Source organism: Phaethon aethereus (assembly GCF_964289735.1).
Source record: "Phaethon aethereus genome assembly, chromosome: 1".
Lineage (NCBI taxonomy): Eukaryota > Metazoa > Chordata > Aves > Phaethontiformes > Phaethontidae > Phaethon > Phaethon aethereus.
In genome coordinates, this window is record NC_138575.1 from 184,695,778 (window position 1) to 184,839,956 (window position 144,179).

The 144,179-nt window shown below is 37.9% G+C and overlaps 1 protein-coding gene across 1 annotated transcript; it reads right to left on the reverse strand.

The window, feature by feature from the left end:
• Positions 1 to 4,659: 4,659 nt before the first annotated feature.
• PCDH17 (protocadherin 17) lies at positions 4,660 to 102,426 on the reverse strand. Its single transcript, XM_082006917.1, has 4 exons — positions 99,234 to 102,426; positions 74,144 to 74,202; positions 73,822 to 73,994; positions 4,660 to 6,567 (listed from the first exon to the last, which is right to left on the reverse strand). Exons 1-4 carry the CDS (start codon positions 101,859 to 101,861, stop codon positions 5,885 to 5,887), a joined length of 3,543 nt encoding a protein of 1,180 aa, XP_081863043.1. The 5' UTR covers positions 101,862 to 102,426; the 3' UTR covers positions 4,660 to 5,884.
• Positions 102,427 to 144,179: the final 41,753 nt, after the last annotated feature.

Below are 144,179 nucleotides of genomic sequence, written 5' to 3' on the forward strand. Positions count from 1 at the left end.
TACTGGAGAAATCTCATTTTTAGGGAAACATTACTAACTGAAGAAATAAGCTTTCTGCTGCTTTCATGTCTTAGACTCAATAAAGAATAAGGATAGGGTATTTATCCCATGAGTGAACACCCTCAAGCAGTTATACGTGGTTGGCTTAAAGGAGATCTAAGAATCTCTGTTTGACAGACTAGCCACTTTCCAAATGAGAAATCAATGACTCTGTATTGTGGGTAAAGAAAAGCCAGGATGGTTTATGACTTGTTCTACATATACTGCGGATCCAGCCAAGCTCTGAATTACACACAGTTGAAGACAGCAAGACAGCAACATCCCATGTCCAATGAGGCCTTCAGCAGCATAAGGTACATTCTGGCAGGACTCTGCACAGACAGTGGCTTGCTAGATTTTGGAATTCAGCCTGTAGAAAGACAAATATATGTAGCAGGGAAAAGGGAAGAAAACAATGGGGGTTTTCTGTGCCTAGGGTAGCCAGCTAATTAGATGCAGGCTGGTTTTGTTTCTGGCAAAGAGAACATGCAATAGGTAAAAGGTAATTCTGCCTGCAGGACCGGCACATATCTTCGTATTACCTGTAGTATTCTGAACAAACTAAAATTCTATTTAGCTGTCAAAAGTGATGCTTATTTACTTAATTATTGGTAAAAAAAAACCCAATGGACTAGTTTTGGCTGTGATAGAGTTAATTTCTTCCTCATAGCTGGTATAGTGCTGTATGTTGTGTTTGGGATGAAAATAATGTTGATAACGTGCTGATGTTTTGGGTTGCTGCTGAGCAGTCAAGGACTGTTCAGCTTCTCGTGCTGGCCTGCCAGTGAGAAGGCTGGGGGTGCACGGGAAGCTGGGAGGGGGCACAGCCAGGACAGTTGACCCAGGCTGGCCAAAGGGATATTCCATACCATATGACATCATGCTCACTATATAAACTGGGGGAGTTGGCCATGGTGGCACCGTGGCTCAGGAGCTAATGGGACATCAGTCAGCGGGTGGTGAGCAGTTGTGCTGTGCATCACTTGTTTTGTATATTCTTTTATCATTATTAGTATCTTTTTTTTTTCTGTCCTATTAAACTGTCTTTATCTCAACCCACAAGTTCTACCTTTTTTTTCTGATTCTTTCCTCCATCCCACTGCAGGCAGAGGGATGAATGAATAGTTATACATATGGTTGTTTTAACTCTCTGTTGGGTTAAACCACAACACCCGAACAAACAATTAAAACCCTAAACCAACCCCCCTTAAAAAACCAAAAAAAGCCAGTGTGGAGGATTTACACTATTTGGCATGTCATTGCTACAATCACACAGCAGCAGACAGAAAGGGCCACATACTCTGAAGGATTGATTATGATGCTCAAACAGAACAAAAAATAAACAAAAAAAGAAGTTAACAAAAGTGTTAAATTAGAACGACAAACTCAAACAACCAGACATAGAACTTAGTCATATTTTTCCCAGCATTTTGTAACATTGTTTACACCAACATGAATAAAATTATTTACGTCTATTACTCAGGCTTTTAGGAAAGACACATTTAAAAAAACCCAAAACGACCCAACTCTATACATTCTTCATATTTTTCCTCCATTTGTATACCCAAGCAGTTTTGATCTTTCATGGTGGGCTGACAATCTTTGAGAACTTATACACTTATTTATAATGCTTTTGGTGAACTCACACCAGTGTACTAAACCAAATTATCCTTTATTCAGTTCCATGTTTCTATGAGCAAATAGCAGCCTGTAGGGATTCAGCACATCATCTGCTTAAAAGATAAACCTACCCAGCTTGATGAAAACTCTTCACCACCTTCCTGTTGAGAGAAAACAGTTACACATTTCTAATAAATGAAGCAGGAACTGTCATTTTTTTGGCAAACTGATAACTAGCTGTAACAGCCGCATTGCCACAAGTTGCTTTTCCAAAGTAATTACCATCAGGCTCCCTGTGGTATGCAGTGTTTAACACATTTCTTCTGTGTTAATGAATGCAAAAGCAGGCAACACCACTATTAGTAATTGCTTTTTATTCGTAGTCCTCATTTTCCAGATAGGTCACATTAAACACAGCCATTAAACAATAGCGGTTGAGATAATCCATACAATGTATGCTGCTTTTGTTTGTTTTTTGTGTCATTCACCATTCATTGGTGCAACTTTGAGCCATATGGGGAGACAGGGGCTGATAAATGTGAATGCCAACCTGTATCACAATTGGGCCAGAGAAGTCAAAACCTTAATCAGGTTTCAATTACACTTCAAATCAACAAATCTTGATAGCCAAAACTCCCATTTGAATGAATGCAATAACAATCACTGCCTGATGTCAAAAGAAAGTAATTAAACAATGAGTCGGTGTATATTATGCTAGGCTTCAGACTCCTTCTTGACCTCAGCAATTTCCCTTCCATTGGACAGCAAGCAGCTTGAAAGTTTGCTTGAATGATATATCTTGCTCCACTCTGAGCAATGTTGGACTTCTAGAGGTGACTTGGACTGGGAAACCTATATTCTCAAGTGGCAAAGCACTGTTCAGGAGAATCTCTTTCCTGATAAATATGCCAAGAAAATAACAGAAAAAAAAGTTCTGATTCTGAGTTCTGATTTGATTGGCCAATTGTTTGAGAAACTCCCAATTGCTGGCTTTCATTAATAAAAAAAAAAGATATAGAAAACTTTATTTGCTATTCACAGTGTACAGTACAATTTTGTTAGTTACTTAACTTGTCTCCCTTGACTCCGGCATTCTCTTTATAACCATGTAGCAGATATTTTCATTCAGTCTTATAAAACATGTATGGAAGGAATAAGAGAAATAACTCACAAACTTTATCTTCTGTTGCTGCTTCTTTCTCCACTGGTGATAGTAGAGATATCACAGAGAAAAAATATTTTTTTTAATTCTTTTTGTGTAGTACATCCTACACACACAATCATGTTCATTTTGACTGAACCAGCAAAACACACATTATGTAAGATCTGCTGGTTTATTGGCTCATTATGTATCCGTTCAAAATTGTGAAACAGATTTTTTAACCTGGGATATCATTATTGGAAGCAGTATTCCAGAGATCTACAACACAAGGCAGTTGTAAGCCAAATTAAATAAAAGAAAGATTTCCTAAACTCTTCTATAAAGCTGTGAGTCATGAATTCTGAATTACCTCAGAGTGGTAAATAAATAATCACTACTAAAGACAGATAATGTGTTAAACAGCTAAAGCTAGTAAATCACTAGTGACAGAGAGCCTTAAGGTAAATTCCTCTTACATTGGCACAGCCCTTTCTCAGAATGTTGTGGTTTTATGTCTTCAGAAACATACAATGAATTGTACAATTGGTTACTCAGTGTTAAAATCATTTATAAAATACACAAATCTCCATCACTTGACTGCATTTACATACTGACTTAGATTTTGCTGAATAATGGATCTCACTGGCAGAGCTAAAGACTTGGTGCACAGACACTGAAGTGATGGGCACCACGGAAATACGTATAAGAGACTGATCAAACAATAAGAAATCCTCTCCACTATGGAACTTCAAGCTATCAAGCTATCAAGCAAAACCAATCTCGGGTCTCCTGGCCAAAAAAAAAAAAAATTATATAACACAGACAACACCACATTTTAGATACATAAATTGTCCAAAACATGGAGAGTAGCTTTATAAAACATGTACAAGTTCCTTTTTTTTTACATGTAATTGTAGACTTTTTTAACAGGAGCAGCTAAAAGTAAACTCTCCGAATGGTTGCCTCCCAAAGACAATTCATTGTAGGACTGACTAGCTAAAATCTCCATTTAACAGCAATCCCAACATCAAAACAGGCTGTTGGGTCAACTTTCTTTTTTGAATTGATGAAAACTGGCTTTGTGAGATTTGAGATTGCCAACCTCTTTCCTATATGTTTGTATAATATAAATTAAAATTAATAAACCCAATACAACATTTTTAAACAATGTGGCATAGTGGTATTTCCAACAGAATATCTGAAGGGACAAATCATAAGCTAAATATTTTGTTCTTCTGCTTCTTCATGTTCTGTGCCAGTTCATTTTGAATGTGAATTGTTTTTTAACTTTCATCTGAAGGCAATTTTGAATTTTTCAAACGCAATAAAAACACCCTTAGAAAAAATATTAAAAGTAGAAACTCTATCCCAAGTTATTCTGCAAATACTTTCAAGAACAAATGAAAAGCAAATAAAAACACCCCCCAAAATAAGCAATGTATATCTAGAACTGCAGTAACCAACTGCACATTCTAAATAATCAGATAAAATACTGCCCATACCACATTGGCACTGACATGTTTTTCAGCTCTATGAACTTAATAGCAAAACTTTGAATATGGTGGCATCTCTTAAGAAATCAGTCAAATATCCTACATTCAAGACCCTGTTTAAACAGGCTGGCTGCATGTGTTTGGAAAACAAAAAAACAAGGAGGTTCCAGATGTTGGTTCGAGTGTAATTTTTGTTATTAAACATGGGTTTGCAATAGAAGCTTCTACATGGACTTGCACATAACCATAACTGATGGATGTGTTTGTAGGCCATTCAGTTAGCTCCATCAGCTCACTCAAACACATTTTGAACAGATTATGTACTGCAGTACTTTGTAGACCATACATTAAACAAGAGACTTTGCTCTGAGGCGCTGCTTCCCACAATCCATGGGGAAAAGGAAGCAGGAAAAAACAAAACTCATAGAGTTCGACAGCTACCGAGGCAACACTTGCCATTTACAATATAAGCCCAAATATTTTTGCAACACAACTATATATTAATTTAATAAAATACACAATATAGCTCTTATACACTCAACAATTTGGCTCATATGCACTGAATCTGCAATAAATCAATAAAAATATGTCATTTGATGTAAACACACTGAATCTTCTTACATTTGCACATTTAAATGATCATGTGATTTTTGTGGATGTCTAAGACATTTTCACTTTCCTGAGCTATTTTAGTGTCCATAAATTAATAAAAAAGTGTTAATAATATTAACTTCTTTTGTGTATTACCCTTAAAGGTAACTATTTTTTTTTCAATCTTTATTTTACTTTGTTTATTTTAAAACTTACCGCTAGCTATTTATAGCTTTGTTGGACACTAAAATGCTAAATAGATATTAAAATCTTTTTTTTTTTTTTTATTAAGTGAATTAGCTTATGTGTGTGCAGGACAAGATGGACTATATCATTTTACATTTAACCTTAATATGATACGAAGTGTTTTACTAATGATCAGGATATGTTTTGTTGAATAATGATCTGGAATGGGTTTTTTTGTTTGTTTTCTTGTTCTTTTTTTTTTTCATATTTGTGGCAGGTAACTTTGTACATAAATGTTTACCACAAATGAATGTTAATGTTTGGTGTCGCTTGGACTACTACAAGAACTCTTTTTAGGACTTTCAGTAGAAGCCTGTGGTGACTGCTGGAAATCCACCACAGATCAGAATTATTCAACCCTGTTTTTGTTGGGGTTTATACGTAAACAGTAAAGTCAGCATCAGCTATTGAGGACAGTCTTAAAGTATCAGACGTATTTCCATTCCACCTTTCACACACCTTCCTATCAGATTGTCAAAATGGCACCGTCTTTCCTTCTTTTGTATTGTTCTTAGTGTACTTGACTCTGTCCTAATGAAAGTTTGGTCAAAATGAAACCAGTGTTATTTGTCAAAAAGAAAGAGCAGTGAAAAGAACATACTTGTGGGCACTTCAGATGTTCACTAAAAGCCTTAAAGCAGCATTGGTCTTCCTTCATTCCTGCAAATCTGTTACAACCAGGGGATTTCTTTATTTATTTACTTTTAATCAGCAGAAGAGGAACATAACTGCCAGCCTGTCCTTATTTTCCCCCTCACTTTCTGATGGCCACAGGGTCACTTCCCCGACAGTCCTGCAAGAGCTTGTCTATTTCTCTCACAACTTCCTCGGCATCCACCGACTCCCTGCCTAGATCCCGGGCTGAACGGTCTAACTGCTCCAGAACAGAGTCCATCTCACTCGAGTCTCGGCTCACTCGGGAATGCACATCTGCAAAGGCCCTAGCCATCTGATCTGATGCAATGAAGGGAGTGTCTTTTGACTGTTTACTAGGCGATAGATACTGACTGTCAGTTGACAAGTACTGGCTGCTTGGTTCAGCCAAGGCTCCTGATTTCACTTCACAACCATCCAGTGGTCCTTTTGTTGAGGTGCAAGGCTCAATGCATGTCTTGGTTGGGCTGCTCGATGCTGAGGGAACCTCCTGAAGCAGAGGACTCAGGGCACGTTTGGCTTTTAAGTAAGGTTTAACATTGGCAATGAGAATAGTGTGCTCTCTCTTGTCTTTCCCAAATGTACAAAAAGTCTTTTTCCCAGTGGGATTCACAGTTTCATATGTCTCAGTCTCAACATTAGCTTCAACTGTGGGTACAAAGAGATTTGTGCGATAATCTGCATTCTCAGCCTGACTGGCTGCAGGGAACTGTGGCATCCAACACCTGTCAGAATGACCAAGCACTCTGCATTCATCTGTGCAGTTAACACATTCTTCTTGCTCTGTAAAACAAAGGAGAAAGAGAAAAAACTCTAATTATAAGTGGATTTCTTTAAACTAATGGATAGGTTATGATCAACATGTGATGGGCTTACTTGACATCTGTTCTCTTAATCATGGAGAAGAAGAAGAAGCTGTAATTAAAATATTTCAGAAGGATTGCATAAACCTGTTAGTTGTGACAACAGATTTATTTAACTCTGTTCTTTACATATTAAAGCATTCACACAGCCCAATGGAAGTATAAAGGGGTCATTAGAGAATCATTCTCAGTGGAATTGAGCTTCATCTGTAAACTAATCTGCTGTAGAAATCTGTTAGGCTTTGTTCTGTAAAACTCATCCTAGAAAAGAGTGAACAGTACTTAAAGAACTAAAAAGGCATTATCAGGATTAATTTTTCAAATCAAATAACTGAGCAATGACTGCCTTTCTGGAAATACAAACACTTCATAAAAATCAGCAAGATGGCTTTTCATTTTTGTCACCTCCATTTCATTTATAATTGTTATGTTGTGTGACAGTCACAAAATAAAAAGGTTTTCTTAAAAAGCCTACTTTTCCTGCTGAGAACAGAGAACTAAAATTTTCCATCTGTATGCATTAAATATAAGCTTGTCAAAAAGTGCATATTGCAATTTTATTAGACATGACTATGGATCATGTAATCAGTTTTCCCCTTTTTTGTTTTGGTGCAAGTAAGTGAAAATGGATTTGCTCAATACATACTATTTGGAAGAATGACAAACCATGACACACTATTTGAACTGATAATGTTTTCAGATAGTATTTCTATATTGTTATTCCTTTCAAGGAATATAATTAAATATGATTTTTTTATTCACTATGTTTTTAGAACATAAATTATGATACCTCCTGTTCTACGATTCAAAGACATAAAGAAAACTTTCTCCTTTAAAAACCTTAGCCTGTCTGTCATTTTACACTAATAGAATATGTTTGGGACACCATTTACCATTTTATAATTGTACACAACTCTAACCCAATGTCAGGGAGAAGGAAAATTCCAGAAATACACTTTAAATCTGTTTTTTTAGGAAAACACAACTCTGATCCAAGCTGCTTTCTTCTTCTTCTGAGTACTCTCTAGTCAATACTGATAGAATAAATCATTTTATCTTCTCTAGGTTTCAATCAGCTGTACATTGGTCTTTAGCTATGAAGTGGGTTTTTTTCCACAAAATGGGCAGTTTATTTCAAATATTCATTTTATTTGAGGAATTTAGTATTTACAAAATGCCTGGAATTCCACTTGGACAAAAAATATGAGTATACCTTTAAATGTAAGGATGAAACACAAACATACATACAGACATGCAGGTCTTCAGAAAAGCAGAACAAACTTGTTGACTCAAAGATAGAGGAAATTTAAATGATTGCCATCTTTCTAAATCAGAAAATAAATTTCTAGTAATCTTGTAATATCACCACCAGATTCATGGACAGTTGCACTGCAGAAAACTGACACAGAAGAAACACTAAAGGTGATCTGTGAGAGTCCAATAGTGTAAACAGCTTTGGCTGTTCACATTTCTAAAAAGACATGAATAGATGTGACTTAAATTGAAATAAAATTGTGTTATGTCACAATGATCACTTAAATCTGGAGGAGAAAATTTACTCAGAACCGATACTTGCTAATCATACAGTTCTGTGAAAACGTGTCAATCTGTATATGTGCTCTCTTCCTTGAAGAATTTAAAATTTAAGACTGGTGTAAGCCCTAAAAAAAATCAAAAGCAAGAAAGAATGAGGTATAGGGAGACAAGAACACAAAATGATTTTTGAGAAAAGAATGTAACAGAAAGGCTCTAAATATAATCTTTATAGAGGTGAGTTAGCCTCACCTTTGTGCCTGGTAAGATTATGGAACCGATCTTCCTGGAAGATATATGAAAACATATGGAAGACAGGGAGTGATTAGAGACAGTCAACATGGATTCACCAAGGGCAGATTGTGTCTGATTAATCTAGTGACTTTCTACGATGGCGTGACTGCATCAGTGGACAAGGGAAGAGCTATGGATGTCATCTACACAGACGTTTGTAAAGCCTTTGATACAGCCCCCACAATGTTCTTCATATCTTCAATATGCTAAATTTGAGAGATATGGGTTTTATAGATGGACTGTTAGATGGATAAGGAATAGGATGGATGGACACATGTGAAACTTACAGGCAATGGCTCAATGTCCAAGTGGAAACACTTAACAAGCAGTGTCTCTCAAGGGTCCACACTGGACCAACATTATTTAATATCTGCACCAGTGACATAGACAGTTGGATTGAGTGCACCCGCAGCAAGTTTGCAGATCACACCAAGCCACGTGGTGCAGTTGATTCACTGGAGGAAATTAATGCCATCCAGAGGGGCCTTGACAGGCTTGAAGAATGGGCCCATGTGAACCTCATGAAGTTCCACAAGGCCAAGTGCAAAGTCCTGCACCTGGGTCAGGGAAATCACCAGTATCAATACAGACTGGGGGATGAAGGGATTGAGAGCAGCCCTGCCAAGAAGGACTTCTGGGTACTGGTGGATGAAAAGCTGGACATGAGCCGTCAATGTGCCCTCACAGCCCAGAAAGCCAGTTGTATCCTGGGCTGCATAAACTGAAAGAGGGTAGAATTAAACTGTACATGAGGAAGAAACTCTTAAATAGGAGAGTGGTAACACACTGGAACAGGTTTCCCAGAGAAGTTGCAGATGCTCCATCATTGGAAGATCTCAAAGTCAATTTCGATGGGGCTTTGAGCAACCTGACCTAGTGAAAGATATTCCTGCCCGTGGCAGGGGGGCTGGACTAGATGATCTTTCAAGGTTCCTTCCAATCCAAACCATTCTATGATTCCATGACCTCCAAGGAAAAATAAGCTGCATGCTGGTTATAGTGTACAATAACAATTAGAGACAACCCCAACCCTGGGACTGTAACACAGTGACAGAACTGAGAGGAGTTTAAGGAAGAGATTTAAGTTTGTGGTGTTTGATCTTACTTCACTTGAATGAAATGGCATTAGTATGTATAACTATAGAGACAACACGTGGTGACAATTGTCTCTCAATGAGCCATACAATTAAAAGACATTGCTATACACCTCCTTCCACCCATTAATTCACTTCCACTAAAGTTCTCTGTATCTAGTTTTCCAGTTTCTACAGCATCAAACAGCTGCTGCATAAAACAACCAAGTGAAACTGCTACTCTCTCTCTCTCAAAACAAGGAAAAGATAAAACTCCACAAAACAAACCAAATCAATATATTTTAAAAGGTACATGGGGCAAGAGCATTGGAGAGGAAGGTTCCAAGTTTCAGCATGGGATGGACAATAGTTAATACTAGCCAGGTTTGATTACATTTTGTCACAGGAATCCAGCACAAATAAACAAAAAAATGCCCAAAGCCCAATCCTTTCAATGTTAATTCTAGAACTTTATATTTTGAAAATGCTTGCTATTAATTAATTTTGTTCTTCTTCTCTTCCCTCTAATCCTATGGAGTAGGTTTGTGGCAAGCTCAGCCTCTAGCTTTAAAAATAGACCTGTATAGTAAGGAGAAATAATAGGAGTTTTGTTTAGGATTTTCTCTAACCTTATCTAAAATTATTTTTCTGTCATACGGAATTCATGACAATGTTGAGTAAAAGTTTTCTGGCACTTTTAAAGGTTTCCCTAAGCAATTAGTCAGCTTTCCAACTCATGGTTTTATTTTGTAAACTTAACTATCCTTCTTACAAATTTTTGTAAATGATTTTGGTACCTTTTTAACCAAAGATAAAAATGAAAACATGCTGCATGTTAGCTACCATAAAATACTCAGAACTGCACAATCAATGGACCAACACTTCTCTTTGCTTTCTCTCCATCAAAGCAGGACTCCTCTTTGCTCCTTTCTTTCTCACACACACCAAAAAAAAAAAACACTTCCTGTAAAACTTCCTAATCATATTTAATGTGTCCCAGCTCACAGTGTACTGGGAGACCATCAATGAACACAACTGGGAAGATTTCAGTATATTATAGCCCATTTCATTAAAACACAAAAAGACCATCTGTAAAAGGGAAACTCTTCCTGACTTTCAGGTAGTAGTTCTGTGTCATATTACTCTAAAACACATTAAATAAATGTTCATATATTTATAGACCATTCTCTGCTATCTGCATTGAAAACATATATATGCATATCAAATATACAACTGGGAAATTCTATTTTGACACTGTGTCTTCTTCTAAAACTTGATTGAACTGTATTTGTTTAAAAAAAACTTATTAAAGTTATTCCCTGAACTGAGATTGAAATGAACAAACTTTAAATGAAAGGTAAAGAATAGAGGTTCTCAGACACCGGAAATAAGCTAACTACACAACGTATTCAGTACTGTGCCAAAAAATACACTTAGAGATTTTCAAGACAGATTAGCTTAATTTTGTTACAACAAAATTTGCATACAAATACACTGGCTATGAGGATAATTCTTACACAGTATTTACATTATTCATTACTGCCAGTAAAAATAAAAAGTTTGCTATCAATCTCTAAGTAAAAGAGATATATCTAGTATAACATATACCATAGAATCATAGAATAGTTTGATTTGGAAGGGACCTTTAAAGGACACTTAGTCCAATCCCTCTGCAAGGAGCAGGGGCATCTTCAACTAGATCAGGTTGCTCAGAGCCCTGTCCAACCTGACCTGGAATGTTTCCCAGGGATGGGGCATCTACCACCTCTCTGGGCAACCTGTACCAGTGTTTCACCACCCTCACTGTGAAAAATTACTTCCTTCTATCTAGTCTAAATCTACAGGTTTTTAGTTTAAAGCCATTACCCCTTGTCCTTTCACAACAGGCCCTGCTAAAATGTCTATTCCCATCTATCTTCTAAACCCCTTTAAGTACTGAAAAGCTGCAATAAGGTCTCCCTAGAGTCTTCTCTTCTCCAGGTTCAACAACCCCAAGTCTCTCAGCCTGTCCTCATAGGAGAGGTATTCCATCACTCGGACCATTTGTGTGTCCCTCCTATGGGCCTGCTCCAATATGTCTTTCCTGTGCTGATGGCTCCAGGGTTGGACACAGGACTCCAGGTGGGGTCTCACCAGAGTGGAGTAGAGGGGCAGAATCACCTCCCTCTACCTGCTGGCCACGCTTCTTTGGATGCAGCCCAGGAGATGGTTGGCCTTCTGGGCTATGAGCGCACATTGCCTGCTCATGTCCAGCTTTTCATCCACCAGTACCCCAAGTCCTTCTCAGCAGGGCTGCTCTCAATCCCCTCATCCCCCAGCCTGGATTGTTACTGGAGGTTGCCTCAACCCAGGTACAGGACCCTGTGCTTGGCCTTGTTGAGCGTCCTGAGGTTCACACAGGCCCATTCCGCAAGCTTGTCCCTCTGGATGGCATCCTGCCCATTCCACAGGCATGTCAACCAAACCACTCAGCTTGGTGTTGTCAACAAACTTGCTGAGAGTGCACTTGATCCCACTGTCTATGTCATTGATGCAGATATGGAAGAGTTCTTGTCCCAGTATGGACCCCTGAGGGACACCACTCATCACCGATCTCCATCTGGATATTGACGACTACCTTCTGGATGTGACCATCCAACCAATTCCTCATCCACCGAATAGTCCATCCATCAAATCCATATTTCTCCAATTTAGAGATGTTGTGGGGGAATATGTCACCGTGTCAAAGGCCTTACAGAAGTCCATATATATAAATACATATATATGTTATATATATTGCATGCCATATCTTCCCCTTCTCATTTCCTGCATTTGCTAAAGCAGTTTTTATACTTGTATTGATACTCACAGTATCGACTAACTTTCCATTTCTGGTCCCCGGGCATCCTAGCAGTGACTGAATTAAATATGAAGCCAAAAAAGAAGAAACAAATGCCGAATGACCTTGAAGTGAAAACCACCTGTATTGCATGAGCTTTGGTGCTCTAGTCTTGAAAATCTGTGTCTTTTCACTTCACTCTTTTATGTCACATCATAGGAAACGGAATTTGAGTATTGATTATCATACATTATAAGCGGCTCGTCTCATTATTATCCTGTAATTTTGACTGCTACCGCTACCAGACAGTGAAGAAAATCAAACAGGCACTTTTGTACTAGGAGCAGAAACCATAAACATGAAGTGAACTATCACCACCAAGGGCAAAATTAATATATAGGAGAAAATAGAATAAATTTAACGTTAAATATATATATGTAAAATAGGTCATACACTGTGCAGTACAGCAAGATGTGCTGGTAGAATGATATGCACCGTCGGTCTTTATCTCTATACTTGTCTCCCTCCTGTTGAAAATAAACCCTTAACAGTGCAAGTGTGTACAATAAACAGAAGCAGCCTAGAGGTTTTCCTAACTCTCTGGAGCTTTAAGGGTAAACAGTGTGCTTTGTGCACTTAGGGGAGAACATACTCTAAAATAGAACTGCTAAATTATCAACCTTAGAAAGAAAAGGAAACAAGTTTTCTGGAAACAACAGTCACCTAGATAGGAAATGTATACTGGATAGAAATTTAAGATGGTGTAGGATGAAAGTTATGTTGGCAACATATGAAAGCAATACAAGGTATGTATTTTGGTGCAACATAAGACATATCTTACATATTTTATTCTATACTACCAGAGGAGCTATGTTTAACATATGCTGTCTGTAGCAAGCTTGAAGAAAAAGATACTTTTATTGTGCTATTTTTAATTTCCTACTCTTTCCTCATAAATATTGTGAACAGGATTAAATATGGGTACTGATTTCACCCTGAATTTATTGCACTGTAAGGTTAATTAATTAATGCTTTAGATAGCTGGCTCCTTTTAATGGCTAAAACTGAGATATCTTAGTTTGACTTAGTAATTATATGAAATTTGCATAATGATAACAAAGAAAAACTCAAGAAATATTTTTAAACAGTGACTCAATGTAGCCAAACCAAGTTAACAGATACACTATTTTTTCTAATTTAATTGAACCCTAATTATTTAAATTACATATACACACACAAAACAGAAAAGCAAATGAAACGTAAAAAATCCATGTACATAAATCATCAGCATAAAAACATTTTCAAAAAATATTTCATGTACTATTTTTATAAGATGAAGAACACTATACTCTGTATCAAAGTACTCCATATAATGTAATAGTTAATGTCCAGGTTTGTGTATGGGGAAATCAGACTTTAAGTATATGCATATGCACATATACATACATGTTTTTATATATATGTATGTAAATATATACATATACATGTATATTTAAAATCTGTTTTCCCCTATACACAAGTCTGGACATATACCTAGACCTAGACAATCATATTCCTCCCAAAACATGTAAATGATGTTATCAAATTGTATTTGAAGTTAGACAAGGCAGACAGAGTTTGGATCATTGTTCAAATTGTATTTGAAGTTAGACAAGGCAGACAGAGTTTGGATCATTGTAACTTATAAGATGTGACCTGGTAAATGGCCATTCAAGTGCATTCTTTTCTAAAGAACTTTTTACTCACAAAATATAAAAAAGTGTAGCTTTATATCACTATAAGTTCATCGATGAAGGCTAAATAAGAATATGGCTAGGTAAGTACATGAATAACACTGAATATTTTAAAATGTCAGTAGCTTTTGTTATTTTTATTGTCCTAGGAAATTCTAGCCTATGTTTCAGATATCTGACTGACTCTTTTTTTTTTTCTCTTTCCACAGGTGACACCTAGTATATACTGTCACATAAACACCCAACTGACTTTTATTTTCTTCTTTTATATAAATATGGAAGCTAAAAAATAATCATTAATTGTCAGGGATGGCTCACTGGCTGACTCAGTTGACTGGAATGGCTATCAACTAACAGCTCCAAATGAAAAATACACCGGAGGACCCATTCCAAAATTTATGTCATCGTCTTTTTGAAACATGCAATTTCACACTGCTGATATGATCTACCTTCACTCTCGAAATGCTCTATTCTTCATGGCATTACAGGGTGAACAGTAATGCACATGTTTTCTGACCCTTGTTTCACATTACAAAGAAACAGATCTGCTTTTGCATGCATGGAGTCCACACTGACTTCTCTAGGAGATGATAGATTCATTTCACCCTCGATGTTGTGAATTTGTGTTCATTATTGAAAATATTTGTATTTGAATTGACTTAATAATGAAACAAGGTGTAAATCCTCTGTAGCTTATATTTCTCTAGTCTAACCACAAACATATTGTGTAAAAAAAATCAGTACTTTTTTCAGACTAATAAAATAAAGTGTGTTTTATATATTTTAATACCTTGAATAGAGATGAAAGTTCTGTATTTTCTGTACATATGTGTAAACAGATGGACAATAAATGGTGTCTAATGTCTAATAAAGAATATAAATAACTCTACCTTTCAGAACTTCAGTAATTCCTGTAACATGACCAGAAAACCTCCCAGAATTGATATGGTGTCTTACGTTTTTAGAGACAGGCAATTATCTTTACTAAAGAACTAAAAAGACTGTAAGAAGGTATTTAGTACAAGAGAAAAATAATGGGCTGCTTTGACATGTCCTAAACACTAGGGCTATATGACACTTCTGATGAGAACAATCAGCTAAAGTACTCCTCCTGTGGTCGGATTCCTGTTTAATTACAATTGATTTTGACATAAATGAGCAGAGGTAAACAAATACTTCTATACACATGCTTGTTGTTATTAAACGGAGATGTCTCCAATCTGAGTATTTATATTGGTTTGTCTGTTTAAAGGTCCCTTTCAGTTAGGCAAAGCAATTATGTAGCTCAGATTAGCAAAATGACTGGCAGTAAAATGAGAATGGACTGCCATTTTTTTAAACCTCTTGGATCTCGTGGTCTTTTCCTGATATTATAACTACAAGCTTCTGAGGTCTATAATCCTTACACAGTTTCCCCGCTGTTGGTTGTTGGGATTTTGTTTGGGAGTTTTTTATTTGTTTGCTTGCTTTCTGGACACAGCATAAGGAGAATATATTTTTTATATTCACTTAGAATAAAACAATTCAAAAACAATAGAATTATGGTGGGCCTATGGATTTAATTCTAGTTCACATTTGTCCAAAACCATAACTATTGGAGGAATATTTCAGCATTACATGGAGCACTACAGAACATGTAACATTTTTCTTACGGAAGTATGCTTTAAATTCATTCTTACTATTTAATGGCAATCACATATTTTTATTTAAAGACAACGTAAGAGCAAGAGAACATTTCTGTTACCTGAAAATTTTCCATCCTCACAGCGGGCTGGTCCACAGATCCCAACAATGGGTCTTTGGCCTCTGCCTTGCTGTTCTGGAGGCAAATCAGACCTGTGAGTCACAGACAGGGATAGGCTCTGCTTCCAAAATTCACAACAATGTCAAAACTTCCACAGCAGAAAACCAGTTTCTATCTATGGCCCAGGCACAGTTCATGGCCCTTGAAATTTTTCACTATGCTTCTCAATGGTAAAAACACAGAAATTTATAGCTGACAGTGAACTGAAAATGTCTGACTAGTAAAAAGGGTGTATCATTTCTTCCTATCAGAGCAGAAAGAGGAAAGGCTGAGAATAGACACACAGTTTTGGTTTCCAATGTTTGCCTGTAAGTCAGACTGGCACCTACCCTAAATTGCAGTAAAAAGACCATATGACAGTCATGAAAAGATATTTTGGCCTCTTCCCCATCCTACCATAAAAATATTTTCCTAGCCCAGGGCTGCAGGGAGGAAAGATACAAGGGGTAGCTATGGCAGCCCTGCGCTTAGCTGAAAAGCTGCAGGGAAACTTTAGTAATCTGACAAATTCATAGCTTTAAACAGTAAATCTTTGTTGTAGAGCCCAAAAAGCTGTTTCCTGTGGAAAAGAAGAGAAACAAAACTGCAGTAATTAACAGAAGAGAACAGGTTTGTGGATCTGTTGGAAAGAACGTTTTTAATATAACACATTATCCTGCTCTTGATCAAGGCAGTTCCACGGATTTTACAGTGGGATTGTTTCAGTAATGGCACCTAAAATTGCAATGGCTCCTAAAAATGAAACCTAAATGAATTTGTGTAATCATCTGCAGAATTTGTATGATATTCACATTCTGTTTTACTAACTTTATTGTGAGTTAGTCATAATTATAATATCAATAATTTCCATATCTAATTTGTAATGTTTAGTAAATACTAACAATGTATATTGTATTGTAGCAATATTTAGGAATCCAGTCGTTAACCAGGCCCATTGTGAGGCATCCTATACAAATATTAATAGATTGTACTGTTAGAGACAAGAGTTAACAAGTGATTATAACTAACAAAACAAATGAATGGGAAAGAAAGACAACATTAATGAAAATATAATCATGTTGTTGACATTTCCTGAAAATACCAATATAAAAGCTCCATAATTTAAAGAAGTTATCCCCATCTGTCACACTGTCAAGCCACAAACAATTAGCTGTATATTACACCACTGAGTCTTCCTCACCAGTTACCAATTATCTCAGTATACAAATCTTTAATTAGAAGGCACCAAGCTTTTTTGCTTTGTAAGCGTGTCTCAAATTTGGATATGACAACTTGTTTACAGACATTGACTGATGAGGGTGCCACGGAGGAGAGGGGCATGACAGACTTCTGAAGGAATCTCTTTCTATGTCCTTTTGATGGCTCTGTTTACATCCTGACTATAGGTAGACTCTCTTGAATGGAAGTCTGTCAGATTCAGTGTAGGAGCATGATTTTGTCCAAAGCAGAATCAATGCACTAAAGCTTTTAAAATGCTATCTGTTTTCCTTTTACAAAGTCTCACAAAAAATGACTGAAGTCTATATGGATGCTGAACCATTCAAAATCTGGCCACTTTGGTGAAAGACAGTAGTTTTCTCCACACTCCTGCCAGCATGCTTGGATTTACATTCAAATTCTCCTTTACCAGACATAATGAGACCATGTCTGTTTTATACCAATAGATGGAAAAGCACGCTGGGTATCATTCTCTGCTTCGAAATGTTGGTGTCATATACAGGTCATACACTTTGGACTTCATGGGAGGTACAATGCATCTCACAGAACAGGAGAAAGAACACTTTTCATGACACTGCTCTCAGTAAAACCCTGAAGTTGTCTAGGCATCTTAAGGAACTCTCACTTGGACATACAGATACAGAAATATCTTCTTAGGAAAAAAGAAATTATTTAAGAGCTTCGTATAGAGTCTCTCCCATGCTATGATAAGTAACATATTCATTATTGTTTGATTAGATGGTGCCCTAGACTATTGTTTAGCAGATTGCTGCTGTTGTGTTTCATTACCACCTTCAAAAGAGATTTGCAGAATGGGATTACCCTTATGCCAATTTTTGAAACTCCTGTATTCTCTTAGGAATTTGAGTTTCATAACGCTATCCTACTTAACTTTCTGCCTGGATAGTGCTCCAGTTAGATCAATCAGAAAGAATAATTTAGGATGCCTTTTTCAAATCTGACTCTCTAAATATAACTAGTTTGGCAAAAAGAATTGTAGATGTAAACAGATTCAATATCATATCTTCAGGTTCTCCATGAACTGTGGATTTCTGAAAGACACCTACTGAAGATGACTTCAGAATATTCACATCTTCCTTTCCCCAGATCCTTAATCAAGAACCTTAAGTTCCAAATCACTTTCTTATATTTCAAGGATCAAGGAGATTATAGATATAAATACTAATACAGAAAATCTCTCCTGCTAGTTACTTTTATTTGCAGCATATAAGCTGCTCAACTGGAAGTCACCTTTTTACTTGTCATCTTTGCATTTGTTATAGCTTCAACTTTTGTATTGGTGTCAAAGTACTGTGATGTGACAAAACTTATCTTTAAGAAAATTTGGTAATTTAGGAACTATTTCCAAACATGTTGTTATGTGTTTGTTGTTTTCAGTAATATCTTCACTTTTTAAGCCTTCTAACTGTTAGAAGCTATTTTTCTGGTCTCTAGTAACCCCTTATCTGACCTATGTTCTTATAAAAAGTCTGGTTTAGTCCTGGAGATAAACTCAAAGGCTAGTCACAAGCATCACCAGCAAGTAAAATGCAGTCAGAGTAATTTCTCTTAACTGTGCCTTCAGCTTACTTATCTGAACGCCCTACAAAGGAAATCTAACAGTGAGGCATTAGATAAGTTAAACACTGTTCTGGCAAAGCAAGTAGAGGATGCAGCTGCTACCTTTAAAGCTGCTGAAGGATTCAGAATATGTCAGTCAGTGCCAATCTACTGACTTCTTTTAAGAAAATATTCTGTAGAGGTGATGAAGATACTACATCCCTAGAAATGGGATAGACATGCTATAAAATGCAGTAAAACCTATTCTAGACATGGATCAAGATCAACTTTCTCAGGGTATTTAAAAAGACCTTTTCATTTACTGGAATTTATCACTATAATATTTACTTGATTTAGCGTTTCAGGTATGATTTCCACCATGACTCGATTTTAACAGGTCTCTATCCTCTAAGACTTTTTGTTCTATTGGAAAGAAAAGGTGAGACCTGTACAGTTATTATTTGTTTGAATTCTTAGTATCACAGATAATAGGAAGCAGAAAAAACTGAGCCCAAATACCTACTTCATAGTTTTTCAAAAACAGCCTCTGGGTTTCCTAATTAAAACATAGCTTTCCTTTGTTTTTCTTCAAGAAAAGGAGTTGCTTTAATTCCCAAGGAGGCAAAAATTGTGTGTGAAACACCATATCTGAAAGCAAGGCTCAGTCTGACCTTGAAAAATTCTGTGAGGAATTAAGGCAAGACAAAATTGTCTTATGGGAAAAAAAAATCAATTTTTTTTTTTTACGACCACCTGTTACAGCATGTGCATGGTATGTATCCCACTTCTCAGGTATCTCAGAAACAGTTTAGTAGATCTCTAAACTTATTTGTAAGCTCTCAAGTGACTCTGCAGTTCCAGCTGAAGATGGATACAAGGCAGCTAATTTGCTACCACCAAGGGAAAATGTTATAACATAAAAACATTCCCTCCCTTAGCTTCAAAACTGTTGAGTGCCTAGGGAGCCCGACTATTTGTAGAGTTGATACTATGCATATGCTTCCTCTGTAACTGTAACATGCATACATCTGGCGTCTGTCTCTGTGTTAAACAGACTTAATTTCCCCTAATATTACTATGTAAAAAACCTCTAATCTAGATGGTTAATGCAAAAGAAATAAATGAAAAGATATATGTGATTTTTCTGGAATTATTTTTGCATTATTGGCAAGGTATGCAAAGAGCTCTGCACTATGGCTACCAGCAAAATATTTTAGCGCTGCCTTCTGAATAACTTTAAATAGAGATTATATTCTTTCCTTAGCATGACATTCAGCACTTTGTACAGTCTCTTAATCAAATGGTGTTGTTTTAGCTGGAACTCCTTTTTGCATTTCTCAAAATTCTCTTTTTTCCCCCTTTCTTGATTGCTGACCCTCCCTCTTTTAGCCACATCAGACATCAGAGCATTTAATCATTTGCCATACATAGCTGGACCAATTTTGATGGTATGTAATTTCTTTTTTTCAGGTGATATTACGGAGACTTTACATGTTAGTACATTATTCATCTCACTGTTACCAGCAAAGTCAATACTCAGGTAAAGCATGTGATTTCAATATTTTTTTAAAAGATTAATGAGCATGGCAAATCTTGTTCTTTGGTTAGGCAGACCATGTGGAACAATAATACTCTAAAAGATGGAGGTAGCTGCATAGAATTAATACTAAATTGAAGGCCTTTTGAAATTATTTTAACCTTTGTGTCAATGTTCATCTCAAAACCCCCCAGCGAAGCAAAATAAATGTTTCTAATTTGGAAAACACACAGAAATGAGCTCTTCCTGTAAAGTAAGATAAAAAAAACCACTGGTGATTTGACATCTGACATCATTCATGATAGCAAAAATGAAATACACTCAAGGTGCTTCTTTTAGTAACATTTATTTCTTTGAGCAAGGCTATAAGGCATAGTCTTTCCTAAGGCAAATCTACCTGCCTGGTCTATTTAGGATCCAGGGAAAAGGTACTCTTACAGTTGAGGTCTTCTGAGAGCCTGATTTCCTCCTACCATGTGCACTAAATCCTATTGAGCAGGAGACGGCCATAGTTTTTCCACCCCTCCTGTTTAAGCTTTATTATCATGCAACAGGGAAGAAAACCAGAAAGAACCTTCATCTAATCTGGTATTTAAGGGAGAGTTCTTGTCAACCAAGGGACTGAACACCCTCTCCCCCAACCCCGCTCCACAAGTAGACTCAGATGTTGAACATTACTTTTGTCAAATGCCTAACAGCAGCTATAAGAGAGAGAATAATTTCTGTTAAGGAACAGAGAGCGCCACATAATCTAATTTCTGACAATTAAAATTAGGCTAGAATTCTTATGCTGTCTCTACAGGCAATGGAGAAGGATGGATACAAAGAACCATTCAGAATGTTGGTGATAGGGTCCAGATCTAAACTACTTCCCAGACAGGCCTACCTTGTCTTCACTGAATGTACATGGATTTGACGTCCTGAAGTCATCTACGTCTGTGTCAGAGATACCTACACATTAGTCTGGCTTTTCCTGTTAACTGTCTTAAGCTTTTAGCACTCAGAAAATTGTCTGAGTGTAAGGGCCCAATAATCCCTAATTTAATGTAGATGGGATTTAGGTATGTAACTCAGCATCATGAGTCCCCTTTTCCAAGACATGCTCCTAATGCACATTGTCCTCCCATTGGTAGGAAAATTTTCCACTTGCAGACTAATAACTTCGTGGTTACATGCACATACAACTTCTGGGATTTCCACGGAATATTCATGCAGTGTCTAGTCAGATCAAAATTCTTGGTATTTTTCCACTGAGTTATTTTTTGCAAAAGTAAAGCTACTTTCCTTCTCCCCTAATACTGTGCTACCATGCTTATACCAAACTACTACTTTTTTTAAACAGTGAAAATTTGTGTTAAGTGCTACATTTTGAATGCCTGAAGGAACACATTGGGATCTGCTACTCTTCATTGAGGCAAACTGAAGCTGATACACTCCCTTCTTGCAGCTGCAGTTCTGGCTCCAACTAAGTTCTTGTCAGAACTGTAGCATGGAGTGGCTTTGCTGATGGATAGGTACTGTGACGTTTACACAAGCAAGATACTTGACATTGTGTGAAGTGGCCATTTTATTTTATTTTATTTTATTTTATTTTATTTTATTTTATTTATTTTATTTTATTTTATTTTATTTTATTTTATTTTATTTTATTTTATTTTATTTTATTTCCAGAAATTTAGCAAGAGAAATTGATCAGCTGATCAACTATACTTTGTCTACAGATCAAGATGGCACCTTACATATGACCAGAACATCATCCTAGCTCCTGCTGGAATTTAGAGTCAGAGGCAGATGAAAGCCAACATCCTTCTTGCCAGCTCTTCTGTCCGGCCATACCTTGCTTTTGCAGCCCAGGCTCTGTTGGCTTACAAATGTAGCTGAACCCTAAATACAGCAGAGTACTGGATACCTCACAGAGATGCTAAATTCCAATTTTCCCTTTCATCTACAGTTCAAACGTACAGATCTTCTGCAAATATTACCAAAGCATACATTTAGCTTTTGTGTAACTAAGAAAATAAAAGGAAGGGAGTTTCATGAATCATAGCCCATATTTATGTACCAGATTTTTCATGCTTACCTGCGTGTTCTGAGAATTGCTAGCCTTGGATTTTGGAGCTGGACTTTAAATTATCTGAGATGCCCAGAAGTAAATCATAGTATGTCACTTCTTTCCAAGGACAAAATAAAATTTATTGATATAGAACAACATACCTGGCATTCCTACCAGTCACTGATTCCATTCTCAGAAACAATTCTGATCTCAAAATTCTTATTTTAAAGGTTGAGTAAGACTGAGATCTTCCATTCATTACGTCTGTGGCTTTCAACATCAACTCAAATATTCCTTCTTTAAATGAATTCTCAGTTTATATTTGGCATGTGTTTTTTGATTCAACAATGTTAAAGTGGTGTTTCTCAGAGAATCAGACTGGGATGATAAACAACTGTCAACAACTTTGTTCATAAAACATCAGTCACAGTCCTCTGAAAATTTGACACACTTATTTAACAGTTAATTTTTCTTTAAACATAATCAAGTGGAAAAACAATGACGATGATCCTGTAAGAGTCCATCTGCATTATCAAATGTTCCTGTGATATATTACCACAGCTACATTTAGCCAATACAGCCTACTGGTCTACATGATATACAAATAAGTTCAATTGCAGCTTGATGTTACAAACTGCCTTCAATATTTTCATGCACATTTCATTGCACTTGCATAACCTCCAGGGGTATTTGAGAGCCATACTGGACAGAATAGTAAGGCTAAAGTTCACAAGAAATATTATAATACAACATAGATATCTTTATATAGATATAGATATATCTATATATAGGGATATATCTATATCTATATAAAGATATAGGGATAGATATCTTCAGGTTTAGAGCATTTTTTTTGTTAGAAAAAAGCTAAGGACTATTAAAAAGAAAATAATCACAATAAAAATTATTAAAAAATATAAAACTAAGACAGTAACATAAAAGGCAATTCTTTAATAGATTAACTACTTGGAATAAAAAGAAGTTGTTATGTAAGTCTGATTTGCAAGTAAAAAAAAAAAGAGAAGAAATCATATATTAAATCTAAATGTTTATGTAAAATGTCTTCCTTAAAGTTTCCTAGGATTAATTCATTAGAAATGAATATGTTTGCAATCTTTCTTTGAAAAAATCATACCTAAAGTAATATATTTACTTTGTTTACTGTGAGGATCTGTTTTATAAAACAATCAGTAAAAGTTATTCTTGAATATAATCGTCTATTTAATTTCAAACAGGAAATCAAAGTAGAGTAAAAATAGAGAATAAAGCACTTCACACAGAGAGGGATATGTATATTTCTGTCACTTTTTATTTTCTACCTTTGGAGAGGAGAACACAGCATTTTCTATAAGCTTTCAGTGTCACAGTTAGCCTGCTCTAACTATGATGACAACATGCATCTTTGATGACATGGATGAATACATCTAAAATTCAAGTCTTCCTTCTAGCAAAACTGTGATCCTGTACAGAAGGTCAAATCTGCCTATTAAGGGCAACTGTTTGTAAGTAGTAAGTAACATTTTCTTGTTAGGATTTTTCTCTCTGCTTTGCTCTCTGATTTCTGCAGGGACATGCATCTATTTACCACACTAAATCCTGTTGTTCATCTTTTGCGTCTAACATATTCTTTGTTCATTTCCTAGAGGTAGACAAACAGAACCGGCATTATTGTTATCATTCTCCAAAGACACAGTTAATGCAGATCTAGCTAATCCCCTCCTACTTATTATTCAGCAATCAGTGTCTGCCAATAGGATTTGGCAATCCCAAAAGACAATGTTTAAAGGGAAGGGTTAAATTCAGCTTGTTTAATGACATTCATTGTTCCTGGGATCATACATCATATTCATGGAATCCATGCCATGGAGGGACCTAAGGCTGACAATTAAAATAAATTAAACTAGACGGACAGCCATCCGAGTGAATGAGATCACTGTCATGATCTGAAGTAACTTTATTAATAACGAGAAGCTATGTTGGTACAGGCAGTTCTTTTGATCTGCTCCAAAGGCCCACATATTCCTTGCAGAAAGTTGCATTTGGGAGGTATCACCTCTAGAGCTAAGCTCCCTGAGAAGCGATCATATTAAGAGAAACCTGAGTACTTGATTTAACATTAAAGTGAATTTATCAGCTACTCCCAACTTTTTGAGAGACTAATTGAATTATCAAAGGCTGCAGTGGGGAATATAAAGGCTTCTGAGAACAGATCTATAATACAGATAAAATCCTTAGCTCGTGCCATGTGATTATCTTAAAATGTAGTAATAGCCTGGGTGCTAAAACCCACCCAAATTTAAAATTTCTTTTGCCTGTCTAAAGCCTCTCTCTACCCACCAAAATTATAGGAAATGTCAAGTGGTTGAGAAGGAAAAAGATAATTATTTTAAAACATCTCATTTACTCTGTGTCTCCTTTCAGTGTCTTGAGATGTGCTTGGTGCTCACTAGGGTAAGTTCTATCAAATTTGTTGTTTAACTGTTTACAATATATATTTTAATCTTTCACTTTTTATAGGTTTTCAGAAGAAATATAAGATTTCCCTTATTTTCAGCGGGAACACACATGATTAAAATCAAGCATGAATGCATCACCTTCCTGAACTAGGGCATATAAGAGTGACAGAAAAGCTGCTATTAATGCAGACATTATTTTCATCTGTGAAGACTCAAACTTGTCCAAAATTTTGCAAGATAATTATGTGACAATTTATTTTTGTTTTTTAATGGTGTCTCTTTGATGTACATATAGGTTTGGAATTGTAGAACAAACCCTGGCAAAAGAGACTAGTGGACTGGGGATGGGTGAATCTGCCACAATTACAGGACAAGACATTTTATTGTATCCCACTGACACTTTTTCAGAGATCTCCTTCATATACATATATAAATGTTCACAAGGATATTGTTGAATCCGTATTATAGAGACAAAGCTGTGTCTACGATACATGCATTTTCATCCATTTGCCAGACAAATGTATGAAAAGTACTTAATTACCTTTTTAACAATTATAAAAGTAATTATAAAAGAACAAAAAAGCCATGTTAAAATTGAAAATATGAGGGTAAAGCTCGCAATATATGCATGACAGAACAAAAGATACAAGACTAGCTTTGACCCTGTAAACCTCCTCTGCTGCAATCAAGTGCAGTGACAACAAGCTGGAGGTGTTCACTGCAAGAAGAGGTGAAAAGAGGTGATTGTAAGAAGTCTGAAGACAATTCTATATTCATAATGCATTCATCCCAGAGTGCAAGTACATCTGTTTAAATGCTTTCTCTTAACAAGCAGCTTTAGAGATACTTGAGTAAAAGCAGGTAAAGAGTCACAAATAGAGGATAAATTAACAAGAAGCTATAAGACATTAGAAAGGACATATATTGTAAACTTATTCTATTCTGTATCATGTACCTGTACCATGAATAAAACTGGTGATAATTGTGAGTAATTCATAATTACATCAAGAACCATCTGCTTATATCTCATGCACAGAGCAAAATCTGTAGCATTCTCAAAACATACTGGTGGTGTTTGCATTTTCCCTTTCTTTTATGGGGACCTCCGAGAGGCAGAATCCATCGCTCAGTGAAGTGTATCTGGGAGCAGATCAGGAGAAGCTGACGAGCTATTAATGGCCTCTAATTTATTCTTCAAAATTGAAATTGTCTGCTTAAAGACATAAGAAGGAAAAGAAAAAGAAAAATCCTCCCTGCATTAAATGCATGTATAGTCTTTCAGTATTTGCAAATCAAATGTTTTGCCAACCTCTCAAGACCCTCAGAAGTCAGATTACTTTTCCCTGATTTTTGGAGTGTCATTTCACTGACAATTTCATCTTGTGATTTTCCATCTGCCACCAAAGGAAATTTAAACTTTTTGAGAACTCTGAATACTTCTGCACATTCACTGGCCTTCCATCATCTTTATTCCACTAATATTCCTGGTCATGACAGTTTTGTCCTCCTTGAGCTTCTCCACAGGACTGTTAGTCTCCCTGTGTTTAATTCTGTTCATTAGACCTGTTTCTGTTGAACTGTCTACAAAGATAACATGCTAACAGTAATACATCATTCCATAAGCAATGGAACTAATTAAACTTATTATATACTTTTGTACTATTATTGACTAAAGTTTCTTGGAAGACATAATCTGCTTGAAGCTTTCTCAGCAACTGAGGCATTGTTAATGACTTTCTTCAGCCAAGAGTCTTCAGGGTCTAATAATCTATGACATCAGTTTTTCACTTATATTGGGCACTTATACAGTCTATTATAGTTGTCTATATCGACAAAATTTGTGGAAACTTATTTTTGAGGCCTGTGTGCTTAGATAGATACTCGTTCAGAAGTTACGGGTAATCAAGGAAACAGGCACACACAGATTGTAATTTCATTGAGTCATTTCTTAAAAAAATGAAAATTTATCTAAAAATCAAATTCTTTTTTTCTGTAACTGTTGTTGAAAGACTGATTTTCCTACATGAGATTTTTTTTTTTTCTTGAATATCTGGAAGGCACCTAGGAGATCATGAATGCTACCATAAACTACTCATTGGCTAAGTTTTTCAACTATCACTTTCTGGACAGACCTATGTAAAATATGTTTAAATGGTTTCTCATTAAGAAGTAGATTAGCCTGATTAAAAAGATTCATTAATGTGTCCAGGCTGATTCTGACACTGAACTAACTCAGACACTTCCACTCAGCATGCAGCACTGCTTTGTGCTGTTCACAGAGACAGGTACATACATTTACACCTAACTAAGGAATGTAAGTGGGACACAGCTCCAGGTTCTGACACTTGTGTGCCTCCGGGGAAGGTGTCCGTATGCCAGATAGGTGTCTAACTTCCCATTGTAGTACATGGAGACCTACTTAAGAGAGTCAACAGCATGAGCACACTGATGTAGACATTTACAGTTGATCTGAAGCCCATTGCCTATTAAGTGTATGAATGTGGACCAAAATTGCACTTCAAATGTCTAAATATAGATGTAAGTTACCATCTTTAGGCAGAAATACTTGAAAATACTTGGTTCCCTACCATAAATAAAGTATTCTATAACAAAACACTTTGCATAGAACTTTGGCAGTGATTATGAGCAGAGCTGCAGAACTGACATCTAATTGGATTCTTTTTTGTTTCTGTGTTAGGAAAGTCCTATTTTGATTAATCAGTCTTGCTACAAAAATATGCTATTTCTTTCACAGTGGTTTTCAAAAAAGCTGTTTTGAAATTTATTTGAAGACACGCTCCAACTTGTTGTGCCCAGCTGTGTTACATCACACAACACCACACTCACACACGATCAATGAAAACTATATCATCCTACACCAGTCAAGAAAGAACTAATTTAAGTTAACTTGCTTATATTTCTACCCCTCCCATAAGGAAAAAGATCTCCAAGTGTTGCTTTAAAAAATTGAGCAGATTAGCTTCGGTACTCTCACACTTGGAGAAAAAGACAAGAAAGGGGAAGTTTCAAGATATTACAGGACAAATTTAGCTATGAGAGGCCAACATATTTCAATCAGGTCAAAATATAAAGATTGGGGGGTGGAGCCAAAAGCTGAGGAAATAATTCTGCTGAGAACTGTTCATCTAAATCAGAATTACAAGTTTAGATTTACCATTCTCCAGCATGCACTGTATTATAAAACTTCAGCCCACAATAAATGTAACTTATTTGGATACAGTTTTAACATCCAAGATCAGTTCACAAAAGGAAGGGAAATTTATAAATATAAACATTCAAGTCAACAAACTTTAAAACTAGCAAGCTTAAGCATGCCATTTTCTACATGGGTAGAAAAGAAATCTTGTAAAATGAAACATTTATCAATAGGTCATTCTGAAGTATTCAAAGCACAAACAAACATTTACAAGTATGCGCATAATACATGTTGGCAAACATGCAGTAAGAGGGAATGTCTGGTATATACCTGTTTTGCTTAAAGGCAAAATCCTATTAAAAACAAAATAAAATAAAAATAATCAGTGATTATAAAAAACGCCTGGTCTGCCTTCTAAAACAGTTTCCTCACTAAGTCACAAATCCCTTCAAGCTTAACTTTTAGCTTATTTCAATAGTTGTGGTTAAGCTCAACTGTATTAGGTGTGGCTTTGTTTGTCTGCTTTATTTTTCCTTTAAACTGGTATTAAACCAAACAGGAAAAAAACCCCAAACATTATGTAACACAAAAGAAGATTTTTCTCCAGTAAGCTCTAAACCAGAATACATTTCAAAACAACATTTTTGCATGAAGATTGTTTTACCTGTATTGGTTCTGTCATCAATATATAGAGAAATTACATAACTGTAACCACTTCCATAATCTAAATTTAATTTGGCTTTGTGGGAACAATAAATGTGATGAATTTTAAAAGAAGTCCAAAACTGGACTCAAGCTAAGGCCTAACTTAAGTTGTTCCACACCTCCAGGGTTTTACCTCCAGGACGAGAGCTGTAATGAAAACAGAGGGGCTTTTTATCCTATGCACATCTAGAGGATCTCCTTTTAGAAATATATATGTATATCTGTAGTGATGAACAGGAGAAATACCTTCTGAAAGATATAGTTGCTTTCATTAAATATATACTATTACCAAATATGTGAAAAGCAATATGTGATTTAATAATTCTTTTTATTGTCTTTTTTTATTCCTTCAGTCTTTTGTTTCTCATCTTGTTTTTCTGTTTGTCTGTTCATGTTTCTCTTCCTCTGCTCCTCCTTCAAAACATGTAATCCAATATTCTTTTGATAGTTGACATAGGGTTTTCTGAAGTGTCCACAATTTTTCTTTTTTCATTGAAGAAAAATACCCAGAACTAAAAATAAGCCACAGAATTAATCTCCAAAGCTGAGCAAATCCTGAATGGTTTTCAGCTTTGGTAATTTTAATTTGCATATTGCAATCAGCTCTGTGCTTTTTCCTCATGAAGTACAGAATTAGTAAACTCAGAATTGTATGCTGACTACATTTACATGACACCAAATGAGACATGGAGCCAGTCACAGGCACTCACATGGCCAAAAAGCAGAAATAATATTTCAAGCTTTATACTTTTGGTCAGGTATAGAATTTCTTCACAATATGGACAGGCAGATTATAAATGAAAAACTTTTTCATTCTCAGCTGAAATCTGTGTCTTGCAGTAAAGCAGGTAATAATAAGATGAAGTATTTGTCTTATTATTGCTTTAGCAAATATATGCTTTAACAAAAACTGCCTTTTCAATAAATTTACATTACGTAGTAATGAGCTATATTGTGCGGTGTTTAATCTGCTCTAAAAAAAGTGTGAAGAGATTCTTCTGCCCAGCTCTCAGGTATTAAGTCCGTACATCTTTTATGTTGACAGTTCAGCTTCAGGCTATAAAATAGAAAAACCTGTTCTACATCTACTATTTAAAACAAGAGCAGAAAAACTAAACCCCAGTCAGTCTGCTGCCTTCATTTTATGGCTTATCTGTGGCAAAAAATGAATCATAAGAAAGATTTGTTCTGATTCCGCAGAGAGATCAATCAACCCACTGGTACCCGTGAACCATGCTTTCCTGCAGCGATCAGTGGTAATGTTGCAGTATTAAACATACTATAACATTGAGCTACTGCTATTCACCTGCAATTACTGTAAGGACTTGTAACAAGAATGTATCTAGAAAATGTGCATGCACACATCACACACCCGAAGTAATACAAGTTCACATGGTCATTTTTTTCACATCTATACCTCTTCCAAATGGCATACTTTCTTTTAGAAGCTCAATCAGGACCAAAGCAAATAGAATAAGACAGTGATATAATTTTTAATATTTTTTCAGGGCAGATTTCTGTCCAAAGCCTTCGAATACAAAATTCATACAAATACATGGTTTCTTCATCAAATTACTTATAAGCTCTTCAAGAAATAACACAGTCTATTGAGTTCTGAGTTGTGACTTTTTAAGCTGCGACTTTAAAAAAAAAATGCTACAAAGCTTTATAATCTCACATGTAAATTTTGGATCACAAGAGAAGACAGCTAGCAGATGAAGTATTTGCTCACCTGAAAGAAGCAGTTCAACAGACTGAAGTCTACTTGTGATGTTATGTAGGGTGAGGATAGCAAAGGAAAGCAAAGTCGGGAATGCTTGAAAAATAAAATATTTTTAGTTAACAAGAAGAAAATTAAAACTTTGGGAGAAGGATTCATTTCACATCTGAATCCCTCTCCCAAAACGGTTTCTAATTTTATCTTAACCCACTGAAAAAGGGTTAAAAAACCCACTTAACACACTGAAAAAGTGTGGTAGCAGTTGCATTAAAGCACATGATTCTTTTAGTTGAGGGCCACTGCAGTGTATTCAGGAATAACTCCCACAGAGGTAAATAATCTACTCAGGGTAAAAGGGAGTGTACAGAGTAGCGATGATGCAAACGATTTACTGTAGTAACTCTGCATGTAATTTCAGCCTCCTTTTTAGATAGCTCTATCCTGACAGCAATTTCATAATGCATTCAAACCCAGAAAATATCAACTAAGTGGAGAAAAAAAATGAGACATTCTTAAAAAATGATTGTTCAGTTGCTTGAAAGCATGGCACATGTGTGAGAAAAGGAGACAGAAAAACACGCAAGTATAGTTTAGTGGCATTTATTCCATAAAGATTGTGAAAAATGTATCTTGTATGGATTATTTGGATATTTATAAAGCATGAAAAAAACAACTAATTACATAAGCTATCAACAACTTCCCATGGAAAGAACTTACGGGGTTTCTGACCTGATATCATATTCATTTAATCTAATTTATGAAACTGCTTGAGGAAACATTCAGCTGCTTTCTGAAAGACTGACTTGGGGATTATTTGAGCTGTATAATGTTCAACCGATCAGACTTAAAAAGAAACATTTTGTTTTACATTAATCTTGCAGAAATGGGCAATGAATTTAAGAAATAGATTGCTGGATAAAAGTCTTGCCAAAAAATGTCTAGCTGAGAGTGACCACAACTACTTTTTTTTTAACAGTCTAATTTTCTTAAGAAATCTTTACTCAACATCTGTTCCACCCCTCCTCATCTGTAATATAATTATGCAGAAATCCAGCATAGAACAGGTTGAGCAGTTAATAACAGGCAGCTTAAATTTTTTTTCACATTGATGCCCTGCAGATGTTTCTTTCTTTTTCTTTTTTCCCTTTGGTTTCTCATTTAATTTGTATACATTTCTTTCCTGATCTTGAAGTCTGATCTCACAACATATGGAAGCACCTGAAAATAAGTCTGGAAATTGACCACGTTCATAAGGCCCTTATTGTGATAGGTAGCGCATTTAAAGTGAAAGTGAAATTTAAATGAGAGTGAAATAAAGTGAGAGTGAAATTCACAGTTTGCCCAGTTAAAGCCACACTCTTACCACAGTCACCTCAGAAAAGCTTCCAGATGTTTTAAAGATATTCTGTATAAAGGTAGACAGTCTTTCAGTATACAACAGTATATGCTTTCTTTTCTCCAAAATAGGTTCCCTTTGCTTTTCTATATTTAACATAAAGTCACTACACATCTCAAAAGTAATCGTGGCTCCGTGATATATACTCATTTTGCAATACTTCGTTTCAGTAATTAGCACTTGACATTTAACCTAAAAGAGATTGAAAAATGTTATACTGACAGATGTTCAAAAGGTCCCCTAAAATACAAGAGTTCCTCCATGCAGAAACAGGTACAAGATGATGTTTTCCCCTGAATTTCCAGAGTTCACTGATTAACATAAAAGAAAGGAACCTATTTCATCTGGAAAAACTGTTTAAAGAAGTCGGGGTTAACTGAGAAAAAAGTACTAAAAGTCTAATAAATCTTCACTTTAGTTCACACCACAAAAAAAAATAGAAAAGATAAAAATTACAAAAGACAATACTATGCAGAAATAGAATGGATTTCATTTTATGTGATACATGTAAACAAAGAAAGCATAGTAAATGTAACTGAATGTAAAACCTATTTTAATTAGAGGATTCTATCTTCAGGTCCGCCTAAATACCTTAACTGAAATTATTCCATGAATGTTGAATTGGTTTACAAAAGATGAATCCAAACAAGCCTGATAAGGGTGAACATTGTTCCCATGGGTTTAGTAATGCATAAGTCCTCACGCTTGCATTCTAAAGACTGAATAACCTAGGGGTTTTTTCATATTGTCACTGGTTTATTTTTATATTCTTGGTATTTGAGGCAAGTGCTGTATATTTTTTATATTTTCTGGCAGACTTGTGTGAAAAATGTTTATTTTAATGTTTTTCCAGTCTGTTTGCTGCATGATTTCTTTACGTTTATGTGGAGTTTCACTCACATATTTATTATGTGTCAGTTGAGCGAGATACTACCCTTTATTAATGAGACAACACGCAACCTCATGGCTCCTGTTGGAGGAAAAATATTATATGCTTTCATTTGTCTGACAAGAGATGATGAATGGTTAAAAATTAGCACAGAAGATGCATGTAAATTCCTAGTTTATCTATGAAACATTTGTTCTTTAAGAGGGTCACAAAACTGCAGCTTCTAACCTGCAGGTCTTGAAGTAAGAGAAATTATGCCATTGAAGTAGTAAAGTAGGTTTGACACAGAAGAATAAAAGAATGTTTCTTAACTAAATATGAATTTAAAAAAAACTTTGAAAGATTAATGTAATTTCTTTGGGCAAAATTTCATATAGGATAGTTACAGATTATGAGATTATTTCACTCTCCTTTGTTCTCCTGAAAGATGTCTGGCCTCCTTCCCAAGCAGAAGGTTAAAATTCTTTTCAAATGAAAAAGAACCCAAAACAAAACCAACCAAACCCAAACTCCAATTTCAAACCCCCTTTTGTGGTAAGGTAAGAAAAAACATTTGATTTTTTTAAATGGTATCTAATGCTAGGAGCTGCTTTAATAATGAAAGATTACATGGATAGCTTTTGTAATGTGCCCAGTCGAGTTAGCCATAAATATGTGCATATGTAACAGAAAAATTCTTTTGTAATGCAAAATTCTATGTTGCAAAAAAATAACGTTTCCATTAAGGAGTTCTTCAGCATATGCTTGAAAGGACTATCTTTATAGTTTCACTTTTAAATGATCGAAGTTGCAGAAAACAGTTTTTGTTCTGCACTGTCCTCACCTGCTCCCAGCAAAAGAATCAAAGCAGAAGAGGCAGTTTGGAAGCAGGCAAAAAAATGCTAAAGAATGTGAGAAGAAACTGAAAGACACCCTGCATCTGGTATATCCTGAAATTACCTTGGAAGTCTGATAGAACTGCCTACCATGTAGTGTGTTGCTACTTACTGTGCACTCATGTGTGCCTAGAAAATTGGGATTCTTGGAATTGATCAAGACAGACTGCAATTTGGAGTGAAGTTCATTAGATTATCAGGAGGTAATCGGGGTAAAAAAAAAAGAAGAGAAAAAAGAAAAAGAAAAAAGAAAAAATACAACAGCATCTTTAATACAAACACAAAAAAACTCTTTCATATGAGCTTGATATAACTGTGCTATGGTTTACTGTAATTTTTCTGCACACCATCATAGTTCGTATGAGCAAAAAAGAATACAATACTCTATTGTCACATTGCAAATTAGATCCTTTTCAGTTAGCTTCACGTAACCTCTTCCAAGCATCATAGAACTTCTTTAGTTTCAGCATTTACTGATAGGAATTCTACTAAAAAGATTACTATAGTAAGTTACTACAGTGAGTTAATTTGCAGGTTTATGATATTGGGCCCACTGCTCACTATGCTGATCTGAAAAAGATGCACAATTATATGTTCTTGAAACAATTAGTATCATCAGAATCTTGACTTCAAGACATCATGAGGACATGACGTCACGACATCAGGAGGAGCAATACACAATACTGCTGCTGACAGTGGATGCTCACTTGTTAAACTTTACATGCTCTTTGCATGTATGCTAGAGTAATCCTGGGGAGCTAATTTTACGCAAAACCAATTCTTCTTAGATTTAAAGTACAAGGGTAGAGAACAGTTACTTCTTGTTAGAAGAAAAGATCCTTTCTATACATGAAATTCAAGATTTTTTCCTACTATTCACCAACAAGAGATGTTGTAATTGCTGTTAAGTAATGTTTCATGTGCAGTAGTAAAGATATGATTATTATATAATACAAAACATGACTTCAATTTCTACCAAGGTGGGATAAATGTCAGAAGAAAGTAATGTCCTAATATCTTTGCAGAGGGAAATTTTTCTGGCTTTAAAATATGTTATTTACAAAATTAACAAGCTTCAATTAGACACACCAATATTTTTTGGTTTCTTTTTTTCCATCTGCCAGTCTGTTCTATACTAAGCTTGCAGTTCAGAGTCTCTAAAAGAAAGATTTCCATCTTGTTTTCTTGGATACCCACATGATGTGCACTGGCAAACTTATATTTCACATGGTGAAATTCCTCCTGAACTATCTTAAACTCTTTTTTTCACCATTATTTTATGATATTTCATTTTAATTATTTTCTATTTTCAATATTTGTGCTGTTCTACACATTGTGATAATTGTCTTCCTCCTCATGAGATCTGATTTGTATTCTTATCTCTAGATTTCATCACTTTAGAGTTTTCTGACATTGTTTTTGAAGTTCTCAGGAAATAAGGTGATCCGGTATCTGCTGTTTGAACCTGTAGTCTTGTAAACATATAATTATGTGCAGCTCTGCATCTATGATGTTAATGTTATAAAATATATATTTATACACAGAACAAAGTCTTCAGGTATGATAACTTATTTAAAAATAATAGTGCCTATTTACAGATCTTTTATTAAAGAATTAATAAAGGAGTTCATTGATATCTTATTTATAATGAAATGGAAAAATCCTAGGTTTGGGATATTTTGACATAAATATGGCCAGAGCCCAGTATTACCCTTGCCTTCTTGCATGAGCCATTTCATTACAGATTGTCTTGTCCTGACCTTTGGACTTCTGTGTAAAGATAGAGGATACTAACCTACAAATGCCTCAGATTGATGATACCAAGAACTTTTGTTAAAAACCTAGTTCATATTCAGAAGGTTTCCTAAACTTTTGGATATACTTCAGCAATAAATGCAAGCTATGTGTCTAACAGAATTCCCAAAAGTCAATGTAACTATTCACCAAAAAAGAGGATCATACCCTAAGAAAAAGGTGACCAAAAAATCTGAATTATGCCCTTTGAAGCTTAGGAAAACAAATAATGACAATTGGAAGGTGGCTGGTACTAATCCTAACTAAAACAGGCAGTCAAATAAGTAATCTTTACTTTCTTTGCAAAAACGTTATTCTAATAAACGCTAAGAGATTACCAACTGTACCAAACTGACATTCGCTATCCAATCATCTAAACTGGCCATCATCTGAGCAAGATCAGGAAGATGTTAATTAAGAAAAAGATCTAAGCAAATTTAATATTCTTGAAAATTCAGTCTGGACTTAGGCCACAGCATAGAATTGACAGTACATGGTTCATCTAAACAGAAAGATAAGGCAATTCATTACTCTACAGTCCTGTATCTCTGCATTATTTAATACTGTCAACCATGAGATCTGTCTATTTTGTTTGATTTAGGGAGACTGTGTGTGCTGCTTTTGGCTGAGATAATTTTCTTCATAGTAGCTAGTATGGGGCTGTGTTTTGTATTTATGCTGAAAACAGTGTTGATAATACAGAGGTGGTTTTGTTATTGTTAAGCAGTGCTTACACAGAGTCAAGACCTTTTCTACTTCTCACACGGCTCCACCAGTGAGTAGACTGGGGGTGCACAGGAAGCTGGGAGGTGACACAGCTGGGACAGCTGACCCCAACTGAACAAAGGGATATTCCATACCATATGACATCATGCTCACCGTATAAAACTGGGGGAAGAAGAAGGAATGGGGGGATGTTCAGAGTTAAGGCGTTTGACTTCCTAAATAACTGTTACGCGCAATGGAGCCCTGTTTTCCAGGAGAAGGCTGAACACTTGCCTGTTGATGGGAAGTAGTTAATGAATTCCTTGTTTTGCTCTATGTGCACAGCTTTTTCTTTACCTATTAAACTGTCTTTACCTCCACCCATGAATTTTATCACCTTTACCTTTCTGATTCCCTCCCCCATCTCACCGTGGGGGGAGTGAATGAGCAGTTGCGTGGTGCTTACATGCCAGCTGAGGTTAAACCATGACAATGTATTATAACTTTTTGTGAGAAATGAGCAATAACAGAAACTATCCTCCACAACTAAGACCCACACTAGTACTGAACAGCGTACAGATCAGTTTACTTTCAGGTCCTGTCTATATATCATGATTAGATGATACATTATAAGGGCAAGAATTTTTCACACTGAGGGTGGTGAAACACTGGAAGAGGTTGTCTAGAGAGGTGGAAGGTGCCCCATCCCTGGAAACATTCAAGGTCAGGTCGGACAGGGCTCTGAGCAAGCTGATCTAGCTGAAGATGTCCCTGTGTCTTGCAAAGGGCTTGGACTAGATGACCTTTAAAGGTCCCTTCCAACCCAAACTATTCTATGATTCTATGATATTAGGTGATATAATTCACATGATACAGACTAAGAAGCCAACATCTTTCATGTAGCAGACAGCTTTACCTCTATCTCAGGAAAATCATGCTACCCTCACCAGGGAGATACTTGGACAAGGTCAGCTCATGAAGGAATATTTACTAGTTTAGCAGAGTAAATGGTCCTAAAAGACTCATAGAAATATTGTGAATCTCTCACAACTACACTGTAGTCTCCTGGGGCTGAAATTATACTACTATAAAGAATAAAGTAATCTGTGTTCTGGGAAGGTTATATTGCTTAGACACGTAAAATAAGAAGTTAGCCTTTTTATGTTCCCTACTTACTCAATGGAAAAAGACAGTGTCTTCCAGAGACAAATTCAGTTTAAATTCTGAATATAGAGACTAAAATACTTTTGGAGTAAGATCTCTGTCTCTTTTCTATCTACCAGTAATGAGGAAGAAGAGTTGTTAACCTCATGAAGATCAGCAAGGCCAAGTTCACGCTCTGGCACCTGAGTTGAGAAATCCCCAATATCAGTAGCGACTGGGAGATGAATGTACTGAAAGCAATCCTGCCAAGAAGGACAGGGGGATACTGGTGGATGAAAAATTGGTCATGAGCTGGTAATGTCCACTTGCGGCCCAGAAAGCCAATCATGTCCTGGGTTGCATCAAAAAAAGCACGGCCAGCAGGTAGAGGGAGGTGAGTCTCTCCATCTAATCTGCTCTTGTGAGACCCTACCTGGAGTACTGCGTTCAGATCTGGGGTTCCCAGCACAAGACAGATATGGACCTGTTGGAGCAGGTCCAGAGGAGGGCCACGGAGGGGCTGGCACACCTCTGCTACAAAGAAAGCCTGAGGGAGTTGGGGTTGTTCAATCTGGAGAAGATAAATCTCTGGGGAGACCTTACTGCAGTCTATTTATCTATATATATATAGGGCTTATAAGAAAGATGAAGACAGACTTTTTACCAGGACCTGTAGTGACAGAACAATGGGCAACAGTTTTAAACTGAAAGAAGGTAAGTTTTGATTAGATATAAGGGATTTTTTTTTTATCATGAAGGTGGTGAATCCCTGCCTGTGGTAGAGGAGTTGGACTAGAGACTAGATGATCTTCAAAGTCCCTTTCAACCCAAACTACTCTATGATTATCATTGTAGAAATCATGTATCTTAACTTTTGTGTTCTTTGTTAGTATGAAATTGTCACAAAAGGCAACCTATGAATAAAGTTTTCCCTTTTTGCTGGTTGCTTACAAAACTGTCTCAGCCAAGCAGAAAGTGATCTGCCCTTGCTCAGGTCTTCACGTCTCAGATAAAATGTCGTATATCCCGATACAACATTTCATAGTTCCACCAGAATTACAAATTTTAACTAGAATTGGAGTCCTTTGGGACATAGGCTACCAAAAATGCATTAGTTTAAAGTTAAGGCACTCAGCTGTTTTCTCCTTCTAGAGAGAAAATGAGAGATCTTAAGTCAAGAGCTTAATACACCACTGGGAGATACTCAGATACTGCTGTGATGAGTATCAACAGAATGAACAGGAATATCTAATAAATAAAAACAACACTGTGGGAAAGGGTTGACTTTCAGAGAACTACCTGCTCTTTTCATGATAACATGGCAGCATATGTGCAAAGCATGCATATACATTTATAATCCTTTTTTTTTTCTGCTATAGAGTGATGATAGTGATCTCCTCTTTTGCACTACGCCCATTTGCAAGCCTGATTTCTTCAGAGAGAGATACATGTCTTTCCCTTCCAAATTGAAAATATGGCTGAAAGGCCTCGATGCTTTTAAGTTACTACATTTTGCCAGAACAAACAAGAATACTGATGATAAACATGAAATAACTAACATGAACAAAACAAGCAACAAATCATCTTTCTGGATGGTAGCACACTGGAATGAGTGCAGCATAAAGATCAATATATAAAAGATAAATAGTGAGGTGAATCACAGTGTCATTACTATTACACTTTTTTTCCTGTTGGATTCTTGTTTTGAAGAGCAAATTTAAAAAATGTTTGGAAAAAACAAACAAACAAAACATTAAAAGACTTTTAGGTCAGGGAGGATTTGGGGCCATTAACACTGACAGAGCTCTCTTTGCCCTAAGCAATCTTTCTCCTTTCATAATATGAACCACCAAAGTTCATTTGGGGGCTGAGATGAAAATACAACTGTATTTCACTCATGGACTGGTATTCATGTTCTGTTAAATGTACCCACTTAGTCACTGACATAGACTCGCTTTCTCCATGCTTCTTAAGCGAAAGTGTAATTATTCAAATGGGAAAACTATATATAGGTTTTTTCTTGCCCATGAATTCCTGTAATTTAGGCTGTGTCCAGTATGATCATGTAATTACCTTCAAATATATTGCCCTAATCTGTAAAGAACTGCCAATAAGTTGCAAACTTAGACTTCTGAAAAAATAAAATTACATAGCTGTAAATAAGGACAAAACAGTATACAAAATTCTTACTAGAAATAAAAAATAAGATCAGAAGAAATGTTTCTGATCAGAGGGAGTCAAACTAGTAGAATGAAGCTAGCCAGAAAAAAGGAATAAGAAAGGGAACACTGGGTAGGGAAAAGTGGTGGAATGATTAAAAAGACACGCTTTACGTAAAATAGGAAAAAAAGGTCATCAAAATGTAAAAAGCCAATTATAATATCAGAGATAGAAGCAAGTACCATAATTAAGAGGTAATAAGATGAAAAATCAAATAACAAGGTGAAAAACAGTATGTGATTTGCAGGAATGATCTAAAATGCTAAATAAGAAAGAAAAGGTGATACTGCAAGAACAAATATGCAAGAACATTAAAACATATGAAATCGAAGGAATGTTAAAAATAAAATGCTGGAGGAGAAATGTAATGTAATGACTGGATCAAAGGAGTGTAGTAGAAGTCACACAAGTGTTACTAAGAATGATTAAGAGTAATAATAATGATGAAAATGATTGAACTGATTTGTTTTAAAAAGCCAGGAACTAAGAACTCTTATGATGGAAATGAAATAAAATTCACAAAAAGAACAATTTGACCCACTTGAAAATACCACTAAAATCTGTGCAATCTGACTAAATGTATACTTCCTAATGCATATTTTAGTGCCCATCAACAGTACATAAAGTATTACACAGAAATGCATGCATAATAATAATACAAGCCTAAACCATTCAGCTGTATCACAAATAATAATTATCTGGGACACTAAAAGATCATGGCAAAAGCTAATCTAATAAGTCTTCCATTATCCTTTAATACTTTAAAACTGTGCTGTGAGCTAAACAGTTGTCAAAATTGAGTTCTGTTTACACCGAGCTGAGTATCAGTGAAATAAACAGAGATCACTGCTGAGCTCTAATTACAAAAACAAATTGTTCTCTCTGTAATCGAGCTGAAAAGGTTAGTCTTCTCCTCCTGCCCCCCCATCAGACTTGATGCTTATTGGAGGCACAAAGACAGATGAAAGATCATGTGTCATTTGTTGAGCAGATAGGAATTGTAAGAGAGGGGACATAATAGAAAGACCCCACCAGATAATGCTGATTAGCTGCTGCCTTGCAGGGATGAGGTCACAGAGAGCACAGTGACTACTTTATACCAGATATTGTATTTCATTTTAACTCAGCTAATGGCATACTTCCTTCTCTCCAAAGTGTGGTCTGCCAGATAAGTGCTACCCATGGCTGTCCACCTTCCTGAAGGGAGGTACAGACTGCAGAGGTTATGCAGAGAGGCACAGGGGTTCTGTTCTCTGCTCAGGATCATGGGGACTGCCATTCTCCACACCCCGTATGTAAAATCTGCAGTTGTATGTACTCCACCTTATGCAAATATGATCTAGCATAAATATTTGTGGAAAGTTGACTGCATACGGATTCACGGACTATACTATTAATAAGTCTGCATCAGAAGACTGAGTTAAGATTTCATATTGTGAAGTATTGCCCGTATGAATTTCTAACATGAACCGAAGTAAAATAGCTCAGTACTTATCACGTCTTCTAAGTTTTTATTCATTCCTACTGGAGAAAGATTGTGTATTATTCATTTTGAAGCAATGAAGTCTTACACTGATAGGCACTTTGATGTCCAGCTCCTCACTTCCCAGCCCTCTTGCCAGTATTTTTCTTCTATCACAATCACAGATTAGCTAGTGTCTGGCACCAGTATAGACGTTCATGTCTGAATATACAATGTTGACTGCATACTAACAGCTGCGGTTAGCTGTACCATCACTTCTCTACAGATATGTAATTCATTTCTTGAAAGAAATACTATTATAATGCAACTAAATATAACACAGCTCCTCAGCAGGTATCACTGTGTTGAGAATAGCCCATCACAATCAGACTGTAAAAATTTGTTCTACACAAGCCAGTCTCTGCGTGTTCACTGTCAGAGACAATACATTTTGCATCATCACTTACGTTGTTTTCCTTATCTGGCATGATAGTTACAATCTCTATTTCTCAGCTCTGTGCCCCAGGGACTAAAACTATCTAAGTACAAGGAAAGCAAATACACTAATAAAATGCACTACCAACCCATCTCATGAACAGAACCAGAGTCACCTTTGATTTCTAGTGTGCTCACAGCCCTATCCGAGACAGCTGCTAAATTACTACTTTAAAACACTGAGAGCCAGCATGAGAAAAGCTCTTATTTTATGAATAACTGGTACCTAACACACATCCTAGCTTGGATAAGAATACTGATTCATTATAACTAGTACACAGTTTTTCCTACAGAACTCAAATCAAAGGAAAGATTACTGAGAGCCTTTATTACGATGGCAAAGCATACTGTTCCTTAGAATGATGAATTACAAAAACAAAACAGAAAAAAGGTAATTAAATCTACTTAATTCCAACTTCCTACAAAACTACACCAGCTCTCAAAATTTAAGGCTCATTTAAAGCAAATGGAGTGGGTCATTAAGAGCTTATTGAAGATGTCAATCAGCTGGAGAAGTGGGAAGAATTTAAACACATGCAAGTACTGGCAGTCTTCATGCCTGATTTTTTTCTTCTTTTTGTACTAAAGGAAAATTTTGGTCTTGCACCCCTGTTGGCACTAGAAATTCCTCACAGTGTCAATTTCTATTTATAATTCTTTCATAAAATATCTCTTCTAATACTAGAGATGTTAATAAATCTTTTGCGCTGGAAGTGGAAGTGAGCGAGCGGCTGCGTGGTGCTTAGATGCCGGCTGGGACTAAACCACGACAACCACCTGCCTTCTTTACTTAGACTAATTAAGTATAAGTAATTTTAAAGTTTGCTATTAGCACCTTGGGTTTTTTAACACATTGGACTAGGCACATTGTATCTGCACTTACGTTTGCAAAATCTGACTGCTATAGATGTTGGAATCTTTAAAATTCTTTTTAATGTTTGTCTGTAGTACAAGTCTGAACTTTCTGTTGGGAAACTAATTATTTCACAGTAACCATTCACAGTTTGCAAGAAAAAGACATTATTCTTTGACATCTTTCTTATAATTGTCCAGTTGAAGATGAGAGAGCATAAAGTCATTGCTCTAAACAGAAGTAAAAAATGAACAGAAATCTGCACCATTTGCTCAGTCTACAATGGTGAAATGGCTTGGGTAGTTATTAGCAAAATGGGACTTGTAATCTGATTAGGCCTGTAATGCAAACATAAAACAATAAATAACGAATAAACTTTTAAGATCTTATCTCTAAAGAAGATTTATAATTAAGAGGTCTCCTTTAAAATGTGATGTAATATGAATGCATTCACTTTAAGAGTTTGATGTCTCATACTTTACACAATGATAGTTTCCATTCTGGTTTGGTAATTTGAAAATCTACTGATTAAACTTTAAGGCTACATTTTTGCATACCCAAAATGAGCATTCATTGATGATTCATGCAAGTAGCTTACATTAAAAATATAAAATAAAATAGGACAAATTACAGGAACAGATACTGTAAATAGTTTCAGCCTATCTTGCAACATCTTGCTTATATGTAGCAGGAACTCTTATTCAAAGGATGTGACTTTTTTAGAAGGTGAATGGAGACCTTTTCTTTTGTTTTTTTTCCTGTTGCAGCATCTGTGAAAATGCACATAAAAAAATTTCTGCCAGGATGTGCCTAATTCCAGAAAACTCTATAAACTACAGAAGTCTGAAGTAACTGTCCACTTCTTCATTTGGTCAAAAATAATATTTTTACCCAGATGTGTAAAAAAACCATGGCAGCTGCCATCTTTCTGTTTTGTTTTAAGCAGCTTTGCAGTGTGGATTCCTGACCTTTCGGGTTACTGAACATCATTAGGGAAGACCCATTTTTGACAAAAGCAAGCTTCTCCATTCTTTAGGCTGTGCTTCCACAATGTGCAAAGCTAAGTTAGTTTAGTACTGCCTGGCATCCACTCTGAATGAGTTTCTACCCTGTTTTAATGTTGTGGTGAGTAGGTTCAAGTGGCTAAACGAACAGAAAAAAATACCTACCCAAATAGTTTTCTGTCAGTTCACCTTCCTGAACTGGCTTGCTGCAAGAATATGTGAGCCCTCTCTCTTTTAAAATCTCCAGCTGGAGAAAAGGGAACATATGAGGTTGATGGAACCAGGGCTGTTCATCTGATTTAGGCCAGTTAAAATTGTGAAAGTAACTTTCTAATATTGGAGAGATTGTGATGGACCATGTGCTCATCAGGAGCTAAGACTTGTCATGGACAGTTGCTCACTTTTTTATCTCTCCCTTTAATGTTAAAGGTTTCCTTCTTGTATTAAACAGGTTAATGCCTTCCTGGGAATCGTCCGTCCTAGACAATAGCTTCTTCCATTACCAAAGCAAGCTGGTCACAGAAAAGGTTTCTAGGATGTGAACTCTTCATATCAAGGACATGAGTCTCCCCATGTAACCTGGGACCACAAGATACATGCTTGCCACATGCTTTACAAAGACAGTAGAAGTATAGCTGCTCTGAACCACAAACTGATGGACCTTAGCCTTATCTCTGCTTCTGAAATAAAGTCATCACAAAGGTGTCACAGAATCTGAAGGTTAAAAAATATCTGATTCAAGGTCATCTGGCTGAAGAAGGATATGATGATGGCAGAAAAAAAGACTATCCTGAATATCTAAACATTAGGAATGTTTTCTATTTCCTTAAACTATATACTATATGCTTACCCAGGTAGTACAAAGTCTCAAGATCTCATTAGACATACAGAGAAAGGGAAAAGAATGCCTTGTTTTTACCTCAATAAATATTGACATTTTTAAAATAGGTTGGATTTGATAGCAACCATCAGTGTGGTAATCTCTTCCTGCTGATACTGTTGCAGTTAGCATTATGTAGAAATCAGAGTCAAGGACACAAGCATAATATGCACAGAAGAAGAAAATTAGTTGTTTGAAAGGACAAGCTACTACAACCTATCATATGAACAATTCATATTTTCCACTGGTTCTCAATTTACTTTCAATGCCAGTTCAAAAACCTGGCCATAATCTTTAAGGCTTTGCTGAGCAGGATGCATCTGAGAATAATTCTCTGTTCACTGCACAATAAGACAGCTGTGTCCCTCTAGGCCACTCTCATGAGTGTGAAGCTCTCAAGACTAGAAATAAAATATTCTCAGTTGATGGCTGTCATTTGATGGAAAAGACACATCACAAGAAATAAACAGGGGCTCCAGTCAGATTTTCCTACACTGAGGAAGTAATCAAAGCCAAGAATAATAACGAAAGTAAACAGAAACAGAAGCTAAACAACAGTAAATAGAAACTGCCACATCTGTAAGCTAAGGGTTGGAAAGCCAAGCCTGTCCTGTTACTAACACCTCCATGGCTACATCAAAACTCTGGCGTGGATCTATCAGGACGTACCTATTGCTTCCAGCTCCCCATCCACATACCTAATTCCCATTCTTTTCATGAAAACCAGGGTATAATGAGATAAAAATGAATTCAACACAGGCGTGGGGTCCCATCCTGGATATTGTCCCAGTAAGCGGTTGAGCACAAGCAGGTCTCACAGTTTGGTCATGTCGATATCTAAATGATTGAGGTTGTTGGTTCTTACAAGCTGTGATAAGAGGCACCTGGAAATGTGAATAAGGGGTAAGTAAGATCTGAATACTATGGACTTTTAGTATGCTGTACTTAACAAAATGAATGTGCTGTGTCTTTATTTGTCTTTTCATTAGAAATATGACTCTAACTTTTTACATCCTTACACATTTTACAAGGAAACGGGAGCCATTTTGTTTTCCTTCATATAACACTGCTTTCCAATTGCATTTATTATTTCCTCAAACTCACTCTCCTTGCACACTATTCCTATGAAATAGCTGGAAGAGCTACTTTGGGATCAAAACCATTTCTGCTGGATAGAACAAATGGCAGGATATGCTTGAGGAGTTACACAGCTGGCAGTCACCACGAGAATAAAGCATATAATGCTAATTCTCAGCATGCGTCAGGGTGGAATTCAAGCTCAGCTGAACAGAGTTGCAGGTAACCTTGTCTACCTTTGAGCTGTTCAACCTGACAGTGCAGTGTACCATAGCTTTACATTCAGACCTGTTTTGTTTCTTTGAGTAAGGAAATCCTGAATAAGGAATTGATGGCATTGTTTGTTTGAATCAGCAAGCAAGCTATTAACGGGACATGGCTGGGTCAAATATTCCACAAATTTCAGGTTTTACTGTAACCTCTTTTTAAAACAGAAATGGAAATAAGTTTGTTTTTCCTAAGGTTCCAGATGAAGGAATTTAAAATAAATATATATTTTAATTGAATGAGAATCTAAGAACAAAATGTAAACCTCTCAGAGAAACTGAAAGACTCCTATCCTTGTCTACGAAGATGTGAGAAACACTCTGTGGAGCTCAAAATGTTGATTCCTTCTCTATGGATTCTTTGTATGGGTCTGGGTTAGTAAATGTAAACATGCTACAGCGGGAAAACTGTCTATACCATGTAACTACTCTACCTATAATATCCATACAGCTGGAATGATACTGGGCACACCTTTGGCCTGGGCCAGCTATCATTCTGCCAGGCTGTTTCTGACATGATTCAGAGTCAGTATAATCAGGAATCATGGCTGTGTGATCCTTCTGCTTAGCATAATGCTCTTCTTGGATTTTACCTTGGACTTTCACAAAAATTCTGTGTGAAAAAGAGCCTTGGTAGTCACAAAAGCAAGTGAATTTTCTGTGCTGCAGGGTAAAAGAGACTATAGGTATGTCTGTGGCCATACTATGGAGCTTGGTTTTGGTGTCAGAGAACCCTTGCAGTTAGAGTCCCTATGGTTTATTTGCACAATGTAAGGCTATGAGAGTATTACCTGACAGGGTCTGAGCAACATTGAATAATGATGGATTACAAATATGCTTCATGTATCCTGGCTCTCCCTTTACCAGACCCAGCCGTGAAGCTGCAGCAAACCCCATGAAGCCATGGCAGCCTAGGAGCCACAACAATCCCAAAGAGATCCCACCACAGTCCATAAAGCAGGAGTGGACATAGGGTGGACAAGCAGCCTAAGGTATTGCTTTGATGAAAAACCTCCACAGCACAATGATGAACACCAGAGCACATAGAGATCACATGTACTTCTGTCTGAGGCTACTCTGAAACACTCTGGAAAATTAATCCTTATCAATTAAACAGACAAATTCAAAGAAGATTTGTTCAATTGCATTAAACCACTTTGTGGATATTATTATTATTATACTCCTTTTCTATACCTTATTTTTATTCTGATTCCTAGTCAGAACTAAAATGCTCCTGATTCACTTTACTCTCATTCACTTTGGAATTTATTTAAGCTCAATCAAAGTAAGTGTCTTTTAAGCCCAAATAAAGATATCTATACAGAGATTTAAAGTTATTTTACTAATCCACCTGTAATGTTAATTTGGAGAAATTTTCACAGCTGCTTCAGTGTAGAAAAAGACAAAAATATTAGGACTTGTTCTAGAATGAGAAAAATAGTAATAATAATGGTTTTTTGCATTCCTGAGTGGAATTCTGCAACAATAACTTGTGAAAGATCTCTGCAAGTATTTTTCCAAGTGTGAGGAAAGTCAAAATTACAACAGGGTAAGGAATGAGCCTAAAACAAGTGTTTGGTAAATTGTGTAACAAAGGAACAATAAAAATATCATTAAATATTTTCTTTGATATGCATTATTACTAATATACCAAGCAAAAATTGATTTTGCTACTATCTGTACTTAAAAATGTTATTCCTATTTGCCAAAACTCCCAGGAAGTGTGAGAATAAAAATCAGAAGAAGCTGAAAATAGGAAATTGGTGGCAGTCATTGGAGACTACATATATAATGTGGGGTTTTTTTCCAGAAAAAGGAAGTAAAACACTGCATTTTTACTTGAGAGTTAGTAACAGGTATAACTATCAAGTCTCTCTTTCATAAAAATTAATTATGAAGAGGAAGACTTGAGTGAATTGAATCACAAATGAAAGAAACATTTCAAGATGAAAATGAGAAAGCTACAGATTTCTCTATAATATATTTGATTTGTTAATTTTTTTTTCCCTGTATTTCTATTGTGGCCCAAGAAAGAATTGAAAATAACATCACCTTTCTGCAATATTTCCAGATTTTTGCAGAGATTTGGTTTCTACTTTCTGATTTTAGATACTAAAGCTCATTTACTTTTTTGGGTTGGAAATTGACTTAGATAGGAGGAGGGTATATTTTAATTATTAACCAAGGAAATGTTTGCAATGAATGGAACACATCCTAGAAAGGTAGGCATATGCAAGCCAGCACAGAAAAAAGGCTGGTGACATCTGAATCAGTTATAAGAGAGTGTTTTTAAATTGAAGACAAGTGACAGGCATAGAAAAGCACATAATCTCAGATAACCTGTCAGCTAGAGTGAGGTCACAAACTGTACCCTCAAAAAGGAAAAAAAAAAAAAAAAGCTAGAGTAAAATTTAACCATATTGGGAGAGGGAATAGCAAAGAAAAACTTCAGCAAATAAAATCCCAATTGAACTGGGCACATAAAAACTGGTAAACAGACCAAAACCAAATATTTACTTGATTCTATACATTTTTTAAGCCTCAAAAATTAGAACTGCAGCAGCTGGTTCTAAGTGAAGAATGTGATTTCTACCACAGAGGTGATAGAAAGAAAATACCCAGCATAATCCAGTGTAATTATAATGCCAAAATACAAATTATATAGGAATGATGAAGTACATTGCATTTAAAACAACTAGTCGAAGAGTTCACAAGAGGATAAACATCGCTTACTTGATTTACTTTTTAGCATTCAACAGGGCAGGTTGAAAATGTAATTATCTATGTGCTACACTGTAATGATGCCAATAAAGCACTCAAATTCAGTGTCTCTCTAGAAAAGAAAAAGGGGGGAAAAAAAATTACTACAGTACCATTTAACTTAAGAAATGGGAACTACCTGAACATGACAAAGCTTTTATAAAGGAAATTGAAAAGGACAACTAAAAAACTAAATGCTTGCAGATAGCATGACAGACTGCTTAAAGATACTATATTAGGAGTTCAGAGTAACTGTATACCACTTATCAAAAACACTTTTAAAGGACAGAAAAACAGCCGGCCTGGTGAAACAGCAGAGTAAGGAGGCCATTAAAAGTAAAAAGATACTCTTAAAAAAGTGGGAAATGTGTACAAATTAGAAAACCAAAAATTCACAAAGTCAAAAAAAAAGGTTATAATATTGTAGGGAAGGATGGAAAAGGTTTTGAAGATAATTTGTTCATGACATAGCAAGTAATGAGAAGAATATTTACAAAATAAAACAGAAAAATTTAAGCAAGAATCAGTGGACCAGTAGGGCAGACAGAAAATCAGCACATAATACAATACTGAAAGAAGATAAGATCACAAGTACCCACCTCTCAAAAAAAAAAAAAAAAAAAAAAAAAGAAAAAAGCTAGAAAAGGAAAAAAGATTTGAAAAGAAGGAGCCTAGGGAGTTTGCCAGAATGCAGTTATTCTGGACATAGCATTGAGTCATAAAAACTGCCTGCAACTGAAAGATCAATAAACTAAATTTTAACAAAAATAAGTAAAATGACTCCTAACAAATCAGCAGACCTTATGGAATGCAAGTAAGAAATTGGATCATTGTAACGTTATCACTTAGATTAGCCTTGGTACCAAACAAATGTCATTAGTAAAACCTGAGAGTGATTGTGAAGGGCTGCAGATAGATGTCATGATATTGAATGACTACAATAAAATGGCACATGAGATTCAGTGTCAACAAATGCAGATAATGTACATGATGAAAAACAGCAATGACTCTCAGTACACAAACTATGGACACTAAACCAGATTATTGTATTTTTCAGAACAGTTAAATGAAGGTGTCAGCTCATAGCTCATCAAGAGATCAGTTTGAATAAGAAGAAATCTTGGAAAAGGAATAGACATTAAAACACAAAACATTACTCTGTTTAAATCCATAGCTGCTGTGTCTAGACTTCTGTATGCAGTTCTGCTCATGTCATGTTCAAAAGAATATAATAGAACTGAAAAGATAAAAAAGGGAAGCAAAGATGATCAAAGTTCTGAAAAGGCTTTTGTAAGAGAAGAGATTAAATAGACTAAGATTTTTTAGCTTGGAGAAAACACAACAAAGGGAAAATACGAAAAGATTTTTGAACCGTTATTGTCACTGAGAAGACTAATAGGAAACAAATATTTATGGTTGCTCCTAAATCAAGAACTAGGCACTGCCAATGAAATTATCAGGTGGCAGATTTCAATCAACAGTGCTATGTTTGTACACGCACCTGAGTAAGTTGTGGAGATCATTGTGCAGGACTTTACGGATGCCAAGGGTCTGTCACACAATTAGACAAATTCATGGAACAAAAATCCACCCAGGTTTGATGGAAAAATGTCTTTTGTATTTTCTCGCATTCTTTTCTTTAGACGTTTAATTTCACAGCGGTGTAATTGTCCTAATGACTTTGTGCAGTCGCTGGAGAGTGACAGGAAATTCCACAAGGTGACTCAGATGTTACATCTAGGTGGATGATTGAATTACCTTCAGCTGGTATAAGTGAAGGGCATACATAAAGTACAGTTTCCCTAGACTGCATGATGTGTTGTAGTTTGTTACCTTACAGTAACTTCCACGTCTCAACAACAGTGTTGCTTCTATATTTTCTTAAATTCATACAGATTAATGTCTTACATACTAAAGAAAATGTTTAAAACAGTGTGTTAGTTGCTGAATTGGTGCTTGCACTACACCTTCCCAGCAATTTTTATTACTCTTACTTTCATATCCATTACTCTGAATGTCAGGAAGCTATTTTTAAGTACTAGTTTAGTTCAGTTCAATAAAACATATTAAAATATCTGCACCAGAAAAATTAAAAGAATTCCTTATTAAGAATTTCATTTCATAAAATCAAATGCATATGTAGATAACTGCATGACTGCTCCAGACAAAATACACTTTACAGGAGTAACATTTTACAGTCTATGCTAGAATACTGACATAGAAAAAGACAGATAGGACAAGGATTATGAAAAGTCACAATAAGTATAGTTAAAATTTTCAAATGTGTAATATAAAATTTTGCTAGCCTTCCAAGATTTTTATATGATCACTATTATTACTAAATTATTGTTTTATGATGAACTTCCTTCCTTTTCAAATCTGATCTGTTCTATTGATTTCAGCAATAGAATAACCATAATATTTAATTCTTATTAGAATGAAATTTTCTGATGATTTTCTATGAAAGGAAATAAAAAACTTCGTTAACTTGCAGAAAGCTGAGGCATCTAAGCGTAAACCAGAAACAATGTTAGGAGACTAAATTGGTCATTATTGACTCTGTTGATGTATAATTGTACAAGACACCGTACAGAGATATGTAAAGCTGTGTCAAGCTTTAGAGAACGTTTAATACGACTTACAGTAATGCACACTTTTGCCTTCCTGTTCTGTAAACTAGGAATAAACTTGGAGTATTCTGTGAACCATAAATTTAACAGCAAAGCGTAAATTAGTATAACAGGATCTTAATTTGAATTACATTTCCCATCATTTCTGAAATGGAAATTTATAGCCATTAAAAACCGTCTACTTAAGGATTTCACAAAAATCTCAGGCTTTTCAATTATAAGATGGGTGGGTTTTTTTCGTTTTTGTTATAAATGTGTTCTCCATCTTCTCTTCCTCTGTAAAAGTAATTTTGTTGTTGTTGTTGTTGTTGTTGTTTTTAAAGAAAGATTGTGTTGTGGATAAGAAAAAAGGAAACTAAACCATCAGAAGAAAATAGTCAAATTTCCCAAAGTAAACTGACTACCTTGAGGGGAAAAAAAATTTTCAAAAATCCAGATGAGATGTTTATCCTACTACTTGTTTATCAGTTAACAAAGTTGAAAGAGAAAACACAAAAGCAAAAGACAGTCAAAGGTATTTGACTGATATACAACACATAAGATATACTCTCTGAGATAATTCTGAGGGGCACTTACAAAGTGAAATAGTTGTTATTAAGGTTATTCTGAACATGTGAATGTATATAACAGATTCTTGACAATCCAATTCGATTTGCCAAAAATGCAGTTCAATCTTTACCTGTGTGAGCCTTGTGAGAAAGTAGTCTATATTCACTATTAGTAACACTGGTGCTGAATAACAACTTGTGAGACCAGATCTATATTGTGAAGTAATGTTGGCAAAGACAGGTCATGTAGAAGTGTGAAAAAAAATGACAACCCCAGCTCGCACAGCTATTTGACAGAAAACTCTGACATTCATGTAGCTATATGGATACATACATTTAGTTTAGATTATCTCTTTCAGGGTCACAATGCAGAAAGGTTAGGAGACCTCTTTCTGCCAGCGTGTGCAACGTCTACAGGAGCTGGCTCTGGTGATGGAGTTGAGATGACAGTGGCAGGCGTACTTCTGCAGATAAACCTTAATTTACCACCAATAATAGCACATACTACAGTGGGTGTGATACAACAGGATAGACCCCAAGTATCCCAAGTATCTTAAATAAATATTTACTTAGATTTAATAGGATTGTTACTGTATGTTTATGAAATGCCAGTTGATTCTTAAATGTATTTGCAAGGGATTAACAGCTATTCCAGAATCCGTTGCTATTTAATGAATATACAAGAACAGCCTTAGATTTAATAAGAAGTTAGTTTTAATAAAATCATTAATTACTTCAACTCCCCAAATGATAAAAATTTACTGAAGATTAACACTATGTAAGGTACAGATATCTTATATGGAAGTTAATCCTTAAATTAATATGTTTTTTATTCATCCCTTGGTATTTAATTAACTTAAATTATAATAGTTCCAACGGTCAGGTAAATATGTTAATTTATTTTGATTTTAAATAGAGGTCCATCACTTTCCTTTTCTGTGAGTCATTTCAGTAAAGCATTTCACCACATAGAGCTTTTTAGAAGCCAATGTACAAGTTGATCTCAGATTCTAATTTTAAACCTCTAACGCACTATTCTTTATTGGTTCTGGCACCAGCAATTTGGCCATAAGTAATCAAAAGAAAAGCAAATAGATGAATATTTAAGCAAAGCATTGAAAACTATAAACCTTACACAGGCACCCAATTTTTTGAGTGAAGAAACAGTTCCCAACTGCAAATACATGGAAGAGGGAACAACAGCTGTGCAAACAGAAATCATATTTCTCATATGGAAGAGAGATTTACCACCTCCGCATCATGACTCTGATGAAATGGGAAAGATTTGATGAATAAACTAATGGTGATGACTCCAGAATAAACTTGTGCTGGAACTATTAACAATACTAACATGAATAAGAGACACAGAAGCCAAAAAGTTGGGATAAAGAATGGCCAGTGTGCAAAAAGCTAGTTCCTGCAAAAACGCTGAACTGCAATTCATCCTTCATAACTTCAGATATCTACAATTATAAAACTACATCTGGGTTAGTCATCTTTTACTGACAGTAGAGAGGAATGAGCATTTGAGGGTATGATTCATCTGAAATAAGTCAAATGACTCATGCTCCAGAAGTATCTATTGCTCTCCTTGTTAATTCTAAAGCGCTTGTCAACTAACTAACTATAAAGAATCAGGGTAACTACCTCAGAGGTAGGTAAGATGGTAGGCAAAATGGTAGGGACAAGCTTCCTGAGAACTTGTGGACTGTTCCTTCCTTCAACAGGGTTGAAAATGTAGAGGTCTGGGACTTTAAGCTTTCTTTTTTCTTTTCTTAGTTAACAAGCCCTTGGGTTTGTTAAGGTAACCCTTGGGTTATCAATGTTGTAACCCCATCGTAGAACCCCACCAAATTTGTCAGGCATGATTTGCCCTTAGTGAAGCCATGTTGACTGTCACCAATCATCTCTTTATTTTCCATCTGCCTTAGCATAGTCTTCAGGAGTATCTACTCCATGATCTTGCCAGGGACAGAGGTGAGACTGTCTGTGACTGTCCTGTAGTTCCATGGGTCTTCCTCTTAAGCATTTTTAAAAATGGGAGTTATGTTTCCCCTTTTCCAGTCAGTGGGAACTTCACCAGACCGCCACAACTTCTCAAATATGACAGATAGTGGCTTAGCAACTTCATCTCCCAGTTTCCTCAGGACCTGTCAATGCATCTCATCAGGTTCCATGGACCTTAGATACTCTCAAACCTGATCTTCATGAGCTGCCAAATGTATTCTGGGCTACATCCAAAGAAACGTGATCCAGCAGGTCATGGGAGGTGATTCTGCGCTCTACTCCACTCTGATGACATCCCATCTGGAGTACTGTGTCCAGTTCTGGAGGAACCAGCACAGGAAAGACGGGGACCTGTCAGAGCAGGTCCAGGGGAGGGCCATAAAAATGATCTGAGGGATGGAGCACACCTCCTATGAAGAAAGGCTGAGAGAGTTGAGGTTGTTCACCCTGGAGAAGAGGAGGCTCCAGGGAGACATTCTTGCAGCTTTCCAGTACTTAAAGGCGGCTTATAAGAAAGATGGGGACAAACTTTTTAGCAGGGACTGTAGCGATAATACAAGGGGGTATGATTTTAAACTAAAAGAAGGTATATTTTGACTTGATAGAAAGAAGAAATTTTTGACAATGAGGGTGGTGAAACCCTGGCCCAGGTTGCCCAGAGAGGTGGTATATGTCCCATCCCTGGAAATATTCCAGGTCAGGTGGGACAGGGCTCTGAGCAAGTTGATCTAGATGAAGATGGTTCTTGCAGGGATGTTGGACCAGATGACCTTAAAAAGTCCCTTCCAACCAGAGTTTCTATGATTCTCCTACAATGGGCGGATTGTTCTCCCAGTCCCTCCCTTTGCCTTCTGCCACTTGGGTGGTGTGGCTTGAGCACTGGCCGGTGAAGACCGAGGCAGAAAAGCTGTTGAGTAACTCAGCCTCCTCCATACCCCAGGTAACCAAGTCTCCTGTTTCCTTCTGGAGAGGGCCCAGGACATTTTCCCTAGTCTTCCTTTTATCGAGGACGTATCTATAGAAGCTTTTCTTGTTGCCCTTGACATCCCTGGCCAAATATAATTCTACAAGGGCTCTAGCTTTCCTAACCTGGCCCCTGGCTTCTCAGCCAATTTCTCTGTATTCCTCTCAGTCTGCCTGTCCTTGCTTCCACCCTCTGTAGGCTTCCTTTTTGTGTTTAAGTTTGCCCAGGAGTTCCATGTTCATCCATGCAGGTCTCCTGGCATTTTTGCCTGACTTCTTTGTTGGGATGCGTCGCTGCTGAGCTTGGAGGAGGTGATCCTTGAATATTAACCAGCTTTCTTGTGCCCCTCTTCCCTCCAGGACTTTATCCCATGGTACTCTACCAAGCAGATCCCTGACGAGGCCAAAGTTTGCTCTCCTGAAGCCCAGGGTAGTGAGCTTGCTGTGCACCTTCCTCACTGCCCTAAGGATCCTGAATGCCACCATTTCATGATCACTGCAGCCAAGGATGCCCTTGAGCTTCACATTCCCCAACAACCCCTCCTTGTTGGTGAGAACCAGGTCCAGCATAGCACCTCTCTTTGTTGGCTCCACTATCACTTGGAGAAGGAAATTATCAACGTATTCCAGGAACCTCCTGGATTGCTTATGCCTCCTGTGCTGTCCCTCTAACAGATATCGGAGTGGTTGAAGTCCCCCATGAGGACCAGAGCTTGTGAATGTGAGGCTGCTCCTACCTATCTATAGAGGGCCTCATCCACTCTGTCTTCCTGGTCGGGTAGCTTGTAGCAGACCTCCACTATAACGTCATTTGTCCCTGTCCTCCCTTTTATCCAGACCCATAAGCTCTCGGTCAGCTCCTCAACCATCCACTCCAGCTGGTCATTGACATAGAGGGTGACAACCTCTCCTCGTCTTCCCTGCCTGATCTTCCTGAAGAGCCTGTATCTTTCCATTCCAGTGCTCCAGCCATAGGAGGCATCCCACCATGTCTCCATGATGCCAGTAAGATCATAGCCCTGCAGGTGTGCACACGTCTCCAACTCTTGATTATTCCCCATGCTACATGCATTTACATAGAAGCATTAAAATTGGGCCCCCAGTGAAGCTGACTTACTGGTCGGAGTGGCAGGAATTCCTTTCTGGTACTCTTCAGGTTCTCCCCTGATGACCTGTGATCCTTCTTCAGGCTCTGGGCATCTATTGCTGGCACTGGCATCAAACTGGTAGGAGTGGGATGGATTGAGGTTGCCCTCCCCTTCAAGTTTGGTTTAAAACCCTCTCCACCAAGCTTGGCAACCGTATGACTGAAGATGCTCTTCCCCTTCTCTGACAAATGGAAATGGAAATAACCATACAGTGATAACTGAGGTAGATTTTACTACATGCTTCAAAGTTTTTGATACTTCTGTTCAAAATTTCCATATTTATTATTGGTTTTTTATTGTTTGAAAATTGTGATAGATGTTAAATATAAGTGTCCTGAGGTAATATAACAGTGCTTGCTTTGGGGACAGTTGCAAGCTGTAATATATTTTACCGTACATCACTATGTGAACTTTCCAGTGTAATTTCATCCAAATACATGTTTTGAGAATGTCCTTATTTGTTTATTATAAGCTTGAATGCCAAAGGAAAAATGTTTATGCTCTTATATGGTATTTCCAGTGATTTAAGGATATGCAGTACCAATTTTACATGATCTTTTTTGTTTTAACTCTTCTGGTCCAATTCAGTAGTGTGCTCTGGCTACTCTGCAGTACTCTTGAGAAGTAAAAAGGAGCTACAGAATACTGGCAAGTTAAGCTTGGTTTAAAGCTTTCCTCACAGCAGTAGCTGTAACGTTCAATGTAATTTTCTTTCTCCATCCCTCTCTACTCAGTGAAATTCCCCCTAAAAATCCCTGCCTTTCCTATGCACCCAGGTATTCCTACCTGGGTACCAGCCAGGTATTGTTGGGTCATTTTTTGAATCTGAGATAAGAGAGGAAAGAAAGTAGTACCTGACAAAATTCAGGGTCACATTCAACTTTCTGTGTTTTATAACACAGACACAAATCTTACAAATATTTTAGTCAAACTGGTTTAATTTTCCTTTTTTGAAATTATTTGCCTATGGGTAAATACTAAGTCTATAAAAGAAATCAGGCTGCGAATTTGACAGAAATAGATTTCATAGACTATGTTGCAGTTTTTTCATAGAGAAAAATATTGGTCTTTTTAAAGAGTAGCCACCCAAAAATGACACATTGTTAAGGCCACATAATATGATTCCCCACATTACATGTGCAAAATTTCTACTGTAAGTGAAACATTCCTATAAAAGAGATGTGAAGTTGATACTTTCTGAATTTATTATAAAGGTGCAGCATGAATTTTATATACCTCAGAAAAAAAATATTTATTTTTTAAATTAGAACAAATTTTAGATAAACATATAGACCTACATTGTCTTTATGTTTAAAACAACAAAATACCATAGGGATAAGGGACAGAACCCTCGCTTCAAATCAAACTGGTAACACAAAAAAGAAATACCACATGCTAAAACTAATCACGCACATGAAGTGTAGGACCATGCAGATTACAGATGTGCCGCAAAATTCTCTTCACAGTATCAGAACAGACACAATTCCACTTGTGTTCCTGTTCTTAGTCTGTATGTTTGACTCAGATTGGAAGGTTGTTTGGACTGTGTAACTGCCTAAAGAGCATGTCCAATGTGCAGCACTTTTTATGTAAGAACTACATTAATTTGTTCAAGTATGAAGAATTTAATTCAAAACTCTGAGAAACAGTTGATAGACTATCCTCTAAAAATCCAAGGTGCAAATCTCTATCATATTTAAGCAGGCACTGCAATTACATTGTTATATATATAATGCTATATATGTATACATACATATTGATGGACATTGTATGTAAGTACTATACATTATTAATATATATTAAAAAAATTAAATACAGTTTTTGAACTGTATACTATAATATAGATTGACAGCTTTTGCCTCACTATTACTATATACTTTCCCAAAACAAGCTTTATGATGAAAATAGTGTTTTATGAAAACAAATTTGTGAATTGTTCTCATATTTGCAGTTTTAAAACAAGCATACAATGTTTTAAAACCTTAAATTTTCCATACTGTTAAGATACAGATTTATATAGATCACAAAATCAAATTTCCAGGGACAACAGTTAATAATGTCTTATTTCTGTATTTGTGCATGTGTGTGTGTGCATATATAAACACACACATACTATATATACACTATCAATATTAAAAGAAATATTAAGCGATTAAGGATTTTGCACATGTAATCATATGGGTATCCCCACTTATTTATAAGAAAGAGTTTATTTATAAAGAGCTGGAAGAATATGGTCCTAAGTTTAAAACATACATTTACTTGTCTTAAATAAAGGGTTTTTTGATGTGCCACAGTATGACTTGGTTATGCTGGGCATATGGTCCTCTCCATTTCAGGCTGCAGAAGGGAGCAGATGGAATTAAATATAGCTTGGCATACAACACAGGGGCAGCCATGGAGCAGTATTTTTTATTACCATACAGGCACTACCAGCTCCATATACATTAGAGACGAAACACAAAAAAGGGCATGTCACCTTCAGGAAAGGGTAGTAGTCAGGGAACATCTGTTATACATGCAGTGTTCCCTGTAGAAAGAACTGAAACATCATGAAATATGCATCAGAAGCTCCCTATACGCTGAGGTACATTAAGTCCCCTTCAAACCATATGAAGCCCACTTGGGGAAGGGAGGTTACGTGAGTGCGGCAGCTGGGATAGGAGAAAGCAGCAGCAGGGAATGGAAACCAGCTGTTCTGCCATTCTGGAAATCAGGATGGGCAGTAGGTGCACAGAGGCTGGTACACGACATGCGTATATCACTGGTACACAGAGAGTAGGCAAAGTTTCACTGAGCAGTGATTAGTGAATCATGCTGCAGCTCTGCCTGTGAGCAAAGTCCACGTTAAATGATAAGTACTATTATACTGAAGCAGGGATTCTTGTTGTGAAGCACAACATAAGCCACCGAGGCGAAGGGCTACGGAGCGAAGGATCGCGCCGGGGGAGCCTTCCCGACGCGGCCAAACCGCGAAGGCGGCAGCACAGGGAGCGAGAGAGTGCCCCAGCTTCCCCCCCCGACCCCCGGCCGGCGGAGCGGGCTCCTAACGAGCGGCAGCTCTGACTCAGCGTGGGCGGGGCCCAGGGCGGCGGCGGCCAAAACCCCTCGCCTACAAGAGCAGCGCCCGGGAGCGCGAGCGACCCGCAGCGCGGCGAACAGGGCGTGGCACGTCAGGAGGGCGTAGCGCGTCAGTTTGCGCGGCAGTTCGCGCGTGCGGGCGGGGTACAGTACAAGTGGCCATCGTCCTCCCAGAGGAGGCTCAGCCATGGTCGCCACTCGGCTGAAAACCGGGGCCAGAAAGAATGTGGCGACACAGACGGAGCTCCCGCTCAGGCACGTGGCTGTCCAACTATCCGGCTGCAGAGAGTGCCTGAGCCTGTCGGTTGTACCAGAGACCGACGGGGACACCACCTGCGTGCGGTGCGACCAGGTGAGCGACCTGCTCAGCTTGGTAGCAGAGCTGAAAGAGGAAGTGGAGAGGCTGAGGAGCATTAGGGAGTGTGAGAGGGAGATAGATTGGTGGAGCCACACCCTGGCGGCCCTGAGGCAGGGGCAGCTGGTGGAGGCTCCACAAGCAGCAGGAGATCCCCTGTCCTCTTGCTGCCGGGCAGAAGGAGAGGACCTAAGAGATGAGGGGAAATGGAAGCAGGTCCCTCCTCGGAGAGGTCGGCGAATTCCCTCCTGGCCTCCCTCACCGTCCCAGCTGCCCTTACACAACAGGTATGGGGATCTGGAACATGAGGGACAGGAACATGAGGACCCCGACAAAGGTCCGTCCGAGGGGGTGCCTAGGGTGAGTCAATGAGCCCCACGCATCAAGACGTCCTTAGTTAAGAAAAAGAGGAGGGTGATTGTTGTAGGTGACTCCCTCCTAAGGGGTACAGAGGGCCCAATATGTCGACCAGACCCAACTCACAGGGAAGTCTGCTGCCTCCCTGGGGCCTGGGTGAGAGACGTCACCAGGAAACTCCCTGGTCTGGTTCGGCCCACTGATTACTACCCGCTGTTGGTCATGCAGGTTGGCAACGATGAGGTTGCGCTAAGAAGCCCGAAGGCAGTCAAAAAGGACTTGAGAGCACTGGGGCAACTGGTCAATGGAGCGGGAGCGCAGGTAGTGTTTTCGTCAATCCCTTCAGTGATGGGGAAGAACGCTGAAAGGAACAGGAAAGCACACCTGATCAACACGTGGCTCAGGGGCTGGTGCCGTTGTCAGAATTTTGGGTTTTTTGACCACGGGGCGGTTTACACGGCACCGGGCCTACTCGCAGCTGATGGAGCGCAACTGACGCCGAGGGGCAAAAGGATTCTTGCTCATGAGCTGGCAGGCCTCATTGAGAGGGCTTTAAACTAGATTTGGAGGGGGGAGGGGCTAAAACCGGGCTCACTAGAGTTGAACCTAGGGATAGGTTCAACGTGCCAGAGTTGAAATCGATAGCCCAGCTCAGGTGCATCTACACCAATGCATGCAGCATGGGCACCAAACAGGAGGAGCTGGAAGCCATTGTGCAGCGTGACAGCTATGACGTAGTTGCCATCACAGAAACATGGTGGGATGCTTCTCATGACTGGAGTGCTGCAATGGATGGCTATAAGCTCTTCCGAAGGGATAGGCGGGGAAGGAGAGGTGGTGGGGTGGCTCTGTATGTTAGGGAGTGTTTTGATTGCATAGAAATCGAAGATTGTGAAGACCAAGTAGAGTGCTTGTGGGTAAGGATGAGGGGGAAGGCCAATAAGGCAGATATCCTGCTGGGAGTCTGTTACAGGCCACCCAACCAGGATGAAGAGACGGATGAGACATTCTATAAGCGACTGGCGGAGGTCTCGCGTTCGCTGGCCCTTGTTCTTGTGGGGGACTTCAACCTACCGGACATCTGCTGAAAGTATAACACGGCAGAGAGGAAACAGTCTAGGAGGTTCCTGGAGTGTGTGGAGGATAACTTCCTGACGCAGCTGGTGAGTGAGCCCACCAGGGGAGATGCCTTACTGGACCTGCTGTTTACAAACAGAGAAGGACTGGTGAGAGATGTGGTGGTCGGAGGCCGTCTTGGGCTTAGCGACCACGACATGATAGAATTCTCGGTTGTGAGGGAAGTAAGGAGAGGACTCAGCAAAACTGCTATCATGGACTTCCAGAGGGCAGACTTTGGCCTGTTCAGGTCACTGGTTGAGAGAGTCCCTTGGGAGACAGTCCTGAAGGACAAAGGGGTCCAGGAAGGCTGGACAGTCTTCAAGAAGGAAATCTTAAAGGCGCAGGAGCAGGTGGTCCCCATGTGCCATAAGAAGAGCTGGCGGGGAAGGCGACTGGCCTGGCTGAACAGGGAGATTTTTCTGGGACTCAGGGAAAAGAGGAGAGTTTATCACCTCTGGAAGAAGGGCCAGGCAACTCACGAAGAGTACAAGGATCTCGTTAGGTCAAGCAGGGACAAAATTAGAAAGGCAAAAGCCCAGCTAGAGCTCAGTCTGGCTACAGTCGTAAAGGATAATAAAAAATGTTTTTACAAATATATTAACAACAAAAAGAGAGGCAAGGAGAATCTCCATCCCCTACTGGATATGGCGGGGAACATTGTCTCCAAGGACGAGGACAAGGCTGAGGTACTTAATGCCTTCTTCGCCTCAGTCTTTAATAGCCAGTCCAGGTATCCACAGGATATTCAGCCCCCTGAGCTGGAAGACGGGGATGGAGAGCACAATGTACTCCTCATAATCCAGGAGGAAGCAGTCAAGGACATGCTAAGCCACCTGGACACCCACAAGTCTATGGGGCCTGATGAGATCCACCCGAGAGTACTGAGAGAGCTGGCGGAGGAGCTTGCCAAGCCACTCTCCATCATTTATCAGCAGTCCTGGTTAACAGGGGAGGTCCCAGAAGACTGGAGGCTTGCCAGTGTGACACCCATCTACAAGAAAGGCCGGAAGGAGGATCCTGGGAACTACAGGCCTGTCAGCCTGACCTCTGTACCAGGGAAGATTATGGAGCGGTTGGTCTTGAGAGTGCTCACAGGGCATCTGCAGGACAACCAAAGGATCAGGCCCAGCCAGCATGGGTTCATGAAAGGCAGGTCCTGCTTGACCAACCTGATCTCCTTCTATGACCAGGTGTCCCGCCTAGTGGATGAGGGAAAGGCTGTGGACGTTGTCTACCTGGACTTTAGTAAAGCCTTTGACAGCGTCTCCCACAGCATTCTCCTGGAGAAACTGGCGGCTCGTGGCTTAGACGGGTTTACTCTTCGCTGGGTGAGGAACTGGCTGGATGGCCGAGCCCAGAGAGTTGTGGTGAACGGCGTTAAATCTGGCTGGCGGCCGGTCACAAGCAGTGTTCCCCAGGGCTCGGTTCTGGGGCCGGTCTTATTCAATATCTTTATAGATGATCTGGATGAGGGAATCGAGTGCTCCCTCAGTAAGTTTGCAGATGACACCAAGTTGGGTGGGAGTGTTGATCTGCTGGAGGGTAGGAGGGCTCTGCAGAGGGATCTGGACAGGCTGCATCGATGGGCAGAGGCCAACTGTATGAGGTTTAATAAGGCCAAGTGCAGGGTCCTGCACTTGGGTCACAACAACCCCATGCAATGCTACAGGCTTGGGGAGGAGTGGCTGGAGAGCAGCCCGGCGGAAAGGGACCTGGGGGTGCTGGTTGACAGCCGGCCGAATATGAGCCGGCAGTGTGCCCAGGTGGCCAAGAAGGCCAACAGCATCCCGGCCTGTATCAGGAATAGTGTGGCCAGCAGGAGTAGGGAAGTGATTGTGCCCCTGTACTCGGCACTGGTGAGGCCGCAGCTTGAATCCTGTGTTCAGTTTTGGGCCCCTCACTACAAGAAGGATGCTGAGGTGCTGGAGCATGTCCAGAGAAGGGCAACGAAGCTGGTGAGGGGTCTGGAGCACAAGTCTTATGAGGAACGGCTGAGGGAACTGGGGTTGTTTAGTCTGGAGAAGAGGAGGCTGAGAGGAGACCTTATCGCTCTCTGCAACTACCTGAAAGGGGGTTGTGGCGACGAGGGTGTTGGTCTCTTCTCCCAAGTAACTAGTGATAAGGGGAGGTTTAGATTGGATATTAGGAAAAATTTCTTCACTGAGAGGGTGGTCAGGCATTGGAACAGGCTGCCCAGGGAGGTGGTGGAGTCGCCATCCCTGGAAGTGTTCAAAAAACGTGTGGATGTGGCGCTTCGGGACATGGTTTAGGGGACATGGTGGTGCTGGATTAATGGTTGGACTTCATGATCTTAAAGGTCCTTTCCAACCTAGTGATTCTGTGATAATCGATGTTCCCTGCGATTCTCTAACATGAGAATATCTTCCTGTAAAAGAAGATATTCGCAGACAAAAGACTGCAGAACAGGTCACTGCAAGTGTTCCCTTTCAGTGTGTTTTACGCAGGACCAGGCAGTATATCACATCCTCACATTTAATTATGGCATCATAAAAAGAAGGGCTCGAGTGGATCCTTTAGCCCTGGGTAGGTTAAAATAAATATGGGTAACCACTAACAAATGTGTATTTAAGCTGTTTCAAAAACCACCGAGAAGGGGAATTCTTTAACTTACATGGGTAGCCTGCTTCAGTGCCTAGCTATCTTCATAGTAAAGTTCTCCCACATATGTAACCTAAATAGCTCTCCCAGCAAATTAAACAAATAGGAAAGAAAAATCAATCACCATCCTATTTATAACAACTTTTTATATATACAAAAACTTTTTTTACATTTAACCTCAGACTTTGTTCATTTAACAAACACAAATTCTAAACAAACATGTCTTTTAAACTTTACCCACAGGCCATGTTTCATAACTCTTTATTTTCTGGTGTTATTCTACCTCTTTGTTGATTTTGAATTTGTCCAGATCTTCCTTAAAAATATCCCTACAAACTGAGTACGGTGGCTGTGTCCCTAATTAGAGTGTGCTGCAACTCTGGCACAAATTAAATTATACCACTTTTATCCCTCTGGAAACCAGGACATAGGAGAAATGTAGTATGTACACAGAAAAAGGGCCAGGAAAAGGACACACTGGATTACTGCTTACAGAAATTAAGAGATACTCTCTTTTTCAGAAGAACAAAATACAATTAGTATTATTCCAAATGAAGCATTGCTGAATGGAATAATTAACTCCCGTCTCTTAAGACCATTCTGTTATGTCTTCCCCAGCTTGACATAAAACTATTCATAACTAAAATCCAAGTTCAGGTTTCCAACTAATACTCATCAGCTTTACAGTAACTGTATGTGCAGAATACTCCTTCCTTTCGGTAACAAGACTGTAGCTGGAATGGGATTGTGTCAAAACTTGACTAATCATGGAACCATAGAATCATAGAATCATTTAGGTTGGGAAAGACCTTCAAGATCATAAAGCCCGACCATGAACCTAACACTACCAAGTCCACCACTAAAACATGTCCTTAAATATCACATCCACATGGCTTTTAAATAACCTCCAGGGATGGTGACTCAACCACTTCCCTGGGCATCCTGTTCCAGTGCTTGACAACCCTTTGGGAGAAGAAATTTTTCCTAATATCCAGTCTAAACCTCGCTGGCACAACTTGAGATGATTTCCTCTTGTCCTATTGTTTGTTACCTCAGAAAAGGGAGCAACACCCACCCTGTTACAACCTCCTTTCAGGTAGCTGTAGAGTGCGATAAGGTCTCCTTGAGCTTCCTTTTCTCCAAGCTGAACAACCCTGCTTCACTCAGCCACCCCTCATAAGACTTGTGCTCTAGACCCCTCATCAGTTTTGTTGCTTTTCTTTGGACATGCTCCAGCATCTCAATGTCTTTACTGTAGTGAGAGGCCCAAAGCTGAACACAGGATTCGAGGTGCAGCCTCACCAGTGCTGAGTACAGGGGCACAATCACTTCCCTACTCCTGCTGGCCACACTATTCCTGATACAGGCCAGGATGCTGTTGGCCACCTGGGCACACTGCTGGCTTATGTTCAGCCGGCTGTTGTTGACCAACACCCCCAGGTCCTTTTCTGCAGGGCAGCTCTCCAGCCACTCCTCCCTAACCCTGTAGCATTGCATGGGGTTGTTGTGACCCAAGTGCAGGACTCAGCACTTAGCCTTGTGGAACCTTATACAGCTGGCCTTGGCCATTAATCCAGCCTGTCCAGATCCCTCTGCAGAGACTTCCTACCCTTGAGCAGATCAACACTCCCACCCAACTTGGTGTCATCTGCAAACTTACTGAGGGAGCACTCGATCTCCTCATCCAGATCATTGATAAGGATATTAAACATGACTGGTCCCAAAACTGAGCCCTGGGGAACATTGCTTCTGACCAGCCACCAACTGGATTTAACTCCATTCATTGCCACTCTTTGGGCCCAGCCATCCCACCAGTTTTTTACCTAGTGAAGAATACACCCACCTAAACCATGGGCAGCCAGTTTCTCCAGGAGAATGCTGTGGGAGATGCTGTCAAAGTCTTTACTAAAGTCCAGGCAGACGACATCCACAGCCTTTCCCTCATCCACTAAACAGGTCACCTTGTCACAGAAGGAGATCAGGTTGGTCCAGCAGGACCTGCCTTTCATAAACCCATGCTGAATGGGCCTGATCACCTGGTTGTCCTGTATGTGCCGCGTGATGGCACTCAAAAATTACCTGCTCTGTAACATTCCCTGGCACCAAGGTCAGACTGACAGGCCTATAGTTCCCCAAATTCTCCTTCTGGCCCTTCCTGTAGAGAGGGATCACATTTGCTAACTTCCAGTCAACTGGGACCTCCTCGGTTATACAGGACTGCTGATAAAAAGATTAAAAGTGGCTTGGTGAGCAATTCTGCCAGCTCCCTCAGTACCCTTGGGTGGATCCCATCTGACTCTATAGACATGTGTGTCTAAGTGGTGTAGCAGGTCAGTAACCATTTCCCCTTGGATTATGGGGTCTTCATTCTACACCCCATCCCTGTCTTCCAGCTCAGGGGGCTGGGGACCCTGAGAACAACTGGTCTTACCATTAGGGACTGAGGCAAAGAAGGCATTAAGTACCTCAGCTTTTCCTCATCCTTTGTCATCATGGTTCCCCCCACATCCAATAAAGGATGGAGATTCTCTTTAGTGCTCCTTTTGTTGCTAATGTATTTACAGAAACATTTTTTATTGTCTTTTACAGCAGTAGCCAGATAAATTCTAGTTGGGCTTTGGCCCTTCTAATTTTTTCCTTGCATAACCTCACAACATCCTTGTAGTCCTCCTACGTTGCCTACCCCTTCTTCCAAATGCCATAAACTCTCTTCTTTTTTTCTTGAGTTCCAGTCAAAACTCTCTGTTCAGCCAGGCCAGTCTTCTCCCCTGACGGATCATTTTTTGGCACATGTGAACGGCCTGCTCCTGAGCCATTGATATCATTGTTGATCGTATCTGTATTTTCTGCTGACTCAAAACAGGAGATACAATCATAAAATGTTGATTTAAAATGAGAGAGGAGGAGATGATGTTTTTATTTTAATTGTCTCCTCTATATAACTGAATAAGCACACATACTCTCATACATATGTTTTTAAACTATAATTCTATGTAAGCTTAATTAAAAGAAAATTGTGAATACACCATACAAGGACATTTTCAGACACAGGCTAAGAGGCAGGAATAGACTCTCTAGTCCTGTTACAATAGTTTCCATGATATTAAATACCCATCCAATATATGAATATATGCCCTAAATTTTTCATTAACAAAAGTAAGCACAGGCAGAGAACATCCATTTACCACCCAGGGAAATTCATAAAGCCAGAAACAATGAAAACTCTCTATTTTCTGATTTCCTTGTTTCAAAAGTTGTTGATCTTTCTATGCCCCCACTTTTCTTTCAATTTATAAAAAGAATCTGAAAAGAAGAAATGTTAGCTGAAGATAATGATTTTGACATTGAAGGGCCTCATCTTACTGAGAACTGCAAATCCTTCTCTTGTTCTTCTAGTGGGAATAGAGCAAAAAGATAACTTACGGATTCTAAGCCGTCCAAGATCAAACTGCAGTACAATGACTGTACTCAGCCCTGGGAAAGGTGGTGTCAAAACAGAGAGTACAGAAAGGAAGTAATGAGATTTACACTAGAGACAGGGGAGGGATATTCTGCTTTGTTGCCTCTAATGGAGAGCATGAAGAAATGAGCACCAACAGCTATAGCACCCAAATATTAGAATTTGTGTTCACATCTCAGACATGAGACTTATGGTAACAGACTTGTGATCTTAAAGCACATGTTATGCATTGATTTGCAAATAAGGTCATCAAAGAAAACTCTAAAGTTTATTAAAATTTTTATTAGTACAGCCTCAACCTTTTAAGGTGTTAATAATGATATATCTAAATTGATTTGGTGGTGAAGCTTCCAATGAAAACAAAATATAGGGCAAAAATATAGATAATTTTCAAAAACTGAATTAATTTGCAATTACAAAACAATAAAGTAATATACACATATAAAATAATGGGGGGAAGAAATGAAATTACCTGAAAGATGTAGCATAACACACCAAATGGTGCATAGATGAAGCTGTGCTGAATGGCTATAATCCCTTCTTTGTGTCACAGTGACAGCTTTTGTGTGTGTAGAGATGCAGAAAGTTCCTTCTCCATGTTTTGAAAGTCAGTTATAGAAATTCCCCTCCTAATTTGTGGTTAAATACATTAATTAAATGTGGGATATGCTATTCACAAAACTTCACTGCTACTAGATACATGATGATAATAATCTGCCAGATGCTGAAACATGCACCTGATTAAAAACCTGGTTTGGCAGAACTCAACTCCAGTTGAAAAGCAGGATAATAGGCAATAACAGGCAGCAATAATAGGCTAAGATGCTCTCATGCAAAGTGTATTCACTGTCACTTCAGCTGCCAGAATGTTTGCACTTCTTTTCTATTTTGTATCAATGAAGACAGATAAGTAGTTGAGGTATTAAGCTAATCCATCCCTTCTCCATTAGGATGCCAATTCACTTCCTTTTCTGACTTCTAGGACAAACACCTGCTTCCTCAATCTTCTCCTTCCTCACCTGGATAACCTTGCTTGAAATGCAAAGCTGCTCATATTCTTATGAGAAGAGCACACGAGAGACGGAAGCTATGCCTGGGAACACTCCCACCTCTAATGAGGAAGCACCAAACAAACTGGACTCTGCTTTGAAGCACACCGGCTTATTGTTCAACCTGATATCACACGGTGTCACTCACGAATCTAGACTCAGTGCTGAAATAACTGAAATGTAAAAAGTGAACCTAAATTGACTGAGAGACTAGTAGACAGTCTAAAAATAAAACTTAAAACCAGAAAGATAGAAAGATATTCAACATAACTGCAACAGAGGAAAAGATAAATCTTTTATACTCTGAGTAAATAAAAGTTGGTAGATAAAAGCGATTTGTCTTTATTTTGCCCAAATCCATCATATAATTTGCCCAATACGTAACACAGCAACAGATATGCCATAGATTACTGGGTGTTAACATGAGACAGGTTATGACAATCATCTGTACAGCAAAGGTAACTGACCTGTATTCCTCTCTCTAGTTCATTAACTCAGGTTCAAAGGGAGAATATTGTACTAATCTCTCAAAAAGGGCATTACAGAACATTTGCATAGCCTAGCTCAGCCTTGGTAAGAAAGTCTTGAAAAAATGTTACCTCGATCATCTTTAAATGAGTGTTTGAGATCAAGGCACTTAGAACATTTGAAACTTTTATGAGTACTCCTCTGACTAAAAGTGAAGTATATTAATTTAAAAGTTTAATACCAATAAAAGTTTCAATATTACTATTCAACAAAGACTTCATAAGAAGGATGAGACCAATAATAATGCTGCTAATTCTCTCAAATTTAGAAGTATTGTTTCACTGAACAAGGTACTCACAGCAGAAAAGTAGGAAGTACTGGCAGTGGTTTAAATGTCATAATGAATTTGTTAAACACACTGGAGTGGACATCAAAGAATATAAATATGGCCTTAGTCTTCATAAAAGTCTGTAATTCTACATATATTTTTAGTCTTAAATTAAAAATCACATTATTAGAATGAGGCCAAAATAAAATATCTCCAGGGTGTTGATAATAAATTTGGTCAATCAGAAGCAGTTACTGAATAGGTAAGTTAGTGTTTGACCTATGCTAGTCTTCATCTAAGGTCATACATGTGCTTGCATAAAGCACAGAAGCCAAAAAAAAGGAGAGAGAAGATTATGTGGAAAAGAACAAATGAAAGGAAAAAAAAATATCTCCTTTTCTGTAGGCTTCACCTAACCATTTTCAGAATTTACAGTTCTAGAAACAGATACTACTACTAAGTCATACTAAGAAAAGGAAAGAGACTCTCGGTGCAATTAAGTTGTTCTTGTAGCTTGCCTGGATAACAATTAATCAGATGAAAGTGGAGAATGGGTATTGTGTGCAAGTCCTGACATACCACAGCAAGTTAGCATCTTACCTGACCATGTTAGGGGTAAATGAGTTGGAAGGGACAATAGTCATGGACATAAAGACTCTTAGGTGACATCAGAACAAATAGTGCACTCTGACAGTTATTCACATTCTGGGCACAGCGAGAATGTGATAGAAGATGTTCCCTTCAGGAGAAAAAAATCTACAGGAGGAAGCAATGTTGAACAAAATATTTCACAGGTTGTGTCAGCTCTGGGGGAACTCTCAGCCTCCATCAGCTTCTCAGCAGAGGGCATCACCAGCTCTGAGAACTTTGAAAAGAAATATTTCTCCACAATCTTCTTTTTCCGTTATCTCATTAAGCTGATGTACTCATAAAAGAACCCATCATCCCCAATGGCATGGAAAGCATTGGTGATGATGTCAGACAGCAGAAATTTGCTTGATGAACTTTCTGCACTTATCAGTCTAGACTGATTCTCACTCAGTTAAATAGAATGGATTTTAATTATCCTACAGACTCAAGCAAGATTATGGCAAGAAAATCAATAGATAGTTCAGAAAAAATCCTGGTAAAAAAATCTGACTATTTCTGCTCTGCTGTGGATGGATAATGCAGGATACTTCATTTCAGGGGTCATTCTTGTTTAGAAATTGAGAATATAAATGTGCAAGTTATTACAGACTCGTTCTGTGAATGTGTTCAGTGGACAAACTCAAGAGTTAACAGTATTCACAGAGATTCTATAACACTGATATAGGTTTTATTCCTAAGACTGTTGCATGCAGGACTGCATCAGTTGTGATGCAAATGTATATTTGTTGTGACAATGAAGAAAGAAGTATTTTATTTTTAAGTTATATTTAATATCTCTTTTTTTTCCCCTGAAGATACATTACAGTTCTTTTACACTAGCCATCTATACCCTAGATTAAAACGGTGCTGTTCTACAGAGAAGCCTGGTGAGCAATACAGGTCCTAGAGGAGTCTCAGACACCAACGTTGAAGAGTTTCCTTTTACCCTTCCTCCAAGGAGGTGCCTCTGGTTTTCATTTATTCTCAGGATCCGTACTGCTGTTAACGAAGCAACAAGCATATGCAGAAATGCCCCCTCTATGGGATGCAGTTGTGAACGGCAAGCAAACGTGTTGAAAGATGCAATGCACAGCGATAAAGCAAAAACTCAACCACAAAGCTACAGAATTTAGTGATACTTAATCCTTTGGATATTTTTGACAATGACATGAAAATGTAGGCTTATGTTAAAGCAAGACAACACAGACAGCAAAAACTGAAAGAAAAAGGAAGCAAAAATTCCGGGGAAAATCTAACAAAGTCTGTGGTTTATGAGTAACTACAGAAAAGTCCAAAACTCTATATTGTTTTACTGATTATAAGGTAAACATACCCAGGATTCACTAAGAAAAGTACAAAATGTACATCTTGCTGTTGTACTGCTTCCTTGTAGATAGCATTTATGGTTTACAATGCCATATTCAGCTTTGGATATCTTTTCAAGAAATACAGATTATTGTTGTTATGCTTAAACAACACCAAACAAAACGATTATTCTGTTATTTAAATATAAAATGTGAAAAATATATGCTACTTCAGGTGAAATAAACAGGTAACTTGACAGATACGTTCAAAACTATTAATTCTTGTAAAACTTCTAAGTAGGGTGATCTCAAACTGTCCAAACTAGTGATAGGATTTAAAGTCTCAGCAACAGAAGTCAAAAAAGAGAGGTAAACAAAACAAAAGAAATCTGTCTAAAACCAGAGTAGCAGGCATATGGAACAAACTGCTTAGTAAGACAGCTGATTCAGATAGCATAAGTAAGCTTATGACACAGCTAGATATTTTTATGTAGAAAGTGGCTTGGAATTCACAGCAAGAGGATATATGGTTAAGCTAACTGAAATGGGGCATGCTTATTTTAACACCAGAGTTACTGTCCTGATAACCTTTATAGGGTTGGGATTTTTTTCCTCTTTCTTTCCACTAAAACCAAGTGATGAGCTTTCATGAGCATTTCATAATGATATCTAATTTGCATTATCTTTCCCGTTTGTGTGAATGTTTACAATCATCACCAGACAAAACTTGCTATCTGGAGATATTATCCTTAAAATCAAATATTGTAATAGTAAACTTACTGAAGTTTTACCATCCACTATTTTCACTACTTTAATGCAAACCATAAAGTAAGCTTAATTGCCTCCCATCCCACGCTGAAATCAGAAGGTGTCTTGCCTACAAAAACTATTTTTCATAAAATTTCCTGTTTCTCTATTATTGATAGAAGCACAATTGCTGTAATGCTACTGACACAACTTTTGTCTCAATATGCCCATTTAATTTTCAGGCTAGAGTTGCTCAAAACTGTAAACTACTAGCATTCTTATTACTGCCATCAGTAGAATTGAACCGATGACAACAGTGTTTGGAATTACATACAGAGTATGTCAAACTCAACTCATTTTTAAATTAGGAATATCAAGTCAAGATCCTGAATTCACAGTTCATCCTGATCTTTTTTTCAAAAATGTCAGAAGACCTAATAATTAGCACTGATCTAATAGCAGAAGTTAAACTACTTTAAATATCTTTAAAGAAGAATAATTAAGCCTGAAACTTTGCTACAAAATAGTGAATTCCCATCCCTGCACGCAACCCAGAGTGATGACAGAACCACAACTCCTGATACTGCTTCAGGTGCTGCTGGAGACAATGGTTTCTAGCAAGCTGACCATCTCCTTTTCCCAGAAAACGATTTTTCTCTGAAGAGAATGCAATCCTTTTTCTATACTAATCACATATATCATATTTCTCACCCTTCTTCAACTTGGCTTGTGACTAGAGAAAGCAGTTTTGTTTGTCTTCTTTCAAAAGAGAAATGTTACTTTAGGCTAAAAACCCTAATCATACTAAACTCAATGACAAGTGATCATTGATTTCATTGGGAACACCTCATTGCACCACATTTGTTACTACAATGATCTGTAACCCCATAAGGTGCTCACTGCAGGTTTAGTTTTCATAATATGCCAATGATTTTATTACAGCACACATGAGACACAAGTGTTCATACAAGTAAACAAATGGATATCATTACCATTTGTAATTATATTTGGGAGGGGGGGGAAAGAAAAAAAGTAGTTTATCTCTCTACCCTCATTCTTCTTTTTCATCATTTTTTTTCCTCAGTTTTTCAAAATTCACATAAACACCCACTGCTGCAGTTCAGTGGCTGAGAGTACTTAACATTCACAGTTCAGTATGTCTTTAATAAGAATGTGAGGAATTCATATGAGCCGCTGGAGTAAGTTGTTTCTTGATGAATAGGGCCCCTCATCTAGATACAATGCCAAGTGCAAACCTCCATATAACTCCTTGCATTGTAATGAAAATAAGCAGCAGGAATGGTTGGCTTAATCTGCCTACTAGACTTTTTCTATTTTGACCAGAACCAGACTTGATGCTGCTGGACAAACTGCAATATTGTGAACTCTGGCCATACAGTCCTTTTCTAAAAAACCACACGTTTTTAATTTGAGTAGTAAATAATTTTCCTAATGAAACTTTGAAAATTTAAGAAGTCTTTCATGACTATGCTTCATAGATAAAAATACAGAGATTTTGTCTTTTTCTTACATAAAACTGAGAAAATTAGACACACACTCAAACAGCTTCTTAAAAAAAAAAAGGCCAGTACTGCATCTTTATACAGATCAATGTCCAATTATAAGCAGAGAGTTCCTGTGGCAAAAGGTCAGGAAAAAATAATCTTTCTGGCATTTATTACTTGGAAAATAAGGTCATTTATGAGGTCAACCTTCAAAAATATACAGAATAAATTATATTGCAGCATTCTAAATATTCTACACAGCAAAAATTATATTGCAATCTCAACATAATCAGAAAAAATGAAGTTGAACACGTATTTCCTGATGACTGTACTACAGATCAGACTGGCCTAAGAGGCAAAAAACTTAGGTTCAATCAATCAACAATTAATAAAAGTTTATAATATATTACTGCTTAATTATAAATATAGCTTCTTATTAAGGCTGACATTTAATAATCTTTTAACTGTCTTTAACATGGAATCATCTTCCCCACATCAAACTAAAATAATAGCAAATATACAAAACAGTTAAAAATAATTCAGTGATGCACTTTATTGCTTACAGCCTAAAGGCAAAACAGAAACACACACATTGCTGGAGTACTCTGCTTTTTTTTTTTTTTTTAAAGAAGCATCTCTTGTGAAATAAAAGACCTCATAATTAGATAAAAAACATCTAGAAAAAAATGGACACAGAGTTTGTGTCCATACTTGTGTGTCAGAACAAATGCTTGGAGAGAACACTGTCATTGTCCTGATAGAAGTCATTTTAGCTGTTTCACAGACACACATCTTTGGTACTTTCACAGGATATGAGTGAAATTATACTGAAAATCAGATTATATTACTATTTGACACTTCTCATACTACTATTAATTGTGAAATCAGTGTTACAAATAGGAAAATACATCCATAAAATGAAAACGTCTTCTGATCTGTTTTTACTTTTGTCTGATATCCCAAGCCTCTTTTCTTTTCCGCTTCTCCAGACTACGTGAGGAATGTAAATGACTGGTATTCTTTTATCTGTTGCAGACATGTCTAGTTTGAATTTCCAAATCACACTTTGGCAGAAGCACTGTATATAATACATCACAGGCAATGCCAATGAAGATAAAGTATATTCTAATCATTTTAGAAAAGTACTAATTTTTATTATTTTTTTAATCTACTTTGGATACTTCTGGTTTCATTTCACATTCATTCTGAAAGACACTGAGCATCCTTTGCTCTGGACTAGCTACAAGATTTACTTTTTTCTCTGATAGTATTATTAGAGGGCTATTCCACCCTGATAAACTGCAATTGCAATACTAATAGGTTTATAATGACAGCTTAAACTTTACGCATTTGTAAGCATTGGAGGCTTCACTCACCTTGTTCAAGTGGCTGGCTTTTAGTTGAAGTAGTTTTCATCTTGAGTGCCTCCCTAACAGACATGTCACAGCAGGAGCCTTTGTTAGTGTCTTGGTCACTGTCAGCCTGATCACTGTCCCCATGCCCGCTGTCCCTCAAGCTGGCTCTTTCTGGATCCTTGAACGTGGAGCTACTGAAATACATATTAAAAAAAAAAAAAAAAAGAAGAAGAGAGAGAGAGAGTTGTATTTACTTGTTCTAAGTTGAATTGTACTCTCTGGCAAAGCAATTTTGACAAGAATGCAAATGGGGAAGCCGAGAAAGTTATTTAATAGGCCTTACCTTTGAACAAACTGCTGCCTGCTGCCCATGTAATTGGGCTCTGCGGGAAAATTGTCTGTCTGTGAAAGAGAAGGAAAAAAATACGTATAGTTGTACACTGGACAAATCTCCTGCAGAGCAACAAGATTTCCTAGAGGAGAAATGATTAATAATTCAAAAATTCCCTTAATCTTCAGATTTGTACATTTTAATTAAATTGGAATATGCTGGCATGTAATTATGTGCTCAGAACAATTAAATGATTCCGGTCCACAAATTACCTGCTAAAGTAAACAATGAGGCTCCAATAAGTGGCATTTTCTGTTAGTAACCTGACAGATGACACTGTTTATGTTTTTTCATTAGTTAGATATTAAGACTGATGGTTATTGAAAATGAGAGAAAAAATTACTTTTGCATATTACAAAAGTGAATTATTCAATAATACTAATTTTTAATCATAATTACATCATCTACTGGGATTCTGAAGCCCTTACTGCTGTAATTCAATTTCATATATCGCTATATTACTCTCAAATTGAAAAAAGTAAACAAAAAAGTCAAGCAAATTTATGGCTGATTAGCTGTGGCATTTCTTAAATGTTACTGGAGAAGTGCAAGTGTGAAAATATTTGGATTTTCTCTCTTTAATTTTCATCAGTGTTAATAGCTACATCAGAATAATGAGAACCACACATGCAAACAAGAACATTAAATGATTGTTGTAGACAAGTACTTTTTAAAAGGAGACACTTTCATTAAGTCTGTCATGAGTATATTTTTAGCAGCATGAGCTAAGTAACTGTAAAAGCAGAAGTATTTACAGCATCCAGACCAACATGGAGTCCTGCCAAAGGGAACTGAATTCCCCTTGTATCATCAGCTGAAGTTCTTTGGGAGAAAGAGAGACTGCATCTTTCACAAAACTCCATATACTGTACATTCACACACGTCACTTCTTGCAGCTGACCTACTGACAGAGCTTCTATTGTTTTCTGTATCACTTCATATCACACCACCACGCTTCGCAGCAGCTATGAGCTTTGCAACAGCGCCTAGCGTAGTAGCATCGGTAACACGGGCAGCGCTCAGTTAATGGAGCAGAAGGCCCAAGGTAAGGTTTAATGTCTCACAACAAGTGTTTACACAAGTCGCTGGTCTCCTAGATAGTTGTTTTTCTCTGCCACTCCTCCCTCCATTTTTTAGCTCTGTTTTGCTTTTATAGGTAGGTGGTCATTAAAAATATTTGCTACCGCTTGTATGGTTGGAATACTGCAACTTGGAAAAGATGCGTGTAGTTGCATTAGGAATTTAACAGCCTCTACCGTTTGTAGTAGAAAATATGTAGCCACCTGCCACTCTCAATGTACGTGTGAAATAGGTGTGCTTATACACCATGGATAGTTTGTGTGATTTAGGGAAGAGATGGAAGATAAAGAATTATCTTCTGTTTGGCATATATAGAGTCAGTTCACACTGTACTTTCTTCTTGTTTCTAGTTAAATCCTTTGGTTCAAAAATCAGGATTATAACACACACTGTGTTCACATTTTGAAGCTGTAATTTAAGCTGTGGAGTACATAGCATTCTGCATGTCATTACAAAAATAATCTGATGTTTTATGAGTGAATTTTCTTTTATAAGAAACTATGACAGAATCAGGTTTTACTCATCTGTTTTCAAGATACAGCATAAAGCACTTATAATTCTAAATTATTTTTTATCATATCAAAATTGCACATAATTTGGAAATCTGGTTGTTTATGTCCAATGAGAGACTTGTTCTTCATCTCTGTTATTAAAAGATGGGCTTATGAAAGTTCTTAAATAGTAAGAAATGTAAACAATACACTGTATTACAGAAGGAGAATTCTGAATATCCAGGATATCAAACTCAGTGTTATGTCACTGCTTTTCCAAGTCAGTGTTTCAGAAGCTGATGATTTCAGCAACAGGTATCCAAAGTTAAAATCTGGCCACTTCAGTTAGGGAGCAGTTTAGTGCTTTGCGCTTAAAAACAGACGAGTGTTGGTTTTAATATGTAATTAGCATAAAAACTTGTCTTAACTTCTGGCATGTTTCAAGTTATAAAAACAAACATTGAAAACAAAAAAAAAAGGAAGAAATGTAGGTGCAAAGATAAATATTTCAGCATTCTTATATGTAATCTCTTAAATGTAACACATATTTTGGAAGCCATTTATTCTTTTCTTGTTGCAAATTGTATTCTAATATCTCTCTTCTGTGCAGCAAATCCACCCCCTGTATGTACACATATAATCATTATGACACTCACGGAGACTGATACTTCTCAACCCAAATAAACCTTTACAATTACAGAACTCATGTCTGTTTTCTTGGTCTAACATCTCAACCATAGATGCCCAGGAAACCTGTTTTTATGCTTTTACTTAAATAAGAAATCTACCTCCTCCTAAATACAGCTGCTACTGTAATCAACATTTCCATTCTTCATGTCATTGTCAGGCAAAATGCCCACTAAAAATTGCTTTTTCATCAATTTTCTGCCATTAGAAAAGTCAGACTTTTGCCCTGGAATTAATTATAGCACCTCCTTAAAGGTGGTGCTAAGAACTTATCTATAAGCTGCACCAGAGTAAGGACTGGTCATACTTTTTGTTTCTGGTTTTTCATAGCAAAAAAAGCATTTTGCACACCCTGGACTAACTAAGATACAAATTTTAAAATAGAAGTTATGACCACGTCTTAGCTGCCATCCTAAAAAGGGGAGCTGCTTCTGAGAAATTCTGTATTTATAGTAGTCATTAATGACCTTTAACTCCATAATAATTTGACCAATTTCCCTCATATTATGTATTTTGCAGAAACACAAACAGTGGGATGACGTGTTACAGCGAGGTCACTGCTGCAAAAGAACGAATGTAAATACTTGATAACCATATACCGCTACAGAGCTCACAGCTATTTTCCTTCTGCTCTAAAAGCATTAGACCTTATCCTATGAACTATGAAGGTATGATGCTTGTGTTGAGCTGTGACAGAGCACTCTGAGATACAGGTAGCAAAGAGAGAATTGCTTCATGTATGATAATATCTATATAAAAATTGAGATAATAAGAAAACATTTAATTTTAAGGCTAGGCGGTTTAGAGGAATCTTAGAAAGGTAAGCATCCGCTTCACAACAGGTTACAGGTATGAATGTCTAACTTCCTTAAACACTTTTTTTTATTAATCCCATTTGAAGTGAGAGGTCATATACTTAAAATTTTTACACTGTAACATCTATGGAAGTGATACCACACATTTCAACTCATACATTAATCATACCTTTTTACACTGCATAGTTGTAACTCTAAGAAATGAGTGCTACTTTAAAAATCTGTCAGTAGCAAATAATTTCTTTGTTCTTCTCTGGGTATACAGCCCTCTAGGAAATCAGAACCGCAGTGTCTCTTTGCCTCCAGTTTTGAGGTAGGTTTCTGTTCACTAGCAGAAAACCATCTAAAAGCTAGTCACCTACTCTAAACTAAACAACTAAAATCCCTCTATAAGCATTAGAGACATACAAGATAATTCATCCCATTTTGGGCATCTATCTTTAGGTACGTACTGCTCCTGGAGATTACTTTCTCCAGTAACTATAGAGGAATCTAGATGACCAGCAAGGTGTTCAGTGTAACAGCTAAAGCTATGTAAGATGTATCGTATCAGAAGTTAATTACATGGAATTACAATCTCCTGATAAATAACCAAAAATAATTCGAATACCAGCACCATTAACTGCCTGAAGAACAAAATAAAACAAGCTCCACCATCACCCTCCCCCCTAAAAAAAACCCCAGAAATGATCCAATTCTAACAGTCACTGGAGTTAAAGACTAAAGACATGCTCTCTGTCTTCAAGGTTGAGGGGTGGGGCATCAATTAGGTTACCAACTACAAAGATACAAGTTCTTCAGTAGGAAGAAAACGTACTGGGACAAATGGTCTCTAAAACTAAAGCAAAAGCAGAACTGCCCACTGCCCTGGTTAGATACCAGAGAATTAAACAGGCAGTGATGTCAACCTAACTGTCCATAGCTCCCCTAGAGAAGAGGTCCTGTTTTTATGTCTCATTTTCACAGATTAGTGGAACCAGTTAATTTCTAATGAGAGTATGCTGTTAAACCATTTAACAGATATACTTTTTCACAGTTGCTACAATGGCCCCTTAAAAATACTTTCTTCCATATATCTCTCCTAATATGTGACCCTAGAGTAAATCTGAAATTTTAGAAACACTGCCATTACTGTGATGTTGCAGAAAAATTCCTGAGGATTTCTGTACACAAGTTTAATACCTCTTTGTCAGAAGGATGAAGCTCATAAAAAATGCCATTTTGAAAGAGATCAGAATGCATATAAACCTTTCATAAGCTGCCAACATTTAAAAAAGAAGGTTACTGCCTTTCAGAAAATATCTTGCAGTTTGATTCTGTTACCTTTTTCACTGGGGAGTTGAGGAGGAGAAAAATAAAAGAACAGGCAAATTAAACCAGTGCAAAATATACTTTTACTGGTATGGGGTTTCAGATGTGACAATATAATTGTTACAGTATAATAATGTGACTTGAAGAAAATTTACTGGCCAGTGTTTGCATGAACAACACGTAGAACATCCTTCAAGTGCTATCGTCAGCTGTCTGTGAAACCATTCATTCTACTACGGGTGTTAGGGTTTGTGTATTAAGACCACACAGGGACTTAGATAAACTACCATTGTTTCTAAACATTGTTCTCATATGGTGAATTTGGAATAGTGAATTTTATAAATTGAAAATAAAACCATTCAGAAGTTTGAAAGCCAACTGTTAAGTTTTTACTAATTAATTCTAGAGTGGCTATGATATCCAGAAGTTTCATTTAAAGAAAGGAAAATGAAAAATTATGGCCAAGAGTATCAGAAAAAAATTCCTCATAGGGTCCATTAACCTTAAATAATCTCATAAGGAAAAAAAAAAAAAAAAGTGAAAGCTTCATCATTGGAAACAGTTTGAACCAGCCTGGGCAAAGCATTACGTAATGAATTATGGGGAATATTTTTAGCAATGTGCTACATTAATATCTTTTTTTTTTTAATAAGTTCATGTTCACAAGGTACTTGTGTTTACTTCTGTTGGAATGTTTTGATATTTTTATAACTAAAAAAGAGTTCCACTGGGACTCTGCACACATATATTTTCCAAAAAAAGTCAGGATTCAAATTACAACGCCATAGTAATAACTCAGATTTCAGTGATTCTACTATTGCTCACTAAGACTGCAGTAGAGGACTTCACAAGGTTTCTGCTTTCAAGAATTCCTATAAAAAACAGGCTGTCTATTGAAAATTAGAGGTTCCTAGGTACTTTTCTTTTTTCCTTTTTAATCAAAATCTTTGTTACACCACAATTCTGAAGATTTCTAGCAATCTTTGATGTATTCCGTACTATTCAAATAAAATTAGAGAAAAATAAGAAAAAGTTTTCAGTTCAACAGGTGTCTCTATCAAAAAAAAAAAATTAAAATCATCATGACTACAGAGAAAAAGACAACGAAAGTGAGAGAGAGAAAGATGGGGGAGAGAGAGAAATGCAATATTTAAGTATTCTTGACAAATTATACCCAGAAATAATTGTCATATTAGGGAAAGATGTATTTTTAAATGGTAAAAAAAAGACTTAAACATTAATCAGATTTATGAATATTAGGCTACTAGAATATTCATAATTTTTTCTCAGAATTACAAGAACAAGTATCACATTTTCAGAAATTATTCAATGCAACTCCATTTTATGCAGGTGTTCATACCTGGAACTATAATAAAGCAAAATGTCTTTGCTGACTGTAACTTCTTTTTAATTAAACATTAAATGCAACAATTAAATGAAACATCTCTCCCCTTTATCAGACAGCTACTTAATATTTAACTCAAGCATCTTCTGTGTCTTTTCTTGAAAAGCTTAATTCTGAGTATTCACCCTTCCCCCATGAAACAAAGATCACTTTTCAAGACAAAAGAATTGTATTCTGCCAAATCTAGTTTTGAAAGAGCAGACAATTGTCTTCATTTCATTAGGAACAGTTTGTGTTCAACATAGTACAATTTTTCACGACGACCCCTCAGTATGAGACTGCCAGTGAGTGTATATACTTAGCCTGAAGTAGTAGTTTTTGATTTCACCAGACTTCCTTCGTTAAGAAAATGTATTAGCCCAATAGTAAAACAAACAAACAGCCAAACCCCAAAACTGGGCATAAGCTTCTAATAAGTTATTCTACCTTTTTGAAGGACAAAATTAAATAGGGTGCTTTAACAAATCTTGTCCTAATATGTGCTGTCCGCTCTCATTCTTTTGAAAATATTTTTGAGACATAATTTATATGACATGTACATATTTGGGAAGTTTCACACTTGCTGCAAAATGTGTATTTTGGTGTTACAAGACCTACGGTGTGTTTATGTGAATTTCTGACATATGTAACATTCTTCAAAAGCACACTAAAAACACATGGCAACAGAAACTGTCAGATCCACAAGGCAGTATCATTCACCAGGCTGCTGTACGCTTTATTGAAGTGTGTTGGTGGCTCATGTTTTCTCTTTTTCTTGAATAAGAAGAACAAAACTGTGAGGGAAAGAGGTCCTGAGCTATTCAGTCAAACGCACAGTGACTTTTGAAAAGTGAAACTCTGGGCACAGAGGTTACCATCCTTTCCTGTAAGTGAAGGAATGCAGATTTTCTCCGTATAAATGCCTGATCCATGTACTATTTTCTGTTAGCAAGTACCATATTTCTTAACCCCCCAAAAAATATTATTGATTTATGGCTTAAGCATTCATATTAAGGTATTGCAGATATTTCAGTTGGGTTTGTACTACTGTCTTACTGAAAACAATTATTTCTTAAATTTTTACAAGAGTTTACACTGCAGTGTACAAGACACAAAAGAAGACAGAAGCCTAGATTGTAGCGATTAGATTCAGTGCAAGGATTAGAAGTCACAAGGCTCAGGCAAGCTTCCTCTCACCTCACTGATCATTGCACCAAATCTGAAGGCTGAAGCAGCTAAAAAGGTCACTACAGGGAGACACATTTTTAAGTGACCCTAGTAAAAAAGTAGACTTAAAACTCACTCAAAAGATAGAGTGAGACCAGACCCTGACTAGATTTTTTTAGTATGAAATAAAAGATTGAAACCTTTCAGGAACAAGCTTGTCTCTTCTTTGGTGGGCAAGTCAGTGTAACAAAAGCCTTCAACTCCTCTGACAGAGCAAATGTGGGATATATGTTTAAATGAAGACTTCTCCCTCTAAGAGAGATAGGACTAGGAAAAAATGAAGACCTGGACCCAAAACTTCCTTCTACTCAAAAGGGAAATCAAGATTTTCTGGACCAAACTCAAATTGCTGTTTGTTTCACAGTGGTTTCAGGTTTCTCAGCCTCATTTGATTTTGCACTGGAGAAACATGAAATGCAAACATCTAACGAAATTATCATGGTCTGGGGAGACAATGTGGGAAGGTGTCAAATGGGACTAGGAAAATGTAATTGTAATATGAGCTCTTAAGATGAACTACTTTTTGGAGAAGGCGCAAGATCACAATGTAGGAAGAGGTGCCAAACATCACACTACAGAAAGAACTCGAGCTGGAAGTACTGTTACAGTACAAGCTGGAAGTACGAGCTCTGTTTCTGCTATCACAACGTCAATAAATAAACATAATGAAATTCATGACACATTATTGCATTGCTCTGTATTGCCTCTATTCATTTAAAAATGAAGAACACATTTAAAATAATTGACAACTTATCAGAAGCTTGTGAGCAGTGCAGTCAAACTAGTGCTTTAAGGGGCATTCGTAAAGATCTTATGAGAGAGCTTGATATGACTTATATCAAAGTAAAGATGGAAGTATGAGAAAACAGAACAATAACTACTTCACCTGAATCTGCTAGTACAGTTGCATCCAATATATTTACACTGTTCACCAATGATATGTACTTATTGAAGGTGCTCTGTCAATAAAAACCACATTAAGAACCTTTTGAAAGAGCTTCCCTGTCAATTAGGCTGCAGATACATTCTATCGCTCCAGTTTTCCTGTCAATTTAATATGCTGGATCATATTAACAGTACTGGCTTGTCAATAAGGCAAATCTGAATCCTATTAATGGAGTTATACTGCCAATATAATCGGCTTCCTATTTATTGAGCTCCCCAGTATTTGGGAAAGCTGTGAAATGGGATTATAAGGTTACATACATCTGTCTCTATATCACATAAATATTTCAGGAATTGTATCCTGTTGAGTAAAGAAACACAAGTAATCATGGTTTTCCATTACATAAACTTCAGGTGACAAAATAGTATAATTGTTTACAATTGCTGAGAAAACATTAAATCATCCTCGTTTATCACATTATGTTTCCTGCTTGCTCTAAGTAACAATGTTGTTTTATAAGACAGTCTACTTCTGTTCCACACATATAGAACTGCTAAGAGATGTATGCACTCCACCCCACCTGCACAAGATAATATCTGCTCCAGGAAATAAAAGGAAAGAGATAAAACACATTTTAGGAATAAAATACGAAGGACCCCATAATTTCAGTGCTTACTTAGCCCTCGTACTGTGCTGTATAATCTTGGTGGAACTAAAGTTTGTAAGTATAATTCTAGTGTAACAGAAACCCCTGGAAATAATTAATAAGAGGTAGTAGTTCGTGCATAAAAAAACAGTAGAAGTTCAGCAAGCCTTCTATTTAATAGAAGCCTTAATGAAGTTGAACATGAGTTGCTTTTAACCACATTCAATATTAAATAACTACTTTGACTGGATTAGCAGAATATACAACAGACCATTAAACCTGATTATATTAAAAAAACTTTTTGCTTAAAAAAAAGAAAAAAGTAACTGCATTAAAATGTACTAGGCATTCTCTTATCCAATTAACTCTCTAGGTCTAACTTGAAAATATGGATTTAAAAAACCATCGTCCAAAATGACAGTTAAAGGTCAATGAATCAAGTTGCCAATTATATTTTCTGGTAGCAGATGGGTGCAATGAAACCTAATGATTGAATTTGAAACGCTTTAATGCACCTTTTATCTATGGTTCCCACCATGTTGAGTCTACCTTAGTATTCCTAACAGATACTTTGTTTACTGCATAACAGACTCTACTACAATTAGCTAACTAGAATGAAATCTGCACTTATCACAATATCCAGCTTATTCTAAGAATATCATACCATGAACTGAAAATAACAATACCTTTGGGAGTGTATCTTTGACAGCATTAAGGGTTTTTTTTGATTTTTCTTTCCAATCTACATGTTAAATATGAAGTCTGGAAATTAAGACATTAAAATTACAGAGAAACGTCAAGAAATAGTGCTTTGAAATTTAAGGAGAAATTCAAAGTATCTGTTATAATTTCAAAAATATTTTTCTCTCATGTTTAGAACCCTTCTTTCTTTCTTCCATGCACACAGATTCTACGGTGCAATTTTGAGATCCTGGTATTTTATTTTTAATTTTGAGACCTTTCTGAAAGCTTTTACTCAGGAGGAATTTCCAGGGAAGTCAGTATGTGTTGTAGAATTTCTCCTATTCTTACCACTGCTTGTTTCCCTGTTTCTGAGAACAACATATCACAAATGTTTTCTGAATAGATAAAAGCTTATAAGCACTGCAGTACTATATGGTGGAGAAGGAGATCAAATTATGGCCTTTTAACACTGACAAATTGTTTTGTACTCACAATATTTAGTAAGGGCAAACAGACACACTGGATATTTTAAATCTGTTAAGTTTGTGTTAACATCTATCCACTATGTTTACCTTCTTCCGTCCAACCCATACTCTCACTAAAGGCAACAATAAAACTCCCTCAAGCCATGACCTGAGGTCCGCTGAAATCAATGGATGTTTTCAAATTGGTTTCAATAGCCCTTGGATCAGTCTGCTTACTTCAATTACGGGATAAGTGAGTCTTTACATAGCGTGCTACATTCCCACAGATACATATGTTGTACGCTGAAGAAAGCTGCAAAGGAGCAGGAAGAAGATTACAATAGTGATAGAAAATGAGAATAAACTCTTAAATGTAATATTCTTTTATCCCAGCATATAGCCTTCTCTATGGACAGCATTTAAACAGATTTGTAATGGCAGTGACAGAGAAAGGTGATTAGCTAGGCAGCAAACACTGTACATGGCACAAGACTCCAATTCTATGTTTCTTCCCTACAGGGTGAAAAAAAATTAGCAGTGAAGATAAAGCAGGACTTGATTCTGAAGCCACACTGCCTGCACAGAAAACACACATAAAGAGGAACTCTGAAGCTTTCTTCCTAGCTGACAATCAGAAGAACAGAGGTAAATCTAGATCGCCTCCTTTCCTTTAAAGCTGCAACTTTATCCCCTTCCTCTTCCTAAAATCCTTCCCCAGAAAAGCAATGATTCACTTAAATTCCTTAGGAATTAGGAAGAAAATCACAGATGTTCAAACTTACATTATTACCTTCTGTCTATTTTCTTGTTTCAGTCATGCAAATATTTATTTTAACATTTTGTTAAAAATCCCCAGCAAGGTATTCCATAAACATTTTGTGACAGGATACAAAGCCCTACTTTCACAGAAATACCTTGGTATAATTATTTCCTCTTAGCACTAGAAAAAGACACACCACTAAATATGCTGCCAAAATAATGGCTGAATTTATGACAGAATAGTAGATCATCAAACTTTACAGTCTCACATGCCTGTGCAAGGAGATTTTCAACTGTGAAATGGTGATGAGTTGATATATTATTTGTGACATAAGATAAATAATTTAGGCTTGCACAAATTTAGCAAGAGGTTCTGTCCCTAAATATATTTTAAAGCCGTAACAGTCATGTGCCTATGATGAGGTACCTCATAAAATTGAAAGTTTGATCTAATACACCATGAATATAGTAGCAGTGGTCAAGTAGGCTTGGAGACCAAAAATAAGCCTTTTGGCTATAGGGCTTTGTATAACCTTCCACAATTCTGTCATTCCAGTGTTAACCTACTGCAATGTCTTCATACAGGACTCTATATAATGATATAATGACTGTATGATTCAGAACAAGCAACAAAAATAGTTACCTTTCTTGATAGGATCACCTCATCTAGAACACAACACCCACTTATCTAGGGATCCCCACAAGTAATCTATAAACTCATAGGTATTTAAGGGCTGACTTCAGCCTGTAAATTCTTAACAGCCTGGGAAAAAAACAGTTCTGGATTATACTTCTCATTACAGCTTGCCATATCAAGAGTCTGAAATCAGATTTTGCTGTTAAGATAAGGAAGATCTACATAAGAAATGTTCTCTGCAAAGATTCCAGGATTAGGAAAAGTCTTCTTTCTGTTCCAAACCAGTATCAGTTTGTGAACACTTACGACACTGCTGCAAGTTTCACCAGGGATAGAGAGACTGAACATAAATGCTAATATTTGGCTGAGGGGCTAGTTAGAATACAATGATTAAATTATGCATTTGCCTCTGTATCTAATTAGCAGGATGCTCACCCAACATGTGAGCACCTTTTTCAAAGACAGTGCATGCAACAGCAACTGAAGGATGCATAGATATTTTAGTTGGATTTTTTTGTCATGAACTTTCAAAGAAAATAGTTAAAGCAACATTCTCTAAAGAATGTCTACATCACAGAAGTCCCAAAGACAACATTCAGAAGCGGCGTGGGGAGAATCTCTTTCAAAATTAAATGAAAATACAGCAGGTACAGGGCAAGAAATTTAAAAAAAAAATCATGCAAAGGGGAAAAAAATAACTTGTTAGGATTGTTCATACTGCTCTTCCTGAATATTCAGATTGGATAATATGTAAGACAGACTGATGCTGCTCCCTGCAGGTGGATCATGAGCCCACATGAAGCCACACCAACTTCCACCTTTACTGGAATTCAAAATGGCATTAGGTGCTTAGCTGCAGAGGGTAATCTCCAGGATCAGAGCCCTTGCATGCAATTCTTCTACACGTATGCCCTCAAAACTTCTTTTCAAGTAGAAAAGCTCATTAGGAGATGATTTAGACTATTTCCCTGGAAAGTGATTAATTTACATAATTTCAGGGCCATTTTATTTTACTGGTGCTTCTTTAAATAAACACATTAGTGTGCTGTTGGGAATAAAACAAAAGCCATATAATACTAAGGGACTACTACATGGCCTTCACCTCACACGCAACTTTATTAACTTCATTGTAAATTCCTAAGAATGAGTAAACTTGGGTTTGTTGGTCGGTTTTCACAGAATCACAGAATCACTAGGTTGGAAAGGACCTTCAAGATCATCAAGTCCAACCATTAATCCAGCGCCACCATGTCCCCTAAACCATGTCCTGAAGCGCCTCATCCGCATGTTTTTTGAACACTTCCAGAGATGGCGACTCCACCACCTCCCTGGGCAGCCTGTTCCAATGCTTGACCACCCTCTCAGTAAAGAAATTTTTCCTAATATCCAATCTAAACCTCCCCTGGTGCAACTTGAGGCCATTTCCTCTTGTCCTATTGCTAGTTACTTGGGAGGAGAGGCCAACACCCTCATCGCCACAACCCCCTTTCAGGTAGTTGTAGAGAGCAATAAGGTCTCCCCTCAGCCTCCTCTTCTCCAGACTAAACAACCCCAGTTCCCTCAGCTGCTCCTCATAAGATTTGTGCTCCAGACCCCTCACCAGCTTCGTTGCCCTTCTCTGGACATGCTCCAGCACCTCAACATCCTTCTTGTAGTGAGGGGCCCAAAACTGAACACAGGATTCAAGCTGCGGCCTCACCAGTGCCGAGTACTGTTTAAATATTCTCAGGCATAAAGTAATAAAGTATAAAATGCCCTTCAGAAATATGCTAAGATCAAGAGCAAACTCATTCACATTACGTGAAAATAGAATTAGGATCTTTCTCCTAGGACCCTGTGTATCAAACTTCAGTATAGAGACTTTCCAAGTTAATGGTATAGAGCCATATTCTTAAAGATTTATAATAGGATTGCTGCTTTAACCTTAACCACAACATAACAAACAGCACCAATACGATGTTAATCCAAGCTACCAGCAACCTTAAGAATGTGCAAGGAATAGACACATACTGGCTGGAATTAATCTGCCATTTTCACACATCTGCCCAAGGGAGGTATTGTAATTGCAAAAATTTACTCTTAGACTGCTGAGACTCATAGTAATTATGTTTCTTTTTTAATAGAAATAGCCACAGGTAGTAATAAATTGGGTTTTGAGATGGGGAACTGGGCATGCATTCTAACCCAAATTACTGTGTAATTGTCTTTATTATAAAATATTATAGAAAACCTATGGCTCAAATTTTAAATCAGAACAAAACCTTTCCTTTAAATAAACGCTTCTCCTCCCATGGCTATTCAGCATGTATGCCTGTTTCTTCATTTACTCAAATCAACAAGACCAGTATGAATGCAAGCAATCTTTATGTAAAGACCTTTGCCAATACTAACCAAAATTCCTAAAGCTTAAATTTGCTTAATAGAAACAGCTTTCTCTTGCTTTACTTTCATGCAAGTAAAGTAGACTAGCAAGTAGGTCAAAATCTGGAAATCTAGCTACTCCTTCCTAAGGTTCCTTTGCCAGTATCAGGGGATGAAGAAAAGAGTGCATGGTCTACATTGATTTTAAATGAACTGAAATTAAAGTTTTCTTCAAAATTCTAGAAGCCTATTTGAAACCAATGAGCACAGGAAAGTACTTAAAATGAGTTATTTCACGCTTGAAGGAATTATTATTTCATTACCATCACATTTTTGTGATAATGAGACATATACTGTTGGGAAAGGTCATATATATGGTGGCCAATGAGTAAATAATAAAATAAATTCATCCAGTTACTTCTGCCCCTTACAATACCATATCCTTTTAGGCCTGAAAAGAAGCTACAGGTGGTTTAAACAGACAAAATACATTTACAGATTTAAACAAAATGAAGACTATACATTGACAGAAATAACATAAAACATTTTGTTTTCCCCTGTTTTTCACCCAGTGGCTACAAATCCTACTGGTACGTTCCTTGCCCCAGAGCTATGAGATGCAAATCATCATGTGCTTTTTAATACTTAACACTGCTGATGGAAGCAATTGAGTAAGTGTCAAATGACTTATACCTCCTTTTCATCATTACTCTCAATCCTGAAGTCTGATAGTGGGATACATAGTTTTAAGCAAGATGTGTAACTAACTTCCACCATGAAGAGGAAATTAGTTCCTTCCTTACCTATACTCTTGCTTCGAGGAAAAAATAACAGCAGCATTTGTCTCTAAACTTGATGCTTTCTAGGTTGCAGCAAAAGGTGTGGATCAACAGGATCTTCCAAAACACTGTTACATAGCTATGTACAGATAATACACAATATCCAAAAAAATTAGATGCATATTGGTCATAAATAATGTCTTTTATCCAGCTATATAGTTCTTTCGAATCCATGCTGCTCCTTTATCTATGTATCTCCACATACGCATTCATACACACAGTTATATTATCTGACATACAGTCTAGAAATCTAAAGTTTCTAAGGCGTCGTGGCTGCCATTTTTAAAAGGCTTTTAAATTCATTATTTTCCAAGCACTCTAAATTCCACTATTCTTATTGTCATTTGATCCACTGAAATGATGAAGAGATCAGAAAAGAACACACTTGGTACTTTACAGCTGTGGCTGGATAATCTTGCTCATGATCATCAAAGCAGGATTGTTTTTATGATCTTCAAATTTGCATATCAAATTACGCATGTCTATGTGAAAAAGGAAAAATATCAAATGTTCAGACATCAGGACTATCTCAATAGAGTACTAAAGAATGCAGTTGGAGGCTAAGTGAAACGAACAGCTTTGCAGCTTTGCGGTGGTTTTAAAGCAAAGGAGAGAATCACAGAAGCACAGAAGCAACAGGGAGCAGTTCAGTTAACACAGACTCAGAGATTCTGGGCTGAATTCTGCGCATGGTTACGCGCATCAGCAGCTCCACTCCTGTAAGCGATCTATTTAATTCAGTGGTGCTATTGACCTACATTAAAATATTCACTGAATAAGTGTTTTAACAATCATGCCTTGAAAGACAAAATACTAATGCAATTATACAAGTTAGTTTCCATAGGCCTCGAAATTAGTTATATGCTGGTTAAGGACATGATCCTGCTCTTTATAGATTTGTGGAAAAGCAGTCTTTTCCTCAATGCTGGTAGGAACAAAGCCCAAGTGCTGAATCTGAGGTGCGTTATTAAAACAATATTCTCTTTTCTTCACCTTTAAAATCTTATAGAATTTAAATATTTTCATTAAGGATTAATGAAAATTTAACTTACTTCAGCTCACCTTTTTTTAAAACTGGGTTATAGCTAAACAATCTTAACCATAAGTGGTTGCTTAGCAATCGGCAAAGAATGAGACAGAAATATAGTAAGTAAAGAAACTGGCTGATGTTCTGTGTTCAAGTCATGGCATTCATTAAAAACAACAGAATAACATCAACAGAAGTTTGAAACAAAATTGTTAGAAAAAGAATACATGTAACTGTCTTTAGGAAAAAATTATGCATTTAAAAGCTACAAATTTTGATTCACATGTCTGGTCTCTATAAAAAATCCTTTAGCTATTATTAAAAATACATTAAAATCCTTCAAATTTGATGAAGCCATTATTTACCTTTTGTTTTTAATTCAATTGTCAAGTGTGCTTCCAATGATTTTAAAAACAGTATATATCTACAAAGCAAGCAAGAATTTACAGCTTTGAAGACTTGAAATTGATTTTTAATGCACCAGCTTTCAAACACTACAAAGGCTGCTTTCTGCTGATAAAGACAGTAAACAAGAAATTGTCCTTTAAATGTTCCCTTTAATGTTTTTCTTTAATTAAAAATCAATCAAAAAACATTGCAACATTAAAAAAAATAAAATTAAGACATTAAAAAATGTTTAAGGTTTTTGACACACATTGCATTCAAACTAGAATGAAAACTTATGATGTTACTCCTGTTTACTTGTGTTAGTTTAGACTTTCTTTGCACTGTAAACATCATTAATCAAGAAATAAAACCACATAGAAGTAGTTTATCACAGAACACAGCTATTTTTATTGAGTAGAAATGTTAAAAATATGATGAAATAAAACTAGATGTTTTAAAAGTACTGAAAAAAAATTTTTTAATACTTCTAGATTATTTTAATCTATTCCTTTCCTCTAATCAGACCAAATCCTATTTATGTAGATTAGTTACATCTAGAGTCTCATTTATCCAACCTGTATTTATCCTTTGATCACAAAGCTTGTTAACTTAAATGGTCTTTTATTGTTATGATTCGTTTTCCCATAATTATGCAGTTTAACTGCCTGATTTTTTTGGAATAAATATATGCAAACGCGCCAATCATATTCAGCAGTGTTATGCTGGATGCTCAGTGAACTGTAAGAGCCATTTCAATACAATAAAACTGCCTGGAAATGTTCCAGGGCAAGGACTGCAAATACCAGTAATCATAGTGTCACTAGAACTAGTACAGGCAAATACAAGCATGTCACACATATATCAATAGATGGTCTGAAACACTGCCTGAAACTAATTTTGCATGTCTATCACTGCAAGAACTTACAATGCATCGATCAGAGGTCCCACCCACACAGCTGAAATTGTACGTTTGTATCTTGTAACAAGACTTTTTCTTCTTTCCCCTTTAGAGTTCTCCTTTCGTGTGCCACGGACGCTGCAGCACGCAGCCACCCAGCAGGGAACAGGATGCAATTAGAAACTTTTCTGTTATGGGTAAAAGTGTTTTATGAAGCAGAGGAGCTCTGATCTGATACATACATCACAAAGCCAGTAGAAAGGTCCATGGCTAAAATAAAATACTGTTCACCTGCAGGATTTTACTTGTCTAGATCACTTATAGCATACTAAATTGAAAATAGATCATCATGGGACTGATTGTCTTGAGGCATGAAAGAGGAGGTACCCCTCACTGCATCAAAGTGAGATGTAAATTGATCTTTATGCTGTCCTGTACAAGTAACATTAATAATTGGCTGAAGCTATGCAGTAATACCTTTATATGTAGAGGGACTCCTCAATTTTGAAGACACATTACCAAAAAAAGCAGCTGTCTTCTCATCTTAAGCAAGTGAGAGATGAATTGATCTTATGCTACCCTTTCTGTACAGGTAACAACACTAACTAGTGGAAACAATTCAGCAGAAGAAAGAGATGCTTCTTGTGTGACCTTAATAAGTATGAATTGTTTCAGCAGCCTTTGGGATTTAGCTAGAAAATATATGAGTGCTCAAAGAGGTTATTTAAAGCGCTGCCTAATATCCTAATTAACAAGGACATTCATATGAATTTGCTTGTTCTTGAATGTAGTATTTAATACTGAGTATTTTATCTAAAATGCATAACAATTTATCTATTTTTTTATTTCTCGTAGGATTTACGGTAATTAATCCAGAATCTTCTTCTGCTAAAAAAAAGCAGACTGAAAAACAAAGGTTACACTAAAAAGATTGTGACAAATATATTACTATGGTTAGAACGCACCCTGGCTAAGATTTATGGCAGAGTGTACACTACTCCATTTCGTCTCATCATGTCAGCAAAAGCCGCAACAACTAGTTAATCTCCTTGTTGCCCCCTTATAAACATAACAAATGAAACACTTAAACGCAAGGAACTTTCCCCCAAAATAATTTTGCCACTCTCTTTCTAGTACATTTTTCTTTTTCCTTTTTTTTTCTCTTTAGGTAAGAGCCTGCAGTCCCCCGAGAGTTTCACTTGTTTCCTATATTTTTGAACCCTTTACTATTAATTTCACCACTTCTCTTCTTACAGCTGAAGTAGAGATGCAATTGAAAGTATAAAGCTCTTAGGCTATCTGCTGCAAAAATTTGTCCCAACTGCTCTACTCTGACCTCTTGACATCAAAGGATTGCTTCTGTACTTTTAAAGATAAAAACAGAACTGTGTTTCTGCTCCAGTCAACAAATCATTGTTTAAGTTCTTTTCACAGAAAATTCTTACCCGTTGGAAAATACTAATACTAGTGTCAAAATGTCTTTTCTTTATACGTGCAGGCACTCCTCAGTCTTGAAGAGGTATCTCAAGACCTCTGCCATGCGTCTTATAAGTTTTCTTCAGAAAGAAAAGGACAACCTATATACACACACTTTTTATATGTAGAATGAGTGTCTTGCATAACAAAAACTAAAACTGATTTGATAAGGCATTTTAACTTTTGTAGAAACAATGAAAGAAAGAGAAATCAAACAGCGTCTTTAAAAAAATATGTGTAAATATTGCCCAGTATGTTAATGTTTCGTGGGGAGGAAGGTAGTGAAAAGGAAGAAAAAATGCTGGGGAAAAAAGAAAAAAAAAAATTAATTTGAAAATAAATTCCTAATTGGTTTACAGACAAATGTTGTGACTTGGGAAGAAATTATTTTTTAACAAAATTTTTTCCTCATTGAAGAAGCCACGTTATAGCTACGCTTTCTTAGTAACAAGTGTTATTTGCGAATATTTTACATGCACCTAATGATAATTTTCCATGTAACAATATTTGCTGAATTTTATTAATAATGCTATATTATGTACAATTTCAAAAATATAAGAAAACGTGTGAAAATATATGTTCAGCAATATGTTCAATGGAGTCTGATTTCTTTCGGCTGCACACCTGATTATGTTACAGTCCACATCATAGTTACAAAATCTTCTAATTCCAGTCTCCTAATTGTTTGTAAAGAAGCTCTAAGAAAACATCACAGAATGCTGAAATCTAAAAATAAAGGGCCCAGTCTTACTATTCCTAGCTGCACTCTGTAAGGCTTTTAGTCACAATTTACTGTTGAACCACTGAAACCATTGATGAAGTAAAATTATGCTGTTGACTGAAATATGAGTAAGAACAGGCCTTTTCATCAACGTGGGTAAGGATAACAGAAACCTGAAAAAATCTATCATTAAAAGATAACTCTTCAAAGGATCAGTCATCAAAATTGCACTGATAATCACAAATTTGTGTGGATTTTCCCATTTAAGATTAGGCAGTGACAGTGAGCACCTAGATGAGGAAACCTCAGACAACTTTAAGTGCCGTTGAGAGCTGTGATCCAGTAAATCTTTCATGATTTGCTTCATGCCTTTCATTTTAACTGCACTAACTTTCTTCAACTCTTATACTTTATAAAACAGCAAGTTCAATGGAGACATTATTATTCTTAACTTCTTGGTTAATGAGAATTTCTGCTCTGGCAATATAATTTCTCATAATATCAATATTCTACTTCAGTTATGTTGAATATTGTACAGTTATGTTTATTGTTCTATATTACAGCAATAGAACATATTCTATTATATACAATTATATACAATACAGTTATATAATATAATTATATAATATAATTGTTATTGTAATAACAATATTCTGCTACTGTTCTATATTACAGCATTTCATCTTGGAAAGTTCTTTAGGTCTCATATGGACAAATCTGAAATACTATTTCTATAAACAATACCGGCAAGGAGCTCTAGATCAAGACCAGAGCAGAAGTAACACAAAACCGGAGTCCAGTTCTGCTTCCTCTGCCTATTTCAGCAGCCGGGGCAGATGCCGTAGTGCGCAGTATGTTGTCAAATCTGGTCCTAAGACATATATACTTTGTGTCAAGGTACTATGCAGTGTATCTTGACAATAAAAGAAATAATGCTTCACAAAAATATAGAAAAGATCCCATCCTGAAATTCTTACACAGCCAGCCCAGGTGTTGGCTTCACTGAATATGTAGAACTAAAGCTACAGAGGGATGTGACAGAAAATCATGCGAACTGCAGACTGTATTTACACAATGCAAACTTTCACAGGAGTTATTTTGCAAGACATCTAACCTTGTAAAACACTGTAAAAACTACCATAATGCATCTTAGTCAGGTAGTTCTGAAGTTTCATCATGAACAATTTAGTGTCCTTAGATACAGCCTTAGAATATGCAGCTGCAAAATTTTGGGAATTACAGAGTATGAACCTGCAAACTTGCAAATGTGTAGAACTGCCCCAGTATTCTCTTGGTGCAAAATGTTACCTTCTACTAGCTCTGATGAGAGAGAATAATATTCATTTGCAGCAGATGATACAGAAATAAAAATGAATACCTCTGTTTTCAGATAGGAACTTAAACAACTGAGAATGCAACTTCTTTGAGGAACGCTGCTTCTCCTTATACTGCAGTAGCTGCAGACTTCTTTTTGCAGTCTTGAAATATCTGAGCTGAAGTTTCTCAAAGTAAAGCATGGAATACTATACCTAAAGACAGAGCAGCACTAATATAACTTATGTTTTTTATTTCCCTTGAAGACTCTATGTTCTTAGGTACTACTAGACACTTGGCGATGAAGCTGCACTGGGACTTGACAGTAATCTGTTGACGCATCATAAACATCAGGTGCCTGAAGTATTAAGAATGATCTGTACTTTTTCTTAAAATGCTACAGGACTGCCTAGTACAGCAGCTATGGTGACTCCTAGCTTGAGAGCTTCTTGCAATAGTCATTCTTTTTTAGCCGTTGTTTAGCAAAAGCTGTGCCCACTGCTTTCTTTATTCACTCCCATCTCACTCCTGATACATTTACAAACCTCTCCAAGTTACACCACAAGTATAATAATAAATAATATCCAAGATGATCAACACTCCTTGCATATGTAGATATTTTTCTACACTACTCTTATGTCACTTAGAGGAACCTATTTCCAGAAACTATTTTTTTAAAGAAACTATCTGTTTCCCTTTATGCATCCACTCTTTTATCTATTGGAAGCCCGCAAAAAAAAATTATGACTTGTTCACCCAGGGAAAGGTGAACTGGTTAACTCAGAACTTTTTAGTAGCAGAGATATGAACATATATGTGTATGTTTGTACATTATATTTCTTTTTCTGATGTCTGCTCTTCTAAATAAAGCAAAATCCTCTTTCTCTTAGTCAGGTGAGTAGGTCAGCTTGATTTACTCACCAGAATGAGATGAACAGGATTTGCCTAGTAGTCTTTAAGGTCTAGAGTGAACAGAAATCTTCTTTCAGCCATGTAGAGTTGTCATTTTCTCCTGTTTTCCTCTTTTTTTCTCCCCAATAAAAATGAATAATCTGGACCTTAAGAGATTTAAAGGTTGCATGGAATTTTGCATCTAGCAGTAAGAACTGTATAGCACTGGCCTATATTGAAATATTTTTAACTGACTTGCCCTTTGAACACACTGTTTCTGAAGTGTGCTTAAAATATGATTGCTGAAGTTAAAAGCAATGAAACATGCTAAAGTGTAGTTGTTCTAACTTCCCAATACGTTACTAAACACTGTTCTTCATACACATCAACCTTATGTGCACATTAAATCACAAATGGTCTGTTTTCAGAGGCCTTAAGCACCCACAAGCCTCTTGGGCCAAGAAAAGCTGGAAGGATACTACATCCTTGGCTATCCATCCAAAATTTTATACCTCTATATATGTATACATGTTTAAATGATTTAATTTTTATGGTACTGAAGAAGTTCATTGATTCATGTAAGTAACACATGCAACCATGGCACATAGCTGGATGCTACAAAGTAGTGAGTAAACACACAAGGTGTTAAAACATGTGACTAATATACAACAGAAGTCACTTACAGGGAGGTGAGATTACACATATCAGTCAGTATTTTAATCAGTGATCATTTTGGGTCAGTCTGGAACCCATAGACATTAAGTAACACCTAATCCACAGGTATTCATTGATATAAATTGGGCTATCTGTAGAATAAAATACTATTCATGAGAAATAAGGGAATCATAAAGCCTATTGACTTTACTAGCTCCTACTGCAAAGCAAAACAAGTGTTATGCACTCCTAATAAGAGTGAGAAAATTTGTGTCTTACTAAGAAAGAAATTATTTATTTGACTTTAAATATTTATAGACTCAATTGGATGTACTAAGTAATAAAATAATATTTAGTATTTATATATCTATATCTATAGATATATAAATATGTACACATATATAAAAAAAGTTTTAATAACAGGCTCCTGCTAGAGAATTCTGCCATTAAATACTTGCTGAGAAAATGAGAGTGAAGAAAAGCAGTTCCACTGTATGAATTATATAGTGGCAGATTATTGTGGTTCAGTAACATATCTAGAAAAACTAAAGTGAATATTCACTAGAGAACACTTAACAATCGTTTACCATTCACTTATTGAGGTAATGAAGAAAACTTTTCTGAATTGACTAATGAAAAGAGATGATAAAGTAGCTGTTTGGATTCTGTATCTTTTTTCCGCTGGCTATACCTTTGATTCCTAACTGTGCAATTTACTTTTCCAGACACAGATTTCCTAGAGTAATTAAGTATATAGCAGATCCAGAGAGAGGGCTGATCCTTTACTATTTCTCCCTAAGCCTGCAGTTTGAGTTTTACATGAGGCAGAAGTGCAGGACCAGACACAAAGTAGTGTCTACATTCTAAATGCAAATTTTATATAAAATTTACTCCAGGGATGTGGAGATGGAGAATACAAAATTTATTTTAGTAATGCAAAATTATAGTGAAGAGGATCAGATTTTCCCATCTAGCTACTTCAAGTCCAGACCTTTCCTAAATAGAAGCCAACTACTCTGTTTCATACCGTGTATTTGTTTTGTCAATACAATTACAAAATACAGTATCAATAAGTATGTCTGAACACGTTGTTCACTAGGGAAAAATGAATGTTTCCTAATCTACTGGTTGGACCATCTAAACATCCAAAACACTCCGTGTAGGTATCAGGGAAAGCAAAACCAATATTAGATATGCCAGTATGTGCTTTGAGGAGTTACAGTTAACATATCCCACAGCTGTCGTAACAAAAACTCTTATAGAAACCACAACACACCTTTTTAAGGGAGAAAATTCCTCTTTTAGCTTTATATAGATCTCAGAAAAAAAATCATGATTGATATTATACAGTGAACACTGTAAAAAAAGGAATCATATTTTCCATAGGGATTTTACACTACAATTGAATCTTTACTACTCAGTAGCATCAATACATTAATTAATTGCTTTATATAGACAATACATGGTTGTAGAAAAGTATATTTTTCTGGTTTTTAGTAACTATTACACTCGTCAGTAGGAAAAAAAATGTGGGTTTTTTTTAGCATTCTGACAACTCCATTGTACAGTTAAAAAGTTGACATTACTTAAAACAAGTGTCATTGAAAGTTATTTGTTTTTTAAAGCATGAATTATAAATCAAATTATCTCCGGTTGTGCCCTGACCTAAACTCTTTCCTGATGTGTCACTTTTTGTTAAAATCAATTTCAGATTTTAAGTATTGCTCCACTCACCTAATTGCTAGCAACACAAATTCATGATAGGCATAAAATGCAATTGTTTCTGTGACACATCTCAATAGTGGGTTGAGGATTAGCTCACAGTGACCTTGTTCAGACAGACTTTTTTCTTTTTTTTTCTTTTTTTTTTTTTTTCTTTTCTTTTTCAGTTATAAATATTCAGTTTTACAGGCCATCAGTTACTGGAATTTTGGTTACGTAGCCTGCCAATTACCACTGGCCACTTCTATTTAGTTTAAAACATTAGATGCAGCTGGCAACTAGAACATTCGGTGTTCACAGACTGCAGGGTATGGTAACTTAATGGTATTATGAATTTTCTTTTGGTACATCAAGTGTCTACAGTGCAACTTCTTTCCCACTAGCTGCATACACAAAATGAGTCTGTGTCACTTCTGATACACTCAGCTCATTCCCCTATGACTCAGAACAGCATATTAGGAGAACCACAGGATAAAACAGATATGACATTTCAAATATATTTAATAGTCATTATCCAGAGCCTGCTTTCAATCCAAATGTTAAAAATCACTTTGGAACATATCTGTAGTATTTGAACATTAAGCTGAATTAATCATGAAGTAATACTTTAAATTAAATCAACTGGAGCCAAATTCTGCCCTCACCTTCACTCTTTGAGTTCACTGCTCTGGAAATACATCTTCTGAGTTTGGACTTTAAACTACCTGCTAAAAATTAACTAATTCTTCGATTAGCACCCTATATCCAATGGTCCGAATTCTGCCATTTCTCACACTAACAAAAGTTGGTAGAGGACAGTGTGGATATAACTGGCAGCAGAATGCAGCCCAGCTGCAATTTCTAAATGAGCTTTGGTAGCAGACAGAGGATGTAAGTCTTTCACTATAAAGCAATCATCAATATTGACTCAGGCTACTGGAAATCTGACTAGTTGTTTTGCTGTTTTATGACAGGATGTGAGTTTTGTTAACATTTGGGGGTAGGAGGGAATCACCACATACATTTGCTCTCTATTTGACTAAGCAGAATTTTCAACGCTGAAGGGTTGGTTGTTTATGGGGAGAGGAGGAGGCAATGGGGCCCCAATGATACTCTTCTGCATCAAAAAAATAAATATTTAGGTATATATATTCTAAAGAAGAAATTTAAAAAATTAAAAACATACATCTTGGAAAGATAGCTCATATTTACATACAGGATTGGAGGGCTATAATACACTGTTGCAATAGATGTCCTCAGTGTGTAGAGTTTCTCCCACGTCCTGTTAGTTACTGCAGATGGTATGACAGCTTCAGAAAAGCCGTCCCCCTTCTCCACTCCAAATTAAAGCAAAGTGAAACCTGTGGAAGTGCCCGCCTCTGTCTGATGATCTTCTGGGAGAATACCCCAGTGTGCCCCAAGTGTACTAAACGCCTGCCTGCACTCTCACATGCACCTCTTTTGCACTGCCATAACACTGTTTCAGTGGGCATTTACTTTTGAATCACACAGGCATCACCAGTGTGACAGCAGAACCAGACCCACCAGATGTGGTCTGGATCCACTTTCATTAAGTCCACCTCTCTTTAGTGACTTGTGTTGATCCCTTCAGTGGTGCCTTACAGCAGATTTCACTGCAGACAAAAGGTAAAGTTAAACCAGCGTCTAAAGTGAGGTCCAGGGTATTCTAAAAGTCTCCTACCTGAATTATGGACATCCGGCTCGGGGGAGCCTCGCTGGCGTTAGTCCCTTGCCCTGTGAAGCTGGTGTGGCAGCCCACATGTCCCTGGGGTACGGTCAGGTTGTTGGAGGCAGGCTTCAGGTACATCACCTCAGACCTGGGAGAGCTGAGGGGCAGGCGGGTCTGGTAGTCAAAGTACATGGGTGAGGTGGCCAGGGATGGGCTGCTCACCACGTTCATGACATTGAGGGGGCCCCGGCTGTCCTCGCCCTCACTGGGCACCAGCATAATGTCATTCTTGCTGATCTTCTTCTTCTTGCCCTTGCCCCCTCCACTGCCACTGCCTCCTCCTCCCCCGCCACTGCCTCCCCCTCCTCCCAGCTGAGGGTGGCTATACTCAGCAATGCGACAATTATAGGTGCGGATCTCCTTGTTCTCTCGCTTGCACTTCACAGCAATAGTGATCATGGCAGCCAGCAAGATGATGGAGACAGTGCTCAGCGTCACGATCAGGGGCAGCGACAAGTCCCAGTGTGGTCGCCGATGCTGCTCGCCATTCACCTGCGGCTCGCCAGCCTCGGGCAGGGGCCCTGCCAAGGCCCTGACAATGAGCTTGGCCACTGCAGAGAGACTGGGCTTGCCATGGTCACTGACTTTTACCACCAGTTCAGCCACAGGGCTGAGCTCCTCCCAGTAAGGGTGCAAGGTGCGTATCTCACCACTAGTGGGGTCCATCTCAAAGAGGTGTTCCTCATTGCCTTCCACAATCTCATACGTGAGGCGCCCACTCTCCCCAAAGTCACTGTCCAGGGCGCGGACGGTGCCCACAGGGTAGCCCACCCCAGCATTGCGTGGCACCTGCAGCTCAGCGGTGTCATTGATGAGGGCGGGCAGGACAATGAGGGGTGCATTGTCATTGACATCGAGCACAGTAACGCGCACCGTGGCATTGCTTTCGCGGTGGGGTGAACCTGAGTCTTTGGCCAACACGCGAAACTCAAAGTGCTTTGTCTGCTCGTAGTTGAAGCTCCTCAGGGCATAGATAGCACCATTGGTGGGGTTGACAGAGACATAGGTGTAGATGGAGACGTCACCCACATGCCCGGGCAGAATGGAGTAAGAGACTGTCCCATTTTGGCCTAGATCAGGGTCCTGGGCCAAGACAGAGCCCAGGTACTCTCCAGGGATGTTGTTCTCAGGCACCTGTAACACATAGAGGTTCTTGCTGAAGCGGGGTGGATTGTCATTCTCATCGAGGATTCGGACAGAAAATGACTTGGTGGAGTTGAGCGGGGGGTTGCCCCCATCACGTGCCACGATGGTGACATTGTACTCATCCTGTGCCTCACGGTCCAGGGGCCGATCAGTGACCACAGTGTAGAAGTTGTCATAATTCTCCTCCAGGGTGAAAGGGACAGCTCCGGGCCCACCACCGCCACCCAGCACCCGGCACTGGAGCTGCCCATTCTTGCCCGAGTCACGGTCAGTGACCCGCACCAGGGCAATGACAGTGCCTGGTGGGGCAGCCTCACTCAGTGCTCCCTGGCGAACGGAGACAAAGCCGATGGTGGGTGCATTGTCGTTGCGGTCAATGAGGCGGACAGTGACCTTGCAGTGAGCAGGAATGGGATTGGGCCCCAAGTCCCGAGCCTGGACATCGATCTCAATGAGGCCACTCTCCTCATAGTCCAGATTGCCCTTGACACGGATGAGGCCACTCTGCGGGTCAATGCTAAACAGGTCACGGACACGATCGGGTGCATAGCCACTGAAGGAGTAGAGCACCTCTCCGTTGGTACCCTCGTCAGCATCAGTGGCATTAAGGTCGATGACAGCAGTGCCCAGTGGTGCGTTCTCCGGCAGCTCTACCACATAGGAGGCTGCCTCAAAGATGGGGCTGTTGTCATTGGAATCAATGAGGCGCACATTGATCTGCACTGTTCCTGAGCGTGGTGGGTCGCCGCCGTCCAGTGCCGTCAGTACCAGGGTGTGATGACTCTGCTCCTCACGATCTAATGGCTTCTGGATGACCAGCTCAGGAAACTTTGTGCCATCACCGCGGGACTTCACATCAAGGGAGAAGAGGCCATAGTCATCACGGGTGAGCAGGTAGGTGCGCAGCCCGTTGTCCCCGGCGTCTGGGTCGTGGGCACTGGTGAGGGGGAAGCGGGTGCCCGGCGCAGCATTTTCTGAGATGTCCATGTCCACTTGGTCAGAGGGGAACACCGGCGCGTTGTCGTTCAGGTCCTGGATCTCCACTTTGATCATGCAGATCTCCTGGTCGTTGGCGAACACCTCGAGGGACAGCTGGCACTTGGCGCTGCGCCGGCACAGCGCCTCACGGTCGATGCGCTGCTTGGTGTAGAGCAGCCCGCTCTCCCCGTCCACGTCCAGGAGGTGCGGGGCTGAGTTCTCCAGCACCCGGAAGGTGGACTTGGGGCCGCGGCCGCCGCCGGGGCCGCCGCCGGGAGCGCCGCGCTCCGCGGGCAGCATCCCGCCTCCCGCTGCGCCCGCCGCCAGCCGCGCATCGCGGCCGATGTTCCCGATGACCGTGCCCGCTCCCTGCTCCTCCGGCACCGAGTAATTTAGGTTCTTCAGAGACAGGGCGGGAGCCCAGCAGAGGAAGAAGCAACAAATGGAAAGGTACATCCCCGAGCAGGGGTGGGGGTGGCAGCAGCTGCAGCGGCGACCAGGGTTGTCCCCGTCTTCTCTGCCTCCTGCGCTGGGTTTGTTCTTCCTCCTCCTCCGTCAGCTCGCTCTCTCTTTTTTTCTTTCTTCCTTTTTTTTCCTTCTCTCTCCCCACCCCTATATTTTAAGTTCCTTAACCTGTTGCTCTAAAACATCTGCAGAGACGCGGGATGAGAGGCAGCAAATGGACCATGTAGCTCAGAGGGAGGGAGCAATCGGGGGGGAGGGGGGGCCACCGGCGGGGTGGGGGCAGCTTCGGCTGCGTTTCAGCAAGCGCTTGTGCTTGCAGTCCCCTCGCAGTTACTTCGGCTCTCCAACTTCGGCAGTGGGAGGATTTCAAAAATCAGAAAATTTGCAAAAGATCTTCTCCTCCGGGCGGGCGAAGCGTTCCTGATCCTTGAATCCCCGCAGATGTAAAAAAGATAATAAAAATAATAACAGTAATAAAAAATCGGCGGCAGTGGTTGTTTTTCTAAAAACGATCAAAAAGATTTTTTTAAATATGTGTATTTATATATACATAGGAAAGGGGGTGGCCTCAGGTCTGTAAGCAGGGGTAGAAAAGCTTATTTGCTACTCATCGCTTGTGATGCGATTGATGGAATGGAGGGGTGGGGGAGACACAGAAGGGGAAAAAAAGTCTCAGCTTGTTGTCGAAGCCCTCTTCGTGTGCGGTGAGAAGCAGTGAAATGTCTGATTGCACCGCGGGGTTGTTGGTTTTCAGGGAGTGTTTTGCTGCATTTAGAGATCTAATCTTGCATTGCTTGCGGCGGAGAGCTGCATCTCCCTGCCATCGGTATTTCCCCCCTCTCTCTCGTACACCCTTACTATTTCCTTCCCGAATCAGAAGGCGAGGGAATGAGGATTGCAGAGCAAGAGGGGAAAACAAAATAGACAGAAACCTCAGCAAAAACTAATGTCTGGATGTGTAGTTTCCTTTCTCTCAGTCTACTACCAGCCTCACACTCGTCCTTTTGTGGGGAAAAAATTAAGAAACGCACCAGCTGATCGTCATCATTAGCAGTAAATATATATTTTGAGAGAAATCACAGGCTGTGCTCAATCAGCTGCACATTTGGGTTTCTTTAAGACAGGCCAGTAGCCGCCGCCACCACCACATCCTTTTCTCTCCGTGTATCTATGCGTGTGTGCGTATGCGTGTCTGAGGAGCTGCACTTTTCTCGATGCAGTTTAATTCCAGTTTGCTTTTCTGTCCAGCTGAGAGAAAATCAACAGGCAACCTATGGCTGGACGCATAGATTTAAAAAAAAAAAAAAAACACAGGAAAAAAAGAGAGCGCGAGAAAGGAAGGGGGGGAGAGAGAGAAAGAAAGAAAAGCCACCACGCACTCTCTCTCTCTCTCTCTTAGTCGCTCGCTAAAAGGGAAACAGTCTCTGTATTCACAGGGCTGCGCTGTCAAGTGCCTCTCTTTTCTTTCTATTCAGCATCTCCTTCCAATGACACTGCCGCCTATTCCTCTTCATTTAGGGGAGGGGAGAAGAGGAGGAAAAACAATCCTGGCGATGAATAAAGTGGGAGATCTTTTAGTCGACTAATTCGCTTATATTAAAACCTATGCAGTTCCACGATTGGTGTGATGTATTTTTTGCAGTCCTTTCAAGCTTTAGCAGTCTCTCTGGGCGGCTTGGTACAGGGGAAAAGAGCGGCGGCAACGCCAGATGCGTTCCCCCTCCCTGATATATCACACCGGTGATAAGGTGTATAGGTAAATATTGGGGAATGGTAACTAAATTTTATTTCAGGTTCTTTTAACAACCAGAAATAAATGAATGGCACATCCAGAAATGCAGGTGTTTCAATCTGCTGGATGAGTCAGATCCAGCGGAACAAATCACATTCACTATCGCCTCATGTTCCTCCCTTCACAGACATTAGTTGCAGCTTCTTCCTAACGCTTCTCTGACTCACTCTATAGATAGGGGGGGAAAAAAAACCAAACAGATTTATATTGGGGGGGGGGGGGAAAGAGGGGAAAAAAAAAAAAGGGGGGGTGTCGGATCCAGCTACACTTTTACTATACCTCTTTCTCCGGGAGACTGAGGATCAGGAAAACAAGGCTGTTATCCACTCACTGGCACAGAGGCGCGTCTGTCTCCTGCTTTGCTGAGTGTTTTTAACCACCTTTCCTCAGTTTTATGTGTGCAACAAATCAAAGATCTTTCATATTAAAAGAAAAAAAACAACAAAAACATAGATTCCCAATACATAGCTCATAGATCTAGTTCCGAGTCTCAGTTCTGCACTGTTTTTTCTCCTTTATTTGAGTCCAGACCCAAAGTACAGAGTTAATTCTGCAACCTGTGGTAGAGAGGCGTTCAAAAGAAAAAGAAGAAGAAAAAACCCCAAATATTCTTCTCTGCCTCATTGATGGGTGGCCCCTTTCAAACAGACGGTCGCCAGTCTTAGCCAGAGAGCACGCGAAAGGAACGCCGATCCCCGATAAACCAGATCCATTTCACCAGCCGCCCGCAGGTAAGTGGAGAAATCGGCGAAAATTCAACAGTTGGAGCCGCTCTCTGCCTCTCTTTCCCCCCCCTCCTCCTCCTCCTCCTCCTCCTCCTTTCCGCCTCGCCTCCCTCACTGCAGCACTGGCGGGGCCGCCGCGCCGCGCTCGCCCAGCGCCGCTCGCCGACTGCCTCTATTCACCTCACGCCGCGGCTTAAACATTGATACGGATTCCCCGCCAGCCAATCGGCTGCGGCGGCGGCGACCGGCCCCGACGCCTGCCCGCCAACCGAAAGAGGCGGGCGGGCGCAGGGGGCGGGGCCGCGGCGGGCGCTGGGTGTCATTGATTAGATCGGTTCGGTGGGAGACGCGCAACGTGCGAAGGGCTCGGGCGGGCGGGCGGGTTGCGGTGTCTCGTCGCCGCGCACCGCACCGCAGCGCCGCGCCCCCGGCCCCCCCCACTCCCCCCCCGCTTCGCATTATTTATTTATTTATTTATTACCCACCATCCCACCCCCGCTTTATGTATTTATTTTTAAGACCTATTAACAAGTCTTCCGGGATGACGGGTGGGAAAGGCAGGGGGACGCGACACCCCCCCCGTGCTCCCCCAAAGCACTGCGAGGGCGAGGACTTGACTCCGCGGCACGGTCTCCGAGTCACCCAGGGGGTCCGCCGCAGCTCCCACTCCTCGCTTTCCCGGGGAGGCATGGCGGCGGCGGGGAGGTGGATGAGGACACCCCCCCGCACTCCTGGGCCTCGTGGGAGCCGCCCCGAGTGGGTCTCGCCCTCCCCTGCCCGCGGTGCGGGACTCGGGGCCGCAGCAGCGCCTTCCTCTTTCCCTTTCTTTTTCCCCTTCCCCTCCCCGCCCGGCGCGGCGCCCGCCCGCCTCCGCCCCCGCCGCGGCGGGAGGCTGTCGGCCGGGAGCGGCGGGCGCGGGGTGGGGAGGACACCGAGGCTGGAGAGGTGAGTTGCTCGGATTGCCGGAGCGCCGGTCTCGACCCGTGCGTAGCGAAATGAAGCTGCCATTTGTGAGCTGTGAGTGACGAGAGTGTAAGTAGCCTGAATCGTTTAGGGGGAAAAGAAAAAAAAGAAAAAGGGGAAAAAAGAAAAAAAAAAAGGGAAAATCAACTCTGGAGCAATTATAAGGCGCTCCTGACGATTATTTTAGGAGCGTGTCTTAAAAAGATTCAGTTAAGGAAGCTGCTCTTTCGCCTTGCTCAATAGGGTAACCTTCAGCCCTGTCTGAATTATTATGTCCATAAATATCATTTGACTTGGAGAAAGTCTTACAAATTTATAAATTCAAATAAATGTTCTTTCTAGACCCATCTTCCCGTCCTGAAGACCTCTCTTTGAAACGGATAGTTTGCCATGCAGAACGAGTCTGCTAGTAACCATTATAAAACTAATGCCGTGTTAAAATGCGGTATATAAATAAACTATACATGCATTAGTGGCAGCGTGAAATCACTACTCTCAGACGTGCCAACTTTCTGTGTGAGAGCGACAGACAGACGAAATAAAGGTTATGTTTACAAAATGGGCTTTGCTTTCTGAATGAGGGCTTCGGATTGGCTGATGGAAATCGGTGTATTCGGCTAAGTGACTTCTTTGGAGAAGTCCCCTATAAAAGCAGCACAATTTAAAAAAATGGAACAAACACCAGAGTAAAGCCCCTGAACTATCAGGAGACTTCGTTGCACTGTAACCCGCGTCCCGTGCTTTCCTTCTTCCGTAGCCTATTGCCAAACCTGCAGGATGTCTCAGGGTGTCCAGAGATTTTTTATGCAGGTTCAGCTAATTGGCGGGGGGGGAAGTGTCATTGCAATTATGTAATGGCTCCCTCTAGCGTGCTAGAGATATTGCTGCATTTGGGGTATGTACTGTGTATGCGTGTGCCTGCGTATGTACGGACACAGTAACTTGTTTCCTTTCTGAAGGAGCAGGAGAGCACTAGCAGGATAAACCAGCAATTTCCCTATTACAGTGGCGTATGCTACGTAATATATTTCTGAGAATGTTTCTCACGGTTTACTAATGTTAAAAAAAGAAAACCAAAAAAACCCCAAACAACCAAAAAGCCCAGGAAACCCAAGATGAATTTGACTTTTTGTTTTTTGGAGGAGGCTAGTGTCTCCATCACTTTTTTCTCCAGCCTAGTGAATGTCTTCTTTTTTTATATGACTCAGCATTACATAAATACTCTGACTCCACAATGAAGTCAATACATTTTAGGGCACTCTGCAGTTTGTAAAACAAGTACTTAGGACTCTGAATTAAGGGAAAAAATGTATAACGCTTTATCCAAGTAACTAGAGTCTTTGCTTGTAAAATCTGCCTTTTTTTATCAAATGTCTTGCAGCTTAACACATCACATTGATACCAATGACATGCATGGAATACTTAGAGGAAAAATAAAATCTGAATCACTAGCACTGGATCCTCAAACCTATGACTGACTACCAAGTGATGATCATAAATTAAATGCTTACCCCTTGTCCTACAAGTCACTGTGGTTTTTAGTATTAACTTCAACAGAACTACTTTTTAATATTCATTTTCTGGCTGATTATTAGCAATTTCTAATGATTTATTGGAAATCATATAATCTTTACATCTTTAAAAATAGTGGCTCTTAAAACCAATAGAGACTTAGGTGCCTAACTGGAAAAAGCCAGATAAAAAATTATGTCTGTATATGAATATATGCCTCTGCCAGGCTGATGTTTGTTACATCAGACAGTTTATAACAACAAAATGGCACTTATTGATTTTAATCCACCTGTGCAAGTAATGAATATTTTATTTGTTCAATGATTTTACAGTATATCTAAAATGCTTTTTCTGTCAAATTTGTAGCACACACTACGTATTCGATAGCTTAGACTGGCATCATAATTTTCTATACATTCATCAGGAAATTGCTCGATGTTTCACACAGAAAAGTCAGAAAGAAAATGTATGAAGATAATGCCAATAAGTGCCAACAATACTTATGTGCTGTGCCACATCACTGTGTATTGAATATACAGTGTATATTTATTGGGGGGGAGAAAAACAAAATAAAAGCAAAATTTAAAAATGCTTATTAACAGCTTGGTGAGAAAGCTGTACTGTCGAGAGGCTAATACACAGACAAAATGCAAATCCTTAATAATAGCAATACACATATACACTGTCTGACAGATCAAGAAGAACACATTAAATACACCTTATAGGAGAAGCTCAACAAAGGAGCAAAGTCCACCATTACAACTCTAACAATAACATATATATGGAGGGCTTAAATTATGCTTTGGAAAACTACTTTTTGATACTTGAGTGTTTGTTTATTGGAAGCTGTAGTCTGACATCAACCAAAATAACAGTTAATAACAGGACACATCTCAAAACCAACTTTAAAAAAAATGCTGATTAATCATCAATATAATACAACAGTATTCAGACTTTTTTGGGAAAATGTTCATAATGAAATCTAGTAGTTTATTATTCTATCCTCAGCAAAGACAGGTAAACATTTCTACTTTCAAAAAAAGGAAATAAATAAGAAATGTCCTCAATCACAAGTGTTGAAATTAAACTCTTTAGTCTCAGCATGGAGGGTACTTAAGCATAGCACAAAAGTCTCAGAACAAATATCCCTAAACAAATAAAAGAAAATAGGTAGGCAAGGAAAAGATCAATATAGTTAAATGTCAAGGTTCAATATTTAAGTTATTTGAGCTTAAAATGTATCATTGGGAAAGCCCAAATCCAATCATCTTGAAAACAACAGAAAGAAGTAAAATTAGAAAGGCCAGGGAGGGAATGTGAGGAACAAAGAATCCATACAGAAGAGAATGAATTACCTGCTAAAAACCAAATATATGCTTTGTCAATATGAGGAAGCCATGACAAAAGTGGTGGGCCTATTAGCTGGCTAGCTATAAAAGAAAAAGTTTTGCAGAGAAATTAAATTTCTGTACTCTAGTACTCACAGCAAATGAAGGCATTTCTTCAGGTCAACTTTTTTTAGTAACAAATATGAGATGTGGGTGTGTACTGAGGTGTCAACAGAGAGAAAAGTATCTAACTAAATGGTAGTCATCAAGCGTTCCTACAGAATCTAAAATGAAATAAATGAACTGTTAAAAATATGCAGTCATTAAGATCAGTTACTATGTGTGAAGATTAAAAGGTACAAAATCTGTTTGTCTTTTAAAAGGACTAAAAGCGTGATCAAGGAATTACAGTGTGGCAAGCTTTACTTTTAGTCGTAGTATAAAATCAGTTAAAATGACAATTAAAAATAGAAATTAAATGTCATTTAGAGAAATATAAGAGAATTACTGTCCAGAAACTCAACAAAATCAGTAGAAACCTTTCCACTGATTTTATTCATCTTGTAATAGCAAAGTAGCACGACTTACATAAATTAAAAGGACATTTCTCCAATTTATCAGTATTCTTTCAAAGTTGCAACAGAATAATAGATAGAATTACTTTTGTCACTCTGTATGTAAGCAGTTTTATGTCAATTTAAATGTGAGTCCACACCAATAAGACATGTAGAAGAGAGGACAGTTACTGAGAAAGGAAACAAGAAATAACAGTGCAGTAGGTAAAGGGAAGAGAAGGTAAGTGTTTGCAAATGATTTTATTGGACTAATGGAGGGGTGGGAGCCAAGGAGAGAGAGAAATTGGAGGAGGGTGCTGAAATGGAGCATAGGGCTCTTTAAAAATATTTCAGTCAAAGGGAATTAGCAAGTAGGAGATAAGCCTGAGATTGTCACTGAAACAGTTGATACCTAGGTCTTCTACCTAGCTGGGAAGTATTGAGTTAACAGTTGTACCTGTGTAACTTTGGAAACAAACACACAGACACACACACATGAAGATTCATTAGGCTTACGGAAAGGGTGACTTGTTAGGCCACAGATAGGTGGCTTAGGACTTGGATTCTCATGCCCCTTTTCAGGCATGTTATCTAATGGCTGTTTAGCACAGAAAACAAAAACTTTTTTTTTTTTTTTTTTATGACAGTGAAAACAGGACACACTTTGAGATCAAACCCAGCATGTTTCAAACAGATTAAGTAGAAGTTTTCTTAATGATTTAAAAAAATAAAGCAATCTGTTCAAGAGCAATCAAACTAATGAAAAACGGTTTCCTACAGGTGTGTGTTTTAATTTTCCCACTGTCACTACTACCAGCTTCCTCCTGTGCCTTCAGTGGTGGTTACCCTGCAGATGTGAGTGGCTGGCTGAGAAGGACATGCCGCTGGGCCAGGCAGCAGCTGCCTGGAAAGGTAAACTGGTTACTTTTCTTTCTCTCAGTTAGGGTATCAAATTATCTCCCATACATACCCATGGAATGAAATTTAAACTACGATCACCTTTGAAATGTCTATCCCGCTTGACATTGTCCAGTAGGTCACAAAGTTACTGGGCAGAATGATGGAGAGACAGAGAGATACTCAGGTAATGCTCAAGTGGGCTGTTTGTTTACTTACATAGCCTCCTCTAATAAAACCTAGAACGTTAAAAATTAAAACATTTTAGCCATTTTATTATAACATGGTGCTAATCCTGGGGTTACGATATAGCACAGTAATATAGTCACATGATATGACTTAGTATGTTGTCATAATGCATACACTGATATTACCAGTGAGATAGGAATATACTGTGTAAATATAGGTATTAGATTTTGTAACATAGAATGGAAAATATTTGCATTTTCAAATAAAGGGTTTTCTCTGAAACATTTAGAAACTTTTCTGAAGCACATTTTATGGTTTTTTCTTAAACCCGGCAATTTTTGTTTTCATGTTAAACTGCATTAAGCCCTGTAGAATTTAGCAGTATGTTTTGTTTCACTGAATAATGAAGTATTTTACTGATGAAAATCTGTTTTGTTAATTATTTATGACAAATTTGTTAGAAGTTAGAGCACATACATCCTTTATTATTATAATGATTCAAATATTTGTTTAGAAACTTATAAACATCATTAACACTTATTAAATACTTCATTTAGTAGTTGGTGTTAAGTTTGTCTGCAGTTACTGTAGGTTAATGTCTTCTGTGTCCTTTGAAGATTACGTGGAAGGACAGGACAGATGTTTGTCTTCTTGTTCCACTCTGGGTGAGGCTGCGCTCTGAAAAAGGGGGAGATTGTGCCTTCCCTGAGATTGCACATGTGAAGAAACTTATGGAAGTGCAGGATGAAAAAGGAGAAGGAGGAAGGGGGAAAAAAAAAAGATAAAGAGGGAGCAGAAACTCCAGAAAATACTGACAAAAGCAGGGAACCGAACTGCTATTCAAGTCTCAGAGGGGAAGGAAAGAAACTGTTCTCTTGGGCTTTGCAGGGGAATGGTGCGTAATCTTCTGCAAACCTGCAGAGCTGCTGGACTGAGACCGTACATGGACAAACAGACCTGCTGTCTCACAGCAGCGTGAGCCAGGGAATGTTCATCTACACCTTTTCTAAACTCCGTCTCACTTTGGATGGTTCATGAAACATTGTTTTGGAGTAACATCTGATATTTGGGGTTTAAAACTTTTCTGCTAGTGCTTGCTTTAAAGAAAAGACAGAAGCAGATCCAGCTCAAAGATCTGTCTAGGTGACATACATTGTGCAGATAGAAGTACTGGTAGAGTACTGATAGAAGACCAAGTTGGAGAAGCCAAAATTAAAGTAACATTTCAAGTAGAACATATCTGATTATATGAAAGGTCAGGAAAGTCAAAGAAAATGGGGGCCCTGACAAAAGTCTTGACAAATGTATTTTATGACATCAGTCTAAGGGCAAAAACTTGTACTGCATGGAACTGTAAGAAAGATGCTCTACGGAGTAGACTTTAAGGTTATGCTCAGTGAGGTTAGGTATAGAATGAATCTTTTTCCTTCTCTTCATTAAAAAAACACAACCAAATAAAAAAACTAAACAAACAAGATTACTGAGCCAATAAAGTCTGAGAAAGCTGCTGGATATTTCTCATGTTTCTTACACAGGAATGTCCCTAATAATATTAGGATATTATTAGATATTTAGATATAATAATAGTAAGAAGAAATATTTCAGAATTCACTGAAATCTCCATATAGTGTGTCACTGGACCTCCTTTAAGAAGAAAATAACTGCACCTTCTAAGTTACAATATTATTGAGAGCAGGCTGATAATTGTTGTTGAGTCAAGTTAAATCTCTGGCTAGCACAGCAGAGCCACTAATTTTTTTAACTGTAACATTGCAAGCTTCCCACATTTCACACCTTCAAGCTGCAGGAGGTTTGAGTCACTCAAAACATTTTCCCAAGTTTTAAGCATCAGGATATTTCTTCTTATGGAATGGTAGGTTTTTATTGTTCACTCTCTTCTAGTATATAAGTATTACAATTGCTTCAGAGCTAATGTTTACTGGCCGTAGCCAAGGAATTGTGGTAGAGTTCAATGCATCACTTTTCCTCTCAAAGCACTTAGAGGTTGAAGGCTGTAACATCAGCCAGACAGGTCACTAATTTATATGTGAAGGCAAGACCAACGTCTTTGTGGAAATTCAGAGCTGGTGCTGCAACCTCCAAGTAGTGTCAGGAAGCAGAGGATTGAGAAAGAGTCCAAAATAATTTAGGTGTAAAATACTACGTATTCCTGAGTCCCAGAAATTCACCTCTCCTGGTATTCTTACAGTTACTCCCCAAGTAGGATGAAGATATCACGATCTTTGAAACTTCTGGTTTCCAAATGCAGTGCTTAGTTTCCTGAAATGAATAAGCATGAACTATAAGTGCAAAGTAATCCGTGTGTATTAACTTGCAGGAGACAAAGTTCCTCATGGAAACAAAACAAAAAATAACAACAACAACAAAAAAATTAAGCCATCTTTTTGATTGTCAGTTATTTCCATAGTTTTGTCATTTTAGCTTTTTCTAAGTTAGCATTTTGCACCCACCGACAAAATTGCAAACTGTCCCCAGGGTTTATGAAATTTCTTATACATTGCATAATAAAGATTCCACAACCTAAATTTGCCTGTTATGCAACCCTTTTGTTTCCAAAGTATTCCCTTATTCAGTTATGCAGTTAGTACCTCTACTTTAAACTTGACTGATTGCAACACTGTAAACAATTCTGTTGCTAAATCTCACAGAGAAATGGAATGCCACTTACTTTCTCCTAGCTGCAATTTCATAAGATTAGAAAGAAAGAAAGAAAAAAAAGCCACACACACAAAACCCCAACACGTAATGAAACTGTCTCTACTCTCCACCCCAAAAGTTGAGGGACACAACTAGGAATAACTAGTGATAATAAAAAAATCTGTTGAGTCAAGTGTCACATTTGTATGGTTGCCTTTTAAAAAGAAGAAATGTCTTTAGACTTTCTGTAGCTGAAAAGCTTTCTTCGCTAGTTTACACATCTATTTGAAACAAGCCATTCAGTTTTGTTCCTGCTAACCCTTTTCATTTGTATACTCCTGTGTGAGCTCCAACATAAACAACACTCGTAAACAGCAGACTATAGATAAGCTTTCAAAATGTTATGTGGCATTTTACCCACATATCTGTCAAGTAAAAGGTTAGAATCTTCACTTTTTAAAGAAAAACATACCAATTAGCAGCAATGCAAGGCTGTCTAGAGCATGAGGTTTTCAAAGTTTGACGTCTGTAGGTGCAACACAGCCCATTTATTTGTATGAAGCTCCCTTTCATTTTTTGATGGCGAGTGAGGATCCAAGGATGGCCCCAGTGAATTTGCAAGTCCTCACAGGGATTACCAGATGAGGTTCTTTGCCTGATGTGTCCGGTATAGCTACAACTGGATAACAGGGTAGGAGATGATTGCTTCGCCTTGTTTGCCTACCAAATTGAGGCCTCAGCACTGGTTTCAGTGGCGTAATTGCCAAACAGGGTTGTCAAATGCTCTTATCCTCAGTGTGCAGGAAAATAAGAGCGACTTGAGGGCTTGCTTCCTGGCATGGGCTAGTGGGACTGCAGGTCACAGTGAAAGCTGGAGAGTGATGACAGCAGCCTGTGCGGGGCCACCGGTCCCCATCCTGACGGGGCGTTGGCAGGGAGTGCTCAGGGACATGCAGGACTTTGGCTTTATCCCCTCAACACATTGGCCATCTGAGATGAGCTGACCTGACAGTTGGCTGCCAGCACAGAGCAGTAGGAGTTTGTGCCCCCCCTTAGAGCCAGGGGCAAGCAAGAGAGGAAATTATGTTTCTAAAAGTCATAATTCCCTTCTCCGTTTTCTCCTGGGGTAGTGCTGATATGCATCCCCCTTTCTGCAGGCAAACTGTTTTACAGTCTTGTCATAAGTGATTAGTCAAAATCCAGTGCTATAAAAAACCCAGAACCAAATGTAATAACCAAGGTGCAAAATTAATGTTTAAAAAAATCCTATAACCTGCTGCAAAAACAGATCCTAAAATTAAAATATGAAATGCTGTATCCTTGAGACCACGAAAAATGCTTGGTGAATTTACCTGTCTTTATGAACAACATTTTAAAGAGGCTTGATTTTTTTAAATTGCAGTGTCCACATCCTAGAAATTAGGTCCTTTAAAGCTTAAAAAAAAAAAAAAAAGGCACATATTGTTGGATTACCCATGTAAAAAAAAAGAGAAAGAAAGGGAAACAGGAAAAAATCCATGCAAATATAAATCCTAGTTAGTATTTCTATTGTTAAGTTTTATCTGTTAGGTACCAAAATACTTTTTGTTTTTATACAGGAAAGTGTATTCATGGCTACTGCCCTGAGGAATTTATAGTGTCAATAAATTAACATAAATAAATTGCTACAATTGTCTATTTTATTGTAATACCTTAAATTTTTAGCAGAGTTAACGGCTTTTCATACATCTGGAGATAACATCTGAATTGCAAATAAATCACTACAAAATATATGTTGCAGACAGTTTTTATTTAATGTGCACGATCATTAAGTATTTAAATGGCTAACTTCTGCCATTTGCCTGTTCCACTAAATGTGTCCACTGTAGTGTGTAAAGGGGAGTGTACTATATTAAGATGAGTAATATTTTAAATTAAGATTTGGTTTACACTACAAGTGTTGAATTTGGATCTAATGAGTCAGTTAAATTAATAAAACAAGATAGTGATTTTAGATATATTTATTCAGGTGCAGGGACTATAGAATTGATTTTTATCCATTTTTTACTTCTTTATCTCTAAATAACTAGTTCCTGTTTAATGTGTAGTAACTCCTATTAAACCTAAATTAAATGCTTTTGGAGGATTGAGATTTAAAGTTATACTGAAGAAGTAAAATTTACTTTTTAATTAACAACTTAATTTACATGCAGAATTAAGGGTATGTAAACACCTCTAGGGCACAAGAACATGCCATTTTGTTATGGTGAATGATGACCCAGCATCACTTATATCTCATTTCTGCAGTCGTGAGGCCATACACCCTCGCTGCATGGGAAACTCCGGCTGACAGGGAGTGCAACTCCTCCGTAATGCTGGCTGCCGCCTGATGTGTGAGAGCACGAAGCCTGTCTCAGGGTGTATCAGTCAAGTTCAATATCTCACCCTTATCTGAAGGTGCTTAATGATTCCGGGTATCAAAAAGACTGAGTCTTTCATGAAGACTGTGGCTGAAAATTTTGCTTTTTTTGCACAGTAGAGCAGTCTGCCATAAATATAGTTTATCAAGAGAAGGACCTGACACCTTTGGTGGACAGAGCTGGTACGGTGGAATGAAATCCCACAAGAAACAATGAGCATTTTACACCTCAGCAAGTGTCTGCTTTAGGTACAAGGCTTTTCTCTTAGCTTGTTTAAAGAAATATATAGCAAAATTTATATGGAGGTAACTTTAATTTATTGAGACAAAACAGCTCACAGTTTTCTCTTTGAAGCAAAGATGGCAGAACAAAATTAAAATAGATTAATTTGTGCTGCTTGGTACACTAATATTGGATGTTCTCATGCTACAGTGATGAATGTCTATAAAAAACCTGTATATCAGAGAAAAGAAGACGACATACGACCAAAAGAAAGGTGAAATCACTGCTAATAGATGGTGTCGGGGACCTAAGCTGTGTGAAATATATTAGGTCACCAAAATGTCTGAATTTAGACATTATTGAGCTCTTATTACAAGACATAATCATATAGAAAACTGCTGAAGAAGTGCATTTTAAATTGCTTTGCTATTTTCTTCACTAGGAGAAAGTGGCATTCCTGATCATTGTCTCTGATCGTTAGAGGCTGTAGTCATGTTAGTGTAGCATTCACTTCCAGCAGACGTAAATTGTCTCTGTGGTATTATGGCTGTAATCCTGATTCCGTTCTCTTGCAGAATTTTACCAAATAGCTACTTGTTGAGTTTTCCTACTAAAGGTTGATCAAAGCACAGCCAGATTTAAGCCTTCACCTACATGATGATCTTGTTATCATTTGGCCCGTGGGATGCAAAAATCAAAGATGCCCCCAAATAACGGAAGTTATAGAGCAACACATTTAATTAGTTAATGAACTTTGAATCACTTCTTGCAGGTTTGTTGGTTGGTTTTTTTAACCAATGAGTCGGGAGAATTCTAAACTTTAGCTTGTGACTATTCTTAAATGTTTGATATAGCGAGTTCTTTTGTATACATACTTTATTGGAAAGAGTTCACAAACAGGGGTCATTGTTTATTGCCTTGTAATAAACAGCAACTGTCTCAAACAACTGACTACAATACCCTGAGAGTTGGGCCCAAACCTCTGAAAAGCCACAGTAAGTGCATAAAAGAAAAGTTGTAAAAAACGCAGAGTAGATTCACAGGAGGATTTTGAAAGACCTCAAAGAGACCAAATTGTTGTCTACACTGTCTAGCTCAAAGAGTTTAAAATAAGAAGTAATACAAAGTTACAGCTGGCAAACTTAAGCAACATATCACTAAATGTCCACCTGCACAAAGTATATAACCTCTACTAAGAAACAAAGTAATTTGCAGATTAATATTTAATCCTTTTATTCTGTTTGGTGAAAGTATTCTTTTTCAGTATTCTCATTTAGACTTAAAGCTGTGGATGCTCTCTGGCAGATTCTAATACACTTGTTCTCTTTCCAGTCAGCGGACCAAAAAAAACCCCAATAGTTAATGTTCACAGCTGATCACATAAAGGGAACAGAGGTGATTAATAAACAAGTTAGGCAAATACTAATACTTTGGGGGACTTTCTGTTGTTTATGACTGGCATGAATTTAAAATTATTAAATCACTTCATAGTTGGCTATAGTATAACCAAGGTCTAACTCTCACCCTACTAAATAGAAGAACAAATTCTCATTGGGTTTAACAGGCCTTTTCTGGTATTAAGCATATTTATGTAATTAATTAGGAAGAAAAAGATCATAAAAACATGTGCTTTTTCCCTTCTGTGGGGTAAACAGCAGGTGTCAAGACTAACAGTAATGCAGCTAAAATTTCTAATGTATCGGGACAATTATTTGAAATACTGACCTGCAGAACAAATAAGTACTGAGGTTTTGTCATCCTTTCTAAATGCCACACCACTGCAAATCACACGGGGACAAAATCAGAATGTTAAATAGAAAGATGCTGTATTCCACAACAACAAGGAAACTGAAACCCATGAGCTAAAAAACAGTGATGACTATTGGCAGATACTAAACAAAGGCATATACCTTCTTTCTTCCTTTCTTTCTTTTTTTTTTTTTAGTAAAAATAGCAGAATCTTTTTACATCATTGCTTCCGTCCATACAACACTTCTTGCAAAAGCATAAATGAGAATTCACTTCCAATTATATGTTGTAATTTGAGTAATTTGCATTGAATGAATGTGTTCAATTCATTAGAAAGAAAGGTCTAGGAGACAGATAGCCAGTTTTAAACTTGGGAATTATCTTAATCCTTCTGAAATCAGATAGAATTTTGCCATTGATTACCATAGCAGCAAAAGTACACACTGTGATACTGAAAATAGGGTTTTTTAAATCTTAATATAGGTGAGCACAACAGTTATTTAGTTTGCAATCAATAATTTATAAGAATTCTACCATACCAGCCAGAGTAAAACTATCCCAGTAAAAGGTAATGTAAATTATTTAAAATTAAGTATGTAAATATACTAGGCTCCCACACTGAAATACTGCTCTAATTTGGTTTAGATATATGCTGAAAAAGAAAAAGTAGTCTGTTCCAGTGGATTTTTTTTTTTTTTTTTTTTTCCAAATACGATACTTTCAATCAAAATATTTAGACTGACTCACTAGCACCACAAAGTGGAGAGTAGAGTCTCTGGTAGATTTTTACTAGGACCAGTGCAATCACGCTTGACATTAACAAGTGTGATCGAATTTAACTGGTAAAAAGATGTGTTTTAATTGTAGATGTCAATGTTTCTAGCATTGTTGCTGTATTTCAAGGAAAGAATCATAAGCAAACTTCTATCAACATTGTTTGAGCAGATAGATTAGTTGGCATGCATTATAGCCTACGTCTCCAGATATGTGGAGCATATGTCACAAATAATATGAACGCATGTTTGAATTTAGACAGCTAGCTATCAGCGTCACATGTTGAGTTCTCAAGCAGATTAATTTCTATATCACTTTATGATGACATGTTTTTATCTCTTTTGCTATTTCATTTACTTTGATAAATTGGGGAGCGGGATTGTTTTCCCACAGTAGCATAAGATACAGAAATTTTTAGTGGGGTTTTTTTCTCACTTAACTCATCTACATGTTACAGTTTAAGCAGCATACTGCTAGTTAATCAAGTTAATTACATATCAAGATGCAAATCTTGTGTGGTCAGGCTTTTTTTGTTTTTATTGCTTCTCTTAGTTCTTTTCATAGCTAAGCTAAAAGAAATGGATCACACACACCACATTTGCTTTAGAAAGAGTTACTGCTGCAAGTTTTTGCTTCCATTTCCCACTGCTTCTGTCAATAAAACTGAAAGCAGTTGCCCTTAGATGCTTCTGATATTAAAATATCAGCAGCGATAAAGATTTACAGACATTAATTTAACTGACAATAGATTATAGGATCTCGTTGCCTAATATCTGAATTATGGCAATGATTTGTATGATAAACAAGCTAAAATGCCCCTTGCCTGAGGGAACTTTTGGGAATAAAAGGTTCTGTTGTGTCTGTGGCTTTTTTTTTGATTTCCCAACTTCTTTTTTTTTGAGCGAAGAGAGATCAAACTGCTGCTATAAGCTTTTTCCTAACATTTTTAATTGATATGAGCCTTGCCTATGATTTTTTTCCATGATCCACTTTCCTCTTCTTTGTTTTACAGATTTAGGTGTACCTGTTTTTTTGCAGTAGGAACTGTTTGACTGAAAGGCAGCATATTTATTTCAGAATTAACTATGGCTCAAGCCTCTTTTGAGAAAGTCGCAGAGCTCATAGCATGCTGTCAGGATTCTTGTCTTAATGAGAATCAAAAGTACACTTTAGCCCATGATAAAGTCCAAGCTGTGGTTTAAATATGTATCAGCTGGTTGTGGTCAACATTCAAAGGAAAAGCAATCTGGTGAGGGAATCAAATTTGTCAGGTATATCTGACTCACACATAGTAACCGCTATTCCTTTCCCTTTGCTTGAGTATAAATCTGGAGGAAGAGAGAATTGGAAATCTGTCTGTTGTTTACTTAGTCTGAATGTATTCAAATGCTGCTCTGTATGTTTATCTACAGTGTGGTACAAGATAACAAAGTAATATTCATAACTATTATTTCTTCAACGTCATTGTTATACCTGCAAGTTTACAAATGCCTTGTATTTTCAAAAACAAGACTCTCGCCCCAAAGCACTCAGAACCAAATTTACACAGAATGTGTAAAGAGACCTGAAAGAAGAAAGTGGGGTTGGTTGACACGGTAGAACAGTAGAAGATATTTTAGGCACTGAAAACAGTTTTGGGAATAGAAATAGGAAGTCATGCATGAGATATGGATACACACAGTAGGTGGGACTCTATCTGATCCAGGAAAGAGTAGAGACTGAGTCCAGTTGTAGGCTAAGGCAAACTCTTGCAAAGCCTTGAAATTACAGAGGAGTAATTTGACCTTGTAGTGTAATAAGACAGAAAATCACCTGAGGGACTGAGACATGACTTGACATGATCAGAGTGGTGAACAAGAAGCATAACCTTGGTCGCAGTGTTTGGAGTGGACTGGAGGAGAGAGATTAGAGGGAAGAAGGTTACAGTGGCTAAGATGTCACAGCAGGTGAGACATGATGAAGGTATGAAACAGGGAAGAAAAAAAGATGAATAACTGAAGATACTGTAGATGGAGAAAAGATAAGATTTGGCCAAGAAGTCCAAATTTGGACATTTGAAAGTCAGTGATTATGTGAAAAAAAAGTATTCAAGTCTTCTGCTGTGTTTATTTACTCTTCTATAGGAATGCTGCAGCCAACTTGCTGTAGTAACAGTCACAAAGCTGTCTAGATCATCTATATCTCTATCTGTCTCTATGCATTCTCATGTATTGATAAATAGCTATTTTTATATTTTGACTGCAGAACAACAATATGGAAATCAGGTGACACAGGTTTATTTTGCTGGCTCTACCACTGACTGTCCCTGTGATCTTGGACAGGTTATTTCTGTTTGCTGTGCTACAGTTTCTCTCTCTGTAACAGTGAAAGTAGTTCTTTCATTTCTTTGTACATTTATAGATGAAAAAGGATAGGTACTGTTCAGTGCACTTAGAATGCTCTGTAGAGCTCAGTTAGAAGATGCCCCTGGGCCATTCCACATGGACACCTTCACAACCACCACTGGCATGTGATGGTCCCTTTATAGTGTCAGCATACAAGTTCCGGATATTTCTGTGGGTCTGGATGTGTTTGGGATTGCAAGAAAGTTGAAAATGACTCTGCCTAAGTAGGTGGTTTTGACTGGAGGTGTAAGAGCTCAGCTGTATCTGAAGCCATCATAAACAATAAATGGTTGCAGACGCACTTCACTTACCAGTTGGTTTGGGGGATTATGTGTGGCTTTGAAATATATGCTATCAAAAGACGGTGGTGATATTCTTCCCTGAGAATGCTTCGTTCAACTTGCCAAAGGACTTTTAAAAATATTGGTAAAATAAGACATAAAGCAGAAAAAATACTTGTTGGGAATTTCAGCTGGGAGTACCAATATATTTGGAGTGTCACAATTCTAGTTCAGAAAAGCTGCAAACAACAAATGATCATGCCATAGAAGACAGGAAAAAAAAATCTAGCTGGCAGATTAGCCATAAACCTAGGAAGCAAGAGCACCTCAGCAGTAAATACAGACTTAAGAGTGATTATAATTTTTGTTAAATCACAGAGTTAGACTCTGCACTGATGAGCAAAAAAAAAAAAAAAGTGGAAGCTGGTAAAGGATATTCTTTCCTCCGAGACACTTTTGCCTTAACAGTCATCTTTGCACTGCTAGTGCTGAAGCTAAGATCCCAAGAGCACAAGGAAGAGGAGGGAGCACTGAAGATGGTTATAGCTGTCAGTTTTTCTTCAGCTGAAATTCTGAATTAGTCAGAATTCCTGCAGACATAATTTCTGTGGCTCATTTCTCCTGGTTTTCTTCCTGTAAGCTATGTGTATAGAAACCTGTTTGTAATTGCTGCTGTGCAGATAAGTCAATATTTAGGAAAAAAATATAATTAGAGATGAATAGTAACATTTAAAACATTAATTTCATGTTAAAAGAATGGACCAGTACACCTTACATTTTGTGTTTACTATAGGAAAGCATGTTGTTGAAAAACAATGGAATAATTTTCTTAGAGAGCAGAAAATTCTTAGAAGCGTAAACTCAGGAAGAGATCTTCCCAGTATAGTAAAGGAAAACATAATACAGAAAAAAATCTTCTGAGTATTTAAGATACACTTTTTAACTTTCTAAATTAAATTGTTACCATTTGCTGCTGAGACAATTAGCAGGTGTCAGTTAGAAGACACAATAGATTATGTACCCAATTACTTTCTCTTTTCAGACAACAGTTTGCAGTCACAAGAACGTGTGAGGTTTAATCAAAGATTAGAACTTTTTAATTAAACAGGGCCATATGTGACTAGTCATTTGACATTAATTACTGTTTTAGTTGGATTCCTTTTGATTTGTAAAAGGCCCTGAGCACTGCAAAAATTATGTCACATCATAGAAACTGCTGATTATTAAAACAAGAAGTTTTCTTCATCAGCCCATCACTTCCTGCAAAAGAAACATAATTTCAAAAGTGAAATGGCTGCATTAGAGAAGGAGACCAGTGAGTTTTAAAAGTAAAATAGCAGATGGTACTTCAACTGACTCCCCTTTGAAGGGACAGTCTGAAAGCACTTAATTGTAATGATTGATAAGGTCTTCTGTCAATGCTCAGCAAAACTTTCAAGGGGCTAAACAGCTGGCATGAGGTTCATTTGGAGTTTTAACTAGTTGACTACCCTTTGGGGTGTCTTAAAGCTAACTAGCATCACTGGTATTAATAGATGACATCAATCAAAATGAAATGCTGTAGCAGAAACTGATCCGAGACTTCAGGTAGTATTTTAAGTTGTTGGCCTGCAGAGAGGAGGATAAATGTTAACAGTGTCCTTGTGTGATAGCTTTAAATTCAAGTCCAATGGTGGCATCAGTGTTTGCGAGTCATTCTTTTGTGAGTTTTGCTTTTTCATACACTCCACTTATTCAGACTAAAGTGGGAACAGTGACAATGAAAATCCTTATCTGAATAGCCTGGTGAAAGAAAAGGGAAAAAAAAAAGAGAAAGGTATAAAGGGAGCAGGAATAATTCTTAGCTCATGTAAAGATTAGGGATGAACTTCACACAAACACACACTCGGAGTCATTGTGCCTTTTGTGGTGAACTTTGAGAGACATTTGAGTGGGGGGTTATGTCTGTCTGAAAGTGAACTAAGAAAGCAAAATCCATCCCTAACCTGCGGTGCCACAGTGCAGTTTCTGCACATGGGGCTTGGGTACATGTACCTGCAGCTCCTTGCTTAGCCTACCGAAATGGTGCTCCATGCCAAGCTACGGGGTCTGTCTGCCAGAGAGCTTGTTCCTGGGGATCATGGGATACCTGACACACAGAGTGGGCAATGATTCCTCCACAGAGAAAGTTTGGAAATATTTGAACTAGTGATAGGCAGATTGCCAACAAGCTAAGTACAAACCTGGACCCTGTATGCCCCTGTTTTAACACAGTCTAATCAGACTGGTAAGTTTTAAATCGGCAAAGCAATTAAAAAGCTGTTTCGCACCCCAAGTTAACAAAGTGCATTGTACCGAGAGTCTTTTGTGGCCAGCAGTATTGACATGGTAGAAAGAAATAATATTACCTGGAATTAGCTAATCTCCACAAATTGACATCTGGTTTACATGCAAGTCAGCTGCTTTGGGCCATCAGCACAGCAGGTTAATCTGCAGTTTGAGTAATAGCTAAAGGTAGTAAAGTTACTTCATGGAAAACTGAAATCCAGTTTATAACCTGGACTGAAAATCAACAGACCTGGCTTCATTTCTGTGACAGTCTTCCTACATAACTGTGAAAATATGTTATTCAAATTCTCTGTAAATCAGTTTCCTAACAATAGAAAGATGGCAGTACCTTGCTACTTACTTAGTAGAGAGTAAGACTGTGGAAAGAAAAGATATCTGTTGCTGGCAATGGTGCAGTGCCTGGGACAAAGAGGTGCATCTAAGTACTGCTGTTATTTCTAGCATAAATTGTATTTACGCCTATTTTTCTAGTTTAGCCTCCAGCCTGCTACAGTCTGAAAATCACTATGGAAACTGTGGTAGTAAATGTGGTATTTAGCAATCAGTCTTCATACCACGTCTAGGTTAAATCTTTTCCTAAAAAGATCTAAGTCACAGTGTATTTCCTATAGGATTGCAGCCTCTCCTGAAATGGACAGAAATGTTCACTCCATTCAGATAAAAATTTTCTATTTAAAATGAAAAATCTATCAATTGTGTATGAAGACAAGCATTGTAGGAAACTTTAGTTCTAGAATGAATGGAAAAAGGTATGCTTTATTATAGAAGAGACATTGTTTTTCAAGGAAAAAAAAACACTGAAGAGAAACACAAAATTATCATAGCATTTTGTATTCACTGCATCAGTTATTTCCCAAAGAAAGCCTATCAGTTAAAATGATGAATTTTAACCTTTACCGATTCTTCTGGAGAACATTCAATTTATATTCTTCAGGCACTTTGCTACTTGTTCACCATACTGATGCAAAATTATTGTTTTTGTAATATTTATAAAGATTTAGTTACAAGTTTTCAAGGACATATTTCACATTTTTTTCAAATCTAAACCCTCTGGTATAAGTCAAGATAGAAATGGAACAAAAAAGTTAACATATGGTACAGTTATATACTTTAGTACATTAATATTTAAATACAGTGTTATATTGAATACAAGTCTGGTGGTCAATAGAAAATACAAAGGTCACGTTATCACAGAGCACAGAAAGCTTTAAGGGATGAATACCAATGGCTAAACATTTCTGCATAGAACCTTTTTTTTCATTGCTCCTATGAGAGCCAATAATGCCCATATGAAATCAATGTCTTCAAACTTCCTTTATGAAACCAATCATGTAAATGTTTCTAGCGTTACTAAATTTGAAAAAAGAAAGAAAGAAAGAAACAAATAAAATAACCAAACCAGTTTGAGTACAGATTCAGTTTTGAGCTATACTTAATTTGTGTCTCAAACAATTTCTGTAGCTGTTATGTCAATTTTTCATTAGGCGCTCTAGGCGTCTGGGCATCATTCTTAAGAAAGTAGCAGTGTAACAAACGAATATTGCAGCTCTTGACTGCTGCTGCAGTGTTGCAGTTAGGTGCTATCCTTGCTGTGCAGTGTAAGGGTTTGTTGGGCTGATAGGCCTGGCATTCAAAACTGCCAGCATGCTGAACAAGGAGATGGTGAATAAGAGTGCCAGGAAGAAATGAGATGACCTAGGTGTTTACATGCCTGCTGTAAAGATCACTTTCTTAGGGTAAGGTTCACAACTATAAATCCTTCGGAGAATGTTTCTTCTCTTTTCTTCTTTTATTTTTTTCTTAGTTTCCTTAAATTTACTGTTGAAAATTATGTTTATATTCCTTTAAAGGGAGTAGGCCATATGGGTTCCTTCTGTTGGGGAGTTTGGACCTCTTTTTGGAGGGTTTCTGGAGAGCATTTGAGCAAGCACAGAGATAGGAAGTTCTGGGGATTGCTAAGGGTGAGAAGAGTAGGAGACAGTGACAGGTACAGCAATGAATTTGGATCCTGCATGTCTTGGGCAAACTGAAAGCCTCATTAGAGGCTTCAGGGATTACAGAAGCAAGATCCCTACTAACTGCAGAGGACTGTGCCATTTGCTCCAGCTGTAAACCTGACAGGTTGGCTGAAATAGAACGTAGAAGCAAGGACCTACCTTTAAGATCATGGAGAAACTAGGGTGGGGGAAAATATTTTATAAATTAATTAATTAATTGTTTATCTATTTATCTGTCCTAGTCACTTCGAGTTTTTCTGTCTAAAAAAAAAATCAGCTATCCTAGTTGAAAGACTGTTAAAGCCTGGATTTTCTGTGTTTTCAGTCTCCTTTAGAGAGGTCACTCTAGGGAAAAGATCAAGTCTGGTCCACCTCAAAGATTTGGTTGCTTGGCATCCTACCAAAGCTCTTGTAGGTATTCCAGTACAGCTGAAATACTCAGAATGTGTTTCAGGCTTTGCTATGGAGTACACTGAGTAATGTCTATTTTATGAATTTTGAATCCAATGATCTAGACACATACCAACTTAATGCTGTTAGAAGTTTGGTGTTAAAATGCATGGCCTCTGGCAATAGCTTAGTTACAGGGGGGATATTACCAGTGGAAATGTTAGTCACCTCCTAAGTGATATCAGAGATTTGCAAATGTCACTAGTATGAAACCTTCAGATGTAGATACCTAAAGCAGTAGTTGTAGCCTAAGGACCAGCTCCACAGGAAATCTTGTGTGCTAGTGTAGGTTATTTGCTGTATCCCAGAAACTGAATTTTGCTGAATTAGGCATCTAAGAACAGAATATACAAATGTTGGTGTACTGAGTAGGGTGATTTCAAGATCAGTCAACTAAAAATAATCATAGAATCATAGAATAGTTTGGGTTAGAAGGGACCATTAAAGGTCATCTAGTGCAAACCTCTGCAATGAGCAAGGACTTCTTCAACTAGATCAGGTTGCTCAGAGCCCTGTCCAACCTGACCTTGAATGTTGCCAGGGATGGGTCACCTACCACCTCTCTGGGCAACCTGTTCTTGTGCTTCACTGCCCTCACTATGAAAAATTTCTTCCTTCTGTCTAGTTTAAATCTACCCTCAATTGTTGTCTAAACACCCTTTCCCTTCCAGTTTGAGAACCTAACTCTGAGACACAACTAGCTGCCTCGATGAGGCTGGACCTCATTTAGAAGTCTGCTTTTCACACAGTAGCTTGGTGGTTAGAGCAATTTGGAATTGGAGATTTGGAATAAAACCTATTTCTCCTATTTCATAAGTTACTGCAGAGAAGAGCCAGTTTTGCATTCTGGTCCATACGCTTGCTGTCACCAAGAGTTCTTTTATCTAATGGCAGTTTACTGTAAACTGGGTAGGGAAGCCAGTGCCCAGTTTCCTCTGCTATTGAGTACTTCAAGCACTATGCTGTATTGTTCCACAGCTGTTGTATGTAAATGTAGAATTCCTGCCTGGCACCAATCTTTTGAATTCACTCACAGAGTCACAGAATAATTAAGGTTGGAAAAGACTTTTAAGATCATGAAGTCCAACCATCAACCCAACTAAACCATGCCCCATGCCCACTAAACCATGTCCCAAAGTGCCACGTCTACACATTTTTTGAACACTTCCAGGGATGGTGACTCCACCACCTTCCTGGGCAGCCTGTTCCAATGCTTGACCACTCTCTCAGTAAAGAAATTTTTCCTGATATCCAATCTAAACCTCCCCTGGTGCAACTTGAGGCCATTTCCTCTTGTCCTATCGCTGGTTACTTGGGAGAAGAGACCAACACTTACCTCACCACAACCCCCTTTCAGATAGTTGTAGAGAGCGATAAGGTCTTCCCTCAGCCTCCTCTTCTCCAGACTAAACAACCCCAGTTCCCTCAGCCGCTCCTCATAAGACTTGTGCTCCAGACCCCTCACCAGCTTCGTTGCCCTTCTCTGGACACGCTCCAGCAACTCAATGTCCTTCTTGTAGTGAGGGACCCAAAACTGAACACAGGATTCGAGGTGCGGCCTCACCAGTGCCGAGTACAGGGGCACAATCACTTCCCTACTCCTGATGGCCACACTATTTCTGATACAGGCCAGGATGCTGTTGGCCTTCTTGGCCACCTGAGCACACTGCTGGCTCATATTCAGCTGGCTGTCAACAAGTACCCCCAGGTCCTTTTCTACCAGGCAGCTTTCTATCTACTCTTCCCCAAGCCTGTAGTGTTGCATGGGGCTGTTGTGACTGAAGTGCAGGACCCGACACTTGGCCTTATTAAACCTCATACAGTTGACCACAGCCCATTGATCCAGCCTATTCAGATCCCTCTGCAGAGCCTTCCTATCCTTGAAGAGATCAACACTCCCACCCAACTTGATGTCATCTGCAAACTTACTGAGGGAGCACTTGATCCCCTCATCCAGATCATAGATATTGAACAAGACCGGCCCCAAAACTGAGCCTGGGGAACACCGCTTGTGACTGGCCACCAACTGGATTTAACTCCATTCACCACAACTCTCTGAGCTCGGCCGTCCAGCCAGTTTTTTACCCAGCAAACTCTTACCTGTCTAAGGCACGAGCTGCCAGTTTCTCCAGGACAATGCTGTGGCAGACAGACTCCAAGCACTTCTGAAACAAAAGTTTGATATAAGTATGTGCTCAGTTTTTTTCTAAAGTTAGTCTGTATTAATTTTGAGAATCTGACTTAGAACGAGCAGCAGTTGATTTAACTATCAATCATTTAAATAAAATAAAAAAAAAATAATGTATATTTTTTCTATGTTTCATTATTGTACAGTGGGAAAAAAATCTCTGTGACAATGACAAAAGTGATCAGATCCATTTTAAGCTTGGCTAACACAGGAAATATTCTATATCTGTAAGTAGATAGCCAGCAACTTATTCATCCACATTAGGAATGAACAAGCAAATGAAATAAAAGTTCCCCTGCAGAATTTAAAAAAGTTCTCAGTTTGACAGAGGGGATGAAACTATAAGACAGTAACATTGAACACAGTGATTTTCTACTGCATTTACCTCAGGCAATAGCACAGGGATATTTAAACAAGATAGTAATTATATGAAAGGTGTCAAATAAAAACATTCAAAATTCAAATTTATATAAGACTCTGTGAAAAGAAAGAGATATGTTAGTCCTCCTAACTTACATAAGTAGCTAACACAAATCCAAAGACAATTCTTTTTCAGGATGTCATAAGGGTTGTGGGTGTAACTGGTATATCTTTGGTAAAGATGGGAAGTCCTTAGATGTAGATTTTCTTTGATGTCTCTTGTTACATTTCAAAGTCAGTATACATTAAGTCACTTTATCTCTAGGGAGATTTTTGACCCTGTATTTTTGCCAGTATTTGTCATTATTGAATGGATGGCTGAAGAATACGTTTTAATGCCTTATATGGTCTACATGGAAGATAGGCAAAGAATTGTGCCATAGGACTACACCCCCTGCACTTCAGCATAAGACAAGACTGCAGCTTCTCTAAAGTACCCCGTCTAAAATGCTTATACTGCAGAGGATAGATTGCTTGAATTAATGGTTTCACTCCGCAGATTCACCCCTATTGCACGATACTGCTTCCTAATGTAGACATACCTTCTAATCCCTCAGTCTTCCATCAAACTATTCTAAAGTCATTAGATTTTCAAGTCTTGTTCAAGGGCTGCTACTGGGTTTGGATCTTTTATCTTAAAAACAAGGAAAAAAAGTTACATTTTCTTCCTTTCTTAAGCTGCTAAATTGGTGTCAAGCACAACTAAATAAACAAGATATTTCAGTGACATCCAGGTAGTGACATATCAGAGTTGCCACTTGTTTGCATGTCTGAAGGCAGTTTTTTTCCTCAAGACAAACTCTACTACAATTTGGATCATTGTCTGATAACATCTGAAAATACTGCTGTAAATAAAAACAAGATTTCATTCCTTAGAGAAAAGGTTTTGTGTTAGAAGGAAAAATATTAAGATCCAGGAACATCACTGATGCAAATTTATTGATACTCCATTGATGACCTTGTCATAAATGTCATGAACTACAAAGGGTTGGGAGGGATCACCAGTTCAATGGAAGGTCGTGATATGAGAAAAAATGGATGACATAGATAACTAGTGTAGAAGGAGAATGTAACATACTTGTGTCGAATGCAGTATCATTATCTTCAAGAGCAATAAAATGGAGCTAAATCAGATGGGAGTGAAAAAAAGAAGAACTAGCTGTAATAGTCTATCAGGGAACAACACTCCCTCATGAAGCAGCTCCCTCAAAAGGCAATTAAAACCCTAGTATGTATCAGGTAAAATTACTTCAGCAGAAACAGTAGAAACAGAGAAATAATAACGTCTCCATACAAGGAAAGCTACGTTTGAAATTTTAGTTTGTATTGGAATCTTCAAAACTGCTGAAAATATTCCTCTATTCTAAGACATGCACATTTTGTAGGATTCCTTTTTCTGAGAAGCAGATGACATGGAGTCTTGGGAGACATGTCAGACAAAAATTTTCGTGTCTGGTTCATTTCTATCCCTTTACTTATAAGTTTTTTGCCAGTATAATTGTCTCCTCCAAAGCTCCTGCTGATACAAAACCCACAGGAATTCTTGCCGAGTAAGTGAGACTAGATATGAAGGAGGTGATGCCTTACAACAGATTAACTCGTAACCAGTAAACTTAAAGGCACACATATAAACCTTCTACAGTGTTGAAACAGAGATATCAACATTCAAATTTAAATTAGTTTGAAGACAACAGCACTGAGTTTAATTTATTATTCATTTACACCATCTGAGAGAAAAGGTATTTGGAGCAACAGTGAGGGAGAAGGTGTTTACAAATGGGAAGTTTTAAGATCATACATCCCATCACTGGGATAATGAAAGTTTTTGTCTCCTATTCCTTTTGAAGAAGTAGAATTTCCCTTGGAAATACCAATGGCATTCCTCCATCAGGGTAAGAGAACTAGGAGGATAAGATTTCATCAATAGATTGTCGAAAATAAGTAAAAACCACAGACTGGAGTCAAAGGGATGACAACAGAACTACTGGTAGAAATTATCGGTATCCTCCTTTGCTTTCTACCTGCTGGCCTAAATAATTTAAAAGTGTAATAAAAAAGAAACATTTATATGCCGATTACATGTAGGAGACAGCCACCAAAAATGAACATAAATAGTGGTTATGTCTTGTGTCATCGTTTGCTTATATCTTGTGTCTTGGCCCTTAGACTGAAAACCCCTGCATGCCAACTATAAGTAAACAAAATACACTGTCAAAAATACCTGGTGTGAGAATTAATTATCAAATTAGAGATCCCATTTTTTGTTTGTAAACAAAAGACTTGGAATCAAAAAGAGCTAGTGTGGAAATTTCAGTAATGAAGATGCATATACTAGGAGTAACATCTTCCACCTACACGGCCTCGTCAGCCTTGGTGTATTTAGAATACGGCATAATTCAGAGCTTTGTAATAACATTTTTCTCCAATAGGTCTCTAGTCTGCCTAGCATCTAGCCAGTATCAAGAGGTTAGGAGGTACTGTGATGCATGAGATGACTCATTTGCCGCTAAGATCTTGCAAGCAAGACTAGTCATTAACACACATATTGTTGGCAGTCTAAACTGTTCCTGTATCACAACCCAAAGCTCTAGGAGATGGAAACTCTCACCTTGCCTCACAGAAATTTCGCTGCTCCCTGCCTACTCAATGTGGCGTTCCTCACAAGACAGAATAGATTGTGTTTTCTTGGCAGAGCAAAGCCTTCAGGCCAGCACAAGTTGTCAGTGTCTCAGAGAAACCTTTGGAGTCATCTTGCCAAGAACATTTTACCTTTTTTAGAGATAGGGGACTTTCCCTCTTGTGAACAGGCCTTACAGGTACCTGATTTTGGCCAACAAGGTTGGGAGTGTGTTGCAAAGAGCTGCAGCCAGTAGGCAAGTGGAAAAGCAATAAAACTGTTTATTCCCACCCCAACAGCTGTTAACACAAGTAGAAGTTAGGCAGACGCCGGCCCTAAGTGATTTTTTAGACTGAGTATTATGTTTCATGCAAAGGATTTTGCTATAAAAGTTAGAAATAATATTCACTGCTAACATTCTGAATAGTTGATGTATTGCTTCTATTTAATTTTGAAAAACATTTGCCTTTTTATGTCTCTTTCCATTTGCATTTCTTTCCCTTTCATGTCTTTTCTTTGTCAGACATTTTTGTGGACCTTGTTTTACCCTTCTTCCCAGAACTAAAACTTCACAAAATAATCCAGAGGAGGCCAGGTTCAGCGAGCATAAGAAATACTGTAAAGAGATATTTTCAATTCAAGTAATCATTTTCCAGCTTTGAAATTACATGAACATATGTCTACTAACAATACTTTGTCACATATAGAATGAAGTAAAAAAAACTGAATAAAAGAAACATTTTGTTTGGGCTCAAATGATGTGATCTTTAAGACATTCTACATTTTATTTTATTTTGTTCTAAAATTGTCTAATACATTATTTCACAAACAGTAACATAAAATTGTTATTGGAGGTTACTAATTACTCTAGTCTGATAACCACATGGGGCCTTAATTAAAAATTCTAATCCATTGCCAAATGTACATGCGTATAATGAAAACACAATTCAAATATGTTGTCAGATAACTGGATTTTATTACTTAAGCTAAAGGAAATAGATATATTTTCTTAAAAAATTCTCAGAAAGCATGATATTTCTCGATGTTGCAGTTGTTCGCTCCTATCCAGCAGTGAAAACAATAATTATTATCAGTTCTTCATGTTCTTAGGGTTGTCATTGATATTTGTTTGCATGAAGAATGCAACCATGCAAAAGCACAGTAGCACTTTAGAGGAAGAGAGGCTGCCAAAGTCTCTGATGAGGCTTGCCAAAAAAACAGTCACAGTAGGGTGTCTCTACTAGCTCTCTATCAGAGTGCATATAGGTCCTGCTCTTAAGGATAATCACCTGCTACTGAATAGAACTATTCATTGAGTCCAAGGGAGTGCCTAAAACACAGTCTCAAGCCTTTCAGAACTGTAAAGCTGCCAATGCTCTCATTTTCTCAGGCGCCTCCTGATGCTTGGTTAACTTGGGCTTAGTGCCATGTTAACACTACCACCCAGCCTTGGAACTGGACTCAGCTTATAGCAGGCCAACTGAAATGTGGGATAGGTTGCCATATGAATCTTTACATCTGTCTATGGAGCCATGTCCTTAGTCTTTCAATGTATCTAAAAAAAAAAATAAATTTCTTCAGGGAAAATTCAGTCCTGCTCCTGCTATCATCCTTCTTTTTCATTTTACATGAGACAAGGTTAATTAAGCCCAAGAATTAAAATGGTATGGTCAACTCAGATATATGTCACTCAGCTGAGAGTAAGTAGCTAGTTCCCATGAATAAATTCTTACTCTGATGGGAAAGACTTCAGAGGAAAAGAGTGAGATGCTGATTTTGAAAGCCTACACACCTTGGGGGGATATGCACCAATGGGAATGAGTTTGAAAAGTGATGATAAATTGCATTCCCTGTCTTTTAAACTGTAGGCTGGCAGTTAAACCATTCATCCAGTAAGCAGATTTTCGAATCTTGAAGCAATTCCCTGTTCCCCTCCTGTTCCCCCATACCGCCAGTGGCCTTAATCACCAAGTTCTGTGACCTCCTGAGAGGCAAGCAGCAAGCTGGTGAGGAGGGCTGCTGATAAATGTTTGCCTTTGCTCTTGCAATTAAGCCATTGTAACCAGAAAATTCAAGTGACCATAGAAAGGGTTCTCTGTCTGTCCTTCGAGTGGGACAGAAATTATATTCTTTCTCTGTCTCAGAATAGCTATGTACTTCCTATGCCGTTTGTTTACAAAGACAATAGTCTTGGGAGTAAAGATCTGAAAAAAATATCAGATTTACCTCTTTCCTACTAAATACCATGACAACTAGAAGAGAGTCACTCATAAACTTTCTATCTTCTCTAATACCATGACTCCTGCTTTATAGAGGTCCCACCTCAGCAGGTGAGTGGAACACACCCTTTCCTGTGGCTGCCGTTAAAGTTTTGGCCAATGCCAGCTCAGGGCTGGTAATGGGCCTCTAGCTCCTGTGAAGAAGAGTTTTGAACATTAAACAGATGTGAAAAAAGACACAGCAATATTTTCAGAGTTTTCTGGAGAAGCAGATGGCTCACTGACTTATGATCCTCTGATTAAACCTGGAATTTATCTGGGCAATGGGCATATATCTTCAGTAGCCAGGTCTGAACAAGTATGGCCACTTTCAGCAGCAGCAAACTTTAAGCCACACAGGAAGACATTTTGTAGATTTAGGTATTGTAAGGATTAGGCAGTGCTGAAAAGAGGTGACCTAGTTAATGATCTGGGCTGTAGTCAAGTTTGGGCTTCTAAATACCAATTTAGAATGACCTTGAGTGATCTCTAAATTCTTTTTGTTTCCTTTTAGGCCTAAATCATATATTGGATCTGTCCCATAAGGTCTTTCTTGGATCTAGTTTATGATGCTAGGCCCTCAAAAAGACTTCTTTCATTTGAGCTTTGAACAGATTTTTTTTAAAGAAAAATGTTTCTACATGGAAAACATTTGTGATGATTTATATATTTTTGTAGTAACCCCTTAATTCATTAGAAGCAGCATCTCCATTCAGAGGATTACTATGTAAATATATGTGCATAAATAAGAAAGTTAACTTTTAAAAAGGACAGACACTTTGGTTTTTGGAAGCATTTTTATTTGTAATGTTGTTTCCAGCTGTGATAAATAAAGGTCTGAATTGCAGCAGAAGATCTAGAAATTGAGACACTGATCCTGCACTGAATTGCAAGTGGGCAGGAGCTTTGCTGACACATAGTTCAGTGCAGGATCAGGGCCCTAAAACCTGAACTTGCAAGGGCTGACTTTTTTGTTCTGCAGTGTTCAAATGGACTGCTTAAAAAACCTATAAATGCTTCATCTAGACAGCAGGGCACCATTTCAGGAACTGATTACCCATTATAGTACTGACAATAAAATAGGAAAATACCCCAAGGGAGAAGGAGCAGGGCCTTATGACTTTCCCATTGAACTTGGTGTGAAACTTATAATTTCCTGCCCCCACTTTGCAGGATGCATCAGTTTTCAGTGGCCGTTGCATTATGCTCCTAAGCCTCTTTCAAGGAAATCTGAAATGATGGGGCTTATTACAGTGGAAAACCAGAGAAAATCATGGTAGAAATCTGAGTTCCACTGCAATAAAGATTTCTTTCATATATACAAAAGGGTATATATTTTTTTCTGTTATAGTGGCTTCCCTCTCCCTCCAAAATAAATGAGCTAGAAGTAATACTCCTTTGCTTTACATTTTCTGTGCTAGATTGTGAAAACGTGCTTGTCATACATAGAAGTTGATCATAATCATATAAGAGATCTTTTAAGATTTTTTTTTCAGAGATACTTATAAATGATCTCTGAAACAATACTCAGGGAGAACAAATCAGCCTCGTATACGAACTCACATATTCTCCTTTCCTGCATCAGAGCCAAGAAACCAATGCACGCCCTCCTTCTCCTCCCCACACTGAATCTCCTCCATGAAACTTCCAGCAGTCTGTGGTAGCAGAGAGCACCTGTCTGGATAATGCAAAGGGATAAGGGAGTATGTTAAACAAGGGCAGAGGGAATTGGGGAGGAATGCAGGAGACACAGAGCTAATTGAAGCAAAGCATTTTATTAATCTTGAGTGCTGTCTCCAGGCATGCCTGAAATCTAAATAATGATACTGAACTTCAAAGGCCTTATTCTCCATTCCTTGTGCACTCACTACTCTTATTTAAGTCAATGGAACTTCTAAGTATATAAAAATGCAGAATCATACCATGAATAAGGTGTAAGAATCGATTAGCAATAAAATGTTATATTGTTGACAAGAAAAAAAACTTTATCTGATCAATTCTTTCCTGTCTGTTAGTAGCACGAGTAGCTTGAACATCAAGGTATGTGATTTTGACCCTCTGGAGAGCCATTTAAAAGCCTGGATCTCCTTTGAGACTTTATTGTTTTCCAAATGATTTATTCTGCTGATCTATTCTGCTGCTGTTGGACTCTGTGCATGGCACATCAAGGGTTTGTGTAGAACTTGACTATAAAGTTGTGCAGCCTCTCAGGTAGGCTCAGGGATTTGGCTTGTGCAGTTTAAAACTCTTCTGTTGTTTCAGTCTTTGCATATTGAATTATGTTAATTTCATTAAGTAAACATTAATTACTTGATGATTTCATAGTGCTTTGAAGCTGTAAGGTATTCTGAAAGTGATCATTCTTAATTATAATATGCACTATTGTTATTTCGTCTTTATTTTTTAATAGGCAAAGAACAGGTTATCCTCTTCCTTAAAGGAGTCCACTTACACTGAGGCACAAGACCCGATTCTCCATCTGCCCCTTCAGGGTGTGCTCATAAGGATGTCATTTACTGAGACAAAGGACATGGTGGGAAATACCATTGCACAAAAAGCTCATTTGTTGTTGCCTTCAGAACCCCAAATCCAGAACATTTCTTATTTTTGCCTTCCTCTAGCAATATCACCAAAATGGTCATCGTAGCACTCAGCTCCCTCTAAACAGTGGAGAAAATGTTCTTATCTACTTCCATGTGTAATTTCATGTGTTAGGTAGGATATAATCACTGAATATGATATGGGATACACTAAAATTGCTAAGTGTCTTTCTCAGTTGCATTTAAATATTAAAATGCACATGAAATTTTTGGGTTTGGTTTGGATTTTAAAAATTCCGTGGCAGATTGTTTTCTAAACCTTTTCTTTATTAAAGAACCTTAGTTAGCCTGCTGGGGTTGGCTTAAAACATTAATAATAATTGGCTGGTTGATATTTTTTAATGAGAAAAGTATTTCATGGAGAAATGGGAGTTTATCCAAATCAATAGAATTTGTGAGAATATGTCTATTTTAATTATATTGATTAGATTTCATGATCACAGAATACAGCAGGAGAAAACTTGTCTCAAGATTTATTTGCTTTCTTTTATAAATAAACCAAATTAAACCAAAATTGTTTTCTATATGAATTAATGTATTGAGTGTCCATGGCAAAGTGTTAGTAGCAGGGGGGGCTGCAGGGGTGGCCTCTGTGAGGAGAGACTGGGGCTGCCCTGTGCTGGACACAGATGGTTCCAGTCAGCTCCAATGGACCCACCGCAGGGCACGGTTGAGCCCAACACCCAAGGTTGTGGCACCTTGGGAAAAACAAGTTTAAGAAAGGGTAAAAACACTGCATAACATCTATGTGAGAGTGAAAAAAAAAGTGAGAGAAACAGCTCTGCAGACACACAGGTCAGTGAAGAAGAAGGGGGAGGAGGTGCTCCAGGCACGGGAGCAGACATTCCCCTCCAGCCCCTGGTAAAGACCATGATGAGGCAGGCTGTCCCCCTGCAGTCCATGGAGGACCATGAGGGAGCAGATAACCACACTGCAGCTGATGGAGAAACCCATACCAGAGCAGGTGGATGTGCCCTGGAGGAAGCTGCAGCTGGTGGAGCAGGGGAAAAGTGTGAGGAGGAAGGAGTGGGAGAGAGGAGCTGTTATGGACTGACCCCAACCGCCCATTCCTCATCCTCCTGCATTGCTCAGCATGGGAAGGGGACAGAGAAGTCAGGAATGAAGCAGCAAAGTTGAGCCTGGAAAAAAGAGGGGTGGAGGAAAAAGGTTTTAGTTTTGTTTTTGTTTCTGACTATTCTACTCTATAATTAATTGGCAATAAATTAAACTAATCTTCCCCAAATTGAGTCTATTTTTTCTGTGATGGTAATTGGTGAGTGATCTCCTTTTATTCATCTTGACACACGAGTTTTTTCATCTTATTTTCTCCCCTGTCCTGCTGAAGAGGAGAAGTGGGAGAGCAGCTGGGTGGGCATCTGGCAGCTGGACAAGGTCAACCCATCACAAGGAAGCTCAACATTTTTGTCTAAAAGAATGTTTAGGGATAGGTGCCATGAAATTTTCTGGAGAAGTTTTCATGAGTGCTAATCAAAACTCAGTTTTGTTCTTTACTTAAAGAAAATCTTTTCTTTAAATGCTGTCATAGAAGGTAAAAGCCAAATCAGCCTCTTTTTTTTTCTGAATGTCTTTTCTCCAGTGTTCTTTAAACAGCCTGTTATGCAATTACCCATGTGCTTGCACTTAGGGGGCTTAACTCTGGTTTCAGACCTCCATTGACATCTTCAGGTTAGAAAACAGAGAATCACATCTCCAATCTTCTAATCTTAATAGTCTTTCTATACTGTATTTCAAAAGCTGAAAATAAAAACCATATTTTTTTCACTTTGCTCTCTGACTTCAGAGATAAAAGAGCAGCTATGCAATTTGGGATGAGGCCAATCATATGGGATTCAACAAGGCTACGTGCTGGGTTCTGCACTTGGGTCACAGTAACACAATGCAACACTACAGGCTCGGGGAAGAGTGGCTGGAAAGCTGCCCAGCAGAAAAGGACTAGGGGATGTTGGTCAACAGCTGTCTGAATATGAACCAGCAGTGTGCCCAGGTGGCCAAGAAGGCCAACAGCATCCTGGTCTGTATCAGAAAGAGTGTGGCCAGCAGGAGTAACAAAGTGATTGTGCCCCTATACTCTGCACTGGTGAGGCCGCACCTCAAATACTGTGTTCAGTTTTGGGTCCTTCACTACAAGAAAGACATTGAGGTGCTGGAGCATGTCCAAAGAAGGGCAACAAAGCTGCTGAAGGGTCTAGAGCACAAGTCTTATGACGAGCAGCTGAGGGAACTGGGGTTGTTTAGTCTGGAGAAGAGGAGGCTGAGGGGAGACCTTATCGCTCTCTACGATTACCTGAAAGGGGGTTGTGGTGAGGTGGGTGTTGGTCTCTTCTCCCAAGTAACTAGCGACAGAACGAGAGGAAATGGCCTTAAATTGTGCCAGGGGAAGTTTAGATTGGATATCAGGAAAAATTTGTTCACCAGAAGTGTTGTCAAGCATTGGAACAGGCTGCCCAGGGAGGTGGTTGAGTCACTATCCCTGGAGGTATTTAAAAGACATGTAGATGTGGTGCTTAAGGACATGGTTTAGTGGTGGATTTGGCAGTGCTAGGTTAACAGTTGGACTCGATGATCTTGAAGGTCTTTTCCAACCTAAATGATTCTATGATTCTATGGTTCTATTATTTCACCAGACTGACTCTCCTTAGTGTAAAACACACTGGAAAGATATTGGAAGCTACTTCTTTACCAAATGCTCTTCTATGCACAATATTCCTCAAGAGATACGAGAGAGGTGAAGAATAAGAAGCTGCTAATGCTAAGTTTCTGAAATGTTTTTGTAAGCAAAACATCTAAGAGTAGTACAGTAAAATTTGTTAGCCTGAAAAGGAGTTTGGAAGGGAGAGACTACAACAGTGCTCCCCTCCCCCCCCCAACTGGATATATTGTCTTACTAGTGCAGTTCACATTGGTATGGCTGATGCTTTTCTGATACAACCTGACAAACCATTCTCAAGTAGTAATGAATATAATTTGCACACCTAAATAATCTCATGAAGCTAATGAGTCCATTTCAATGGACGAAGTTAGACACATGCTTAGGTCTCTACTCCAGCTGAAGCTTATTTAATAAAAAAGACACCTCTTCTTTATCAAAATGTAATTTCAGCACTACTAATGGACACTTATTGTTATCAATAATGGAGGAAAAATGGGAAGAAAGAAAGGAACAAATGATCATTACAGGATAATCTACACAGACAGAAGGAGTACCAGCAGGGGTGAGATGGAGCTAATGCCACGCACGGAAGCAGCCAGTGCATCCAAAACATCTTGGCAACACTGATCTATTCCCAGGCTATGGAGAGACTACAGTACGGAGAAAAGTTTCCATGAGAGTAAATTGGAGAAGACTGTATGCTTGGAAAGAAGCTCCATCAGGGAAAAGTTGCCCGTGGTAGGTGAAATGCATGAGCAGAAACTGGTGTACTGAAGAGATGTAGTTAAGGTCAGCAATGAGGTTTTTTTGAAAAGGTGTTTAGAGTTTTTCACATGCACCAATGGGTCACCGAAATTGAGGGCAAGGCTGCTGAGGTGTGGTGCTGGGAGATAAAGTGGTGTGAGATTTTCACCAGGCTGGAAAACTCTCGTGAAATCTTTCGGGACCAGTGGGAATTTGAAGTATATTCAATGCTGTTATTGGGTTGAAAGGTACACTGAAGAAAAAAAGAGTAATCAGTGTATAATACTGTTCCATTCCATTGATATTTCTCTGGTTTTGCTAATATTTGCTTAATGTGTACTAGCACAATAGATGTAGAGTAACCATTACTTCAATTATGAGACATAATAGAAAGTCACTAAAAGATTTTTTAATGATATTTTATGTATTTTTATATATAAAGAAGTAATGCTTTTACAGTTACTTTTTGCACATCAGACTAAATTACAATAAGAAGATAACTAATTAAAGCAGGCTGATGGTCTGTTGATTTTGCTGTGCATTTTTCTATTAGTCTTCTTCATTGAGTTCTGGCCCAGACCTTTTCTTTCACAGATTACCAGTTGGAAACAATGATCTGCTTGGGGAAAGCAGGAAGACAGAGCTAGATAGCAAAAAGGAGGTGGGGATTTAAAAATGTCCAGTGATATGTAGGTGCCTTTGCCCTTATTCACAATTCTTTAAATCCCCACAAAGCTACTTCTCAGGTTCTTTGAGTAGCTGGAGAAGTGTATGTCTCGCCTGTCCAACATTGAACATATTGACACTGAGGTCGGGGCTGAACTTGCTTGTGATTGTGGCTTTGATCCAGAAGCAAGAAGTTTTTCAGGCAAAATCCATTCACAGTCTCAGTCAAGAGGAAACAAAATGACAGTATACCCTATTACCATCTTCAGTAAATTGACACTTACATACTGGTATTCTCCAGTTGGTGCTGAATATGAGATATAGACACCATGTCCGAAACTGACTGGGACATCAGTCTAGGGCTGAACATCCTAGACACTTGGATACAGAACCATACTCTGGTCCATACTTTGTCCTCTACATTACATGGAAAAATTAAGGATACAACTTTTCAGAATACTTGTTCTAGCTTCTGAACTTGTAAAATATTTAAACTAGCATTCAGGTTTTTATGTCACGTCTTTTTTTAATTATTTCCAAGTTACACAAAATTCCTGAGATGAAGAGTGCTATAGGAAACATTTATTTACTCATTTTCCCAACTCAGGCCCTGAGAAAAGAGGAGCTCTTCACAGAGCATGTCGAGACAATATATAACGAAAAGAGAAGTTGGAACCCTGGAGCTTCCATGAGACATTTTAATGGTTCACTCAACTGTTTGAGCAAACAACCAGTTTCCCCAGATTTGTTAGATTTCTTTGCTGTAGAATATATATACTGTTACAGATGGAGTAACAGGTTCCTTAATCTTTTCACAGCAAATAAGTAGCTCCTTTTGGAAAGATAAAATTGTAATAGCTTAATCTTATAAGAGGCAGACTAAATTTACTAGGCTAACTAGCAGCAAACACGAGTTTAAATTATTGGGATTTCTACAACTGGAGGTAATGGCAAGATCAATCATGATAGTTGAACATGAACATTTGTGAGATATGTTTGAAGTCCTACACATAAACATCGTTCAGTGACAAATACTATTGCTAAACAGAAACTACACAAATGACATAAAGTACTCGTTAAAGAACAGTGTTTCAATTATTTTCTTTTGTGATACAAAACATAAAAAAATACTATTAAATTATTAATATTGCAGCTTGCTTAAGTGTCTTTCCCATTTATTATTACAACTGCTGTGAAAAGGAATTCTAGATAATAAAAAATTTGTCCTGTTTTTATAAGGAATTCTTAATTTAAACCAGCTTTTAATTCTAACTAGTGTGGAATTAATACAAGTCTACTAAAAAAATAAATCTGGGATTTGATGTCATCTTTGTTAAGTTTTGTCACATCAGTGGTAAATGTTTGATTTTTTTCTTGTACCTTTTAGTATTTTTTCCTTTACAAGCCCCAAAAGTTATTGATGATTGTTTGTAGCTGAAAAATATGAGCAAAAGCTTTTCCTTTCCTTTGGCCATGCATATAATTTCACTGCATAGGGACTTATCCCAGATGATTTTCTAAGGGAATCTGTATGACTTCATAGATGATTCCATATGACTATTTTTCATATATTGTTGTTAAGTATTGAACTACTTAATCCAGTTAGTTCTCTCAATGATCAGCAATATTTTTTTATATAATCAAGTCTTCCACACATCCACCACTACATTGTTTGAATTAATTTATTCTATACCTTTTCCATTCTGTTTTGTATCAGTTCTTCATATTTACTGATTTATTTTCTGCTTTTATGCTTTCACCTGATTCGTCCTACTCTTCCCATGGCTCATCATAAAAGACAATTCTCCGTTTTTCGTAATGGCAGCATTTATGTCTGTGTCTAAGTGTTACTATTTATTGTGTCTGCCCTAATTACAGTTGGAAGATAATAATTAAAATTCCGTTCTAAACTTGCTAAACTTTCTCATACATTGAGGAGTGTAATTTTTCATGAATAATGTTTGTTAGATGACCACCTCTTATATGACATATCCTGTATCAAATCCTAACACAGTCAAGCTTTTATTGCAAATGTGGAGAAAAAAACTTTGCAAAAGCACTTGGCATTGCTGGCAAGCCACAATATAATCTAGATGTTCTTGTGTGAATTTTCCCATGAAACGTAGGTTCAAAGTGACATGGAGGATGACTGTACATTGAGACCTCAATTGCTGTGATATTTTATATTTCTTAGCAATTAAGTGTTGCATGACATAGATTTTCTCTGTAGCCAAAGTTCGTATAGGACAATTTGATTTCTATTGCCACATAAAGATGGAATATGTGCTTTCAATTATAACCCTGTAAATAATCCACCATCTGAATTTATTGTAGTGGAAAATTAGTCATCTGATCCATACAGGGAAAATAAAATAGTAAACAGGGATGATTTTTTTAATTTATCTTTACATCTGTATTAGCAGATACCTACAACTAAGCTATTTCTGTAGACTTATTTTATTATTAGCAGAGAGAAACAGGCACTCAGTCTGTGATTCATATAATCCTAAAGTAGATATCTGTAGCTAAATTCCATCCTCTACTGCCTATTCATCTCTATTGGATATAAAAGAATTGGAAGTGACCGGTAAATATACAGATGTCTTGTAGGCCTCTAAAGTCAGGTGAGACATTTCTTGACCACTTATTTAAATGCTGTGGTATAAATGTACTATGTTACTAAATTTCTTATTGCTAGTAATTTTCAGCCATTGCAATACTTTTATTCTGTGCAAAATGTATATTAAAGAATCATAGAATAGTTTGGGTTGGAAGGGACCTTAAAGATCATCTAGTTCCACCTAGGAACACCTTCCACTAAGGAAGGTCCACCTAGGGACTTCTACTGTCCACCTAAGGTCACCTTCCACTTGACCAGGTTACTCAAAGCCCCATCCAACCTGGCCTTGAACACTTACAGGGGTGGGACATCCACAACTTCCCTGGGAAACCTGTTCCAGTGCCTCACCACCCTCATAGTGAGAAATTGCTTCCTTATATCTATCCTAAATTTACCCTCCTTCAGTTTAAACCCATTACCCCTTGTCCTATCGCTACATGCCCTTGTAAAAAGTTCCTCTCCAGCTTTCTTGTAGGGCTCCTTCAGGTACTGAAAGGCTGCTATAAGGTCTTCCTGGAGCCTTTTCTTCTCCAGGCTGAATAACCCCGACTCTCTCAGCCTTTCTTCATAGGAGGTGTGCTCCGTCCCTCAGAACATTTTTGTGGCCTTCCTTTGGACCCTCTCCAAGAGGTCCATGTCCTTCCTGTGCTGAGGGCTCCAGAGCTGGACACAGAACTCCATTGGGGTCTCACCAGAGCACAGTAGAGGGGCAGAATCACCTTTCTGGACCTGCTGATCACACTTCTTTGGATGTAGCCCAAGATAGAGTTGGCCTTCTGGGCTGCAAGCGTGCATTGCCGGGTCATGCTGAGCTTCTCATCAACCAACACCCCCAAGTCCTTCTCCTTAGGGCTGCTCTCAATCCATTCTCTGCCCAGCCTGTATTTGTGTTTGGGTTTGCCCCGACCCATGTGCAGGACCTTGCAGGATCTGTTATACTCTGTATTTTATAAGACTACATGGCAGAACTATTTTTATAGTTCAATTGTATTAGTTGGTAAAATACCTTAGTTTACACTTTTCATAGTTTGCATTATTTTGTGTAACAAAACATAAACTATAAAATTTTTTTTTAAACATCAAAATATTTTTGGCAATTCAGTGAATACTAAGTAATTATTAATTTCATATAAAAGTAAATAACTTCTTAAAAGCTGGATGAAGAGCAAATACATATTTAAGAAACTATTTATTAGAAAATTACTAGGCAAATTATATTTTAGACATCATTCATTTTCAATAGAGACTGCAACATTATGAGATCTGTTTATTAATGATCATCTAGAAAAAGAACAAACTCACTTTGAAAGAATTGAAACAAACTGAAAATATGATTTTCCTGAAGTTTTCTGGCATATCACAGTGTATTTGTTTTTTCAGTAGCCTGCTGTCATCACTTTCTTTTTAAGACTTTGTTTTCTTTAGAATCACGTTTACTTTTTTTGTTCTATAGCTCTTTTTTCCTTGTTTCCCAACTTCTCTAAGTTTCACTAAATCACAGAATCAGAATGAACAAAAAAAATTACCCCGTTCTGTCTCAACTGGGACAGTATCAGCTGGCATTACAAATATGAGAGCAAAGCTTGTAAAGAAAAATTATTTCTGTTTCCTTTATAAATAACAAGTAAGCTCACCAGTGGAACTAAAATCTTTAAGAGGAAAGTACAATTTTCACCCAACCTCATTCAATTACAATAGACTTTAGTATCTTTCTATTATATTTTTGCCGATATCTTAAGCCATAAATCTTGACAGCTGCTGTTATTTAAATGCAAATCCTTCAACAGGAAATTAATATAAAATTATGTAAAAGAAGGAAGTTAAAATAACTGTACAAAATTAACAGAATTATAACTAAAGTCTATTTTATCTAAAAACTTTTTTTTTAACAGACTTTTAGATTTCCAAGTAGAAAAAAAAATAGGCCTTAGGTGTTTGTTTGACGTTAATGAAATTTATTGTGGATGTTTAATTAGGGAAATCTCTCTATTGCTAAGAAACATTTTAATGATCATATTTGTTGTTTGCAAAAAAAAATTAATGTATTTTAGGCACATTGTTCAGTGCCGCTTGCTAGTTTTTAACCTAGCACTGTCAGAAAATGTCTAGTAAATGAGTACTTAAATAGATTAAATAAGACATGAAATACACATACTAATGAAGTAGAAGGGGTTTTTCACTTTCCTTGTTGCAGTGCTTTTTGTTACCAGGCTACTCTGTCTTCCAGTCCTGATAAAAACAAGCAAGGTAAAGCAAGTAGGAAAGGCCTCAATAAAAAACAGTAACTTCAATTGCAGTTATAAAACAATATCAGTGTTTTCTA

What these genes read in the sequence shown, in the direction of transcription:
- PCDH17 (XM_082006917.1), bottom strand. Translation starts at nt 101,861, where the DNA reads ATGTACCTTTCCATTTGTTGCTTCTTCCTCTGCTGGGCTCCCGCCCTG. An exon ending in AGGCAGCAGTTTGTTCAAAG is followed by an intron (nt 73,995 to 74,143) that starts GTAAGGCCTATT and finishes TATGTATTTCAG; the next exon opens with TAGCTCCACGTTCAAGGATC. An exon ending in AAGCCAGCCACTTGAACAAG is followed by an intron (nt 6,568 to 73,821) that starts GTGAGTGAAGCC and finishes TTTGTTTTACAG; the next exon opens with AGCAAGAAGAATGTGTTAAC.